This window comes from Tasmannia lanceolata, unplaced genomic scaffold (genome assembly GCF_043159265.1).
Source record: "Tasmannia lanceolata isolate RefF3 unplaced genomic scaffold, GAP_Taslan_0.1 ptg000006l, whole genome shotgun sequence".
Taxonomy (NCBI): Eukaryota; Viridiplantae; Streptophyta; class Magnoliopsida; order Canellales; family Winteraceae; genus Tasmannia; species Tasmannia lanceolata.
The window spans coordinates 9125511-9268079 of NW_027518683.1; the positions used below are offsets into that span (position 1 = coordinate 9125511).

General features: G+C 38.7%; 12 protein-coding genes and 1 long non-coding RNA gene across 17 annotated transcripts; 6 read left to right on the forward strand and 7 right to left on the reverse strand.

Annotated features, from left to right (window-relative positions):
• Window positions 1-5400: 5400 nt before the first annotated feature.
• LOC143878318 (uncharacterized) lies at window positions 5401-6545 on the reverse strand. The gene has a single exon (XM_077380619.1). The coding sequence runs from the start codon at window positions 6417-6419 to the stop codon at window positions 5634-5636; it is 786 nt and encodes a 261-aa protein (XP_077236734.1). The 5' UTR covers window positions 6420-6545; the 3' UTR covers window positions 5401-5633.
• Window positions 6546-7034: 489 nt separating this feature from the next.
• Window positions 7035-8163, forward strand: LOC143878709 (uncharacterized). Its single transcript, XM_077380959.1, has 2 exons — window positions 7035-8013; window positions 8120-8163. Exons 1-2 carry the CDS (start codon window positions 7035-7037, stop codon window positions 8161-8163), a joined length of 1023 nt encoding a protein of 340 aa, XP_077237074.1.
• A 686-nt stretch (window positions 8164-8849) lies between these two features.
• On the reverse strand, window positions 8850-21217 carry LOC143878319 (uncharacterized). Its single transcript, XR_013250933.1, has 3 exons — window positions 21058-21217; window positions 20684-20806; window positions 8850-9208 (listed from the first exon to the last, which is right to left on the reverse strand). It is a non-coding gene; the product is annotated as an uncharacterized LOC143878319 (long non-coding RNA).
• A 7095-nt stretch (window positions 21218-28312) lies between these two features.
• Window positions 28313-37456, forward strand: LOC143879577 (serine carboxypeptidase 24-like). Of its 3 annotated transcripts, XM_077382028.1 has the most exons (9): window positions 28315-28917; window positions 31744-31851; window positions 32047-32142; window positions 32233-32325; window positions 33536-33621; window positions 34690-35078; window positions 35550-35645; window positions 36479-36584; window positions 36996-37456. In XM_077382028.1, the coding sequence occupies exons 1-9, from the start codon at window positions 28677-28679 to the stop codon at window positions 37137-37139; spliced, it is 1359 nt and encodes a 452-aa protein (XP_077238143.1). In that variant the 5' UTR covers window positions 28315-28676; the 3' UTR covers window positions 37140-37456. The 3 variants fall into 3 exon arrangements, with proteins under 3 accessions (XP_077238145.1, XP_077238146.1, XP_077238143.1); XM_077382030.1 differs by lacking the exon at window positions 32233-32325 and having other exon boundaries at window positions 28313-28917; window positions 32047-32167; window positions 33534-33621; XM_077382031.1 differs by lacking the exon at window positions 31744-31851 and having other exon boundaries at window positions 28313-28917.
• A 1586-nt stretch (window positions 37457-39042) lies between these two features.
• On the reverse strand, window positions 39043-44033 carry LOC143879578 (phospholipase D alpha 1-like). Its single transcript, XM_077382032.1, has 3 exons — window positions 43863-44033; window positions 41495-43388; window positions 39043-39701 (listed from the first exon to the last, which is right to left on the reverse strand). Exons 1-3 carry the CDS (start codon window positions 43962-43964, stop codon window positions 39256-39258), a joined length of 2442 nt encoding a protein of 813 aa, XP_077238147.1. The 5' UTR covers window positions 43965-44033; the 3' UTR covers window positions 39043-39255.
• A 4605-nt stretch (window positions 44034-48638) lies between these two features.
• LOC143878320 (phospholipase D alpha 1-like) lies at window positions 48639-54282 on the reverse strand. The gene is made up of 4 exons (XM_077380620.1): window positions 54153-54282; window positions 53869-54052; window positions 51458-53351; window positions 48639-49902 (listed from the first exon to the last, which is right to left on the reverse strand). Exons 2-4 carry the CDS (start codon window positions 53968-53970, stop codon window positions 49457-49459), a joined length of 2442 nt encoding a protein of 813 aa, XP_077236735.1. The 5' UTR covers window positions 53971-54052; window positions 54153-54282; the 3' UTR covers window positions 48639-49456.
• A 3329-nt stretch (window positions 54283-57611) lies between these two features.
• Window positions 57612-63460, reverse strand: LOC143878710 (nucleoid-associated protein At2g24020, chloroplastic-like). Its single transcript, XM_077380960.1, has 6 exons — window positions 63425-63460; window positions 62982-63082; window positions 62857-62896; window positions 61522-61593; window positions 57849-57905; window positions 57612-57767 (listed from the first exon to the last, which is right to left on the reverse strand). The coding sequence occupies exons 1-6, from the start codon at window positions 63458-63460 to the stop codon at window positions 57693-57695; spliced, it is 381 nt and encodes a 126-aa protein (XP_077237075.1). The 3' UTR covers window positions 57612-57692.
• A 4405-nt stretch (window positions 63461-67865) lies between these two features.
• Window positions 67866-75145, forward strand: PGR3 (proton gradient regulation 3). Its single transcript, XM_077382033.1, has one exon. It carries the CDS (start codon window positions 68226-68228, stop codon window positions 71547-71549), a length of 3324 nt encoding a protein of 1107 aa, XP_077238148.1. The 5' UTR covers window positions 67866-68225; the 3' UTR covers window positions 71550-75145.
• A 6685-nt stretch (window positions 75146-81830) lies between these two features.
• LOC143879580 (uncharacterized) lies at window positions 81831-85762 on the forward strand. Its single transcript, XM_077382034.1, has 4 exons — window positions 81831-82506; window positions 84659-84729; window positions 84830-85298; window positions 85386-85762. Exons 1-4 carry the CDS (start codon window positions 82396-82398, stop codon window positions 85581-85583), a joined length of 849 nt encoding a protein of 282 aa, XP_077238149.1. The 5' UTR covers window positions 81831-82395; the 3' UTR covers window positions 85584-85762.
• Window positions 85763-87986: 2224 nt separating this feature from the next.
• On the reverse strand, window positions 87987-89037 carry LOC143878321 (chaperone protein dnaJ 8, chloroplastic-like). The gene is made up of 3 exons (XM_077380621.1): window positions 88617-89037; window positions 88432-88500; window positions 87987-88357 (listed from the first exon to the last, which is right to left on the reverse strand). The coding sequence occupies exons 1-3, from the start codon at window positions 88806-88808 to the stop codon at window positions 88160-88162; spliced, it is 459 nt and encodes a 152-aa protein (XP_077236736.1). The 5' UTR covers window positions 88809-89037; the 3' UTR covers window positions 87987-88159.
• Window positions 89038-105731: 16694 nt separating this feature from the next.
• On the reverse strand, window positions 105732-115731 carry LOC143879581 (putative protein phosphatase 2C 11). Of its 3 annotated transcripts, XM_077382036.1 has the most exons (14): window positions 115498-115730; window positions 114594-114689; window positions 113772-113847; window positions 113558-113680; window positions 111327-111390; window positions 110317-110425; window positions 109928-110081; window positions 108265-108390; window positions 108041-108164; window positions 107884-107960; window positions 107697-107749; window positions 106295-106349; window positions 105957-106163; window positions 105732-105865 (listed from the first exon to the last, which is right to left on the reverse strand). In XM_077382036.1, the coding sequence occupies exons 4-13, from the start codon at window positions 113672-113674 to the stop codon at window positions 105984-105986; spliced, it is 1059 nt and encodes a 352-aa protein (XP_077238151.1). In that variant the 5' UTR covers window positions 113675-113680; window positions 113772-113847; window positions 114594-114689; window positions 115498-115730; the 3' UTR covers window positions 105732-105865; window positions 105957-105983. The 3 variants fall into 3 exon arrangements, with proteins under 3 accessions (XP_077238151.1, XP_077238152.1, XP_077238150.1); XM_077382037.1 differs by having other exon boundaries at window positions 105732-106163; window positions 113558-113676; window positions 115498-115731; XM_077382035.1 differs by having other exon boundaries at window positions 105732-106163.
• A 4890-nt stretch (window positions 115732-120621) lies between these two features.
• Window positions 120622-121280, forward strand: LOC143879584 (low temperature-induced protein lt101.2-like). Its single transcript, XM_077382039.1, has 2 exons — window positions 120622-120866; window positions 120962-121280. The coding sequence occupies exons 1-2, from the start codon at window positions 120774-120776 to the stop codon at window positions 121091-121093; spliced, it is 225 nt and encodes a 74-aa protein (XP_077238154.1). The 5' UTR covers window positions 120622-120773; the 3' UTR covers window positions 121094-121280.
• Window positions 121281-125326: 4046 nt separating this feature from the next.
• On the forward strand, window positions 125327-135932 carry SKIP1 (SKP1 interacting partner 1). The gene is made up of 3 exons (XM_077382038.1): window positions 125327-127833; window positions 129101-129862; window positions 135148-135932. The coding sequence occupies exons 2-3, from the start codon at window positions 129510-129512 to the stop codon at window positions 135722-135724; spliced, it is 930 nt and encodes a 309-aa protein (XP_077238153.1). The 5' UTR covers window positions 125327-127833; window positions 129101-129509; the 3' UTR covers window positions 135725-135932.
• The last annotated feature ends 6637 nt before the right edge of the window (window positions 135933-142569 follow it).

Consider the following 142569-nt stretch of genomic DNA (forward strand, 5'->3'; position numbering starts at 1 on the left):
TGAGGATAATCCCAAAGCTAAAGATGATGCTAGGTGTCATTTCAAAATCTCAGCAAATTTCACGACCGGCATTACAAAAAAAAAATTGAACTGACGATCATAAGATAACCATCAGCTAAACCCAAGGTATCTTCTCCCTGATATTTTCACAATTCAACAAGATGGGTTGATCCTCAATTAGAATGATATCAAATTAGATTATGTTCATGTGTTGACTGCCATGAACCAATGTGCTGTGACCTCAAACAATAGAGCTTTCAACCACAACCACATCCAATGAAAATTCAATGAAACTAAACAAATTTACACTTTGAGGCATTTAATCAAACAGATCATATGCACAAGTAAACACATGTCTGTTACTTGCTCTCCCAAACCAAAATCAAATTGCATGAACTTGAGATCATAAAAAAAATAATGAGTGCAAGAGACAACATGAGAGATAGCGAACATTGAGAATGAATAAAAGGAGGAGTGACAGAATTACCTGAAATTGGAGACTTATATGTCCGTGCTCTTGTTCCTTCTTCCTCTCATTCTTTCGAATTACGCGCGGAGACGGCAGCTCGGGACGAAATTGCAGGGTGTGATGATGAATTGGAATTAGCCGGAGAAGGTGGTCGGTGGTGGAGATAGGAGGTGGAAATGGAATGGGATGGGCTTTAATAGAGAAAGAGAAAGAAACAGGGTATATAGATTTTCTTGATTTAATTTTAAAAGAGGGCTTGCAGAGAGGGTATTGGACGGATTTTGGGTAGGGTCGGTTCGGTCGGATTCCGGCAAGCTTGCCGGAATCAATGGAGATGGGTGTGGGTTTGTGATGAAATGAGTAGAGGGTTTGATCGAAATGGGTTTAATGGGGGTGGGTTTGGGTGACCAGAGAAAATGAGGGGGAAAGATGAGAGATGGAGGTGCGGTGGTGGTGATGGGGTTGGTTAGATCTCCGGTGGGATCGCCGGAGGAGAAGCCAAAAAATAAAAATAAAAAATCGCTCTCTCTCTCTGCAACTCGAAAATGGATTTTCTCTCTATTTTCCTCTTCCTTTCTCTCGGCTTGCTCTCTCTTTATCTTCCTCTCTATGTGTATTTTGGCTGGGATTTTTGGTGGTAGTGATGGGGTGGAGTTTCGGTTTGCAGAGATGGTAGAGGTGCAGTGGCCGGCCGGAGTTGTGGCTGTAGCTGGTGGTGGTGGTTTGGGAGATAGTGGCTGTGGGTTTGGGTGGTTGATAGTGGCTGAGGGTGGCGGTGGTAGTTGGTGGCTGGTTTGGGTGGAGAAGAAGATGCAAATGAAATGGGTTTGGGTTTTATAAGTCTGGGTGGCTGTGATGTAGATGGTGATGGTGGAGGATGGGGGTCGTGGTATGGGTGGAGGATGTCGGAGTGAGGCCGGAGAAGATGGCCGGTGGTGGTGGTTTTCGATGGAGGTGGTGGACTTGAGGATGGTGGTGGTGGTCAAGGAAGAGGTTTTTTCTCGCTCAGCTCCCTCTCTGCTTTTTTTCTTTAGAAAAATTTCGGCCTTCTTCCTTTACCCACGAGATTCCTATTTTTTTATAGCCAGGGTTAAAACCCTCCTCCTAATCTGAGCCGTCCATTTCATTCCCTTCTCATCTCAGCCGTCCATCTCTCTCTTTTAGCCTTAATGCCCCCCTAGAAACCCTAAAACCTAGAACATTCTAGATGATCTGAGCCCTACACTTCACCTCTTTGATCTGATGGCCTATGCTTGTGGCTTGTAGAGAAAGAAATGCAAGCTTCCAAAAATGCCCTCCTGAGAGGAGGATTTTACATTTTTATCAACATCCCTATTACCCCCCTTTTTTATTTGCTTTAATGGGCACCCGCGCTCGGCTATCCCACCCCTTTTTTATAAAGAGAAACATATGTTTGCCCTCTCTTTCTTCCATGGACAACCTTTTTTTTAACGTACTTTCTACGCTTGAAAGGGGGGAATGATATTGACAGAACCATATTTTGATTTTTGCACAAACTCTACTTGTCTTTTCTTCATGATATCCTCTTACAGGGCACCTTGGGAACGGTGATGACCATTGACAAATTTTTTTGAACATCGAGACGAGAATCACGATGGGCTAGCGAAAATGCTATTTGGAGCTTAGTGGTACCAAAAATGGGAGAACGTTAATACCAAAACTCACGGGTATTTTATAACTCTTTCAAAATTTTGCGAAAATGAGATAGAGGATCAGGGCAATTGAACGGAGGATACCAATGGGGTTCAGAGATCACCCAGGCTTTCAAACGATTTCCAAAATATGGAAATGGGCATTTTTAGGGTTTTCGGGTTTGATTTTTCGAAAATTTTGAGATTCGGTTCCAGGATCTCGACTTAACTTCAGGATTGGGATTTTATTCGATTTCGAGAATTTATTCGATTTTGGGGAAAATGGTCCGGTCAAAATGGGGTGTCTATACCGAGCTTTTGGGCAACCAAATATGCCCCATGCTTCAATTAGGATTCAAACAGATTATTGTGACCTATAAATGGGTGGATTCAATCCTAACTATATCCTATAATAATCCTACTAAAAACAATTCAGGTTGTAATTTGGTATAGATACATTAGAAAATGGAGCCAAATCCATATAAATATGTTGATAAATGTAATAGCTCTGCCCACAGCTCCCCTGAAAAAAAAGAAGGAAGAAGAAGATAATGTAGATCTAATTTATTTGAGGCAACACAAGATGAAAATTACAGGAAACAAGGAAATCAAAAGGAGAAGTCAAGAAACCCACGTTAGAAACGGTAAGAACATTTATTTTAAAAAAAAAACTGTCGGTGGGTGAGACTCGTCTCACCATATCACATCCGAGACGGAATCCATGAACTCGTGGTCTGACTCGAGCGAGTTCATAACCTCTGGTGAAAGACAAATCTCCAAATCAACGCTCCCTCCTCCTTCCCGCCCGCCAAACGCCATAATCACATTGTCAGACTTGCTATCCTGTCTGGTCCGAACTGCCACCGGTTTTCCCCACCCGAAATCCACTCCGTTGACCGGGAACCTTGGCGAGCTCCCCATCCTCACCACCCCGGAATCGAAATTCCCCAAATGCATCCTCGGAGCCTTTAGATACGCCTCTAACGCACCCCGCACGGCTGAGTCATCGTGAATCGCTACGCACTCGTTCAGCTTCTAAGCCGCCCACCCGAGTCCGTTCCCCAACAACTCGCCCACCTTTGCCGTCACTAATAGCGCTCCGACCGCATTGCCGAAATAGTCACTTGACAAAGGCGAGTTTAACCTGGACGGTGAATCGGGAGCAAATCTGAAGCCCGTTTGGTTATCCTTCTTCATGAAAATTTTCTAAAAGATTCATTAGCCAACCCCAACTAGTTTGGGACAAAGGCTTAGTTGAGTTGAATTACTTCTTGTATATGCCAGCTGGTATCAATTACGTTTTGACTATGTTGTTTGTTGCGGACATGGTTGAGTCAAATCCACTCCTTGATTGCATCAATCTTTTGCAGTGTATGCTGGATGCTTTTGTTTATATTGTTATTGTGCATGTAGTAGTGCTATTCAGATGCAAACATAGCTGTCCTAGGATAATGTTTGAGACAGATTAGATTCCAATGTGATTTAAGTATGGTCAACTCACTATCACTTTTTTAACATAACCTACTAATGATTCTCCATCTTTCATTCTAGTTGGGTTAAATTTCTCTATCATAAGTTGGATATACAATTCAAACATTCTTTCTTATGCCTTAAAAATTACATTAACTTAGCATGTGGAAGTTGTGGTTCGATTGAACTATTTCCTCATGCCTTGTAACCATGGTTCTAAATTTCGAACGAAATCCGAAATTTTGGTGGGGACCGAAACCGAAATTCGCTGAAATTCCAAATTTCGCCAATTACCAAATTTCGGTCGAAATTTCGGAATTCGAAAATTTCGGTCCGAAATTTCAAACCCAAATTTTGAAGCTTAATTCCGAAATTTCGGATTTCGGTGGGGTCCGAAATAGGTACCGAAACCGAAATTTTAAACCTTGCTTGTAACTACCAATTTTTAGGCTCCAAAGACGCTAGATCATATTTTCAAAAATATGAATACAAAGAGAACCACTTAAAATGGCAGAGCACAATCAAGACTTAGATTGTTTCAAGAACACAAATAAGAAATATAACTCTTGGAACCCCAAAAAGAAAAGTCCTCCCCTTTTTCATATCATTATTCCATCTTCTTGTGAAAACCATATACGCACAACATCTATCTATCTAATATATCTATCTATCTAATCTAATATAATAATCAGGGAGGGGGTTTACTGTTCGCTGCCCATTTGGCAGCCCTCCCCTTCCTCCATTAACATTTTTTTCACTTTTTTTAGACAAAGGCACTCATTCAACCCACTTATTCGCAATACTACGCCCTCCTTTATGCTTTTTCACAAAGGCACCCATGAGGTACACATAATTACAATCCTACCCCCTCCCACATATCTGTACATACTATACTATATGTGAGGGTAAAGTTATAATCTACATACAAATTATACACATTATTGTCCTTTTATTTCACCCCATATATAACACATCAGCATTACACTTTTACTATTAACCCCTTTGCTGATATCTAACATCTAACTCTATGAGAAATTATTTGAAGGTAAAATTGTAATCTGCATACGCAAATTTCCGACAAAGGGTACCTCTCTATGACAATTACGGGGAAAAAATACCAAGAAGAGGTAAAGACATATGACAATGACGGAATAAATACTTTATATTACGCATGATACATGCAAAATATTGACGGATTCCGAGCACCTGAAGAGGAACAACAAATATGGAAACCTCTATCGATTGGAGGGCTAGGATCAGCCTATATTGATTGGAGGGCTACGATCAACCTATGGAAATGATTTTCCGGGCACAACCGATTGATGTTGTGTTCCATAACATGGACGGTTTGGATCAACCTATAAAGCCACATAATTTCAATCTTAACCCCCTCCTTTACGCTTTTTTAATAAAAAATCTATAGGGTGATCTTAACCATCCGATTTAAGAAGAATAATATATTATGGAAACCCTTATAGATTGGAGGGCTAGGATCAGCCTATGGAAATGTTTTTTGGGGCACAACCTATTTATGTTGTGTTCTATCACATAGACGGTTTCGATCAACTTATGATGCGGTCCGTACAGTTATTTGTCGGCCCGCGCATCGCACGGGGTTTTTTACTAGTTATATTGAACTCTGTATCTCTTAACTTTTAATAAAGCATAAAAGAAGGAAACTTATTTACTAAGCTAGAAATTCTTCCTGTATTTATTTGCTAACACAATTTCCATTTAAACTGCAATCTAAACACCGTTTTGGGACAAAAACTACACTCGGAAAAATGAAAGTGGTTCGCAAACCCTGACTAATAAAAAAATTGTTTATTTCAAGAAAGATACAAGTTTGAAGGGCCCTAAACAAACAAACCAGATAAACTTTGAAGCAATAATAAACTATCCAACCGCTAAATAAATAAACAGTGAGTCATCTTTCACTTTGTTCCCTTTCTGTTCTTTATTGATAGATCTCTTAATTGATAGATCACATTTATATGTAATTTCCATAACAGCCATACCAGCTATGCAAGTCCATAAAAGAATCATAACCTTCGAGCCCCTTTAGCAATGATAGGCGTACGATTTCCAAAAATGGCAGGGACGAGAACACGAATTGCTCGAACCCCTTCAGCAAAGATAGGCGTAGGATGTCCAAGAATGACAGAGACGATAACACCGATTAATTTCACACCAATCTTACACCACTTGTACACTTTCCCTCCCCTCATTCTACCATGATTTTCCAACGTCCCTCTATGGGGAGGGACTGGAATCCTGGTCTGAATCTCCGTCACCTTGTTCTTGTCCACGTTTAGATACATAGCTAGCCAGTTCTCCACCTTCAATTCCTTCACACAAGCCACATGAAGGTTGTAGTTCTTGCACTCTGATCTGTAAGACCAACCCAAACCTTTAACCCCACAATGAATACAAGGGCTAGAGAGCTTTTTACAGAGATAGAGGTTTCGTCTTCCATCGCCTACGATTTGTGGGAGGTTTGCACAACAAGGGTGGAGGTCAAAACCAAAACGTGGGCAATGATATACAAACCCTCGAACATCTTCTCTACATGCATCACAAATCCTCATGGCCGAGCCTGGAGTTTTGTAATAGAAGCCAAAGTCACATTTATTGAAGAAGGGGTGTGTGATGGTGGAACGTGCTAAGGCGCATGCCTTGTGAAGGTCGAATTCGCATTTTTCACATTCGTATTCGAAGCCTATTCCAGCTTCCTTGCACCCATCACATCTGAATGGGATTTCAGTGTATTTCAGCTTGAGCTTGTGTTTTCGATGGCAGGGATGAAAAATATCATTGACTAGCTTCATTGGTTTTCTTTCTGCTGAAGGGTTTTTGTTTGTTGATTTGTTTTGAGGTTGGGTATTGGGTTTAAATGGAGGTTGGGGCGAGTCTGAGCGTGTGAGAAAAAGAAGGCTGTCTGAGGAAAAGGGTAATTTACTCACCTGATGTCGGCATTAATATTTACATTTTCTGCTATCTCCAAATTTTCTCCGCTAAACTTTTGACACGTAGCTCTCTCTCTCTAGCCACCCCTGAAACTATTTAATTTCAGTCCTACCCTTTTTCAACTATCTAGCCGTGTCCAACACGTCTTTATATTACAAATATTTGCTTCACCTACTAGTGGGACACCCTAGATCAAGCAAAAAATGTATATTTTAAAATTTGTTTTTAAAAAAAGAAACAAATATAGTCATAAGAAGATTCGAACGGCCCATTGGAAAGACCCTTGGCATCCTAACGGCCCATTGGAAAATCAATCTTCTTTGAGTTCCATTTCTATCCCTGAATCAGCCACAATCTCAGATACGATATCTAATGGTTGGTGGAGCTTGATCTATCAACATCCTTATTTATCGGATCTGAAAGCCATCATTGTCACTAGCCTCTTCTCTTCTTCCACTCCATCAGTCCCAGTCTGGATGCCTGAAGCTGATGGTACCTTCTTCACCAAAAGTGCATGGAACTCGATTCGATCCTCTCACCATCCTCCAGATTGGGTTTCATCTTTGTGGTTCCCTGGTCATATTCCGAAGTTCAGCTTCACTACTTGGCAAGCAATTCAAGATCGTTTTCCAACCAAAGATAGACTCACCTTCCTTCCTATCAATGCTGATAAGAGATGCCTGCTTTGTAATAGTGTAACAGAATCTGTTAATCACTTATTTTTTTCTTGTTCCTATTCAGCCTGGATCTGGAGATCAATTCTCAGGAAATTATCCTTCCGGAAAAATCAGAGAAAATCGTTTGGAGAAGAGGAGAGTTGGATCCAGAAAAAATTCAAATTCAAAGGCCAGAGTGGTTGTCTTGCAAGAATCCTCTTCACTGCTTCTGTTTACTACATCTGGTTAGAAAGAAATTGCAGACTTCATGATAAGATAAAAACTCACAAGAGCATTATCTTAGATAGAATCTGTCGTGTTGCAAGGAGCCGTGTTCTCTTCCTTAAACTGAATGAAGATTTGAATGAAGTAAACAATCGTATAGCCCAGATTTGGAATCTATCCCTCTTTCATTCTCAATCGGAATCTAGATTTTGCCAGTGGGTGCTACCTTCTCAAACTGAGTTAAAGATAAACACAGATGCTTCGATCAGTTCTGATATGGTTTCTTTGGGAGGTATCCTCAGAGACAACAAAGGCCAGATCATTTCTCTCTTCTCTGTTGCCTATGACTCAGTCCCCATTCAAGAGGCCGAATTAGAAGCAATCATCAGGAGTGTTCAGCTAGCCAGAAACAGAAATGTGGAAAATTTATGGATAGAATCAGATTCTCTCAATGTAGTTCAGATTATTAGAAAGCAATGGCCTTGCCCATGGAGAAAAATCCCTGCCCTTGAAAAGCTCCATCGAGATCTACTCTCCCTAAATTCTTGGAAAATCAGCCACATTTGGAGAGAAGGTAATAGGGCTGCTGATTTCCTATCTAAAAGCAATTGCATTTGTAAAGGGGATCCCATTCCCCTATCTTGTATTCCATTTGATCTCTTTGTAGTTGCCTTTTGTAGTTGCCTTAGAGGATTCCTCTGGGACCCTCTACCCTAGATTGTAATTCTTTTTCTGTTTAATATATTCTGCTCGGGGTCTGCCTAAAAAAGATTCGAACCAAGCATTATAAAATATAGCAGTTGTTTTACAGAGACGGGAACTGGCCAGTTAATGAACACACAGATAAATTTTATCAGTGTGATAGGGTGATCTTGACCGTTCAACGAAGAGCTTGAAAATTGACAGTAAAAAATCATATGGGCAGTTGTTCACATTCAGTTTTTGAAGATATACTCTTACTGGATAAACATTCAATATTTGAAGATATACTTATTGGATAAACATTGAAGAGCATAAAAGTTTTTGAAAGATGGAGAGGTGAAAGGGGTTGATAAGTAGAGCCTCATAAGCCTTTTGCCGGAAATGCACTAAAATTTGAAATTTCTCAATTTCTGTTTGTAGAAAATATGCAATTCGTGATTGGGCACTTAAATAATCGACATTTAAGTAATATTAGATAACATGGTCTAATTACAGTTACATAAGAAAGAAGATACATTTACAAGAAAGGGTGAGTAATGGATCTCTTAATGCATCGATGGGACATTAAATTACATGGTCAAATTGCAGTAACAGAACATATGAATTCGCAAACCATTGCTGTTCACCTCATTTCATTCAAAGCATTGAAGAATGGAATCGCACCCATAGAAGCTTCTATTTTTCCATGCTACAACACATCATTTTAGTTTGTAATTAGAAAGAATAATTATGGCCCATAAATCGCTAATTCATAAAAGTATTTTCGTAGTTAGCCATTGGTAATTGTGAAATGGGCAAAATGTTTAACCACATCACATATTTTTTATGGTTCAATACATCTAAATGCTATTAGAGTAACATTAGCGAAACATTCTCAATGCTTCATATTATATGTTTTGATTGTATAAGTTACCATCAGACAATAAAAAAATAATAACAATAAAGGGTTGCCTTTTCTGACGGAAAAGATGGTGATGATCAACAACATCTGGACATGCCTCAGGCAGATCTTGTTCTAAAGATGGCACTTGTGTCAACGTAATAATGCTATCTTGTCTTGATTGTAGCTGAAAGAAAAAAAAATCAACAATGAAGAGCAGATTCTAGCAGAATTTTCAAGAAATTATTGGTAATATCAAATACTGGAATGACTACAACCCTGGGAGAAACATAAAAGACAGATAAATAGTAGAAAGCAAAAGTGGGACAACCCGTGGGCAAGAATGAAAAAGAAATTGATGAAAGTTTTGAGTTAACATGAATGAGAAGCACATTCTAAATTGCAGTCCGATGAAGGCCTGTAAGGGTGTCAATTTTGGCTCGGGCTCGGAAGCTCGCTCGAGCTCGGCTCGAATCCTTAACGAGCCGAGCCGAGCCGGCCGGCCAGGCTCGTTAAGCTTAACGAGCCGAGCCCGAGTTAGGCCAGGCTCGGCTCAGCTTGGCTCGTTAAGGCTCGTTAAGAATTTAATATATTTAAATATATATATTATATGTTAATATATACACTAAAAGGGTTGTCAAGGGAGTGAAAGGGGGAGGCAAAATATGTCACTTTTTTTTGGAACCCCATTTGTTACTTGGACCACCCCCCGTAGTGTAAAAAGAGTAGTCAAATTACACTAGATAGGGCTGTCCAGGGAAGATGAGGGGTGTGAATTATAAGTAGATAAATTTATTTGAAACAAACTAAAAAATAGAGGGTAGAGCCATAAAACAACAGCTAGGCAGGAATGCTGTCACTCTTGCATCTAGGGCTGGACATGGTTCCGGTTTTAACCGAAGAACCGAACCGAACCGGCTGCTTCGGTTCGGTTCGGTTCGGTTCTGGAACTTCACGGTTCGGTTCTGGGTCCCGAATCTGGGAACCGATGGCTTTCGGTTCGGTTCTGGGTTTGGGGACCTGGAACCGAGAACCGAACCGAACCGACAATTATATTAACTATTAGTATTAAGTGGGGGGTGTTGATATCATTTTTAACTTTATAACAAATTCGTATGACAAAAGGGGCTGCTGATATCATTTTTAAGACAAAAGAAATTAAGAAAAAAGAAACAAGAAAAGATAAGAAACCAGATCTTTTTTTTTTTGAAAAGGTTTCAATGATTTGATGCTCCTTTACAGGGAGGGAATGGAGGCAGATCTGTTCTAGGCTTCGGATTTTTCCTTCTCTTACTAGACGGCCTAGTTTTGTTACGGGCACCCATTTTTCTTCCTCCTCACGACGGCCACCGCCACGTCGGCCACCACGGCGATCGCCTCGGCCTCGGTCGCCTCGGCCTCCGCCTCGGCCGAATCCGCGTCCGAATCCGCCTCGCTCGCCTCTTTCAGCCATGGATTTTTTTTTGGGGGGTGGAGGGAACAAAAGGAGGGGTTTTGAGAGAAGAAACCAGATCTTTTTTGCCTCCACTGTTCTAACTTAACGAAACCCTAGATCGTTTCTGCCTCCACTCCGGCATCGATTGCTGCCGTGAGAAGATGAAGAAGAAAAAAAAGAAGAAGAAGAAGAAGAAAAAGAAGAAGGTATGTATTAATCCCTCTTTATCCCTCTTTCAATTTCTGTTTTCTCTTTCTTCTTCAAGAACTTTTTCAAAGAATCAAGGTAAGTTTCATAGTCCTCTGCTTTTTTACTCGATTTTTCACAGCTAGTACTTGTTTCCTGGCTGATAAATGGATCTTGTACTCTGATTTTTATTTGTGGTTTTTTTTTTTTTTTTTTTTTTTGTAATTCCTTTTTTTTACTGTTCAACATTCATATTTCTGGTTTTGATTACATTTGGAGGACTCTGATTTGGTTTGTGTACTAGCAGAACTGTTCATTCATGGATTTGAGATATATTTTAGTCGAATTTGCTCCGAAAATGTCTTTTTGGTAGTGTCTCATGTTTGTTCTACCTAGGGTTTCTGGTTTTGATAAGCATTTGGAGGACACTGATTTGGTTCAGTGTTTAGTATGAGGATGTATTTCAGAATTTTCAGGTTCACTTGGTTTAAAAACCAACCATTTTTTTTTACTGTTGCAAACCCAGAACCGAACCGAACCAGAACCGAATAACGGTTCCAGGTTCACATGGTTCGGTTCTGGTTCCAGAACCTGGGAACCGACAATAGGTGGTTCGGTTCTGGGTTCACCCCAGAACCGAACCGAACCGAACCATGTCCACCCCAGTTGCATCTATGCTTGAGTGTTGACTAGGTTGAGTTTTTCATTATTATTATTATAATGAACGCCCGTTTGTGTTTGTTTTGAGCTTTCATCTTTACGTTTGTCAGTTCGTGTCATGCTTCTCATTTTTCGCACGCATAAAAAAATATGTCTAAACTCCCTCTTTTTGCTATATATATTTGAGTAAAGTACAAACATTCTGTCAACCTACTGTTTAATATACCCAAGCTCGATAAGGCTCACGAGCCGCTCGCGAGCCTGGCCGAGCTTGACCGAGCCGAGCCCCAGCCAAGCTTTTGAGCTTAACGAGCCGAGCCGAGCCTGGCCAAGCTCGGCTCGGCTCGTTTACACCCCTAAAGGCCTGCACTGCCAGTTTGTAGAAAGCAATGGATAAGTGATAAAACTTTAACCCCAGGATTTGGTAGAATTGCTTTCCCACTACGTTTCAAGATTTGGAAAGGTACCCCCAAAAAATTAGGAACATGCTTTTGGTCCTTACCAAAGAAGGGAAAAATTGTAATTGTTTCTGCGTATTGTGTTAGTGTCTGAATTTTAGTCCTTTTAGTTGAAGTTGCACTTGTAGCAAAGAACATCCTTACGAATAGATTTATAAATAAATTTGGAGGAGCCTAGTAGTAGATAATAAAAACTACAAAATAATAACAAATAATCTAGTTTCCTAAATTTGACAAACAGAATACCATGAAGATGGCCGGCCATGTTCAGATGCACTTCACAGAATATAGAGCCATCTATTTTCTCTTCTGCTCAGAAATAGAACTGAAAGCAATGGCAATATCGTTCCCTTGAAAACCCTCTGACAAATTCTTGCAATTCTCTTTCTTCATCTTCTCCACAATTTCTTCAAACACAATATCCTTCATTTCTAATAGAAATTTCGAAAGAAAAAAATGGAAGTGAAGCTGATTTTTTCTTCTTCTTTTTTTTTTTTTTGCTATAAAATAGGGATTGGAGAAGCCTACCTCTGTCAAGAGCTTTGAGGAATGGGATTCCTTGACGGCTAAATTTGCAGGAGCTGCGCATCTGCCCTTCCTGTTACTTCAGCTTCCTCAGATCATTCCGACCACCGCCGGCAGCGGTAGCGCTACCGCCCACCAACTCTCCCACCACCTGGATAACAAGGTATGTGGATTTTTCCCTCCTCTTCTTATTTTTCCTCTTTTGTTTCTTTTATTTTTTTAAAACGAAGACCAAGAATTACAGAAAACTGGGTTACCCGCGGGTTCACCCAACCCGCACGGGTTGGGTCTGGGTACATGAGAAACCTACCCGTAGAATCATGGGTATTTTTTACCCGTACCCGCGCGGGTCGTACCCGTACCCGTACCCGCACGGGTTACCCATTTGCTGGGTCTACTTAAGCCCAACCCATACCATGACTCACCATCACTTAAGCAAAGCCCATACTATGCCTTATTGACTTACAACACTTGAGCCTTTTTTTTTATTTCATTGGGCACTTATGGGGGCCCATCTCCCATTTTTTTAGTAAAGACAAGCTTACTATTTTTTTAGTAAGTACGAACTTACTATTTTTAGGAAAAAGATAGGATGGACTTGGCCATTCAAAAAAAAAAAAAGATGGACTTACTATTTGAAGCCACCCTCCCTGGCAGCCTTCACTTCGAGGTAAGCAGCCCCTCTTTCTCTTCCTCTCACCCGTCTTCTCCTCTTTGTTAGAGTAATTAGGGTTTAAGCAAGGATGCTTAAAGCATTACACCCAAGGTATCTAGTTTGGAATACCAAGTTTGTTGCCTCCAGCCCCTATATATAGAGATACACTAGGGTTATAAGAGGTTAATGGGCTCCAGCCCAAATGGGCCCACTACACCTGGTCCATTACCTATTGGGCTTATATTAGAACATACATGGGTCATATTATATACCCAACAATCTCCTCCTATGTTCTACATATAGCACAATCTAATAGATAGATAATGTGATGTCCAAACAAAATTATTGAATCATCCATATCACCATATGGTCTATATTATAAAAGATCTGTAATCCAAATGAAAACACGAATCCTTTTATGAGAAACCATGAGTTTTAGATATACAACAAGCTAAACTCAACCAAAAGGTAGTTTCACATATAAGTGAACCCCGCTGATCTTAGATGAATTCATTCATGAGGTATGATTCTCATCAAGATCCAAAATAAAGTTCCACAAAAAAGTGAACTCTATGCATACTGAAATGTAAGCATAGTCTTTATGACTTTAGAAGATTTACTCATCAAGTAAGTCATCTTCATCAAAGTCCAAATCAAGACAAGCTCCTCCTTTTCGCCAATCCCTGTGAATTACCAAATATGGATTTCATGAAAATGAATCCAATCATTTGTGTAAAACACTAAAGTATGTAGTTCTACTCGAAGAAGAACTTAGTACAATTCCATAATTCACTAAAGTATCTAGTTCTACCTGAAGAAGAACTTAGTACAATTCAAAATGGCTGAAAAAGTATCAGTATCACTCTCACCATAAGCATCATTGTCAAGTTTTAATAAAGAACAAGACCTAAACAGCTTCTTTTGCAAATAACCATTCCTAATTGTCAAGTTTCATTAAACAACAAGACCAAATAGTTTCTTTTGCAAAGAACCATTTCATGTTTCTTTTTGGAATGTTGCAGTCATCTTATCCATATTTGAGTTAAGCTGTATCATCAAGTTTGGAATGTACAACCTTTCCCAAAAAGGACATGTCATCAAATGTGGAATGACACACAACAACTGTAAACATCGTCGAAACATATCAAGTGCTTATCTTGGCCAAAAGGGAGATTCGAAGATTCAAAATAACATGGATGTAGGTTAAGTCCAGTCTATATAGACTTTAACCCCATCTCCCCCACAATTTTGAATATTCGATCTTTGGTCAACCCCTATATGAGAGCATCGGCTATATTATCCTTCGATTTCGTATCAATCGAAGTGATAATCGCGTGTTCTTGAGATAATTCAGCATGGCATGTTTCAGCCTAAGATGTCTCCTCTTACCATTAAAGAGTGAGTTCTTCACAATCGTAATTGTAGTTTGATTATCACAGAACACACTTAAGGAACTGATCCTTAACTGGGTCAGTGGAATGTCCATAACCATAATCAAAATCTTTATCTCCTCTGCTTTCATTTGCAACTGAAGCTAGAGCATAAAGTTCCAATTCGACTTCCACACGACAGCAGTAGATTTGCTGTCCCCTGATTCTGATCCCCATGATTCATCAGAATATTCTTCCATAAGAAGTGGATGGCCACCATAGTTTTGAGCATACTCTTGAGTACACGAAAGGTATCTCATCAGCCTCATAAGGGCATCTTTATGCTCATGGCCAGGATTGCTAGTAAAAACGACTCAGCATGCCAACTATAAAGGCTATGTCTGGCCTAGTGCAACACAAACATGAGGCTACCAATTAGTTTAGAATAATCTAACTGACTCATACTGTCTCTTCCTTAGAGATCAGCTTCTTGGTATAATTAAAATGGTGTCTCAATCGGTTTGCACTCACTGCATCCTCAAAAGGGAAAGTAGTTTTTCATATAATGGGCTAGGCCAAGGGTGATTCCCGGCTTTTCAAAAAACTTACTTTCATACCAAGAATGATGTTAACAACACCCAGGTCTTTTCATGTCGAAGTCTTTACCCAATGGTAGTTTCACATCTCTCATCACAGAGAGAGATTGGAAAGAAGAATCAACATCTACATACAAACAAATAATCATGACCTTATTCGACACAAAACAATAGTAAAGGCATGTATCCGAGTTATATGTCAGAAACCCAAAGCTCTTGACTACTTTGCCAAATTTCTAATGTCACAATTTAGGTGCTTGATTAAGACCATAACAAACTTTGTATAATCACATACAAATATCTACTTGCAGCCCGTAGTCTTGGCCCCTTTTGGCAAATCAACTAGCTGCCAAGTTAGATTTTCTAACAGAGAGCTCATTTCATCATGAATGGCTTCTGCCCACAACATAGAGTCCCTAGATCTCATCACGTCCTGATAGGATGATGGATCATTCTCCAATTGGTAGGTCACAAAGTCCTCACCAAATTCTTGGGTACTCTATCACATGGAGGAGCATATAGAGATTTAGGATGTGATTTGCAGTCAAAGCTGCCTCTCCCCAAATGCAACTAGGCATGCCAGCTGACATTAACATGGAGTTTAACACTAAAGTTAACGTCCGATTTTTACACTCAGCTATGCCAATTGATTGAGGCGAGAGAGGAGCAGTAGTGTTAAGGATTACGCCCTAAGAGGCACAGAATTCAATGAACTGTCACTTTGCCGAATCTTGGAGTCTAAATACCATTGCCGAACCCTTGGTGGACGAAAATCTTTTTTGGCCACATCCCATGGGGCTGAATATTCCACGGAATAATTTGGTGGAGGAATCGTTGGTCCCGAATTTCTCTTGGATTTGCAGGCGGTTCACACGGTTCAGTTCTTGGATTCGACTTGGATTGGGTTCTCGCGATTCGCCCATCAGGTGCACTCTTTCCAATTTTTATTTCCTTTTAAATATACAATGGAAAAGAACCATATGCTGTTTGAGATGGTCAAACTTCAATCCTTTGGTGGATCTGAGTTTAATTCCTGGAAGCGAAAGACTTAATTCGGTCTGACATACGTGAATTGTTTTTACACCGTTTTGAGTACCTTTGCTGAGATGGATGAAGAAGTTGATGAATCTCAATGGCTTAAAGATGCGAATTTCTGTAAAGAGTACTTGTTGAATTGTCTTTCAGACCATCTTGCAGAAACCTCTAGTAAATATAACACTGCTAAAGAAATTTGAGATAATTTAGATGCTCAATTCCGAAAGGAGGATGAATTATCCACGACTCACCTTGTGGACAAATTCATGGATTTCAAGTTCTAGGAGGACATGGAAATCACTCCTCAAGTAACTGATTTCGAGAATTTGAGATCTAAATTAACCAATGAGAAAATTGTCGTGTGGAAGATTTGGAAAACCCACGAGCAAAGAAATCAGACGTCCTCTCCTTCTTTGGAAAAATTCAGAATGTTTAAAAGAAGGGAACCCTAAAATTGTAGTTGATGCTTTAAGATTGTTAGAGTAATTAGGGTTTAAGCAAGGATGCTTAAAGCATTACACCCAAGGTATCTAGTTTGGAATACCAAGTTTGTTGCCTCCAGCCCCTATATATAGAGATACACTAGGGTTATAAGAGGTTAATGGGCTCCAGCCCAAATCGGCCCACTACACCTGGTCCATTACCTATTGGGCTTATATTAGAACATACATGGGTCATATTATATACCCAACACTCTTCTCCCTCCTCTCTCCGCATTCTTCTTCCCTATCCTTTTCCGCTCTCTTTCTTTCCCAGCTGCCCTGCGAATACCAGACCCTACATCCCCCGCCTTCCTACTTTGGTGTTCAACAATCATAAGGGACTGCTCACAGCAGACCCTACATCCCCCGCCTTCCTACTTTGGTCTTCACCATAGTTTCCCCCGGCTGTTGGCATTCTTCTTTGCACTTCTCGTGCAGCCAACAGTCCATCCAGCCTCTTTACACTCTCTTCTAACTACAGGTTGTCAATCTTGATGATTACATTCCATTCACTCCTCTTTTCTTCACTCCCCTTCTAGTTTTCAATCTCCTTTCCCACCTAAGATTCCCTGCTGATTATTGGGGTTGTCCCATCAATTTCGTACAGCCATCTCCATTTCAATTGCATTTTTCCACCACCTGCTCGCTACTTATCACTGCCATGGCTGCTCATGCACATTTTTTAATGGTCAGTTCACACGCATATTTCATCATGCTCTCCTACTTTGGTACACATTAGAGGTGATCGATGCAGCCAATGCGGATCAAACTGCTGCTACTTCTCCACCTCCTATTGGGCCTCCTTATAGTGAGTTTTGATGTTGATACACAGCCACTTGATTATCCCAATTTGATTTTCTTTGCAGCCCTACTTTGGATCAGCCTATACCTAGCTAGTCTTCACATTGAGACCTCCATCACGATTGGAGATTTTAGGCGCCAGTAGTATAGTGTTTTCTTTCATTTTCAGATTGTAGATAGTTTATTTGACTTGTTGTCCAATGGTATAAAACTGTTGAGTTTTTTTATCCGACTAATTATCGTCATGCCTTGCATGGGAATGAACTTATACTCATGGTGAATTATCTTTAAGACCAATGTTGCATGTGAAAACTATGGTAAATTGGTAAGCATGAGATCATTCTAAATGTTTAATCTGATTTGAAATTGAAAACACTCTTTACTTGAATATTAATCACCTTTTGCTCCTAAAAGTTATATAAGGACAGGTTTGCATCAATAACCAACATTCTTGGCATTCCAACTCACACTCTAACTTAGGCTCCAATTATCATTAAAAAAACTTGGGTTCCAAATTTCTCGCTGAATAAAGTTCATTGTGAGAAATTGAAAGCCACTGTTAGTTTTTAACTTCTTATCTGACTATATTCTCCTATTATTTATGTTTCCTCATAACAGAATTAGAGAAATTTAGTATCAAGTTTCTTTTCCCTTGCTAAATATTTGATATGTTTATCTTTCTTATATAGAAGAATGTCCTAACTTGCAAGATTTTGTAATTTTTATAAATACCTAAGAGGCAAAACATAGTAAACTAGTTATAGCTTAAGCTACGCAATCTTATAAACAAGAAAAAATATTCATCCCAATTAGATGGAGACTTGATTTCTCACCTTCCTTATTACATACATCTAGAAGATATTGGAATAATAATATGGAAATTGGGAGATTCTTCTTTTTATGTAACATGCCTTCCTCAAGTCCTTGTGTGTCTCAGGAAAACTAGGTGAACCCGCAAAGACAAATAACCAATAATTAAAGAGAGAGGAATGATAAACTGAAGGGCGCCCTTGCAAAAAACTAGTTTCAAGTGCCCTCCCATTGGTCAATCTCAATAAAATACATTTATTGCTGCTTTAACTTTATATTTATCTGCCAGTTCATAATTTGAAATGCCCACTTTGTGGAGATGGACCAATGGGGGCGCCCTTGTAGCTGGGTTTTGCAAAGGCGCCCTTCAGTCTATCATTCCTCTTAAAAAGATACATAAAAATGCATCTTTGCCGTCAAAATTTCTTCAACCTTGTGGGGAGGGAGCTTAGAGATAAAATGAGAAGTTTGGGTATTCAGAGTTTGGATTTATCCATGGCCTATCTACATAATGGCCAAAATAGTTTATCAGATTGTAGATAGTTTAGCAAAAAGTCTGAATTATGTGTAGGGCTGGCAATTTCACCCGAAAAAGAGGGGATCCGCCCCGCCCCGCCCCGTTTGGGGAGGGGATTCCCCGATTTGAAAGGGGAAGGGGAAGGGGAAGGGGAATATAAAAATTCCCCGGTGCGGGGAGGGGAAGGGGAAGGGGATGGAGTTGTCCCCGCCCCGCCCCGCCCCGCCCCGCTAATCAATGCCATTTTTTTGTAAATTTTTAAGTGTTTTTTTTTAAGAAAAACGACTAGAAACTCTGTGGATCGGCTACAAGATTCCCCCAAATATAAACTTAGCTTGTCTTTTCCTTTTAATTAGCTTCTGAGAGCATTTTGAGAACTATAATAACCTTTTCACAGATGTTGAAATAATAAAGACAATCTGAGAGCCTGAGACGCTGAGTGTATGCAATTATCAAAAAATCGTAGTGCCAACAGAATTTTAGGGTTGGATTGCAGGTTTTAATTTTCAACAAGAAAAATTTAGCTACTAGAAATTTGTTTCATGTCAGCACTAGACTGAATTGCAATTAAAGAAATAAGTCATTTGTTGATTTTGTTCTCTTCTCCATTCTCATTTCTCATGCTCATCTGGGGGTTAACATGCTATACATAATGAACTAATGAACATTATTTTGCGTGTGTGAGCGCCCACTTATGGACTTTTAAAGTTCATTGTGACTACTGAAATAGTTACTTTTTGCACATTGGCTGCCTGTTAATGAAGATAATCCTGGTGCTCATTTCCTATTTATCATTCCATAATTTATGCAGAAAATTGCTGAAAGATGAGGTCCTGTTGTTATTTATATTTGTTGTCTCATCCATGCATTTCTGATTTTGTCCATCAGTTTGTTGATCACATGAATAGAATCATAGCATTCATCACAATATTGTCTGTAATGGACGTAGAAGAAAGAAGCTCTGTTTGCTGGTTTGGTTGGGTTCCAAAGAGGGGGCGGGGCGGGGATTTTGTCCCCGAAGGATGCGGGGAGGGGAAGGGGAAGGGGAATAGATATTCCCCGCGGGGAGGGGAGGGGGATTCCCCACCATCCCCGCAGAGGGGAAGGGGAAGGGGAGAGGGAAAATTCCCCGCAAAGGGGAAGGGTAAGGGGACCCCAACATCCGGCCCCGACCCGCCCCGTTGCCACCCCTAATTATGTGTTTGTAATTGGATTCAAGCCAGTAGCTCCATTGAATGGTGCTCTGTATCATAAGATTAAGGATTTAAGGGTCACTTTCAATGCATAATAACATGGTTTTTAGAGGAAATAATTCATTTTCTTGTGCTGGCAATAAATACTTATTGTATACATTTTCCTCGCACGATAAATTTATTCCATCACGCATCGGACATGTTTTAATTTATGATTTGTAGGCACGGACACGGGTATTGCATGTCAACAATGACACAAAGAGTCGGACACAACAAACCCCTAAAAACATAGAAACGGAGACGCAGCTAAAATAGAAAGTATGTATAGTCGATATTTGTGGACACAACTAATAAATCTTAAGATTAATCAACTATAATCGAAACCAAACATGAGATAATCATAACAACACATTCATCCAATTCTCTTCCATTTCCCATATGCCGCGAGAAAGGGATACCAATAGGGGATTCAATGAATATAATATTGAAATAAGAGTTTTTTTAGGGTTTAGGTTAAGGGGGAAGGGGTGTATAACAGCAAATATTAGTTAAAAAAGAGCTAAAAGAAGAGTTTATGATAAAAGAGGTAAACACAATATTCAATAATAAAGCAGAATATTACACTTGACACGGTACAAAAACATATTGACACTCTCACATTAAGTCTTAACACTTGTAGCAGTACATTTAAAAGTGTTAAAAGGAGTATCAACATGTGTGGACACCATATCGGACTGTGTGTCAGCAATAAATTCATAGTGTCGACTAAATCATAGGTTTTCAATCAAGATAATACATTTTTGTATAAAGAAAAGAGTTCATTGTGCATCTGAGAATTATGAACTGTTAACAAGGTAGCTAGTACAGCCATTTTTGGCAACGAGGACAAAACAACTACAGAAACCTAGAAAGAAAAAAGTAAAAGAAAGAGTAGAGCACCTGGTAAGAGCGTCGAGGACCACAACAGCAATTCCTCTGTTATCGCTCCTCCCCGTCTTCGGCTGGTTATCACCCTTGGCTGTAATGTCATCATAGAACGCCCTTCCCACCAGCTTAACCAACCTATTCCAAATATAAATTCCATGTTTCTTCAGAAATAGAAAAAAAAGGGGGGGGGGGGGGGGGGGGGGGGGGGAATTAAACCACGAAATTATTATCTTCGCAAAATTCGGTCCATGTGTCCACGAAATCGAGGACAGCGCCACCGAATTGCAACGGACGCACTGGATTCTAGTGCACATGAAGAAGTAGAGAAGAGAGAGAGAGAGAGAGAGTAAAAGGAAAAAATTAAAACCCTAATTTGGAAGAATTACTTGTTAAAAGGCTCTACACTCATGATTGATGAAATCACTGTACAATTGGTAGGGTTGGCACGGAAACCCTAGAAAATCCTCATATTGTGAATGAGTTAGCGCTGCAATTCACCGTTTGGTTTCAGCTCTCGGAATGACGGAATCAGATCAGAAATCAAAAGAGAGTACGAAAGCTAAACTAAAGCCTCGGCCTTGGACGTTAAAATAGGACTATAGGAGAGAAACACACGAAAAGTCTGAAATGCCCTTGTCTAATAGTCAGAAAATTAAAAGTCGAAAGCATTTTGTACTCCCAGCCGTTCAAAAAAAAGGGGCCCTGGAGGATGACCCTAACCCTAGGATCCGCGGAGGTTTAAAATGGACGGCAGGATATGGAAACCTCCACAACTGGAATGGTTGCGACCCCTACCACCATCCCCGTAGTGTGCGGGGCGGGAACGGGTTTTAAATTTACCCAGCGGGATGGAGACGGTGTCGCCCTATTAAGTCTTACACATGGCTGGATCATGCTTCTCAGATATCAATTGTTACGAACCCAAATTTGTGCGCAATGTGATTGATCTCAGAACACCTTATAATTACAGAGGTTGTTGGAGAAGGCGTTATTTAATCTTTTATACTTTAACACTTCCCCTCACGTGTGGTCCCACTGCATGTGAATTTTGAACACAAGAAGGTTTGAACTGAGCATTTACTCTGATATTGTGTCAAACTACCAGTTACTCCAAAAGTTTAAGCTGTTGGAGAAGGCGTTATTTAATCTTTTATACTTTAACAAGTTGTGCCCCTCTAGCCTTTGCCACATAAACAATTTGCCTCTCTCTCTAGAACCAGACTGAACTGCTAGTTCAACCTATTACTTTTTCATTATCTCGGTTAAATTTCATCAAGCCAGCATACATCTTCTCAAAACAACAAGATGAATTGCACGATTTTTTTTAAAAGTTAAATATACCAACCTTCCGAATTGACTAAGTCATTTTTCTGTTTTTTTAATTTGACCAGTTTTTCATATTTTTTGTTTAAAAATTCTCAATTTTTTTTGTTTTTAATTTTAAAATTGATTAGTCAATGGCATCACATTCAAACCAAGTTGAGTGTGGTTGGACTGGTTTGGACCAAATCATGACATTTTATGGTTCCATTGCGAATCTGATTCTTAAATAATTGTTCTTATTACCATTTCAAGTTGTACAAGATATGTATCATGTTTTCTTGCATTTCGCGCTTTGTTTTGCAGCCGGCAACTTGTTGTAAAGAATCTCCCTCTTGCTTTTTTAAACTAATTGTCTTCGGATTTTTACAAAGAGTTTTTCGTCAAATCGATAAGCGAAATCTGACTTCTTTAATTTTCTCATTCTGATATTTACAACATTACAGAAAATTTGGATTCGGATAGCACCAAACTTTGGTTCGAGTTACCAAAATTTGGATTCGAGTAGCACCAAAGTTAGATTTGAGTAAGCCAAAGTTTAGTTCGCCTTATATTTGATTATTATTTTATCCAACAATCTTAAGAATCGTAGTATTCAACTATTATTTTACAACAACACCTCACTGAATCAAAATATTGTATATCAAGGCCGACCGGCCAACCCTAGTGTAAGGCTTGAAGGGCCTACACCCCAAACCCCTCTTGCTGCTTCATAAAAATACTCATGAACTACGAACCATCCTGTACATCTGTGCCACTACCTCGTGCCACTTCCTCGCTTCATCAACGACCACATTAAGCTCAAACATTGTACCCCTACTGCATCACCAACAACCACATTAAGCTCAAACATAGTGCCCCTACTGCATCACCATCCATTCGTCTCAAAGTCCAAAAATCCTTGTGCTTACCTATATCTAGATGCCAGACAAATCGATGTTACACACCTATCCTCAAAGTACGCAACTCAGCTATTCAAGGCATCGGTTGTGACATGAACCAATTCACAAGAGGTCTTGCACAGCAGCCAAAGAGAACTAATTGGGCATGGGAAATGGTCTTGTTGCGCTCCACTCCGCAAAGTCCTCTAACTTAAATGCTCAAAGTACAAGGTCATGCAATAAGCCGAATACACAAGGCTACAAGTCTTGCACAGATGGTTGAAATTCACTTGTGGATACAGGGCATGACCATGCCACACTCCAATCCACCAAGCCCTCGCCCTCTTAGGTCGGTCATTCATGGCATGAACCTTCATGAAATGCTCTTATTTTTTTTTGTATTCACCTGATATGTGAAGTGTTTCTTTAAGAAATACTAGATTTTGATTCCGAAGCAAATTCCTAAATACACAAGAAACCTCTGTGTTTTTTCCTTCTTCTCTCCTCTCCCTTCTCGGTTTTTCCTCCTTTTCGTTTTGTACTACTCACTCACACAACAGGTCACTTTTTTTCTTCTTTTGCTTCCTTTCGCAAATAGGAAACTTTCTTTCCTATTCTAAATAGGATTCTCTAAGGCTCTGTTCACTTGTTTTCCCGTTGCAGCAAAGGAAAAGAAAGGGAAGGAATCTGATGTGGCAAAATGGAAAGGAAAGGAAAAGAAATTGTGATTTTCCCTCACTTTCTCGCTGTTCACTTGCCCAAAAAGCGAGGGAAAATATGCAGGAAACTTGTTTTCTCGCTGAAATCGAACCTGAACCCATCTATTTGAACCCATAAAACGGTACTAAAATATATAGATATGAACCAAAAAATCGAAAAAACCCATTATATATTTGTTTAAGCAATGGAAAATAGTAAAGATGGAAACAAAACACATCTAATCTGAACCCATATATCTGAGGTAAACAAGTGAACCTGTGATTAATTGTTTTCCCAGGATAAATCTGAGGTAAAAATAACCCATCGATATAACAGCGAAAATCGAAACTTGAACCCATCTATATAACAGAGGCAAAAACCCATATATCTGAACCCATGTATCTGAGTTAAAAAAAACCCATTATATACTTGTTTAAACACCATATATCTAAACCCATATAATTGTTTTCCCAGGCTAATAACAGAGGCAAACAAGTGAACCTGTGATTTTTGGTAAAAAAGAAATAAAAAAATCCCAAATCCACAGAAGAAATAATAGATTCATTTAGAAATCCATGACATGAAATAACATTTTGTATATCAGTTGAAAATGGTTTGGATCTGAGAAAATGGGTTTTTTTGGGTTTAAAATCTTGTGGCTTTTTCATGGTCGGTTTTACTGAAAATGGATAAGAGACAGAGAGGTGTTTTGAAACACAGAAAATGGTTGATCCGAACAAAGACAGAGATAGGTGTTTTCAAACCCAAGATTTCGTTGAGAAAAGAAAATACACTCGAGGTCGAGAGAGGTCGAGAGAGAGAGAGAGAGAGAGAGAGAGAGAGAGAGAGAGAGAGAGAGAGAGAGAGAGAGAGAGAGAGAGAGAGAGAAGGTACCTTTGCCGGAGTGTGGTGTTGCGTCGCCGGGGAAAGGTTGAAGATGGAGTAGCTTCATTTTTGGCGAGAGAGGCGGGAGAAGAAAGACTTGCTTTTTGTCGTTGAGTCGTTTCTAGGAAAGCGCGACTTTTTTTCTCGAGAAAACACAATTTTCCTACCGATTTGGGAAGAAAGTAAAACGGGAATAGAAGGGAAACCACATTTTCCACGTACTTTTTTTGTCTTCCCACGTCAGATAATAAAAAGCGATGGGAAAGTAAGTGAACACCCATTTTTTATGTTTCTCGGGAAAAAAAAGCCTATTTTCTTTTCTTTTCTTTTCTCGAGACAACAAGTGAACAAAGCCTTACGTATTTTGTATGTGGGTGTGGGGCCCACATCATGGGGCTGGAGCCCACAACATCCACTAATTATTCTAGGTCAATGTAACTCAGGCCTTGCAGTTCTACAATCGTCAATGATTGGCGAACTAGCAAATTCATTTGTAACGTCTTTGGAAATATTACTTGAATGGTTCTTCTTTCCTAGTTTCAAATACTTTGTACAATACCCGGCAAGATATTGGGTGTTCTTTAAATGGTTTGCCATGGGGATTTATTGATGGTACCATTTTTGGAGAATGTTAGTAAATTTCAAAATCCATTTCGTATAAACAGGTAAGGAAATTTTCTGGATCACGAGGTTTTTAATGTCACTTGTAAGATCTGACCCTTGACTTTTGCCAGGGCCACCTATATCTAGGATTTAATACCAACAATCTCTCCTCAGCTTGAGGGTTAAATACATATGCAAAGTGATATATGAGATATGGAAGATACGGAAGGAGATATTGTCAATCAGGTGGAGGCTTTTTTTTTTGGTCTAGGAACCACGCGGCCAAACCACGATAGAACAGGACTAAAGGAGATTGCAGTGATTGTATTTTTGTAAGCTTTCTTTTCCTTTTCATTCAAGTTTCCTTCTCTAGATCTTGAGAAACTTACATTTTTTGTAAGCACTTGAATTGCAACATAGATGAAAAAAGGATGGTTTTACAGCTCCCTCACGATTGAGAAGAGCTCCCAAAATATTCTTGCACGAATTCTTTTAGCAAGGATTTATATTCTTATTCGATAGTATATTCTAAAAAATAAGTGGTTGAGAGGTGACTACCGGTTAATAAATGAAAATACTATCTTGGGAACTTAAACTTTGTACTTGTAGGATCTAACTTTCTGGTTATTAATTCTTAAATTAATTAAATCATGCATGGGAGTCTTTTCAGGTTATGAATATCTGGAAGTCATATTTCATGGCCAAGCAAAGGAATTGAAAAGGGGAACCCGGAAGTTTTTTATTCAATGAAAGATGATTTAAGGTCCCCTCAATCAAATCTAAATAAATCATTGTGTAATTAGTCATACTCACTCTTTTAAATCAGCAATCTCTTCGAAGTGTTGAATAGGCTCTTTTCTTAGATTCAACCTTGAGAACAAAGCCTACACTTTTAATATATATCTAGTAAGCCATCTCGCGCCTCGCGGCTCACCTTTGCGGGAGAGAACAGCCACACAGGCTCACTTTTTAGCAGATTCTCTCTTATTCATTTAATTCATCCAAGGTGGCTATTTCTCCTGCAAAAGTAAGCTGATAAATGGCTTTCCGCAAAATTGCCAAGCAAATCCCATATTTTATTGCCTATTCCTTTGACTGGAGATTAATTAATATTCCCTCATCGACACATGCATAATGTAACAAATTATATACTATTTACTGATTGCTTTCAAAGGAAAATCCTCTCCTCCTCAGTGCCATGTGATGCATTTTAATCCTTATCTTAAGAAAAAGATATAACTATGAAAAAATATAATTTCCTTAAAAGCAATAGGTATTGAAGACAAATCTCATGCATATCTGCTTCTGGCAAGGAGACAAAGAAAGAAACTAGGCAAAGAAAATTTTTGTAAGTAAAATATAGAAAGGGATGGGACCAAGGGGTAAAGAGCACTTGGGTCCAAATGGTTAGGAGGATAAGGGTCACAAGGTTGAGGTCATGGGTTGCACCCACCAAAATAAAGTAACATTAAATATCATGGATGGCTTCCATTAATGTCTGGGACTCAAGCTACCTAAAAGACTATAAGAGTGAAAGGACAGATTTGTAGGTATTGTAAGGTTGTTGTTCTTACAGAATAGTAAAAGCTGTTACATTTATTGATGTGGGAAGGAACCCCACAGACAAGCGTGTGCACCGTCTAATGGGCATGGAAAGCAAACAAGGTGCGCAAATCATGGGCAGATCAATCCATCAAGTCCAGCAGTTTGGTTGACTCCTCTTTCCCATAAAAAACATTTGTTTATATGTGCGTGAATGATATTTCCACCTTTTTGTTTGTCTTTTTCTTAAAAATTGACAGCATTTCCATTCCTTTTCCTAAAAAAGACAAACAAAAGGGGTGGATAAACATTTTTTTATTTGGGGTGAATATGGGAAATGATATTTCCGCTCCTTTCATCACAGGGACACTCATTTGCCAGTGTACTTTGCAATCAAAGCCACTGGATTTTTCTGACATAAAGTATATCAGATCTCTTTTTGCCATTGATACACTGACGTTGGGTGTCCCTGGTGATCAAAAGGAGCGTAAATATCACTTCCCGTGAATATATGTACGTATGTATGTATTATATATGTATTATATATATATATATATATATATATATATATATATATATATATATATATATATATTTTACATATTATTAATACATGCACGCAGGCATACGTACATGTGTCTAGACATACATCAAGTGAGGGAAGAATACATATGCATAATGCTTGATCCATGTCGTTCACTCACATACATATATACAATCAAGCATGGGTTGATACTTGGTCATGAGACCCAAGTCAAGGTGGCAAACGGGCCGTGCCGGCACGGCAGCCGAGGGCCGTGCCAGGGTTGGTTGGGCTGCACGGCCCACGAGCCTAGTTCCCCCTTTATAAAATGTATTTTTTTTTTGTTGAAAAAACCCAAAAATACCCTCAAAAGTTGTTTCAAACGGTTAGTTTGGAGGTATTTTCGTCCAAAACATATATTTTCAAAAAATAAAAAAAAAACACGGGCCGCGGGCCGTGCTGTGCCTAGGCTGGAGGATTTCAGCCCGGCACGGCACGGCCCATGAACCCTTCCGTGCAGTGCCCTGCCCGGCCCGCGGGCCTATCCGGGCCTCATTTAGTCGGGCCGGCACATCACGTTTGCCACCTTGAGACCCAAGTGTTGAAGTGGTCATGACTTAACCTAAATTACATCCTAATAATATGAAAAATAAAGAAGCAATTGGATATGAAAAATGTAAATGCGATCATTTTTAGGAAAAGACAAACGGAAAATGGGTGGAAATATCATTTTCTATGTATTAACATACATATAGATACAGTAACAACTTATGCTTGAAATAAAGTGAAATTTTATTGTGGAGCAACATAGGTGCCAAGCACCCTTGATATTTAATCCAACGACGACTGTGGTTGGAACCAATATCAAGGGCGGCACCCTGATTACACGTGGAAGGAAAATTTGCGCTTTGGTAATGATGTTTAGGTAGGGTGATGGTAGTCATGTCTGGGAGAGGGCCCAAATCTTACCTTGTTCAATTTAAGTTTGAAAATGAAGATAGTAATAAAAATCTAAAGTGTGACCCAACCTCCCCAAGACTCCTAATCATACGACCTTATATTAATCATATGGAGACACCCCAAATTCATATTGATAAGGATGTGGGTGGTGGTTTTAGAAAACCCCATCACATCCCTTTGTCTTTATAATTACCATATTCACGGAATCCAATTGCCAGCAGCTGGTCACCATCCATCTGCATAGGACCACAGAGGGAAAAAGAAGAAGAGAGATGGATAGAAAGAGAGAGGGAGTTGCATAAATTTAAGGGCCTACTTTTGAGCTCCTAACCCTGTTCTGATGCAGGTCTTATGTCTTAATGGCATTGTAGGGTCAAGTAGTCATCTCTCTCTCTTTCTCTCTCTCTCTCTCTCTCTCTCTCTCTCTCTCTCTCTCTCTCTCTCTTCCCTTAGCTGGCCATTCTGCAAGGTGTAGTAATGTGTCAACATTACACTTAAAGCCCCCTCCCTTGCCTATAATTGTCCAATCTATTTCACTCTCTCTATTTACTAAATCACCCAACATACATATTAGAGACTGAGAGAGGGTGCAATGGAAAACCTAAGGAAGAGAACCTACTATCTTTTCTTTCTCTTTGTTCTGCTCACCAGCACTGATGGTACACCGGACCGGGACCGAATCACTGCCCTACTGGGCCAGCCTCCGGTGACTTTCTCGCAGTTCTCTGGCTACGTTACTGTGAACGAGCAACATGGTCGAGCTCTCTTCTATTGGTTAACAGAGGCTACCATGGATTCTGCTACAAAACCTCTAGTACTTTGGCTCAATGGAGGTTAGTTAGTCTTCTTAGTTTTAGTTTCTCCTAATCACTTTTAGTTTATCTGCTTCAGATTCTGCCTTTTTTTTTCTCTTTCATCGAGTTGGGTCTGTAAAATAATATTAAAAATGAAACAGTAAGCTTGTAGGTTCATTCACCGTCATTTTCTTTTTAATCCTTTTCTATATTGGCTGTTACAATTCCCAAGAACTGTCACAGTAAACCAAAAAAGTCTAAAATAAAGAGAGACATGTATGTAGACGCACATCTTATATCTATCTATGAAGACAAAGGGCTGAAAATAATCCCTAACATAGTCGTCTTCTTGAGTTTCCTCTTCACATTCCATTAAAACCTGGTTTTTCAACCAATGAAAGAAAATAAAAGAAGAGGAGATAGACCTTAGGGTTTTTTTTTATATATTGATATTGATTGCAAAATGATGAGAATTCTATCAAAGGAGTTGCAATAAATGACATTAATTAGACATGCTTTTCCACCGTCCTTTGTATCCAATGCACGTGTCACAAGTTCACAACCCAAGAGTCCAAGACTACCGACTCCTTCAATGCCGACAAGATGCCATTTACACAAACACAGTGAGGAAGCAAAACAACCCACCTGAGCACATTAGTGTGTCTTCTACTCATCATGCTACCTTACGCGGGGGAGATGACCCATGTAACTAAATGACTGATTAAATGCTGGTTATTCCGGGTTCAAAAGTCAAAAAGCTTCAAAACCCTTCTTTTATTTTTCATCTATGAGGAAAGAACATCCAAAATAAAACAAAGGGAATGAGATTTGCACCCACTTTTCCCATAATTTCCGTTCTAAATGGCCGTGTTTTCTTCCTTTGTTTGTCTCTTACTAATAGTGAAGTCTATGGCTACTTTTTATTTTCAAAAGGATTTGATATTTCCACACCCCTTGCTATTACACTATTAGCAAGGGTCCTGGAGGAACTTCCTCCAAACTGGTCTGAGGCCAAGTTTTGTTCACTTTAGAGAGGGTCCTGGTTACTGAACTTTCCGGTTTGTCTGTGACAAAAGTTCCCAAACGGTGTAAAAAAACAAAGCTCTTTTTCCTTCTTAAGTTGACTTGAAAATAGCTTTCTTTGAAGCATGCCTCTGCAGAGACAATATGTGGGTCTATCTTTCCTCGAAACAAGAGGTTAAACGAGAAAAAAGGAGCGTGATATAGTGACAAACGTCTGACCCAGAAAAGATTCATACTTTGGGGCCCAGTCACATCCAAACAAAACAGCTGACAACGAGTGGGGCCCTTTCTAGCCAGTGAAAAAACGTCTGATTTGTCTTTTGGATTCTCGTCTTACCTTATCGTTTCCCATGCCAACTAGTGCTAAATCATATTTCCACCCATTTGGTCACATACTATGTTTGTCTTTTCTTGAAGAACTCCGCATCTCTATGCTTTTGGTTTGACTTTTACCGAAAATAAAGTTGTTTTCAGGAAAAGACAGCAAAGGTGAAAGGCTAGAAAAGGGAGTGAAGATATAATTTCTGTTCTTTCTGCTATGCTCCCTAGCAAATCCCCTACACTATATATATTCTTTTTACAACCATTACAATAGGAAAGCTTATTCGTAAGGCCCTATTCATTTCAGATTGTGACAACCGATTGTAAGCCCAAAATCTATTATTAGACTCAAAATTACATTCAAATTTGAGTCTAATAATAAGCTTAGGGCTGACAATCCGTTGTCATAACCTGAAACGAACAGGGCATTAAGGCTATTTAAAACCACACCGATGCAAAGTTTTCTTTAACCATTTAATGCTTATTAATGTAAATGTTTTTATCTAAACTATGAGAAATGCTAAACTGAAGGACGCGCCATGGACCATAAAATTGCATTTATTATTCATTTAATTTTATATTTTTCTGTGCCATTATCAATGCACTTTGGTGAGATGGTCCAGTTAGGGTGCCATTGTAGCTGAGTTTTGCAAGGGCACTCTTCAATCTAGCATTCCTCCTAAATAAATATAATGGGAAAATTTGGGTGACCAGTGAAGTTATTTAAAACCTTTTTAATAAAACAATTAAATACCAATTTTCAGGGCAATAGATGTAACTTTCATTGAACTATTGAATAACTAACATTTGTAAGCTTTGATTCCATTCGCATGGAAAACGTTGGAGCGTCATTTTCTTGGAATTGTTAGCAAGAGAACGTGAGTTGGGCACGCGATCGCTTTCCATGGTTTGTAATTAATTTCCACGGCCGTGAGATTTCAACTTTGTTCTGCAATCTGACCTCAAAAGCGATTGGACATTCTTCCTCCCCCTCTCCAGTCCTTTTCCTTCTTTTATCGTTCTGCGACATACCAAAAGTACTAAAATATCCTCATTGGATTCCTATGAAATGTAAAAGGTATACGGTTGAACTACTCCAGCTTCTTACATGGTAACCTCATCATGTATTCCCCAACAGTCTTATACACTGAGTCACTATGTATCTTTTCTTAATGCGCATGTATTTCCCATTAGTGAATTGTGATCTGACTAATTGGATAGTATCTGAAGCTATATGCTTAGATATGGTGTATAAATTTAATTTTCTCAGAGAATATGGCTGGTGGCCGAGTCTGACCGAACATAGGGTCTGTAACATATAGATCTAGCAGAAGAGAATATTTTCTGGAAGTTCAAACAAACAAAAAATTGCGTAAGGTTCCTTTCAAGAGTCCTTTTAACAAAACAAAACTTCAGAAAGGCGTTTTGTCTTTTCTCATTTCTTCCACCCAGATTATTAAGAATTAAAAAAAAAAAAAAAACCCTATTTAAAGATTCCGATATTCACTAATCGGGCTACAGGGCCGGGTTGCTCGTCTATCGCATATGGAGCTTCGGAGGAAATCGGACCTTTTCGGGTCAATAGGACCGGCACATCTTTATATCTCAATAAATACTCGTGGAATAAAGGTAAATTTATTAATTTTTGTTTGTGAATTTTTATTGTGTGCTCCTAGAATAGTTCAAAAACTCAAAAACTCAGACCCGAGTTAACTTGGTGAGTTCTGAGTTGACTCAATTAGTTTTCTTACAATGTTTCCTTCCCTAAGCTAGTGTTCTTATAAAACAAATTGTTTTTATTTAATTATTTTTTTGTTGTTGCAGTGGCAAATATTCTTTTTCTTGAGTCGCCGGCCGGAGTGGGTTTTTCCTACACGAATACAAGCTCCGATCTTAAAGATTCGGGCGACAAACGCACCGGTAAACGTGATCAGATGATTTTTTCAGTTATTTCTTTGTTATTATTCTCATTTTTCTAAATTCTTAAGAGTTGCTATTTTCACGAAGCAGCTCAGGACGCTCTGATTTTTCTGATAAGATGGATGTCGAGGTTTCCACAATACAAACATAGAGATTTCTACATATCTGGGGAGAGTTATGCAGGTACACTGAAATTATTGAAGTATTTGTTGAGTTATGACACCCATGATTCGGTTCTCAATAAGATAATGTGAAACCATGATTCTGTGTATTAACCTATACCGGATCTTCGGTGTAAACCCTTAGACAAACACCACCTGAAACACCCATCTATTACAAGTAGAGGGGACGCACTCTTGTGCTGGTGGTTCAACATAGAATAGATGCATGTCAGGTTCGCATACAATGAAAATTTGGTGTAAGTAATCGCTAACATATTATACTTACGTTATAACAACAGAAAAATGATATGGGCACCCCCTTGTTTTGATACATCATTCCATTCATAAACGACATTTTGATTGGCTGTAAACTGGTAAAGAACTGATTACCATTATTAAAACAAGGGAATATAACTTCTAGAGATTTCACTAAACTTGGATTCATTTACAAGAGGATCAATGTGTGCTTATATAGAGCACTTACATGATAAACATGGAATGGAATCAAGATAATTCTAGAAGGAAATAATCTCTAATCAAATCTACTTTCCTAACCTCTATTGCTTGCCTCTTCTAATCCACTTGCCTAATTTATCTAGTTGCCTCATTTACCTAACTTACCTAATCTACCTCCATAATGATCCAACGGTGAGATCTTAACCCAATCTAACCGTTGGATGCCACATATTCTAGCAAATATCAATTGGGAGGAGTCATCAGGGAGATTACTAGGTTGAAAATCACTCTGATAACCAGTTTGGGATGACTTGAAATTGGATAAAAAAGGGCGGCCCAATGCACGAGGCTCCCGCCATTGCTGAGTCCGGGGAGGGCTAGATGTACGCAGCCTTACCCTTGCTTTGCAGAGAGGCTGTTTCCATGACTCGAACCCGTGACCACCAGGTCATAATAGAGCAACATTACCATTGTACCAAGGCCTTACCCCTGCTTTGCAGAGAGGCTGTTTCCGTGACTTGAACCCGTGACCACCAGGTCACAATGGAGCAACCTTACTATTGCACCAAGGCTCGCCCTCTAGATGACTTGATATTGGATGGTTAAGAAAAAAGTGATCAACAATCGGGATTCAAGCCTTTTTTATGTGATTGTCAGGAAATTTCACTAGGAATCATTTTCTTGTTAATTGATCTGACGGTGTGGCTAGCTTAGGAAGATGCAGTTCTCAGTTATCTATTTATTCTAATTTATTTTATTTTTGTATAATTTTGTAGGACATTACGTTCCTCAATTGGCAAAGAAAATCCATGATCACAACAATGCTTCTTCAAAACCCTTCATCAACCTCAAGGGAATCATGGTAAGTTCAAACCTTCATACTTGGTTAAGTTCAATGCTTCATCCTTGGTCCGTTTGGTTTGAGAGAGAGAGAGAGAGATTACTCTTAGGATTAGAGTATTATAATCAGTCTTATAGTATCATAATCTAAAGTGCTCAATACCAACAGAAAGTCAGAGTGCATGCATTACAAAAAATTAATGTATAATCTTATGTGGGCAATCATTGGTCTAAAATCGACGGTCCATAATCTAGATTGAAAAATGAGATTAAGAATGAAATTAATTACTAGCTAGAGTTACCCATTAACAAGGTGCATGCACAGGCTTGGACCCAACGAAAATGATCGCTGCCAATAATTTTCCCAATTAAAAAACAATGTTTACGAAAGCTTGAAACTCGAAAATGAAAGCACTTAGAAACAAGCTACATAGACACAAGCTTAATAGTAAAGAGATTAAAGTCTCACTTATATCAAAAGGCATACCTCAACTTTCACAAGTCCTCATTGTACATCACATTTGATAAAAATCATTTGCATGAAAACATAAAAAACATTAAAACCAAATATTTGCCTATATATGGGATTTGCTAGCATGCCTTGCAGAAGGCATTTCGCGGATGGGCTATTGCGTGTGAGAGAGCAGCCACCTTCTGCAATGGAGGCTAGCAAATCCCCCTATTTATTTAATTAATTTTCTCAAAAGATGACTTCAGGGTGACATAGTGGGTCCACCTTTGATTGATCTGAGGCGTTTACTTGACACTAGCTAGATCACCAATGACCCAAAAATCATGCAAATTTATCCAATCTTAACATCCAATAATGTGTATTTTTGACATTGCACATGAATGGTAAAAATTACATGTATGCAGTGGTTCACATTCAATACCAAAAAATCTGCATTATTGGATCTTAAGATCAACGGTTTGTATTATTTTTAGGCCATAGGAGATCCATAGCAAGCCCAGATAGCGTTGGACCCACAATACCTTAGTGCCTGTACCTTATTACAATGTGCTCGCACCCTACTGAAGTTAACCTTACCAATAAGTATCTGATTTAAGAATTTTAATTGAATATACACAGGTAGGAAATGGGGTAACAGATAACCACTATGATAGCATCGGCACCGTCACATACTGGTGGAGCCATTCGATGATCTCGGATACATCTTATCAGTCAATTCTCTCCCATTGCAACTTCACACTCACGGAGAACCCCTCATCATGTGACCATGCCATAAATTACGCTGTGAACCACGAGTTCGGCAAAATTGACCAATACAGTATTTATACGCCCTCCTGTACAAACAGTGCTCGAGTGCTCCGGCTCAAGAAGACCCTCTTGCGTAGACGTGTGTATGGATACGATCCATGTACGGAGAACTACTCGGAGAAATACTACAACAGGCCTGATGTACAAAAGGCCATGCATGCAAATTCCACTGGCATCCCCTACAAATGGACTGCCTGCAGGTCTTTCCTTGTTTAATTAGCTAGTTACTTTCTCAAATTTTTATAGATAGGAAGATGATTTAGTTTTAATTAACGAAAATAATCATACTCTAGTTCATATGGCATATGTGCTTGGTGATCGGGACTTTTTGGTATAATGAGCCATCACAAGGTGACTCGATGGGTCATGACTCAGTGAGTCAGGCAAAGAATCGACCACTTTAGGGGTTGAGCCTCTAGCTTAATTGTTCAAGGCTCTGTTCTTCAACCTTGAGGTTGGAGGTTCAATCCCAGCTTTATGATGATCAACGATAGAGAATCATCCGATGAAGGTATAATCCAGACTTGTGAATTGTGATGGCCGGCAATATTCGTGGGCCTGATCATCATACATGTGACAATGGGTCTGCTCGCTATTCAGTATAACAATTTTTTTACTTAACAAGAACAATGAGAGAGTAACATATGATGTTCTTGTTGGATTTGTTGCAGTGATGTGCTTTTAAAGAACTGGAAGGACTCGGAGTTTTCGATGTTACCCACGTACAAGGAGCTGATTGCAGCTGGCCTAAGAATCTGGGTTTTCAGGTAAAGGACCAAATTCATCTTTAAATCCATTCTATCTTGTAGACACTGAAGAGATTGATGTGCTCTGATTTTTTTTATTTTTTTTTCTTTGATATTCTACCAGTCTGACCATCTCGCTCCAATTCGTCTTTTTAAAACTGGTCAAAATTATTGGAAAATTTTCCAAATCATCTTCGAAGTTGGTCCATATCATCTTTAAAATTCCCCCATAAATTGCCTCCCATTAAATGAAGTAGCAATATGGGAAATGATATTTCCACTCCTATCTCAGCATTTCCTCCACTTTCGTTCGTCTTTTCCTCTGAAAAATGATTTCATTTTTTACAATAAAAGACAAACAAAGTGGGTGTAAATGCAGTACTTTTCTGAAACGACAATCAAGAGGGGTGGATATATCATTTAAAAGTCGCCTTGGCCTTCATTTGGTTGGACGGTTAAGGGTGTGTTTGGCACCAAATTGCAATTCATGTGTATAACCAAACGGTCCCTAGGACAATAAACATTCATAATTCATTGGTTGCAATCAAACTGCAAAAATCCATCAATCGAAGGGAAATTATATATTCGCCTCTTTTTCTTTCTTGGGCCACCCCCTTGTAGTGCAAAAGGGTAGTCATAGATACACTAGAGGGAGCTGGCCCAGGGAAAAATAGGGGGCGAATATATCACTTCCCCAATCACACTGTTAAGATCGTTTCATCAGGTGCAATATTTGGCATTTGGACCCTCCACTATATATCAATCCATACACTGGGGTAAAAAAGGAAATAAAAAAGCAGAATAATCTAAATAATCTATTATGATCGTGATCGATTGCATTGTTCTGTTTGCAGCGGTGACACGGATTCAGTTGTTCCGGTAACTGCCACCAGGTTCTCCCTCAACCATCTCAATCTACCCGTAAAGACCCGGTGGTATCCATGGTATACAAATGGGCAGGTCCGTAAAATTTTCCGGCTTTATGGAAATTTAAACAGTTTAATTTTCAATTAATCTTTGGGATCGGCGAGTAAGACGATCTTTGCTAGATGAATGAAAAATATTCCTCACTCATTGCATATATAAGTGGCCCACCTGATCGATGGCCCTAATCATCACACATGAGTACCACCAGTGGGATGGGAACAAACGTGTGAAATCTACCTGTATGATATAAATATATTTAGACCCTGTTTGTTTTGGATTTTGATAACCGATTGTGAGTCAAAAACTGATTATTTGTATAATTTTGAGACATAATTAGTTTTGGACTCACAAATGGTTCTCAAAATCCAAAACAGACAGGGCCTTAGGGAATGATATTTCCACCCCTTGCTCTTTGATGTTCATCAGGCAATTTAACTTGTGTAGGTTGGAGGATGGACGGAGGTGTATCAAGGGCTAACATTTGCCACAGTAAGAGGAGCTGGGCATGAAGTTCCTCTCTTCCAACCCAATCGAGCATTTCATCTTTTTCGCTCCTTCTTGGCCGGCAAAGAACTACCCAAGTCTTAATAAGAGATTCATTCATGATACCCAAAGGGACGGCGGCAAATTTCAACACAGGAGTCTTATAATGATTAGTTAAATGGAGGAATTTAGTCGATTGGGAGCTTAGACGCTTAGAAAATGTCCAACCTACTAAGGAAAGAAAGCTCCGGTGAATTTATTAGTAGTTAATTCCCATACAAATCACGGGAGATTGAGAGATTAGAGAAGAGAAATAATTATTCATTCAAGTTATTTTCCTCTACATGTTTAAAGACTCCGTTTTTACTTTCAATCACTAGAAAACTAGGATTGAATAGATAAAACCATTTTCACTTCTCTAATATGTAATGCTGTAAGGAATATTCATATTCCCATTTTCACTTCTCTAATGCTCATGCTCAAATATGGGTTCAAGTTTTTGTAGTTTTTAAGGGCCTCTTGGGATACCTCAAGGATGATTTGCATGTAATCTTATATGCAAATTATTTTGAAGTTACATATGGCTATGTGAAAAAAAGTATTAGAAATGATTAAGTTAAATGCTTATAATACTTAGGTCCTGTTCGTGTGGATTTTGAGAATTGACTTTCAGTTCAAATTAAAACCAATTATTAGGGTCAAAATCAAATGTAATTGAGTCCAATAATCAGTTTTGGATTCAAACCCAATTCTCAAAATCCAACACGAACAGGGACAAATCACTTTGCAAAATCCATAATGAACATGGCCTTAATTTCCCATTAGTAAAATAAGATTAAACTAACAATCTTATTTGCAAAGAAGAATTAACTTTAATGACATCCAAAGAGGTCCTAAACCATCAGGGTACAGTTGCATCGTTCGCATGCCATGCAACTCATGTTTAAGAAAACCATTGTTTATCTCTAAGATCAAAACATTTGGAACCCAGTTTTATAATCAAAAGGGGTGTGATGGTTGTCGAAACCAAATCACTATGAAATCTCATGAACAGGTTTTGCTGTGAAAAAACAATAAAATTAGACAAGTAATACAATGTCTCAATTTTTTGCCAAAAACTTTAGAAAATACAAGAAATTTTATGACTACATTGGTGACGTTCTTACGAACAACAAGCCCGATATCTCATCACAATTGTGTAGTTCAATCTTCAAGATGGAGAAACAAAATCCTCACGAAATCTCTATGCATCAAAAGGATTCAATTGGTGGAGAAATTTTTCCATGTAGAACGCTCAAAAGGCCATACAATTTGGTCCCAAAAAAAAAGGGATTTGCTAGCGTCCATCGCAAAAGGCATTTCGCTGATGGTCTATTGCATCTTACAGCATCCACCTCGAGAATGAAGACAAGATCTACTGAAAAGTGAGCCCTCTGTGGCTGCTGTCAGATGCAATAGACCATCAGCGAAATGCCTTCTGCGATGGATGCTAGCAAGTCCCAACACCTCCTCCAGGGAGTGTGTTCCCTTCATTCTGGCTGTTTTGTAGCCCTCTCATTGTAATCCTTTTGTGTTTTATATGATATCTGGTTGGGGTCTTGCCTAACCCCATTTACCTACCAAACAAAACAAAAAAAACACTCACAGCCCTTCTTTTCTCTCCCTTCTGCACGTTCTCCCAACTTCTCTTTCTTTTTTAATTAAACTATTTTTCACTTTCTTAGTCAGTTTTGCACTTTCATTTATTTATTTATTTTTTTGACTGGTTGCACTTATAAAAACTTTAACAAGGGGTCATGTGTCCACTTAAGCCCATCCCATTTTATTAAGTGGGGAATTTCCGTGGGGTGTAGACCACTCACATCCACACAAATGTAATAGCATTTGACAATTAAGGTAAGTTCGCCTCATGTTTTGGTAATGTGTGAACTCACCTTGTTTTACCTGATTTTAATTTGCTGCTGAGACAGAGAGCTATTTGGGTATCGTAATAGCCTTTGACAACTAGTTAAAACATGTAAAACTAAGGTAAGTTTGCCCCATTATCAAAACATACACCCATATTAAAACCTCACACTAGTGTAACTAGAGCACCTTCACAACAAGGTGTTCAAATAGTTCGTAATGACAATAACACCGTCATATGGTGACTTATTTCCTAGATATACCACTATTTTACCATGACTGAACCAACCATCACTTAAAATGACAAATATGACTCTCACGTAGTGAGAATGGGGGGAAGTTTATCAGATTTCGTCCCCTTGACACTAGCCTCGGTGTCTGGAAAACAACCATTCTCCGGTAGCTCTGTTAGTGTTCCATCTTCCCAAACTCTTACGGGGAAAGGAAGTAGATGACCGGGAAGATCCAGCACTTCGTCTCCAGTGAACTTCTCCCACAGACTCTCTGCAATTCTCTTCACTGTCCTCACACATTCTAAACTCTCCGGTTCGCGAAATATGTGCATTATGGGAGAGTTATGGCTAATGAAATGCTCATACCACAAAGACATTCTGTACCCGTAAACATGGCCTCGGGCTTTCTCCATCAGCCGGTTGATGTGTCGGGGTTGGTATGAACCGTGTGCGATCTCCGTGTCCCTCCCTCCATCGAGCGATCTTTGGTTCAAATTTGCGGAGCCAATGATCACGTACTCATCATCCACTAGACAAAAGATCAATTTACAAATTAAAAGATTGCAAAAAACAATTATGGGCAAGCTGGGTTAGGTAGATCCCAATCAGATTTTATTAAGGCTATGTTTCTTTCGACGTAAAAATGGGTGTAAAACAATTTTAAAACAGAATACAACAGCATTACATTCTACTACTATGGCATAAACTGTATCATACAATGGGTATCAAGGAAAAAAGGCTTAGTTTGCAATTAAATACAAAATATGCGCGATATAATGTAAATGTCTCTGACATCTTAGTCCCTGTTTGTTTTGGATTTTGAGAATTGATTTTGAGCCCAAAACTGATTCTTGGACTCAAAATTAAGGCCTGTTGGTTTTGGATTTTGAGAATTGATTTTGAGTCCAAAACTGATTATTGGACTCTCAAAATCCAAAATTAATAGGGCCTAAATGCGATTGAGTTTGGTTTTGGAATTTGAGAATTGATTTTGAGTCCAAAACTGATTTTTGGACTCAAAATTAACTTTAGTTTTGAGTCAAATAATCAGTTTTGGACTCAAAATCCAAAATGAATAGGGCCTACATGCAATTGAGTCCAAGAATCAGTTTTGGGCTCAAAATCAATTCTCAAAATCCAAAATGAACACGGCCTTAGGGTGTCAAGAGTGAGCCCACTGATTGCACCAACTACGTTAGCATGTTGGAGTAGGTAAACATGTTTGGTTCATCTAGATAGCTTTTTCTCTAATGACAATTGTCAAAATAAAATGAGGTGTTAATGTTGTCTTTTTGTTAATCATGATACTTTATAATATTACAATTAGTTGCTGGTTTCTCGCACTATATTGATAAATAAGCTCTTGTTAGAACTGCTCCATTCAAACTTTTCTAAATAAGAAAAGAAGAAAAATTGAAAAAAAAAATGATAAGAATGTAAGGATGACAGAGAAAGAAAGCTCTTGCGTACTTAATGTATGTTTTTGTATTTATTAGCATGGCTTGATTACAGGGAATGTGCCTAAAGTAATCGACAAACTTAAATAAAGAGGATGTTATCTTCCTAAGGCCCTGTTTGTTTTGGATTTTGAGAATTAATTTTGAGTAAAAAAAACTGATTATTGGATTCAAATTGCGTTTAATTTTGATTCCATTAATCAGTTTTGGACTCAAAATCAGTTCTCAAAATCCAAAACAAACAAGGCTTAAGTAGGAAAGCAATAACAAAGTAAAAGGCAATCCAACAAGATGGAGATTGATTGAACCATGGCCTTTTCTCTGGAGGAAATTCATTGAAAGGGAGTAGGAAAAAAAGGTCAATGGGGCAAGCAACACAAGTCCTTAATCATTTTAATGTTCTTTCACGTCTTTCTGATAGAACTGGTTTTAGTTTTAAAACTCTATTGCTTAATCACTTAAATGTCAGATCTTAGTGTTTTGATCATGCCATGGAAATTAAGGGTTGTTTGATAACCATTCTCCTGATTACGATTCTGGAGCATGGAATTGCAGCATCTCGAAATCATTCCAGTTGAGCGCAGAATCACAGAATAACTCCTTTTTGCTCCAAAAATCTCTGCATAAACGTGCTTTTGGAACAAAACGCTGCCCACATTCTTTTTAACAAATGTGGATCTTCTTCTTCCATTCTCTGGAGCGAAAGAAAAAAAAATCGCTCCAGAGAATGGTTGCCAAACGTGGCCTGAGTAACTGTTGGTTAATTCTCTATAGTAGATACTTGCTATACAGTAAAAAGACTAACTCTATAATAGATGCTTGCTATACTGCAAAAAGACTTAGAGATTAGTTATTGGTTACGTACCAATCATGATTTTCGCATGGACATAGATAAGGAATCGCCTGTTGGTCTGCGCTTTCCAGTAATTTGTTCCTTGCTCTGGCCTCTCTGGAGGAACATACTCTCCTGGATCTCGCACTTCTCTATTTCCAAGACAAAAGAAATTCAAATAATCTGATGGACGTGCTTCCCCTCCCAAACCCATCTCATCAATTGCTTGTGCAATGATCCCATACATCATCTCCATGGTAAGTCTATTCCAGTGTAAAATAGCCTGTACAGTGTCACCCTCAGGCTCCCCTTCAGGCCACATTGGAGTCACAACATAAACAGCAAACCTTTCTCCTTCTCGGATCTTGCTTGCAATCTTAAGTGCAATCTCAATTGGAACCAAGTTCAAACACCCACAGTCTTGATCTTCACTCCACGAAGAACAGCTCCCAAAGAAGTACTGATTTTCTATGTAAATGAACCTCTTTGCTCTTCTGATCGCTTCAATATAACCCACATGAATGCTTTGATCGATTGTAACGTCCTTTCCACTCATTAATCCCAATTTATAAGCCTCAGGTGGCTCTGAAGGAAAACCCACGACAGAGGCATCGTCAATTGATCGAAAGACTTGTACACTCCACGATTCTTCAGTCTCAGAGCCCGAAGGAACTGGGAAGATTTGTGGGTCTTGCCGGATTTTTAACAAACTATGGGAAATTTCCTCAGGGGCTTGTTTCATCCATCTATGTTCGAAATTAGTGAGAATGTCCCATGCAGCGAGGCCTTCGAGCTTAGAATGTACGTCGTGCCATGGCTCTCTCGGTCCTCCATGGCGAAGATCAGCATGTGGGAAGTTGTTCTGCTGGAAATCATCCCGATAAATAGTGTCAAGAGTCCTGAAAAGTGGGTGTTTCTCATTGTCGTATCGCCCATCGGTGATATCAATCCCTCCGACAAAACTGATGATCTGTCGCTGGGAGTTGTTTCCGGCAATTGGGGCATCCAGTGTTGCTGTTTTCTGGTGGTGAGTGAACTCAAGTCCGATCTCAACTCGTTGAACTGTGGTGAGAGAGGAGTCTGGATGTCGTGGACAGAGAAAACACTTCACCTTGGTGTTTTCAAAAAATTTTCTTGTACTTTCATCATGGGTTTTCATCAGTCCTGCATTTCCAAGCAAGGAAATAGAGGTTCTATCTTCCCAAATCATGACCAAGACAGTTAAACCTTCATCTGCTTTTCTCTTCAGCAATTCTCCGATCGATACATTTTCTGCTCCTTGGATCATACGATCAGGATCGCGGATTAGAGTGATGGAAGAATTGACTGACCAGCCAACTACATAAATAAAGTGTTTTGCTTCCGTGATACTGGTGTAGAGATCTTCCCATAGCCTTGGAGGTTTATAGAGTTTATTGTTGGAAAGATGGATTCTTGGATGAAAATCATTAGAAAGATGGGAATTCTGGTAGAGGGTGACATTGCAGACAGTTCTTTGGGGAAAGAAAACATTGGGTACTCCCTTGAAATGTGGATCTTGGATGCCTGAATTCCAATTGGGACTGGATTTCGCGTCTGAGAATTGGAGGCGAATATGGACCTGGGCTTTGTGGAGCTTCTGACCATCATCATTGAAGAGATCGAACCAACCTTCGAGAGGTTCGGTAGTGAGAATTTGTGCAATTGGGATCTTGGCTCTGCCCAAGACCTTTGCACTTACAGGGAGTTGGCTTTTAATGGAAATTGTGATTGATGAGGAAGAATGGGCACAATAGACTCTGAAAGTTTCATTCCATATTGAGTTTTGAGGATGGAATTCTGCCAATCTTGTTCTTGCTTCTCTGGCGATGCCAATATCGATAGTTGCGTAGAGCTTACTGTGGGCAAGATGGTCAAAGTGTAAGGCCTTCTCTACGTTCTCTATGGCCTGTTTGTGGCAATTTGAATGGTGGATTAGTAAAGAAGAATAAGCTACAGAAAAACCATGAACAGATAAAAGGAGTTGAAGAAAGCAGAATAAGCAGTTTCTTAGGCTAAATAAAAAAAAAAGGGGATAAGAAATTGCATACAACTTCTTATGAAGAAAATAAGATGAAGAGGGAGAACCCATTATGAGAAAAATAATAAGAGGAACAAGTTTCCAACTATACATGAAAAAGAAGTAGAAGAACAGCAAAATAAGAGTTGCAGAGTGCAGACTACCATGAAGTGATACCAAAACCATAAAAAAAATGAAGTGATAGCAATTAAAAATTACAGAAAAATAATCAGAATTTTCTGACAACAAAAAATTTAGAATAAGCAGAAAGAAAATATCAGGATAACAAGAAGTTTGGCAAAAGTATTACTACAAGGGGGAAAAAACTGATGAGAAATAAACAAGAAAGGGGGCAATGCAGACCTGAAGGCCATGGCCATAAATGGAATGGTGAAGATGTTGGGCTTGGAAGATGGTTGCATAGAGGCAGCCATGGATGAATTGGGGAGCTTCTACTTGTGCCATCTCTTTTTTTTCTCATTCCCAACTGTTAACATTTCAGTGCTTTTATATCCTAATTCTGATGAATGATTATTCAAGTCAGTGGGTTGCACCTTTTTTTTTTTTGGGTCGGTGCATTGCACGTTTACCAATGTACAGAAGATAATAATAATTTTTTACTTCACGTGACGAAATTAATGAGGGTCAAACAAGAAGAAAGATAGAAGAAGCCACATGGTAGCCACCTACGCCAAATGCAAAATGTTGTTCCCCCCCTGGTTCAGCCATCCAATAATCTATATTCTATGTGGCCGTTAAAAGAGCACGCATGATTTTTTTAACATGTCAGAAGAACCCACATGCACTTCTTCATATATTCAAACTCTATGTCTCTATCCATAGAAAATTTAGTTAAAGCATTCATGACGACTAGGGCTGCAACTCGGGTCGGGCGGGTCGGGTTGCGGAGAACCCAACCCTACCCTACCCGAGAAATATCTCGGGTCGGGTCGGGTCGGTTTTTTTTCCGGAAAACCCACGATTTCCAAACCCGGCCCTACCCATGATAAATCTCAGGTTGGTTCGGATTTTTTCATGTTGACGCAAGTTTTTAAGGAAAATTCTTATTTGGCAAGGCAACTCAACTCATAGAAGCAAAAATTACACTCACATTACACTTGAATCAAACAATGATGTAATTACACTCACATTACACTTGAATCAAACAATGTTGTAATTACAATCAAACAATGCTGAATCAAACACTCGAATCAACTCAATTTATAGAAGCAGAAATTACACTCACATACAATAACAGTGGGTGCGTGGGTTTTCACTTTTAACTTTTAACTAACAATAGAAAAAAATGTACATACTATAACTTATGTAACTCGGGTCGGGTTGGGTCGGGCCCCTTCAAACCCGGCTCGACTTGAGATTCATGCAGGCTCTTGAATGCTCAACCCGGCTCGACCCGAGATTCATGCGGGCTTTTGAATGCTCAACCCGGCTCGACCCGAAACCCATGAAACCTGAACCCAACCCAGGCTATTTTCGGGTCGGGTCGATGCGAGTCGGGTAAAACCGGGCTCGAGTTGCACCCCTAATGATGACATAAAAGACAGGTGTCATTAATGAATAAGGGAACAATATCCCAACTCTTTTGTATTGATAATGACACTTTCCTTAAAATATTACAATTTGCAACGACCAAACAAACCAATGTTTCTCACGTAGAAGTTTATGGAAGTGTCAATGGATTGGGTCTACAATGCAACAGGATCCACAATTTATTTTGTAATAAGATCGGATCAGGATATGGGCCATTCCTTTTTTGGACACGCCTGATAACGTTTTCTAGTAGACGTTTTTTTTGGAATCGGCGAGTAAGGTGATCTTCACTAGATGAATGAAAAATATTCATGACTCAGTGCATATATAAATGGCTTGTGTGCTCACTGATCTAGACCGTTGATCTGATAGGCCATCAAAGATTCAAAGGGTGACCCAATTGGTCCAGCTCTTTGATCTCAATCACAAGATTGAGACATGCAAAAATTTTCGGTTTGAAGACATATTAAAGGGTCTCTTTTTCATCGTGCTCGATCAAGGGGCTACATTCATCCGATGAGAGTGGCACCAGGGACAATAGCCCGGGATTTATGATAGCCAATAATGTCCATTGGCCATATTGCTGTACACATGGCGACTATAGAAATTTTGGGTTATGACCCATCTACACTACCCACCCTATTGCTCCAAATTTCATTAAATTTCATGGTAGACATTATCAAAAGCCTTCTTTAAATCCATTTTTATGAGCAGGGTTAGAATTTCTCCTACGGAAATTGTGGATGAGGTCATTGGTGAGGAGAATATTGTCTTGGATGAGACGACCTTTGATAAAGGCAGATTGAAATGGGCTAATAAGAGATCCAATGACAGTTCTAAGCCTTTGGGCAAGAATCTTAGTGATGATCTTGTATAGGTAATTACACAGAGAGATCGGACGGAATTTTTTAGGGGTGTTTGCGTAGTTTGACTTAGGGACCAAGGCAATAAAAGTAGAGTTCAGTTCATTTAGCATTTTGCTTTTACGGAGAAAGCATTGGATGGCTTCCGCAACTTCATCACCAATTAAGTACCAGAAAGATTTAATGAAGTTACCATTGAATCCGTCCGGACCGGGGCTTTTATTACCATCCTTTTGCCTGATTGCATCTTCAATTTCCGATCTGGAAACTGGGCTGATCAGGTTGTTAGCTTCTTCCTCAGTTAGCCTTCTAATGGGAGTTGGAACATGGCTGATAGAGATGTCTCATTTATCAGCATTGAGGATGGTTTTGAAGTTATCAACCAGGAGATGTGCAATATCACTGGGGTTGGTTGTGATGGTTTCTTCTTCAGTAGCGAGGCCTGTGATAGAGTTTTGATTCCGCCTTGAGTTCACAACTGAGTGAGAATAAGAGGAATTTGTATCCCCCAAGTTCAACCAGCTAATTCTAGATTTCTGATGGGCCAAGGCTTCCTCCTGCCGAGCAGTTTTGAAATACTCTTCGTTTTTTTGGCAAATTCTTCACATCTGAGATGAGTACAAGTGGGATTCGAGCCAATTTTTGTTTCAATTTCATCAAGCTCTCTTCGAATAGTGGGAAGTTTGATATCAATTCCAAAAACATCCCTGTTCCAATCTTTTATACTCTGTTTCACCATTCTTAATTTTTGGACCTTTTAAAACTCTCTCATGCCTTATCACTTACATTTATCCCCCCCCCCCCCCCCCCCGCATGTCTCTACATGGCTGGTTATTTCTTACATGGCATTGGTAATTCAGTATTGAAAAATACATTGGAATTTTGACGTGGATAATTACTAAAAACGCCCATTTCCATTTAATTCACAGATTACTAGAAACAAAACCATAACGCCTAGGTCGGTTGCAAAAGGAAAGAAATTTTGGTAAAAATTTGCGTTGATTTTGAGTCTCTCTCCAAGACGCTATTTATTTCTATTAAACCTTCTCTCCTCGTCTTAATCGTTTCTAATTTCTTGCCCATATAAACTCCGGAATTTCGTCTAATTTTTTTCCCTCTCTCTATATCTCTCTTCTTTTGACTTCCAAAGAAATCTCTTTAAATCCATTTAATTCTATCAAAACAACAATAGAGGTTAGCCTGATTCATTGGTTTGAAACCCTTGGATAATAGCTTCTCGACTATGCTTTTGCTCGGGAGTTTCTTTTTCAATCTTCAGCAGGCCCAGAGTGTTTGCAAGAGCTGGTATCTTTCATTATGATATTTTATTTCTTTCTCTGGTTTTGTTTTAAATGTTACTTCTTTCACTGCTCATGTCATGGGTTGGTTTCTATACCTTGCTCACTTCTTATGCTGTTTTTTTTTCCTTCTAATTCACAGGACACCAAATACAAGTGTTCATCCATGGGTTCTACTACGCATACTGCCTGATACGGATGCAACAAAAGTAGAATGGGTTATAGAATTTTTAATTTCAAACTTCTCCTGCTTTTTTTTTTTTGTTTTTACTCTTGCACCAAATCTTTAAATTTTATGACAGTGTATTTATGTCAAAGACACACATGTACCTACATCTTATGCTTCAGATGTGTAAAATATTTATACAGAAGAAAACCTTTGCGAAATATTGAACATGGCAACATCCTTTTCTTGATAGGAGATGGAAGTTAGAAGTTGTATAGATCCAACAAAAGTTAGACTCCAACTTGATGGCATCGACTTTGTTTTCAGAAAATCTCTTCCAGAGGTTGTCAAGCTTATTACAAACTTTATTATAAGAGAGTTTGCAAAAATTTGTAGAATCTATGGGTATGACAACTCTTCTATTTCTCGCCCCCACCTTGATGACATCTACTTTGTTTTCAGAAAATCTCTTCCAGAGGTTGTCAAGCTTATCACAAATTATAGTACAAGAGAGTTTGCGAAATTTTGTATAATCTCTAGGTATGACAATTCTTCTCTTTCTCTTTTTATTTTTGTTTTTTTAATAGGTAAGCTGAGATCGAATCTACGACCTCAATGTTGAGGAACAATGCCAACACCGTTGAGCTAACGGCCCAACCCCCTCTTTTCATTTTTATTTTATGAATTATAGTAGAAGATAGTGCAAATATTTGTAGAATCTATGAGCATGACAATTCTTTTCTGTCTCTTTTCATTTTTTTAGACGGATTTTAAAAAGTGACATGTTGCAACACGAGGACTTCCCAGGAGGTCACCCATCCTAGTACTGCTCTCGCCCAAAATCTCTCTTTTCATTTTTGCTCTCCATTTCTGTATGATCCATCTTTTTTCTTTGCATGCTGAAGCTCTGTCTTTATGGCTCTGCCATCCCCCATTGGTTCACATTTTTGTAATAACCCTTATTTGTAAAACAAGTGCTATTTTTTATTAATAAAATTTCTTTTTCTTTCCTCTTTTTTTGGTAATTGATCGCTTTGTTGCTATCATTTATTTATTAATTTAGGAAATATTGTATCGCAAACCCCGTCTCTAAATATTTTTCATGTATTATTGCCTTTGTTTTTCCTTTTGAAAAAGATACTTATTTGGAATTTTACTACTCATTGGTTCACATTTTTTCGATAAACCCTACTTCGTTAAAAAAAAAGGAGCTATTTTTTTAATAAATTTAATTTTCTTTCCTCTAATTTTTTTGGTAAATGTTGTCTTTGTTGCCTGATCATTTATTTATTAATTTAAAATATATTATATCACCACCACCCTTTTCTATTACCGTACCTTTTTTCCGTTTTTCAATAAGCTACTTATCTAGAATTTTATTACTCATTCTCAATTGTGTAGAGCTGATTCCTATTTTTTTTACTGTTGTGTCTCAGTGTCTTCCTTATGAATGTCTCTTCAAAAAAAACTTTAAGCATTCTTTTGGTTTTTATCACCCCGTGCATCGTACGGATTATATGACCTCCAGTTTTCACAAATAATAATATAAAGTAAATCTTATTCTGCATATATTAATACAAATAGTGGGTGCATCCCTTTTCATTGGTAAAAAAGGGAGTTCTAGCTCATTGCCACTGACCTTGGGCTTGATTGAATGATCCTAGCCCCTTCACATGGTCTGTTTGAAACACATAAAAACTGATTTTTCTCTACAAGTAGCTTCAGGGGATCAAGTTTAATCATTGGAAAATAGTGAATTATAGCTATTTATTTATGTCATATAATGGGATATACCAAATCTCTTCTACCAAAATTTAATGTGTTCTCTACTTCCTAGCCTGTGTTCTCTACTTCATTTTTCCATTTTTTCACTCCTGCATCGCACGATTTCTCCCACTAGTAATATATGAGTAAAACTGAATCCTACCACATGGCACATTCACCGCGTCCAGGATTCTGTTTTACTTATAGATTATTAGATGTGATCAGATAGTTCGTAATGACGATAATACCGTCATGCAGTGACTTATTTCCTAAATATACCATTATTTTACAACGACAATAATACCCTTATGACACTCACGTAGTAAGAATAGGAGGAAGTTTATCAGATTTCCTCCCCTTGACACTAGCCTTGGTGTCAGGAAAACAACCATTCTCCGGTAGCTCTGTCAGTGTCCCATCTTCCCAAACTCTCACTGGGAAAGGAAGTAGATGACCGGGAAGATCCAGCACTTCTTCCCCGACGAATTTCTTCCACAGACTCTCTGCAATTCTCTTCACTGCCCACACACATTGTAAACTCTCTGGTTCGCGAAATATGTGCATTATGCTAGAGTTATGGCTAATGAAGTGCTCATACCACAAAGACATTCTGTATCCATAAACATGGCCACGGGCTTTCTCCGTTGGCCGGTTGATGTGGCGTGGCTGGTATGCGCCATGTGCGATCTCTGTGTCCCTCCCTCCATCGAGCGATCTTTGGTTCAAATTTGCGGAGCCCACGATCACGTACTCATCATCCACTGGACAAAATATCAATTTGCAAATTAAAAGATTGAAGCAAAAAATTGCAGGCAAGCTGGGGTGAGGCAGATCCCAACCAGATTTTATTAAGGCTGTGTTTCTTTCAACGTGCAATGGGTGTAAAACAAATTTTAAAACAGAATATAACAACATTACATTCTACTAGTCTAGCATACACTGTGCCCATACAATCCTCATGAATGTAGATATGAGGAGGAGGAGATCTTCAATCAGAACAGGAAGTTCTTCCTAGGAGATCAGTCTATCTAGTAAGGTCGCTGCTTTTTTTTTGGCCTACTCTTGCGGGTGAGTGAAACCCATTATTATACTATCAGAAGTGATATGTCTTGTCTTAATAAGTGGGTCTTTCTTACTCCTGTTTTCTTGAGGGAAAAAGCTTAGTTTAGAAGGAAATTAAATACAAAATACGTGATATGATGTACATGTCTTTGACATCTTAGGCCCTGTTTGTTTTGAATTTTGAGCCCAAAACTGATTACTGGACTCAAAATTGCATATAGGCCCTATTCATTTTGGATTTTGAGAATTGATTTCGAGTCAAAAACTGATTATTGGACTCAAAACCAACAAGGCTTTAGTCCAAGAATCAGTTTTGGACTCAAAATCTAAAATGAGCACGGCCTTAGGGTGTCAAGAGAGCCCACTGATTGTACCAACTATGTTGGCATGTTGGAGTAGGTAAACATGTTTGGTTCATCTAGATAGCTTTTTTCTCTGATGACAATTATCAGAATAAAATGAGGTGTTAATGTTGTCTTTTAGTTAATCGTGATAGTTAATAATATCACAATTAGTGGATGGTTTCTACTACTATATTGATAAATAAGCTCTTGGTAGCACTGCTCCATTCAAACTTTTCCAAATAAGAAAAGATGAAAAATTGAAAAAAAATGATAAGAATGAAAGGATGCAGAGAAGTAAAGCTCTTGCATACTTCATGTATGTTTTTGTATTTATTAGCATGGCTTGATTACATGCAATGCGTTTAAAGTAATCAAGAAACTTAAATAAAGAGGATGTTATCTTTCTAAGGCCCTGCTTGTTTTGGATTTTGAGAATTGATTTTGAGTAAAAAAAACTGATTATTGGATTCGAAATTGCGTTTAATTTTGATTCCAATATTCAGTTTTGGACTCTACATCTATTCTAAAAATCCAAAACAAACAAGGCCTAAGTAGGAAAGCAATATCAAAGTAAAAGGCAATCCAACAAGATGGAGATTGATTGAACCATGACCATTTCTCAGGAGGAAATTCATTGAAAGGAAGTTGGAAAAAAGGCCAATGAGGCAAGCACCACAACTCCTTAATCATTTGAATGTTCTTTCACTTCTTTCTGATAGAACTGGTTTTAGTGTAAAAGTCTATTGATTATTCACTTTAAAAGACTGATTTTCTATAATAGATACTTGCTATACTGTAAAAAGACTGATTTTCTATAATAGATACTTGCTATACTGTAAAAAGACTAATTTTCTATAATAGATGCTTGCTATCCTGTAAAAAGACTTAGGGGTAGTTATTGGTTATGTACCGATCATGATCTTCGCATGGACATAGATTAGGAACCGCCTGTTGGTCTGCGCTTTCCAGTAATTTGTTCCTTGCTCTGGCCTCTCTGGAGGAACATACTCTCCTGGATCTCGTACTTCTCTATTTCCAAGGCAAAAGAAATTCAAATAATCTGATGGACGTGCTTCCCCTTTCAAACCCATCTCATCAATCGCCTGTGCAATAATCCCATACATCATCTCCATGGTCAGTCTATTCCAGTGTAAAATAGCCTGCACAGTGTCACCCTCGGGCTCCCCTTCAGGCCACATTGGAGTCACAACATAAACAGCAAACCTTTCTCCTTCTCTGATCTTGCTTGCAATCTTAAGTGCAATCTCCATTGGAACCAAGTTCAAACACCCACAGTCCTGATCTTCACTCCACGAAGAACAGCTCCCAAAGAAGTACTGATTTTCTATGTAAATGAACCTCTTTGCTCTTCTGATCGCTTCAATATAACCTACATGAATGCTTTGATCGATTGTAACGTCCTTCCCACTCATCAATCCCAATTTATAAGCCTCAGACGGCACTGAAGGAAAGCCCACGACAGAGGCATCGTCAATCGATCGAAAGACTTGTACACTCCATGATTCTTCAGTCTCAGAGCTTGGAGGAACTGGGAAGATTTGTGGGTCTCGCCGAATTTTTAACAAACTATGGGAAATTTCCTCAGGGGCTTGTTTCATCCATCTATGTTCAAAATTGGTGAGAATGTCCCATGAAGCGAGGCCTTTGAGCTTAGAATGTACATCGTGCCATGGCTCTCTCGGTCCTCCGTGGCGAAGATCAGCATGTGGGAAGTTGTTCTGCAGGAAATCATCCCGATAAATAGTGTCAAGAGTCCTGAAAAGTGTGTGTTTCTCATTGTCGTATCGCCCATCGGTGATATCAATCCCTCCGACGAAACTGATGATCTGTCGCTGGGAGTTGTCTCCGGAAATTGGGGCATCCAGTGTCACTGTTTTCTGGTGGTGAGTGAACTCAACTCCGATCTCTACTCGTTGAACTGTGGTGAGAGAGGAGTCTGGATGTCGTGGACAGAGAAAACACTTCACCTTGGTGTTTTCAAAAAAATTTCTTGTACTTTCATCATGGGTTTTCATCAGTCCAGCATTTCCAAGCAAGGAAATAGAGGTTCTATCTTCCCAAATCATGACCAAGACAGTTAAACCTTCATCTGCTTTTCTCTTCAGCAATTCTCCGATCGATACATTTTTTGCTCCTTGGATCATACGATCGGGATCGCGGATTAGAGTGATGGAAGAATTGACTGACCAGCCAACTACATAAATAAAGTGTTTTGCTTCTGTGATGGAGTTGTAGAGATCTTCCCATAACCTTGGAGGGTTATAGAGTTTATTGTTGGAAAGATGGATTTTTGGACGAAAATCATTGGAAAGATGGGAATTCTGGTAGAGGGTGACATTGCAGCCAGTTCTTTGAGGGAAGAAAACATTGGGTACTCCTTGGAAATGTGGATCTCGGATGCCTGAATTCCAATTGGGACTGGTTTTTGCGTCTGAGAATTGGAGGCGGATATGGACCTGGGCTTTGTGGAGCTTGTGACCACCATCATTGAAGAGATCGAACCAACCTTCGAGAGGTTTGGTAGTGAGAATTTGTGCAATTGGGATCTTGGCTCTGCCCAAGACCTTTGCACTTACAGGGAGTTGGCTTTTAATGGAAATTGTGATTGATGAGGAAGAATGGGCACAATAGACTCTGAAAGTTTCATTCCATATAGGGTTTTGAGGATGGAATTCGGCCAATCTTGTTCTTGCTACTCTGGCGATGCCAATATCAACCGTTGCGTAGAGTTTACTGTGGGCAAGTTGGTCAAGGTGTAAGGCCTTCTCTACCTTCTCTATGGCCTGTTTGTGTCAATTTGAATGGTGGATTAGTAAAGAAGAATAAGCTACAGAAAAACCATGGACAGATAAAGGAGATGAAGAAAACAGAATAAGAAATTTCATAGACTAAATAAAATAAGGGATAAGAAATTGCATACAACTTCATATGAAGAAAAGAAGATGAAGAGGGACAACCCATTATGAAGAGAATAATAAGAAGAACAAGTTACAAAGTATACATGAAAAAGAAGTAGAAGAACAGCAAAATAAGAGTTGCAGACAACCGTGAAGTGATACCAAACCCATAAAAAAATGAAGTGATACCAACAAAAAGTCACTAATAAAAAGACTAAATAGTAGAAGGAACTATAGATACAGAAAAATAAACAGATTTTTCTGATAACAAACAATTTAGAATAAGCAGAAAATCAAAAATAAAAAAATAAAGAAAATATCAGGCTAGCAAGAAGTGTGGCCAAAAGTCATATTAGAAGGAAAAAACCAGAAGAGAAATAGACAAGAAAGGGGCATTTCAGACCTGAAGGCCATGGCCATAAATGGAATTGTGAAGATGTTGTGCTTGGAAAATGGTTGCATTCAAGTAGCCATGGATGAACTGGGGACCTTCTAATCCTGCCATCTCTTTGCTTCTCTTTACCAACTCTTCCTATTTCATTGCTTTTTATTTCCTTCTGATGATTCATGTGACTGGATTGCATTTTCTATAATGTACAAAAGATAACATTAATTTTTTGCTTCACATGAAGAAATTAATGAAGGTCAAACAACAAAGATAGAGGAAGCCATATGTTAGCTACCTACCCCAAATGCAAAGGTGGTGTCCTGGTTCAGCCATCCAATAATCTATATTCTATGTGGCCATTGAAAGACCAGCATGGTTTTTATAACATTTCAGAAACAACCCATTTGCACTTCTTTATAAACTGTTTCCTTAGAAAATTTAGTAAAAGCATTCATGATGACATGGAAAGTTTCTTAATATTAATGATACTTCTTCTGGAAGAAAAATAAAACGAAAGAGGAAATAAAAAAAAAGCAGAAAAAGGATAGATTAGGTAGCGTTAAGCCGTTAATAATCCACCCAGAAAAAGGGTGTGTTGAATCGTTAATTAACAGCTAATTAGAAAAGTGCAAATTAAAGACAGGTGTCATTAACAAATAGTGGAACAATATCCTCACTCTTTCTTATTGATAATGACACTCATTAAATATTACAATTTGCAATGACCAAATCAAAACAAGGTCAATGTATCTCATATAGAAGTTTATGGAAAGTGTCACTGGATTGGGTCCACAAGGCAACTGGACCCACAATTTATATTGTAATAAGATGGGATCTGGATCTGGATCTGGGCCATTCGTTTTTTTGGAGAAGCCTAATAACGTTTTCTAAATCGAATTTTATTAGGGGAAAGAGAAGGAAACTTATGGCAACTAGGAGGCTTCATGGATAAGCCCCCCTTGAAAGGATAAGGAAACCCGTGTGAAGTGACAGCAATATTTTGATAATGGCACTACTCACTTTGTTTTACACTTTTCCAAATGAGTTTATATAATAAACACAAGACTCTAGAAGTCTGTATCTACCTCATCGATGTGCCCATTCTATGGAATGTGGTCGGCACGACGGCACCGCTTTCACATCTTCATCTTCATTTTCGTGGGTCCCTTAACAAATAAAATTTTCTTCCTATGTTCACTTCTTCTCACACACAATTAGGGGTGGCAAAATTGGCCGAACCGAACCGGAACCGAACCGAAACCGAACCGAAAATTCGGTTTCGGTTTGGTTAAACCAAACCGATTCAAATTTCGGTTTGGTTCGGTTTGGGTATCAAACCGAACCGAAACCGAATATTTGCAATTATTATGTGTAAATGGTGGCAAAATTGGCGGAACCGAACCGAAACCGAACCGAAAATTCAGTTTCGGTTCGGTTCGGTTTGGTAAAACCAAACCGATTCAAATTTCGGTTTGGTTCAGTTTGGGGGTCAAACCGAACCGAAACCGAACCATTGCCACCCCTACACACAATGAGCACCAAAAGGTTCTCAAGAGAGTTTGTCATCCACTATAACCCTACGTCACCCACAAGTCAGGCATTAACCTTTTTATTAAGGGCTGAGGTTGAACTTACCAAAAATCATATTTCTTAATCTGAGCCCTCCAAAAAAAAGTGAAAGATTGGTTTTCAGGTGACACTAGGCGGATTTTAAAATCAAGGTTTCTAGTTTGAAAACAGTGTTAAAGAGGGTTCATAATCAAGCTGATGTATGTTGTCCTAACATCGTTTCAGGGATTTTAAGTGAGTAATTTAGGTTTTAAAAATCTCTCCTGCATCATGAGATTTCTAAAACCTTGAAATATGGGAGGATCTCCTACTCCCAAGGAAATAAGGGCGAGAAGTAAGAAACGAGTTAAAAACAACGGCTGGCTCGCTTCTTCTCGTCTCTTAGCTACAATTTTGAAGAAATCCCGGATTCTAAAATACGTATATCCAAACGACCCCTTCATGTTGGGCTACCGTATTTTGAAGAAATCCCGGATTCTAAAATACGTATATCGCCATTGGGTAAGTTAATATTCAAGGGACAAAATCATGGTAGCCAAGCATGCCCATATTTATCAATAATGAATCGTATAACTATGAACGAATTGTTAAGGAAAACGATCATAGGTCCACCAATGCTGTTGGCCTTATCCCGTGTATAGATAAGAACAAAAGAAATAAAAGGAAAAACTTTTTTGTAGCACTAGCACCGCATTGTCTCACTTCTAATGATGAATGGGCAAATACAAACTACTCCAAAATCACCTTATTGTTCTTCCTGATAGGACCATAGACCCTGTTTGGATTGCAAGAAAAACATTTCGGAAGGGTAATTTTTTCTTAGAATTTTTTTCTTTTCATTATTTAGAGGGAATTGATATGATTATAGTTAATTCAAAGGGGTATCTAATAAAAATTGAATAGGGTTGGTTCAACTTATCTTTTTTGTGTGATGGTAGGAAAATTTGGAAATATTTTCCTTTTCCAGAAAATTCCTGTAATCCAAACAGGACTCAACGACCCGGCTTAATCTCCAACTCTTTTTGAAAGTATTAAATTATCCATATTTATTTTAAATCTGCACCAAGGGTGTACCCAGTTACTGTGCACCTTTGGTCGTTGGATGTATGGCGCAGAGCACATTGTCATGGTGTGAGCTCCAAAAAAAAAATAATCAAGTGGACCCACATTATTAGGGGAATCCAAAACATTTTGAAGGTGGGCCCAATGTAGATGGCCGTTCCCTAAAATTCGTCATTATGGGATTATCCCAACCCTCTGATCTGTGGAGGTTTATAATGGTACAAACTCCACAGATCAGAGGGTTAGGATGATCCCATGTAAAAGAATTTTGGGGCACAGCTTATCTGGGCCCTACTTCTAACTGGTTTGTTTAAAATAGATCACCCAGTAATATGTGCCCCACTAATTTTTTTTGCTACACACGCCATGCAAGTTCATCAAATAAAGGGCGATGATATTTTCAACCCCCCGCCCATTACGCATGCGCTCCTTTTATAAGGTGATTTGACATCAAAAAGCGCATGCGTAATGCCGGGGAGATGATATTTTATTTGTGAAAATATCATCTCCCCAAATAAGAAGTCATTTCCTAACGTATAATTTTTGGGCTCATAAAAACCTGCCCCTGTTTGAATGGCGGATTAACAAAGCACAATAAGGTGGAGAAAAATGTTAAAAGATAAAACTGCAAATTACCCGTGGAGAAGCAGCACAATGCAGACAACCTATTATGAAGAAATTGCAAATAGACCATGATGAAGAAAGAAGATGAAGCTATGATGGAAGAAAGAGGAAGAAAAGGTACTAACCTTGAAGAAGTGTAGGAATGGTGGTAGCAATAAAACTGCAAATCAAGTAGAAGAACAAAGAAAATAAGAATGACCAGAAGGTGACAATTAGTAACAAAATTAACTATTCCAACATGGCTACTAACCTTGTTAGCACCACCATGCCCACATATGAAACATTGAGGCTGCAAGACCAATCTTACTTGTATGCATGTTAAGAAATGAAGATACAATACTTTTGCCATGAATCAACGAATAGAATATGTACTGCATGCATTGATCGATGATAAATTATTTAGGAAACAGACGAGAAAAATAATGATGAAGGTCATATGCTCTGAACCATTTTTTTGTTAAATAACCATGCTTAGATCGAAGAATTTTACTTCAACAGTTCGGTCACGATGCGCTTGACCACTTCACCGTGCAAGCATACAAAATCGAAGCCTGCTTGTGCCACCAGCATATAAAATATCGGCATCACTTGAGTCCCTCACTGAGGCTCGGTGGCATTCCCATGCTCTGGGCAAGATTACTCATCCTCTCTTTCATGGCCTGAGTAAACTCAAATCCAAATTTTCAGTTAATAAAGAGGTAGACAGAGTTGAGTCTTCTTTTGAAGGCAGTAATTCTCACCTGAACGCTCTTCTGGTGTGCATCCTTGTACGCTTCAGTGACCAAGAGTGAGAGCTTCTGCAGAAGCATCACAGGATGTCAATAACACCCAATCAAAATTGTTTTTTCTTTTCTTTGAATGGCACTCAATAGAAATTGTTGAACCTCAAGAAGATGAGATTGGCTTGCCACAAAGAAATCTCACGTGCATGAATAAACACTAGAGAAATGCAATTAGCAGCATTTAAAGTAGCTGAACTAGCTAAGATAAATTAAAATGTGGATAGCACCATTCACAGAAGAACATTAATTGGGGAAGATTCGAACATCATACATAACCATGCTATTCAATTTGAACAATTTACTATGGAGGAAGAATCAACCAAGACATCAGGCAGAAGGAGATTAAGTGATGACCTGAAAGAGAAGATGTAATCAGTTCAATGTTCTTAATATGATAATATTTTACTAGGCATCAAAAAGAAAAATATTTCATGGAGCATATAAATTAAGCAACCTTTGTTAATTGTTAAGCATCAGTAACCTTACGGAAAGCAGGGTTCGCCAAAATATCTTGTGTGTGATTTCCGTAGGGAAGTAGACCTTAGTGAAGCATTTTCAATTACCTTAAAGAAAGCAATGTTCACAAAAATATATCGTATGGGATTTCCATTGAAAAGTAGAGGAAAATAAGAACATCTCATAAATTGGGAGACAGTTTGTAACTTTGTATACATCGGAAGTTTGGGGGCTTGGGAGTCGGCAATTTAAAATGGAGAAAATGGACTCTTTTGGGCAAATGATTGTAGAGGTTTGGGGAGGAGAGAATTTTTCTCTACCAAAATGTTATAGGACCCAAATATGGGTCGGGGTGGGGTGAGTGTGAGGTGAAGAATCTCAGGTTATGATGGGCCGAGGGCATGGAGATCGGTGTACATGTTGAAGGACAAGATTAATTTGGGGACATGGATTTTTTAGGGAGAGATAGGGGATCAGATTCGGAGAGGATATTTCATGTAATTGTATCCAATATGGAAGTCCAGATAGCAGATTGCTGTAAACAGATGTGCAAAAGGGTGGATTGGATTGGACTTTTTGGAGAAACTTCAAGGACTTAGACAGTTATACAGCATTGTTGCTCTGTTGAGGATTGAGCTTATATGTATTTCTATTTTTTTAGAATGGTGAGGTGTTAGCTTTGAACTTCCAATTCTAGATTTCCTTCTATTCGCTTGAGATAAGAGATGAGAAACGAAGTCTTTGGGGTCCTTCAGTCTATTCAAACCCACAAAGATGAGATAAAAAGTCGCTGAGGGCTCAATCTTTTCAAACTCTCGGAGATGAGTTGCTAAGTCTCTAAAAGCTTTCAAACCTCTTCAATCTCAAAACTTCAATTGGTCGCTAGCATTGTAAGATAGCCAAATCTCCCCAAGACCCATCATTATTAGATATTTCACATCTTTAAAAGTTTTCACTGTCAGGGCGAAATTTCCCATCAAAGACATCACTGGGTTTTGAGGATAAGCCAATTTCTAGGATCTGGGAATCATAGGATTTTTTTCGGTCAGTCAATGAAAACTTGTCATCTATTGGCTTTTACATTCGACTGCTTCGCAGCCTCTGGCGAAGAGGTGCCTACGTATACAACTCTTTTTGTCCTGTCTAACCTGACATTAGTGAGAGATCGCGTGTGGCAATGATGATCGAGTGTTTTTCCTTGAATGGGTCAAAGCATCTCCTGAATAGAGTGAAAAGACAAATGATAATCATTTCGAAAGCAAGCCAACAAACTTGAGCCTAAAGATGTGTAGTTATCTAATGTTGGAAACTAGGGCTGCAACTCGAGCCGGGTAAAACCCGACCCGCATCGACCCGACCCGAAAATAGCCTGGGTCAGGTTCAGGTTTCATGGGTTTCGGGTCGAGCCGGGTTCAGCATTCAAAAGCCCGCATGAATCTCGGGTCGAGCCGGGTTTGAAGGGGCCCGACCCGACCCGACCCGAGTTACATAAGTTATAGTATATACATTTTTTTCTATTGTTAGTTAAAAGTTAAAGGGATAATTACATTTACACCCCCTCTAGTTTCTGACACATCCACTTCCACCCCTATAGTTTAAAACGTGACAAATACACCCTTGTAGTTTCAATTTGTTTAAGGTAGGCCCCCTCAGCTGAAGGTTCGTCCATAGATTGAAGGGTTAGGATGATCCGATGGAGCTGATTTTTTTGGCACACCCTAACTATGTCAGGACCCATCAAATGAACGCTTTGGATCATCCAAACAATGTGGGCCCACATTATTTCGATGATTTTTTGGTAGTGTTTAGATTCGGGTAGGGGCCCACATTATTTGGATGATCCAAAGCGTTCATTTGATGGGTCCTGACATAGATATGGTGTGCCCAAAAAATCAGCTTCATCGGATCATCCTAACCCTTCAATCTATGGACGAACCTTCAGCTGAGGGGGCAAACCTTAAACAAATTGAAACTACAGGGGTGTATTTGTCACGTTTTAAACTATAGGGGTGGAAGTGGATGTGTCAGAAACTAGAGGGGGTGTAAATGTAATTATCCCAAAGTTAAAAGTGAAAACCCACGCACCCACTGTTACTGTATGTGAGTGTAATTTCTGCTTCTATGAGTTGAGTTGATTCAAGTGTTTGATTCAGCATTGTTTGATCGTAATTACAACATTGTTTGATTACAGCATTGTTTGATTCAAGTGTGATGTGAGTGTAATTACATCATTGTTTGATTCAAGTGTAATGTGAGTGTAATTTCTGCTTCTATGAGTTGAGTTGCCTTGCCAAACAAGAATTTTCCTTAAAAATTTGCGTCAACGTGAAAAAACCCGACCCGACCCGAACCGACCCGAGATTTATCATGGGTAGGGCCGGGTTTGGGAATCGTGGGTTTTCCGAAAAAAAACCCGACCCGACCCGACCCGAGATATTTCTCGTGTAGGGTTGGGTTCTCCAAAACCCGACCCGCCCGACCCGAGTTGCAGCCCTATTGGAAACATAACTTTTAACACCATTCCAAAATGCTTATTCAAGAGTCAAAAACGTTCAAAATGTTGCAATATACCCATTGGAAAGTAGCTTGGAATATCTCCCAAAAGCCCTTGAAGAACCCTAGATTTGATGGATTTTTATTGCCAAAACTGTCAATTGACATCATGGGCCATCGATGGATGAGCTTGTTCATCGATCGACGGGCTTGCTCCTCGATTGATGAAATGGTACGTCAATTGACACCAGAGCCTATAAGTTGCAAAATTCAAAGTTAGAAATAAACCCCCCAGTAAGGTCTAAAACTCGTGTAAAATCCTAACTTTAATCCTAACTATTCACACAAGCTAAAAATCAAATCTTTTCCAATATAAACTCACCTCAACCTTTCTAAACCCACTTCCCACCTTTCTCATACTAGCCTATGCACGAATTTTAGTCCGACATTGCTTAGAAACACAAATTACTTAAGCCCTAGACGCTAAAAGGGATGCCATGGCCATATTCAAACACAATAGGAACTTCTCCAGAGAGATACATGAACTTTTTATCGAGACTGGCTCAAAGGGCTTTGAAGAGACTTCTTCAAGTTCAAAGGCTTCTCCAAACTAGAAGATTGAGGCAAGCTAATAAAAATGAAAAGGATGCATCATCAAATCAATAGAACGAGGTTTACTTACTTCAGTTCCTAACTCCATTGCAGCTTCAGTAATTTCAGTGCGAACAGGTTGTTGGTTTCCAGAAAGTGTTACCTGGCAACGACTTCAATTAGAAACAAAGGAAAACTCTTTTCAGAACAATATACAAAGAATTGCAGTATTAGATCATAAGATGACAAAGAACATTAAACTCCAACTAAGAGCAAAAAGCTTTGCCCTACAACGACTAGTCTATGTATTATTTATTTATTTTTTGATAGGTAATGGGATTGAAGCTCCCGACCTCAAGGTTGAAAATTAAAGCGTGAACTGATTGAGCTAGAGGCGCAAACCCAACAACCAGTTTATGTTATCATGCGTATTGGCCTTTTATATTGGGTGAATTGCTGTGAAATATGTTCATGAGAACAAAATCTGTCTCAGTGGTTAATAGTAAATTTGGAATCTACAGCATATCTCATGCTGACTTCTGGCATAATCACTGGAAATACCACAGCCAGAAATTATGATAACTTCCTTATAAAATAAAGGGACTGCTATCAGGACTTCCATATTTTGATAAAGGTACTACTCACTTTGTTTTACACTTTTTTAATCAGCTCTTTGCGGCTGTTACAATGCTCAAGATGATAACAGCATCGAATAAAAAAAAGTGTAAAACAAAGTAAATGTTGCCATTATCAAAAGATGGCAGTGTGGATATCAGTCTCCAGGTATGACACTAATGCTCTGTTTGGTTACTTATTTTTGAGAAAAATATGGGGGAATGATCTTCTCCTAATTTGCCGAAGGTTGTTTGGTCGCCATTTAGCAATTTTGGGGTCTTTGACCACCGGGGTTGTCTTGAGCCGGTCGGGTGATGTGGCGCACTCTAAATTCGCTCCCAAATTTTACCAAAACGTAGAAATTTTGAGGAGAAAATCTCGGCGAGATAGAGTTGAGAAGACTTCTGGGAGATCTCCCACAAAGCTTAAGCAACCAAACAACCTTCCCTACATCCTCTCCTAATCTCCCCGTCGACTGATCTTCTTTTGATCTCCTTTTGATCTCCCGTGACTTCTTCTTCTCCTAATCTTGCACCCATCCACAAGCAACCAAACAGAGCATAAGGGACGACACTAAGGCATCGAGAGACCTTTTCAAGATAAAAAATAAAAAACCAAAGGGAAAAGCAATAACACTTATTTCACAAAAGAATTGCAGAACAATTATTGAAGATAGACATGTCATGGTATGTTGACAAAAGCTCTTTGCCTTGCGGAATTGCCAAGTTTGGGCAACCTAGACACGGTCCCATATCTGATAAGTTTAACTCACATCTCAAGCCGTGATCAAAACATAATGACATAGGCATACCTTGATTAGCTCACCATCACAATAACCATCAAACTCTGCTCTGTGAAACAAAAGTAAGCCCAAGCACATGTTTCAAGGTTCTGATAGAATAGAAAGAAGTCATAAATGAAGGATCTGATACATACTCGGCAAGTTCTTTTTGTACCCGCACAGCTTCAACTTGGACGACCATTTGTGCCTTCTTAACAGTCTCATATAGATTTTGCATATTTCCCAAAATCCCTGCCTATAATATGAGTACATGATATATATACAAGAGTAAGGCCAGCTTGCCCAAAAGAACTTAGAAAATTATTATTCTCCATTCCATCAAGTAAGATAATTGTAAATGCAAATGGTTCTGCAGTGAACCAAACATATGTTAACGAAAATTTCACATTTTATTTTATTTTTTAATGAAAAAGATGGAATTTTATTAGAGGAGGCCGGGACTGAGGTGAATAAGATTGCCACAGCAACACTGACACACCACCTTAGAACAGAAGAAGCACCAACTGAAACAATAAAAAACAAATAACATTTCAGTCCTCTATATTAATGGAAATGCATGTCATATGCACAGCCCCACCTGATCAGCTCCTCCGCCAGCCAAAGAATCTGCCATGTCATTCGCAGTCCTTGGAATATGTCAAAAGATGATTTCAACGCTCTACTGGGGTTAATAATTAGGAGCATTCTACTTAGGTTGATAATTAGTCACCATCTGCCACGGTCCAGAATTTGATTTCTTTGCTCAGGAAATTGCATTAGTGGAATCAGCTACTAGCAACTAATTGCCGATAAGATTCACATCGAATATTTGAAGAGAGGCGAGGACAGGGCGATAACAAAATGTGTGTGTGTGTAGATATATACATAAATACACATACAACTGATCTCAGTAAAATTCCCATATTTATGTATTTATGTATTTATGTATATGTATACACGCGTATATATACTGCTCATCACAAGACAAAGCCTGTAGTTGTATCAGCAATTTGGTCTTTCATTATGCCAAGCCGCCTCTATGTAAGAATAGCTTCTCTTAGAAGAAGTGATAACCAATTTTTATGTGAAAGTCCCAGCAAGATTTGCTGGATTTTCTGATGCACAAAGCACGTTAATTACACTAAAATAGTGACACAGTTCTGCCACCAACATGTGCATCCTTCACAACCAGTTTCAACCAAAGAATTGTAGCTTTTATATCAGCAATATCATACATCTGCTTATGCACAAGATCTAACAGAAGTGTTGTCTTCTTAATGCTCCAAGAAACCAAGTTACATCCTTAGTAGAACGATAACTTGAATCTAAATAGTCTACCAACAAACAGCCCATAATTATTATTTCTTTAGGGGCTGTTTGGATACGCAGATTTTAGAATCGCGGATTTCCTCAAAATAGTATATGGGAGACAAGAGAAGGAGACCAGCCATCGTTTTCTGATTTCTCGCCCTTCTTTCCGTCAGCAAGAGAGTAGGAGATCATCCCATGTTTCAGGTTTAGAAATTTCGGGATTGGGGATGGATTTCTTACTTAAAATCCAAGATTCTAAAGAGAAGCGAAAAGGACAGTCTCCTTCTTCTCTTGTCTCCCATCCAAGTCAAATCAGATTTGGTTTGAAAATGTTAAAACAGTGTTGGCAGGCGAAATTTACTCGCGCTGTAAGTCGATCGACTTGTCTAGCCATACCGTGTGTACGGTCATTCAGCAGGGCGGTGACTTCTTCGTGCAGAGAAGCGACGACATAACCCTTGCGAGCTCGGTTATGCACATATGTGAGATGATTGTCGATCGCAAATCTTCTGAATATTCCATGAGCGATTTGGAAGATATGTTATTCTGAAGTAGAACGAAACGTCGGTATTTGCAAGTGGCATTGAGGCAGACCTCTCGCAATGCAGGGCAAGTCCCACAGTTTGCAGCTACTACTGGATCAACTATTTCTGCTTGTCTCGGCCTTCTGAGATAGAAAAATAAATAGGTTTTACTTTGAAGAAAGTGTAAAAGTGGAGGAGAAATAAAAAAATCTTAACCTCTTTTAATCTTCTCTTAAACTCTTAACCTCTCTTCTTCTCTTAGACTCTTTTAATCTTATCCTTCCCTTTCAACTTCACTCCATCCAGAACTAGGGGTAAACTCGAACTCTGTTCTTCTCTCTCTCTCTCTCTCTCTCTCTCTCTCTCTCTCTCTCTCTCTCTCTCTCTCTCTCTCTCTCTCTCTCTCTCTCTCTCTCTCTCTACGGCCGCAGGCGAACGAACAAGGGGAAGACCAGGTACCTCTCTCTCTCTCTGCATCTAAACCCTAAACCCTAATCCGCAAATCTCAAGCTGATTCTCTAATGTGTTGTGGGTGTTGGATTATAGTCTGTTTGTGATTCTCTCTTATTCTCTCTTCCATACACACCAGATTCTCTCTTGTTCTCTCTTCCATACACACCAGAAACCCCAATCCCTTGTTATTCGAACACTTTTTTTAGCTATACACTTCCTTCAAATTAAAACCTATTTATTTTTCTATCTCAGAATGCCGAAACAAGCAGAGATAGTTGATGCAGCAGTAGCTGCAAACTGCGGGGCTTGCCCTGCATTGCGAGAGGTCTGTCCCAACGTCACCCGTAAATACCGACGTTTCGCTCCACTTCAGAATCAGCATATCTTCCAAATCGTTCATAGAGTATTCAGAAGACTTGCGATCAACAGTCATCTCACATATGTGCATAGCCGAGCTCGCAAGGGTTATGTCGTCACTTCTCTGTACGAAGAAGCCACCGTCCGGGTGAATGACCGTACACACGGTATGGCTAGACAAGTCGATTGACTCACGGCGCGCTTGCCAACACTTTTTTAACATTTTCAATCCAAATCCGATTGGACTTGGCGGGGTCGCTCCAGTTGTCATCCAGAATGCAAACGGCCACTTAAGGTGTCATAAATTCCACTTTGCTGACTCAGATATGAATCCTGCTTGTTCCCCCTTCATACTCCTCACCATGGAAAGTATTTGTGAAATAACTCCGATGAGAAAAAAAAAAAAGGAGTTAAGAGACCCTCCTGGCCCAACCCTAGATACTCTAAGATCCTTTTTCAAACCTGCTCCCATTTTGAGTCAAAAGATAGATAAATAGACACATTCCATTGCACTGATCGGGGGCGTTCGTAGTGACTGAGAGGGTCGAAGACCAAGAAGTGAGTTATTTATACCAAGCATTCTTCTTATGGCCAGATCCAATCTCTTGATCACATGTTCAAGGACATGAGCAGTTGTGTAAGTAATATCAGGCCAAGTGAAAGTGAGATAACTCAAGACAGCAAACCACCAACTATAGTTCAATATCTTGTGACCTCAAATGTGCCACCCTCTTTTACTTTGCCACTTTTCTGTTCATTTCTGCTATAGTGCTAATGCATAGACTGGCTTGCAGTTTTCCATCCCAATTTTGACTTGGAGACCAAATACAAAATTATTATATGCATTTGAAGTCATAGTTTCAATTATTCAACAGTTCTTAGAACTATTAACTTCCATGCGAAATTTGTGAATATCTTTATCAATAACATACAGGATAATTATAATAATCTTATGATTTGGTCGATTTTGTCAAGGACACTAGCAGGGAAGTTAAAAGAAGCTGACCAGAACAGATGGAATGAATTGAGGAGTCTAAAATATGAGGAATGCCTTTACCATCTCCCAAGAACAATTATTAAAACATGTCAATGCAAATATGAGGAGTCTAAAATGTAAAAATGAGAAAAACATAGAATGATATGAAATGGAAGAAAATCATAAAATATGTCATGAAAATGACCAAAATACACTTACCACATGGGAAATGATAAAATGAAAAAAAAAATTACTGAAAAGAAAACCATCCTAATATACTCTTATGTCTTGAGAAATGAAAAAATTTAAATCCAAAATTAATTAGAGAAGTTCTGATAAAAAATTATCCGGACCAAAGCAAAATTAGAATACCACCTCTTGGGTTGAGAAATGTATTCCAAAAAAATTTTCCCACTTCAATTCTTCCCAATGTGGTGAAAATAGATGTAGAACTTATATAGCAAGTGTTGGGGGTAAAAGTCACCACCAATCGAGAGTGTACACGTGGCACCAATCGGCAGTAGACACAGACAACTGGCAGCATCTAACCAATGGTGAGTGAGGACTCTAGTCTCTCCTATTAGTATAGGCACAATCTCCAAAGTATGGGATTGTTATCATTTCTACATTCGGTCATTTCTAGGGTAAGCATAGGAGAGCTCATATTACGGTTGCCAGTTTTGAATTAAGCATCGGATAGCCTCCCCAAAGTCCGAAACTCCGGGTGATTTTTTGACCTTTTTTTTTTTTTTTTTTTTGTGAACGCGGGTCATCTCCTCAAGTACGCTACCAACTAAGACACATTCAAACTTAGGTCAGATTTGAACGGCAATGACCAGTGGGATTGAGTTGCTCGCTACACTAGAGAAAATTTCCATTTGATTTTAACATTAAAACGGGTTATAGTGACATGGGATGAATAAAGTAGGGATGCGTGTGATATTTTGGTATGAAGACAACGCATTTGAATCAGGAATCAATAATCATGGTTCCAACATCTTATTCAGATTCACTTATAAATAGAATAAAAAATAAAAAATAAAAATTTACTTAAAAAAATCTAATAAAATTTCATTCCGACCAGGGTTGCAACTTGGTCCGATTTTTGGGATTTTTTGGGTTGAGCTTTTACCATAAAATCGGGCTGGGTTCGGATTGATTCCGATTCATTTTTTAGCAAAATCTCAATCCCAACCAACCTAATTTGCACTTTTAATTTCGACAAGGGCGGAATTAGAATATCACTTTCTGGATTAAAAACAAATTTCCCAAAATTTTCCTCCTCCTCCTCCTCCTCCTCCATTTTTTTGAACGGAACATCGGAATTAGACAGAATCGGAATAGGATCCCGATTCCATCGGAATCAGCAATACGCTACCGTTTCGAGTGAAACGTTACAGAGACATATCCCGGTCTCTACCATATCCCCTAACAAAACCATTCACATTTCACTCTCTCAGATATTTATTCCGTTGGCAACACCCTACAGCCAAGGAATCCCATCCAAAACAGATAAAACGCCCAAATTCAAATACTCAAAAGAGTCTTGATGTCGAATCTAATTCCTTATCAGATAACCTGCCGAAATCGCTTGCTTTTCTGTCAATCCTCTTTCTTTACGTGTAGGAGGACAGGTATCGTCGTATCCAAATACCTAATCTGCATTTTTTCCATAATTCCTTTCTTGGTATGATAGAAAATCAAGTTAAAAGGCCAATTCATGTCTTACTTTCTTTTCCCATAACCTTGTTATTACTTTAATTTTCTCTGTGGATGTTATGGAGCTCTCTTCCTCAAGAATTTGCAATAGTAACGTAAGTTGTCCTGCTTATAATTGTCTAACAACTGCTTCAAGGGGTCATGGGTTCATAAGAAGAAGAAAACTTAGGAGTTTGAAGCTTTTCCCAAGTGGGTTTGTTGGGAGTTGGGAAAAACATGTGGGAAAAACTAAACATGTGTGTTCTTGTTCTTATGGGATGAATGATTCATATGAGATGGAGGTGAAGGGGAAACACAAGAAGGGATTAAATTCAGACAATATCATTGAAGTTATAAAGTCCATATCTGATCCACTTGAGGCTCTGTCTTTCTTCAAATCTGTCGCCCGAAAACCTAAGATTGTTCATACTACAGAGTCCTGCAATTATATGTTGGAGCTTTTGAGAGTCCATGGAAGAGTGGAAGAGATGACTGTTGTGTTTGATTTGATGCAAAAGCAAATTATAAAGAAGAACTTGGACACATACATGACTATTTTCAAGGCTCTTTCTGTGCGGGGAGGGATTAGGCAAGCACCTTTTGCGCTTTTACAGATGAGTAAAGCTGGTTTTATTTTAAATGCTTTCTCATACAATGGGTTGATACATCTGCTTCTTCAGTCTGGGTTTTGGAGGGAGGCTATGGATGTTTATAGAAGAATGGTCTCAGAAGGGCTTAAGCCTAGTATCAAGACATACTCTGCACTTATGGTCGCTTCAGGGAAGAGAAGGGATGCTAACACTGTAATGGATCTTTTAAAAGAGATGGAAAGTTTGGGTTTGAGACCAAACATATACACCTTTACCATATGCATTAGGATGCTTGGGCAGTCTGGGAGAATCGATGAAGCTTATGGGATTTTAGAGAGAATGGAAGAGGAGGGATGTAAGCCCGATGTTGTTACTTATACAGTTCTACTGGACGTTCTTTGCAATGCGGGAAGGCTCGACGATGCAAAAGAGTTGTTTAGAAAAATGAAATTTAGTAATCAGAAACCGGATAGAGTAACGTATATCACATTGTTGGACAAGTTTGGTGATTCTGGTGATTTGGTTGCCGTGAGGGAATATTGGCGGGAAATGGAGGCCGATGGTTATGCTGGTGATGTTGTTACTTTTACGATACTCATGGGTGCTTTATGCAAAGGAGGGAGGGTTGATGAGGCGTTTAGTACGTTGGATATCATGAGGAAGAATGGTGTCTTGCCAAATGTGCAGTCTTATAATACTTTGATTGCCGGGCTTTTGAGAGTAAACAGGTTGGGTGAAGCTCTAGAACTCTTTAATAGTATGGATGCTCAAGGTCCTGAGCCTACTTCGTACACATACATTCTTTTCATAGACTACTATGGGAAGTCGGGAGAGTCTGACAAAGCTCTTGAAACCTTTGAGATGATGAAGAGGAAAGGCATTGTTCCAAATGTTGTTGCGTGTAATGTATGTTTGTATAGTCTTGCAGAATTAGGCAGGCTCGGTCAGGCGAAAGATGTTTTCCACGAACTGAAAAACAGTGGATTTTCTCCAGATGCTATCTCATATAATATGATGATTAAATGCTATAGTAAGGCCGGAAATGTGGATCAAGCTGTCAAATTGTTCTTTGAAATGTTGGAAATTGGGTGTGATCCAGATGAAATTACAATTAATTCTTTGATTGACACCCTCTACAAGGCGGACAGGGTAGATGAAGCATGGAAAATGTTCCGAAGAATGCAACAGCTGAGATTGATGCCTACTATTGTGACCTACAACACTTTGTTGGCGGGATTAGGGAAAGAGGGTAAAATTCAAAGAGCAATGCAGTTATTTGAGGGAATGGCCGCACATGGTTGTCCTCCTAGTACTGTAACATATAACACAGTAATAGATTTCCTTTGCAAGAATGGTGAGGTTGATTTGGCCTTGGAAATGCTCCATGAAATGACGGGAAAGGATTGCACACCGGATGTTTTAACTTTCAACACTCTCATTTATGGTTTGGTCAAAGAAGATCGAATTAGGGATGCATTTTTGCTCTTTAATCAGATGAGAAAAGTCTTTTTCCCTGACTTCATAACATTGTGCACTCTTCTGCCTGGTATTGTAAAAGATGGGCAGATTGAGATTGCCTCACAGATTGTTGAGCAGTTTATTGTAAAGGCTGGTAATCAAACAGATAGGTCTTCCTGGGAGTTTCTAATGGAGGCGATTTTAAATGAAGCTAGAATAGACGATGCAATTGTGTTTGCTGAAAGAATAGTATCCAGTGGCATTTGTCAAAACGACTCTGTATTGTGTTCTCTAATTAAGTCTTTGTGCAAGCATAAGAAAGTCCTTGATGCTCACAATCTGTTTGAGAAGTTCAAGAGCTATGGCATAGTCCCAACAATTAAAGCATATAATACTCTCATTGCCGGGCTCTTTGAAGCCAATTCCATTCCAATGGCCTGGAGTCTGTTTGAGGAGATGAAGTTTGGCTGCGCTCCCAATGTTCTTACCTACAATTCATTATTTATTGCTCTGGGAAAGTCCGGGAGGATTGATGAATTGTTAGAGCTCTATGAAGAAATGCGCACAAGGGGATGCAAGGCAAACACCATAACCTACAACATAATCATTTCTGGCCTTGCCAATTCCAACAGATTAGATCAGGCTATAGACTTCTACTATGATTTGATGAGCAGAGAGATTCCCCCCTCGCCTTGGACATATGGACCTCTTATAGATGGGCTTTCAAAATTAGGAAAGCTTGATGAAGCAAAACAATTTTTCGAGGAGATGATGGAATATGGATGCAAGCCTAATTGTGTTATTTATAATATTCTTATAAATGGATTTGGAAAGGCCGGTGATGTGGAGACTGCATGTGGATTGTTTGAAAGAATGGTTACAGAGGGAATTAAACCCGATATAAAATCTTACACTATTCTTGTGGAAATCCTCTGTATGGTGGGAAGGGTGACAGATGCTCTCCACTATTTCGAGAAACTGAAACAAAGAGGCCTTGAGCCAGACCTGGTTGCTTACAATCTTATGATTAATGGTCTAGGAAAATCCACAAGGCTAGAGGAAGCGCTTACTCTTTTCCACGAAATGCAGAGTAAAGGCATTTCCCCAGACCTGTATACATTCAATTCCTTGATACTCAATCTTGGGAAGGTAGGGATGGTGGAGGAAGCAGGTAAGATGTATGAAGAACTTCAACTTAGGGGCCTTGAGCCTAATGTCTTTACGTATAATTCCCTCATTCGAGGGTATAGCATGTCAGGTAATATTGAAAATGCATACACTGTCTACAAAAAGATGATGGCTGGGGGCTGCAGCCCAAACACAGGAACATTTGCCCAACTTCCTAACCAATCATGACATATTTGTTAGGTTGTAAATGGAAATATAAACATGCTCCATACATATCACATCTCAATTATTTTTGGTATCTGTGAGTTGCTACGTGTGCTGCATGTGTGAATTCTTGAATTTATTGACTATTTTTTCTTCTTCATTTTTGTTGTTCACTTCAATTGAGGCTTCAAGAATAAACTCCGGAATAAACAATTTATGTTGTATAGTTTCTAATGACAGAAGTATTGCTCATATTTGAGCAAAGCTGCAATTTCCTTGGTTTTATTTTTGACTCCTACATGTAGGCTGCTTCCTTAACCAAGTAACAGTCTGAAGAAGAGTAATAACATCCAACAGTGTCTATAGACAAGATACAATCCTTACCCAATTGCTTAAACAAATGCATACCCTTATGGTTGTATGTTGTATGTTGTTATAAATGTGGCCTTTAAGTTGCCAACATTTTCAAATATTATCACTTTTTTGAGTAAGAAATGATTAACTGAAAGTCAAAGGACTACATATGTGATACCTAAGATGTCCATAAATGGACTGAGCAGTGAATACTGCATGACTAGTTAACCCTTCAACCATTGTCAATCAATCGCTTGCTCAAGATCATAAATATCTTCATGTGAATCTTTGTCCTTGATGGAAAACCTGCAAGTTCTCTTAGAGGATGAACACTTTCTTTGTCTGAATTTCTCCTTGACAAGACGAAGGTTTCATTGTCTAAAAGAGTATTAATGGCTATCTTTTCATTGGGTGACTATGGACTTTCATCATTTCCTTGATCCAATAGAAAAAGGGTGGCACATAATAGAGACAGGCACTCTTGGAATTGTTATTTCTTTTTCTTTTATGTTGCTTACCGCTTTTATTTTGAGCTTCAGATTTTGTGATCACAGATTTTCATTTCATCACTAAGGCCTTGTCTTGAGAATTTTCTTTCATGTCGTTTATCTCATCCCATGAATGTAGATAATGTAATAGAGTTCGGTTCATTAATAAAATCTGTTACTTTTCAAAAAAATGAGATTTAACAAAAGAGTGGCCTTTCTTTTAAAGTTTAAATTAATAAGAATGACCAAATCACTCATTATGCTCCTTGTTCTCAGCTTAATTCGAAAAACATAACGATTCCGGTACTCCGAGAAACATAAGAGCTTATGAAATAGCTTTTTGAAATCTCACTAAGAAATCCAAGGTTCTGATGTGTTATTCCTTTTCACTTTCCAGTTTGCATTTAATGTGATAGTAAACAAATCCTTGGATTGACAGCAGAAAAAGAAACTGCAAGATGACTTGAGAATTTTCTTATTTGCAGGTACTTTTAGTCATTTTCTTACTCAAAATGCTCAGAAATCATCGGTAGACCACTTTCGGTTCATATTAGCAATCATCTCTTGTGTTTTTTTTTTCAAAGAGAACTTTTCCATTATCTTTATCTCTCTTATAGGTAAAAGGTAGAATAGCTTCTACTCTCAAAGCACTTTTTGAAGAAAGAAGAAATGTAGGAACTCCCTAACAAGGGGTGATTTTCTTGAGATACCCCAGTGATTTAAAAGCTTATCCAAAAATAGAAAAAAAGTGAGTTTTTTACTGGACCTTTTACTGGGTGTTTGTGAAACTACCTCTCTCGATTGCCACAAGACTATGGATGTGCAGTTTCTTAATTCACTTCACTCATTACTCGGGAGCTTAATGTTCTTGGAAATGAATTATCTTTTCTTTGAGCAAAAACTTATTTTGTCTCAGCTCCGTTGACCTTGTTTCCATGCTTTTTGCTATGCAGATTTGCCATCGTTATAGTTAGAATTAGCAGGATGTTCTTGGAAATGAATTATCCTGTGTGTTCTTTGAGCAAAAACTTTTTTGTCTCAGCTCGACCTTGTTTCCATGCTTTTGCCATGCAGATTTGCCTTCATTATAGTTAGGATTAGCAGCGGCAATAGACTTGATTCCTACTGTTTTGATATTTAGGTTGCTGGAGAAATTCCGAAGGCTAGGAAGGCTACATCTACTTATTTTGTGCAGCCACTTTTCTAGATTGCCCTAAACGTTAGCCATTATCAAAATTTCACAGTTAGATTGTTTCCATAAACCTTCTTGTGGCTGAACTGTGTTGTAGAATAACTAGATCAATGGGGGTCACAACATACATGTGCCTTGCATACAATGGGGGTGATGAGAAAAGAATCTCAATTGAAATTGGGTTCAGTAATTCTTATTATTGCTGTACTATTTTCAAGATAATTAGACAAATAAACCACTCCTTATTTGAGAAGGCAACAGAAAAAAGGTGTAAAAGATGGAGCCAACCCACCATGAAATTAAATCAAGGGCTGGATACCAACAAAATTTACAGAAGATAACCAAACCCTAGCACTCTTTCCCTTTTCCTCAAACTTAAGCTCCCAAGCTGGGGCTAGGCCGACCACCGGAGATCCAAGGAACAGCGAATCGGGCGATTAAAAAGGCTTCAGGTCATACATCATCGTCATTTCTGTACAGGTGGAGATTTCCCCCTTGTTTATCATAAATAAGTTACCTTTAATTTAGGGTACTGATATCGGCAGGACCGTGTTTTGATTGTGGAGCTAACTCACCCTGTTCTACATTTTTTAACCAGCTGTCAAAGGCCATTGCAATTTCCAAAAAACTCTCAGCCGCCAATTAAAAAGTTTAAAACAAGGTGAGTTTACCCCATTATTGAAACATGGCCGTGCTGAGATCAGTAGCCTTAATTAAACTCTCTCCCTTTGTAACTGAAATAACAGACATGACGACTATCATGGAAGGAGAAGAGTATGACGGCTGGTTAAAAAATTGGAGGAGAGTAATAGAGTACAACCCTTCCCCATTGTGAAAGGGGAAGGGTTGCAAAAGTTGGAGGAGAATAATAGAGAAGAACTTTGATCAGCCGACGTATTTTTTTTTATTTTTTGTAATGTAACTTTTTAAATTTGTATACTTACTTTTCATCTAGCATGATGCAAATCTATCTATATCTATAATTTTTTTTCTAGGACTAATCCTGCTAGAACTGTGAAAAATCTGTATCTTTTAAACTTTTACTGTGTGTGTGTTTTATGGGTTTCTTGTGGATTCTTTCCTTTTTTTCCATCTCTTCTCCCTATATATTTGCTTGCTTTTATCTTTGTTTGAATCCCCCTTGCGTTCAGTTTGTTGAATTGAGAATTGATGTCTCTTATCCTAAGGACTCTGTACTGAGTGTATTTCCACTTGGAGAGCACCACCATATACAATTTCCAGGTTTGTCTCAGAAACCCTAAATATTTTTTATTTCATTTATGAAACCACAGAATTTCCTCTGTTTTCTAGGGTTGTGAAGAACTCGTGGTTTAGTTCCTATTACTCCATGGAGGGTTTATGTTTCGAGATGGCACTGTTGTTGGTGGGTGGTAGTCTTGAGAACATTGTAGACCTGATCTTTTAACTTTATTTTTCTTGACTATTTGTTTCTGTTATTGATATCATGCACGCTGCACCTAAGGTTTTAATATTTCTCCTTCTAAGCCTAGCATCTCTTGTTTCTACATGTACTTCTTTTTGTTGACATCATACTCTTACTCAAGGAATTGTAGTTTGTACTGTATTGCACAACTTGTATTATTGTTGCGTTCTTTTTGTTTAACGTTCATATGTATTTCTCTTTTGCATAGCTTTTTCTTAGACTCATGCATTGATTGGATATTTGGCCTTCATCCATTGACATTTTCTTATAATTAAGTGAGAATATTAGATCTGCCTTTGCAATTATTGCCATGGGGTAGCAGTCATTGCAAGAAAAGCAATGGCTTTTAATTCGCCACATGTTGCCTTCATTAGCAATAAATACAAGCTTAATTCTATAGAATCTATGGAGGGTTTTCTTTGAAGTATTTTTCTACTTCTATAAGAGTTTTGATGATGCAGCGGACATTTTCTTTATGTTGAATCTTGTCTTGGTTTATTTGTTCTTCACCGTTTGTGTGATCCCAGATTGATAATTACAACTTACAAGTTTGCATTAGAGTTCTCTATTTTTTTTTATGAGGATCTAAGCTGTGCATCTCAGTGAAACTGGTTTTTTATTATATTTGGTTTTCTACGATCTTATTGGCTTGGCATTGTTCTATTTTGAAAGTATATGTTGAATTTTCGTGGGTCTCTGCAAGTATCTTGCTTTTCAGGTTGTTGGATTTGTATTTTTATCTTTGTGAATGCTGAAATGTTTCTCTGTTGACATTTAGTTTATGTTGAATCTTGTCTTGGTTTAGCTATTCAAAAAAGAAAAGAAAAAATCTTGTCTTGGTTTCTTTGTTCTTCAATGTCTTATTGGCTTGCCATTGTACTATTTTGCAAATTTTCATGGAACTCTGCAACCATATGCTTTTTAGGTGGTTGGATTTGAAATTTTACCTGTGTAAATTGCTGAAATGTTTTTCTTTGATATTATTCTTTGTTCTTCAATGTTTGTGTGATCCCTTATGGTTAGTTAAAAGTTTGCATCAGAATTCAGAATTTTGTTTTTAATATTTATGAGGATATAAGCTGTGTATCTCACTGAAAATGGGTTTGCTATAATATTTGGTTTTCTTCGATCTTATTGGCTTGCCATTGTACTATTTTGCAAATTTTCATGGAACTCTGCAACCATATGCTTTTTAGGTGGTTGGATTTGAAATTTTACCTGTGTAAATTGCTGAAATGTTTTTTTTTTTTTTTTGAAGCACTGCTGAAATGTTTCTCTTTGATATTATTCTTTGTTCTTCAATGTTTGTGTGATCCCTTATGGTTAGTTACAAGTTTGCATCAGAATTCAGAATTTTGTTTTTAATATTTATGAGGATATAAGCTGTGTATCTGACTGAAAATGGGTTTGCTATAATATTTGGTTTTCTTCGATCTTATTGGCTTGCCATTGTACTATTTTGCAAATTTTCATGGAACTCTGCAACCATATGCTTTTAAGGTGGTTGGATTTGAGTTTTTACCTGTGTAAATTGCTGAAATGTTTCTCTTTGATATTATTCTTTGTTCTTCAATGTTTGTGTGATCCCTTATGGTTAGTTACAAGTTTGCATCAGAATTCAGAATTTTGTTTTTAATATTTATGAGGATATAAGCTGTGTATCTCACTGAAAATGGGTTTGCTATAATATTTGGTTTTCTTCGATCTTATTGGCTTGCCATTGTACTATTTTGCAAATTTTCATGGAACTCTGCAACCATATGCTTTTAAGGTGGTTGGATTTGAGTTTTTACCTGTGTAAATTGCTGAAATGTTTCTCTTTGATATTATTCTTTGTTCTTCAATGTTTGTGTGATCCCTTATGGTTAGTTAAAAGTTTGCATCAGAATTCAGAATTTTGTTTTTAATATTTATGAGGATATAAGCTGTGTATCTCACTGAAAATGGGTTTGCTATAATATTTGGTTTTCTTCGATCTTATTGGCTTGCCATTGTACTATTTTGCAAATTTTCATGGAACTCTGCAACCATATGCTTTTTAGGTGGTTGGATTTGAAATTTTACCTGTGTAAATTGCTGAAATGTTTTTTTTTTTTTTTTGAAGCACTGCTGAAATGTTTCTCTTTGATATTATTCTTTGTTCTTCAATGTTTGTGTGATCCCTTATGGTTAGTTACAAGTTTGCATCAGAATTCAGAATTTTGTTTTTAATATTTATGAGGATATAAGCTGTGTATCTGACTGAAAATGGGTTTGCTATAATATTTGGTTTTCTTCGATCTTATTGGCTTGCCATTGTACTATTTTGCAAATTTTCATGGAACTCTGCAACCATATGCTTTTAAGGTGGTTGGATTTGAGTTTTTACCTGTGTAAATTGCTGAAATGTTTCTCTTTGATATTATTCTTTGTTCTTCAATGTTTGTGTGATCCCTTATGGTTAGTTACAAGTTTGCATCAGAATTCAGAATTTTGTTTTTAATATTTATGAGGATATAAGCTGTGTATCTCACTGAAAATGGGTTTGCTATAATATTTGGTTTTCTTCGATCTTATTGGCTTGCCATTGTACTATTTTGCAAATTTTCATGGAACTCTGCAACCATATGCTTTTAAGGTGGTTGGATTTGAGTTTTTACCTGTGTAAATTGCTGAAATGTTTCTCTTTGATATTATTCTTTGTTCTTCAATGTTTGTGTGATCCCTTATGGTTAGTTACAAGTTTGCATCAGAATTCAGAATTTTGTTTTTAATATTTATGAGGATATAAGCTGTGTATCTCACTGAAAATGGGTTTGCTATAATATTTGGTTTTCTTCGATCTTATTGGCTTGCCATTGTACTATTTTGCAAATTTTCATGGAACTCTGCAACCATATGCTTTTAAGGTGGTTGGATTTGAGTTTTTACCTGTGTAAATTGCTGAAATGTTTCTCTTTGATATTATTCTTTGTTCTTCAATGTTTGTGTGATCCCTTATGGTTAGTTAAAAGTTTGCATCAGAATTCAGAATTTTGTTTTTAATATTTATGAGGATATAAGCTGTGTATCTCACTGAAAATGGGTTTGCTATAATATTTGGTTTTCTTCGATCTTATTGGCTTGCCATTGTACTATTTTGCAAATTTTCATGGAACTCTGCAACCATATGCTTTTTAGGTGGTTGGATTTGAAATTTTACCTGTGTAAATTGCTGAAATGTTTTTTTTTTTTTTTTGAAGCACTGCTGAAATGTTTCTCTTTGATATTATTCTTTGTTCTTCAATGTTTGTGTGATCCCTTATGGTTAGTTACAAGTTTGCATCAGAATTCAGAATTTTGTTTTTAATATTTATGAGGATATAAGCTGTGTATCTGACTGAAAATGGGTTTGCTATAATATTTGGTTTTCTTCGATCTTATTGGCTTGCCATTGTACTATTTTGCAAATTTTCATGGAACTCTGCAACCATATGCTTTTAAGGTGGTTGGATTTGAGTTTTTACCTGTGTAAATTGCTGAAATGTTTCTCTTTGATATTATTCTTTGTTCTTCAATGTTTGTGTGATCCCTTATGGTTAGTTACAAGTTTGCATCAGAATTCAGAATTTTGTTTTTAATATTTATGAGGATATAAGCTGTGTATCTCACTGAAAATGGGTTTGCTATAATATTTGGTTTTCTTCGATCTTATTGGCTTGCCATTGTACTATTTTGTAAATTTTCATGGAACTCTGCAACCATATGCTTTTAAGGTGGTTGGATTTGAATTTTTACCTGTGTAAATTGCTGAAATGTTTCTCTTTGATATTATTCTGCAAATGGGGATCAGAAAGAAGATGCAAGATAACTAGGGTATAATCTCTCGCTATTTTGGCCAATACTGTTACATTAACGATTATTGAGAATTTTGAGTATTTTTTTAAATTCTTTGAATAATTCATCATTTTTTTTATAAAATTGACTTTATTTTATTTTATTAAAATTTTGAAAATGGTTGTGTATTCTCAACTTTATTTGCTCTGTCTTACTCTTATTTTTATTTTTTTGAAGAGAAATACTCAGTGCCTAATTTTGATAATGACACTTCGCTTCATTAAACACTTTTTAGCTGTTGATGGTTTTGTGAGAAGGAATTTGCTAGGGTCCATTGCAAAAAGGCATTTCGCGGCTGGCTGTTGCATGTGAGAGTGGCCACACAGGCACACTTTTTAGCAGATTTTGTCTTATTCAGTTAATTCATATGAGGTGGCTGCTCTTACATACAACAGCCACCCGCAAAATGCCTTTCCGCCGTGGTCCCTGGCAAATCTAGCAAATCCCTTATAAATAATTAGAAAAGTGTAAATAAGGGAAGGGATATTTTGATCCCCTTTTCTTCCTCAGGTCACCCTCTCTAGTGTATTTATGAGTTATGACCATGGTTTTAAATTTCGACCGGGACCGAAACCGAAACTTCCCGAAATATCAAATATCGTGAAATACCAAATTTTGGCATTTAAAAAATAAAAATAAAAAATGTTACAAAATTTTTGAATTTCGGAAATTTCAGTTCCAAATTTCGGATTTCGGTGGGGTCCGAAATAGCTACCGAAACCGAAATCTAAAACCTTGGTTATGACTATTCTTTTTACACTACAGGGGTGGGCGTGGGAGTGGGGGTGGGGGTGGGTTTTGGGGTCGCGAGGGGTGGGGGAGGGGAATGTATCATTAACCTGCAAATAAATAAAAGAGTGCCACTATTAAAACAAGGAAGTATAAATATGGTTCCCCTTTTTTTTTAATATTCTAATACTTTCAGAATTTCTGAACTAGGAAGGTATAACCGTGTCAGGGATATCCCTAACAGCTCGCATGATATCCCCACGCGTACCTTATACGTGTGCATATTTGTAATTTTCAGAAGCAATAAAGGGCGTGTTTGTACCAAAAGTGGCCATTACTTGCGTTTTGGGTGAATGGCTTAACAGAAACGGCTGTTTAGAAGCTCTCTAAAACAGACAAGTCATCCTAGCATCAAGGTGGCAAATGGGCCAGCACTGCACGATAATTCTCGGCCCAACATGGACCAGGGGCTAGGCATGGCACGGTACGATTTGGCCATAGGCAGTGCCGACACGGCGTGAATAAGCTTGAGGTTAGGCCTGGCCCGGCCCATGGCCCGTGTCGTGCCGGGGCCGGCATAGCCCGGGACAACACCCACATAAGTTCACTTTTTAACAGATTTTGCCGTGCGGTGCCGCATGTCTAAACCCACAGCTCGGCACGGCCATGTCACTGTAGCAATTCGTGCTGTGCCGCACCTACCATGTCGTGCCGTGTCAGGCGGGCTGCAGGCCTGCATGTCCCAATTGCCACCTTGATCCTAGCAGCTACCCTAGTCCAAAATTTTCCATGAAGGCATGTTTGGAAGTCATAACATTTTTTCCTTACAAAAATTTCTTTGAAAATTTTTTTTTCATGATTTTTCAATACATTTTTAGGTAAATATTATTTAATTCTCTGGAATAGAAAGAACTACTAGAAATAACATTCCGTGGTCCTTAAGTAAAATAGAAGTCCACCTGCATAGCATATGGTCCCCACATGTCCCATTTTGAACAGAAATCTCATCCGTCCGATCAAGGCCTGAAAATAATACCAATTTAAAATCCGCCATCCTGTTGATGGCCCCCATGACATCAACGGCTCAGATCACCAACTGAAAGCATGCGAGGGTAATGCGGACAAAAAAGGGAAGCGGAGAGCCATTCTCGCTTCGCTTTTGATGTGAACCAAAGAAAGCGGCTTCTTTGTCGCGAATTATGTGAATCGTTGTGTGATTGATTACACCTTGTTTTTACTGAATAAGTTTTCTTCTACTTTTAGCAAACTCAAATACCCACTCACGCACATCAAAACCAACCCAAAATTACCCATTTCTTTTATAAAAATCACCTTATTACAACCCAAACGCGTCTCTCTCATGTCTAAATCAGAGTCCACGTCAATGGTAGAAATAAACAAGGGAAGACAACAGAAAAAAGGTGTTGGAGATGGAGCCAACTCACCATGAAATATTGAGATTTGATAAAGACCTTCATACCGACAAAATTTATAGAAGATAACCAAACCCTAGCAACCCCCTTTTCCTTTCCCCTCAAACTTCCAACTTCCTTCCCAACTCTGAGATGCTTTTACTAAAATGCCCCTAATTCTCTTAGGAGGAGGAGATATATGTCTCTCTCCCACTTATATTCATCACCTTCATTACTCTTTAGTAAATACATGTCCAGGTTTTATGCAGTGGGTACACGGTAATTCTTTTCTAATGGGAATTCCTTTTCAGTCAATTCTGCAATGTATATGAAAGGATAGAAATTATATGGTGGCCGGCCGCGAGTCACGTGCAGCCCCAAAATAATGTGCCGTGCCGTCCATTTTTAACCTCCAAAAATCAGATGATTAGTATGCTCCTAGAGAGAAGATTTTTCTGGCACACCCTATCTATGTCAAGGCCCATCAAATGAATGGTTAGATCACCCAAACAATGTGGCCCCACTGTATTTTGGATTTGCAAGTGCATGCAGGGCCGGCCACTGTATAACTTCTCATAAAAGGAAATAAGGGGCATATTGGTAAAATCAATCTATATTTTATCCCTGCTTTTTCTGCGCCTCTCCTCTCGTAGAGGCCTCTCCCAGTCCTCACTGTACATTGTTTTCTATTGTGGGAATTGGAATTCTCTCTTATTATTCAGTCAATTCTGCAAAAGCATATATATAAAAGGAAATAAGGGTCATATTAGTAAAATCAATCAATCAATTTTCTTTAATAAAGATGACCCAATCACAGTCTAGAAGGTACAAAGCAGTGTGAGATAACAGCCATTTTATCCCTGCTTTTTCTGCGCCTCTCCTCTCACAAACCTAATCCAAGCCTCTCCCAGGTCCTCTCACGACCAGACCAAACCAAACCAAACCCAAGAGAAGAAACAAGGAAACAAACCCACAATAACGAGGAGTCTCACAATAACAAGGAGTCTCTCTCTCTCTCTCTCTCTATCTCTAATGGCCCATCTAGACCAACAAATTTATGTAACAAGAAAAAGGAAAAAAAAGAAGGAAAGAGAGAGAAGGAAAGAAGGGAAGATGTCTTCAAATGTCTTCCAACCCAAAACCCAAAACCAAACTTCCCAGAAATACCCTTCTGCAACCCAAAAAAATCTCACATCCATCAATAAGCCTAGCCCAATTTTTATTTGGTCTTGGTCAGAGTTTCAGAGAGAAAACAGGAAAGAATCCTTCTCTCTCTCTCTCTCCCCCACACACCTTTATCTATATCTCTCTATCTATACCTCTCCCTTCCATCTCTCTTCTTTCTTACTTTCATTGATCTTTCTTCTCTGAGATTTCTTCTTCTCAAATCTCTAAGATGTTGAAGAAGTTGAAAAGGGTTTCCATGCCTTCTTACCCTGTTGATGAGGAGGCGAAGAACAGGTTCAAGCATCAGATCCTCATGCAAGATTTCATTGATTTGCAGAAGGTAAGGTCTTTGTTTCTTTTTCTTTGTCTGATTTGCTGAAGATATTTGGGTTTTTTGTTTTGTAGGCTTTCATGTTTGAATAGATCTAGGGCTTATTTGTTCTGTAGGTGTTCATGATTTGATAGATCTAGGGTTTCTTTGTTTATTTTCTGATTCCTTGAAGATATTAGGGTTTCTTTGCTGTGTAGGTTTTCTTTCTTTAATAGATCTAGGGTTTATTTGTTTTGGGCCTTTTTGTTTTGTATGTTTTCATGATTTAATAGATTGTTTTGGGGTTTTCTCTGTTTATTGCTTCCTGAAGATCAAGGATTTCTCTTTTTATTGGATTTTCTTCTTTTCTTGCTCATGAAAATCGTTTTTCCTTTTTATGAGATTTTTTTTCTTTTGTTCGTTGATCTAAGAGATGGATAATCTCATTTTTGGTTGATTTTTTTTCCCTTTGGGGAGTGAGGGGGTCCTCTTTGAGATGATCTTCGATTTCAGCCTCTTTTTTTTTGAGAAGATCTTTGATTTCATGTTGTGTTTCTCTGAAAACCCTTTCGAGCTTTCTCCTGATTGAAAATTTCCTCTTTTCTTATTTTTCTTCTACCAATATTTCATGGGTTCCATCTAGGGTTCTGAGATTTGTTTTCCCATGGACTGAAAAGATTCCTGTATTCAGGGATGGAGCTAAGAATTTGGTCTAGATGGGGCAAACAATTGTTGTTATACAATAATCAATAAAGTTTTATAAAGTAAAAAAAATAAAAATTCTGAATCCATGCAAAGCTAGGTACTATTCTGAAATCTTTAGATCTGTTATCTGTTTAGACTATTCCTGAGTGCTTCCATGCTTCTAGAATTGATTTTATTAGGTTCCATCAATCCAGATCACACCATACCCTACCTAAAGCCCTATCAAACCTAACATAGTTTTTGCCATAATCATTGCTTACAAGCAGTTTATCCCCATAGGTTCAGATCCCGCAATTTTCTATCAAAATTCCCTCGTATTGGATGTTGGACCTGTAACTCAATGGCTGTTGAGGCTTTGTATCTCAGCCTTCAGGTCGCAGGTTCGATCCCAGCTTACCTACCAAAAAAAATCCCCCATAATAGTCATTAGTTCTCAAAACCGCCCTAATATATAAAAGAGCATAAATTGAAAAAGGTAGATTCAAGGGGTCTGTCATTTTCCTGTATACACTGGTTCCTATTAAAGTTCAACATATATAATTGGTTCTGGTGATTTTCTTATCATTCTGGAGTTAAGGTCTAAGTTGTGGATGTACATACTATAGATGACAAGATTTTTTTTTTTTTTTTGAAATGGACTATAGACAACAAGAGAGTTAGGGGACTTTGATTAAGCTTCATTCCAAAACCACATACACTAAATGCTGGTTGGCGATTATGGGCATTAGAATATGAAAACTGTCATGCCCGGTAGGTACTCATGTGTAAAAAACATCAAGAATGTATAAGAGACATCATGAGTAAAAGCCAGGAATGATCTATTTAGTAAGGGAATTGGAATAACATCTCTTCCCATTCCTCATTATCAATTTCATAGTCCTAACTAGGCTCCTCCTTAAAAAGGGTAGCAAGGTTCAATAACTTCCCTACAAATTGGTTAAGCACGAACATTAATAGAAATTCTTATCATGAAAATCACATCAAAAGTTAGAAAAACTATCGCATATGAAAGGCAAATCCAGAATATGAACTGCTTGCCTTTTCCTAGACTGGGTGCCATAATATGCTGGCTTGTGGCTCTTATCAAACTACAACCGTTTCTTAACTTCTATTGCATACATGAATTTCAATTGGAGCAGTGTCAACTTTGTGGCATGTCAAATCCACTTGACAACAACTTCTTCCCACCCATCCACATGCTTCTGTAGCACTGCCATTTACCTCACTGCAATCATTTCCCTTACCGCAATTTTTTCAAAAAAAAAAAAAAAGGTTTTGAACCTTAGCACTCTCTCTCCAACTCCTGGATTTTTCAGGGATTCCCCCCTCCCCCCCCTCTCCCCCCAACGTAGACCGCCACCGCTGCCCGCACATGTCCTTGCATTGTTTTATACCTGGGTTTTTATTAAATCCATTTCATGAATTTTCTTATGTTCTCATTAATTTTTTTATGTATTTGTCTTTAAATCCTTCACAGAAAACAGAGGCCACGAAGACAAACTTGAAGAGAGCAAAACAGAAGAAAGTGAACCTCTTAGCTGAAGTCCGGTACTACTTTTCTCCTTTTTGTATCTCTGTCTTATTTTTTTCAATTGATTATCAGATTCTCATGAATAAACCTTTTCTATCTCAATTTTATCTATTTCAGATTCTTGCGACGAAGATACACATATTTATTAAACAACCCACCACAAAATTTCGCACCAGAACATCCACTTCCACCTAGAATTCCAGTCAAGCCGTCTCAAAAAATCGCACCAGAACATCCACTTCCATCTAGAATTGGAATCAAGCCGTCTCAAAAAATTGCACCAGGACATCCACTTCCACCTAGAATTCCACTCAAGCCGTCCCAAAAAATCGCACCAGGACAACCACTTCTACCTAGAATTGCAATCAATCCTTCTCAAAAAATCGCATCAGGGCATCCACTTCGGCCTAGAATTCCAGTCAAGCCGTCGCAAAAAATCGTACCAGAACATCCACTTCCACATAGAAATCCAGCAAATCGAAGTAAAAGCTCCGTGAAAGAACAATATTACGGAGAGAAGGAAACATCCATACGAAGCCCGTCTACAGTTTTGGACTTGAACCAAATTTCAGTTCCAGACCTTCAGGTAATTGATTTGATTATGTTAATATATGGGCATCTCGAGTTTCTGTGAAAATTTTCTTCTCTTATAATGTTTTCACTTAAATTACAGAATGGAGAAGAAACTGAGGAATTTCAAGTTGTTTGGGAACCTATTAAGATGGAGGAAAATTTGAAGAGATGTTCGATGGAAGGAGACACATTGGAGAGCGACCTGAAATCATCCATCTTTAGAGACCTTGGAAATGGATCAAAGCGAACAGGAAAGAGGAAGATTTCCTGGCAAGACCCAGTGGCTTTGAGGGTTTGAGCTCCTCCATTAAAACCCTTGGCTTCATGTCTTTCATATTTTTTCTGCAATTTTTTTCTTTTTTATATACTTGTTTTCTCTTTATGTAAAGAAAATGATGTTTATATTCATATGACCCGGAAATCTGAGGAAGAACAACACCCATTAACGAGATGATCGCTGTTGATTTTTCCCAGTCACAGGTGGTATTCAAATTACTGGTTTGATATTTACTAGTATTCCTTCTGCCTTATTCAATACATATTCCAAATCTGTTTGTTACTAAATTTACTCTACCAGTGAATAGAAATTCATTTAAAGGTGTGTGTTTTGATTAGGAAGAGGTGTGTGTTTTGATAATTGCACTATTTCACCTTAATTAGCACTACCATGGGCTTTTAATTGCGTTTTCATTGGTTTCATTCCTTGTTTTCATTCCTTTCCATCTGTCGATTCATTGCATGACAGATCTCCAATGTTAAAAATGGATTTTTGGTAGAATGCTACTCTTGAAGTAGATTTCTAGCTAAGTGAAGTTGATTTCCAGCTAAGCAGATTTACGGCTGTTAATAATCTTAAAGAATGCAAGAACAATAACCATAAGCCGAATTATTATAGAATATCACCTATAATGACAGATCTTAGTTGGAGTTGGTTATGTTATTTCAAGTTTATAAGCAAGCCATTTTCGTTTCTTTTTTTTTATTGAAATGGTGAGATTTTATTAAGAAGGAAAAGCCATGACCAAGGCTGCCATGGGCTAAAATAGTACATGAAAAAGTGAAACACTAGCAGGATAACAGTGCTTGAGGGGGGGTGGTTTGTGGTGTTCCTCGGTTTTCAAGATTTTATTTTCTCACAAGAACTGATTTTAGAGGATCCAAAGAGGGTGTTAATTCTCAAATGTTGGTGCAAATGCCCTACCCTTTACTTTTATTAGAGAGAAAACATCCCTTTGTCAAAGGTTTTTTAATGCCTTTTCAAATAATAAGAATGTTCCTCGCATTTGGGTAATGTGTGAACCGTGACGGATCTATGCTACCTTGTTCACAAGGACTGGTAATTCATTTAGGGCACATTTGGTGGGGTGGGAGTTTAAAAAAATCTCCAAGTGGTGAGAAGTAACTAAGAATTGCGAAACAAACAAAAAGCTATACTCTAGAATAGACTTTTTCTTGATTTTTAGCCACTTCTCACCCTTAGCTCAATCGTGTTGTCTCAAATCTCTCTCTTCCCAACCGCTCCAATCCTCTCTCTCGACACTAATTTAACATGAAAAACAATTCTCTTAATTTAACATGAAAAACAATTCTCTCACATGTCTCTCCTCCCAACTGCTCCAATCCTCTCTCGACACACTAATTTAACATGAAAAACAATTCCTGGCTGCCAGACATAGCGCTGCTCAGTGATCGAGAAAAGAAATTCACCAAAGAACAAATCAGAGAATACCTTCTTCGAAACAATATCCATTGATGTCTTCACAAAACACAATTGAATTATCAAAAGAAAATATGAAGGAAAGAAGGGATATACGTTACAAGAAGAAAAGAAAAGACACAAGTTGTATGTTGATTTGGCAAGAGGCCAAGAGCATTCCATTCTTCTTCTTCTCATATTTTAGACTTTGGCCCATGGTAGTTGTTGATTAACCATCTCAAAACTGATCCTCTTCTTGCAATCAACTTGTGATCTGTCTTCCAAATTTGAAAGAGTAATCCTTTTGTAATCATCATGTGCTCTTGTTTCAAATTGTAAAGAATAACTACTCTTGCAAATTGCAATCTGCATGTGCTCTTGTTTCAAATTTTGAATTTTATGGTGTAAACAAATCAAGAACAATATCAAGTGTATTGAGGCGATCAATGTTGCATCAAGATTAAGGGTGTCAATTTTGGCTCGGGCTCGGAGGGTCGCTCGAGCTCGGCTCGAAAAAAGCTCGGCTCGGCTCGTTAAAGCTCGTTAAGAATTTAATATATTTAAATATATATATATATATATATATATATATATATATATATATATATTATATATTAATATATACATTAAAAGGGTTGTCCATGAAGTGAAACGGGGGGCAAAATATGTCACTTCATTTTTGGAACCCCATTTGTTACTAGGACCACCCCCTATAGTGTAAAAAAAGTAGTCAAATTACACCAGTAGGGCTGTCCAGGGAAGATGTGGGGTGTGAACATAATATAACCCAAGCTCGGTAAGGCTCGTGAGCCTGGCCGAGCCTGACCGAGCCGAGCCTGGTTCGAGCCCGAGCCGAGCCTCACTTGTGAGCTTAACGAGCCGAGCCTGGCCAGGCTCGGCTCGTTTACACCCCTAATCAAGATGGATTTTCAATGACCATTTCAATCAAGTAATCAAATACCCAAATCAACTTATTAAGGATCATCGACACAAAACAAAAGGCCATTTCTGCAACCATGAAAAACATTGGCATTTTCTTATTTTGCTTGGGACATGGTGTAAGCCCGTTAGATGTATCTATGTGCATCTTACATCTCGATATAACATAAAAATCCAAAAGATTTATTTACATAACAGTATAAGAAGAAATCATCATCTTTTTCCTCCTGATTAAAAGTTCAGATATAAGGATTGATGTGAGAAGAATAATCTCGAATACCAGCTCCTTCCCATCCCATCCATTCTTCCCATAAATCCCAGCTTGAATCGTTCATCCCCCTCATGGTCTCATCATAATAATCTTCATCGCCATTTTCTTGGTAAGATGAATAAAACTCCCCATCTGTGTTCGATTCTCTCAGGCTTCCCATCACAATCTGCATAAATCACATAAAAAATGTCAAAATCACAAAATTAACATCAATCCAACTACTTTATATCAATTACTTACATCATAGGCTTCATTAATCCGATGAAATTGAACCCCACAATTCTTTCCTTTGCATACATCTGGATGATACTGGAAAAAAAGAATAGAAAAAGAAAAAGAACCCATCAAAACCAATCTCTGACGGATTAAAATCTCCAAAAAAAATCAAATAATGTAGAAGGTTTAGGGACAAAAAAGAAACCTACCTGCAAAGCAAGCTGTCTAAATGCCTTTTTTACTTCCTTCACTGAAGCCCCAGGTTGGATTCTTAGCGTTCTGTATTGATCTGTTAGACTAGCCGAAGAACAACAAACCCTCATGTTTCTTGTCTTCCCCTTAAAAGAATTGCCTTGAATCCAAGACCCAGATACCATTCCAATAGAACTTGCCATTTTCATCCAAAACCCAACACCCAAAAATCAAACCCAAATGTAATACGTAGACAAAAAAGATCTCAAGAACCCAACCAGATTTCTATCCAAATAAATACAACACAGATAGAGAGACAAATTTGAACAGATCAAATGACACGGTGAAATGAAGAAGACTCCTAATCCTAATTTATAAGTGAGGATAGGAAGGGTCTGAGAGGGACTCTCTCTTATCCGTTCCTAGGATTTCTGACCTGGCCTGGTTTTTTCTGTGGACGCTTTCCGTTTTCATTTCCGCAAAATGAAAACGTGGCATTTGCTGAGTCTATCGTTGGTAGGACAGCTGGTTTGGTTTATGACCTATACTTCGGCGTTTTCTTTGTTTAAAATTTGAAGAATGCTAAATTGAAGGGCGCCCTTGCACAAATCCAGCAGCAAGGTTGGATCGGCTGATTCCATTTATAGACACTGAAAAAATGCTAAATTAATGGAGATATAAGGATGATGATAAATTCGAACCATGTGGCAGACTTTAATTTTTATTTTTATTTTCACGTTAAAGGGGTGCGCATTATCCCCACAGGGGGTGCGAAATTATCATCGCCCAGATATAAATGTAGATCGACCTTGCTGCTAGGTATTTGCATGGGCACCCTTCAATTTAGCATTGCTCTTGAATTTTTTACTCTAAATCTTCCATTGCGAGGAAACTGCATGCGAAAAGGATATATTCCTTCATATTAAATACCTTATAATATAAATTTCTTTATAGTTATTTACATAACAAACAACTGTAATGATTGAATCTACCTATTTTTTTTATAGGGATTTGCTAGGGAGGAGGGACGGACCATCGTAGAAGGCATTTCGTGGGCCTAGGGCTGGCAATTTCACCCGAAAAAGCGGGGATCCGCCCCGCCCCGCCTCGTTTGGGGCAGGGATTCCCCGATTTGAGAGGGGAAGGGTAAGGGGAAGGGGATTTTAAAAATTCCCCGGTGCGGGGAGGGGAAGGGGAAGGGGATGGAGTTGTCCCCTCCCCGACCCGCCCCGCCCCGCCTCGCCCCGTTAATCAATGCCATTTTTTTGTATATTTTTAAGTGTTTTTTTTTTAGGAAAACTACTAGAAACTCTGTGGATCGGCTACAAGATTCCCCCAAACATAGACTTAGCTTGTCTTTTCCTTTTAATTAGCTTCTGAGAGCATTTTGGGAATTATAATAACCTTTTGACAGATGTTGAAATAATAAAGACAAGCTGAGTGAGTGAGTGTATGCAATTATCAAAAAATCGTAGTGCCAACATCGGTAGCCAAAATAAATTGCATTTTATTATTAAAAGTATGGTATGGCCCGCACCATACAATGATCCAAACCATCCATTAGATGGGGCACACCCTAAATAGGTTGTGCCCCAAAAATCATTTCCATAGGTTGATCCTAACCCTCCGATCTATAGAGGAATAGGATCATTCAGTACCTCTACAGATCGGAGGGTTAGGATCAACCTAAGGAAATGATTTTTTGGGCGCAACCTATTTAGGGTGTGCACCATCTAATGGACGGTTTGGATCATCCTATGGTGCGGGCCATACCTTACTTTTAATAAAGTCAGGAGTGCGATCATCAGAATACAGTAGTGCTCATAACATTTCCCAAAATTAATGATCCAAAATGGGGTTTGAATGTTGGGTACTCTAAGTGGCACGCTATGATACCACTTGATCTAAAATTGAAGTTGGATCGAATCCAATTAGCAATGTGCGGAAATCCCATCATCCAACAACAGCTACTGTCGGTCCAATGGGTCCATCCATCCATCGTCCACACACAAATACCGAATATGGATCTGCCCTCTCTTATTAAATTTTCAAGTAAAAAAACACTGCAAACAAGTGAAATCTGGACGTTCGTTGCTGCCCAACATTTCAATCAATATATAAAGAAGAGAAGACAAACTCCTTATACCAATCTCTTGCTAATTTAATTAATAGCTAGCCTATCGATTGTTAGTTTATAACATTTTTATATATTGAAATTGCATCAAGTTGATTAGGGACACCCAGCATTAGTGTATCAATGACTAAAGAGGGGGTGATGTTGGGGCGGGGCGGGGCTGGGATTTTGTCCCCGAAGGATGCGGGGAGGGGGATTCCCCACCATCCCCGCAGAGGGGAGGGGAAGGGGAGGGGGGAAATTCCCCGCAGAGGGGAAGGGGTAGGGGACCCCAACATCCGGCCCCGCCCCGCCCCGTTGCCAGCCCTATGTGGGCGGTTGTTGCATGAGAGAACAGTCACCTCCGATGGATTAAATAAGACAAAATCCTACCCTACCCGAAAATTAGGGGTGCAACTCGGGCCGGGCAAGTCCGGTTTTCCAAAACCCTAACCCACCCGAGAATTATCTGGTCGGGTTGGGTCTATTCAGGTTGAGTCTAATTCTTTACATGAAAACTCGAGATTCGTAAACTCGACCCTACCCAAGATTATTTCTCGGGTCTGGTTTTCATTTTTTAGCGTAAGATGTTTGACTAATTTTAAAGATTGTAGAAAAACAGTATAAATTTAAGGACTCTATTTTCATAACATGATCGCTTCAAAACAATTGTATCAATATATTAGAAAATAATTTGCCGAGTTATTCAAGAGATATTTAAGGAAGTCACAGTACACCCATATGCTTTGGGTTGGGTTTTGGGATTATTTTTTTTTGGCTTTAAACCCCCCAAAATTGAGTCAGGTTTTCCAATTTAAACCCGACCCTACCCAAGACCCACGATTTCTAAACACGGCCCATGTTATTTTCGGGTCGGGGTCCGGAAAAACCCGACCCAAGTTGCAGCCCTACCTTAAGTATGCCATAACCAAATCATTTCCCTCTAAATTGCCAAAAATGATATTTCTTGGAGTCCCAAACAGGGCCTAAAAGAGGATCAGAACTGCTCCTAGGAAGGCTGTTTCCCAGAGTGACTTAACATCCTAGTTTAAGGGTAAATTTTTAGTTGCATGCACAGTTTGGATTGCCTTTAATGGCTGCCAGATGGACCCTGGGGGGGGGGGGGGGGGGGGGGGGGGGGGGGGCTGGGGCCAGCCCATCTGTGCCCGGAAGAGTCTCCCCGGTAAAAGTTGGTCCACTAGCATCTCTCAAACCAATCTAAAACATACATGAAAAACCCTGCCTAACTTGGTTTAATCCATTAGCTTCTCTCAAACCAATCTCAAACCATTACATTTTTTTAACACAAACAGCTACAACCCAACTTGGTTTTCAGATCGCTTTCCTATTTAAAATACCAAAACAAAGCCGACCCTACCCAAGACCCACGATTTCTAAACACGGCCCATGTTATTTTCGGGTCGGGGTCCGGAAAAACCCGACCCAAGTTGCAGCCCTACCTTAAGTATGCCATAACCAAATCATTTCCCTCTAAATTGCCAAAAATGATATTTCTTGGAGTCCCAAACAGGGCCTAAAAGAGGATCAGAACTGCTCCTAGGAAGGCTGTTTCCCAGAGTGACTTAACATCCTAGTTTAAGGGTAAATTTTTAGTTGCATGCACAGTTTGGATTGCCTTTAATGGCTGCCAGATGGACCCTGGGGGGGGGGGGGGGGGGGCTGGGGCCAGCCCATCTGTGCCCGGAAGAGTCTCCCCGGTAAAAGTTGGTCCACTAGCATCTCTCAAACCAATCTAAAACATACATGAAAAACCCTGCCTAACTTGGTTTAATCCATTAGCTTCTCTCAAACCAATCTCAAACCATTACATTTTTTTAACACAAACAGCTACAACCCAACTTGGTTTTCAGATCGCTTTCCTATTTAAAATACCAAAACAAAGCCCTCTCTGCACAGTAGAGTCTTCTCCTGTTGTTTAGTTACAAAAAGTCTACTGTTTAGAGACTGCAAAATAGACATGCCTACTGATTATTAACAGCTAATTGTAGATATAGAATGAATAAGCACCAGAAAGCCCACCTATGTAGAGTCTCAACCTCATAATCATTACAAAAAACCCTTCCCCCTGCATGTCCTAACTAGCAGAAAGCCTACCTCGGTGCTCAGTCTCAGTTTATCTCTTGCATGGAGACTAGCTCCTCCTCTACACTTCCTTCTTGCATGACACTGCAGCTTTCTTCTATCGGAGCCTTCTCAATTTCCGCTGCTTCATCAATCACTGCCTCTGTATTATCCTCTGCTTCATCAAAAGGTGCCTCCGTGCCTTTTGATTCCTCGCTTTTGGCTGCCTCCACTTCATTCACTCCATCTACTTCCCCATCAACATTTCCCTCAATTTCCTCCTCTTTTTTTACCTCGTCTTCCTTTTTGACACCTTCCTTCAGTTTATGCAACATGGCAATGTGTTTCATCCCAGCACAGTGAGCAGCCATCACTGACTCACTGTTGCACCTTACTTGACATAGCTTGCATAAGAAAGTATATCTTTTCTTAAGATTTTCCTCCTCCATTTCTCTAGTCACCACTTCTGATGCTTCTTCTTTCTTCACTTCCTGCAGCCTCGCAATGTGCTTCATGCCACGGCAATGAACATTCATCACAGTCTCGCTGTTGCACTGTACGTCACAAAGGTTACACCGGATAATTAACCTTTTCCTTTTAACACTTTCCACTATTTGCTCCGCCTCTCTGGTCACCACTTCAGCTACTACTGATTTTACATCATCTACTTTTCCACCACCTTCCTTGCCTTCCTGCAATCGAGCAATGTGCTTCTTCCCACCACAATGAGCAGCCTTCACAGACTCGCTGTTGCAACCTACTTTACATAGGTCGCACCACCAGAAATTTGACATTTTCTTCTTATCGTCAAGTTGGTGCTCCTTTTCTTCTTGTTTCTCTGGGTGTTTTGAGGTTGTCATAGGCTTATCAGTTTTCTTGTTGCTCATTCCAAGTTCTGCCTCCCTGGACTTGTGTTTCTTACCCTGAAGGTGGGCATTCAGAGCTTCCTCACAAGTTGCACTCACTTGACAGAGGGCACAACTCCACTCTTTACGAATCTTCTTCGAACTAGCTAAACATGTTGTTTCATTGTCTGCTGTTTCTGCTGCTTCTTTTCGCTTAATCCCAGTGAGACTAGGATCTGATGCAGTCTTACTCTGCACATCAAAGTGGTAGCAATCGATCATCAACCACTCAAGTGAAATATTATCTTATGAAAGGTGATAATCATAGACAATGGATTTGCTAGTGACCATCGCAGAAGGAATTTTGTGGATGGGCTGTTGCATGTGAGAGCAGCCACCACAGATGAATTAAATGAATAAGAGAAAATCTAAGCCTGTGTGGCTGCTCTCACATGCAAAAGCACATCCGCGAAATGCCTTATGCGATCGTCCGTAGCAAATCCCCATAAACAAAAGATTAAGGATTAAAATAACCAAGACCATAAATGTGTGTGTGGTCACCCTTGGTCATGTATAAGAAAACACCAACAATTTTTTTATAAACATAATAGATTTCATTAAAATAAAGAAAACAGAGATACAAGAGTAGGAATGAGATGTCCCACAAAAGGGTACCAGAAACCAAGGTTGCCAGAGCGGGAATCGAAGGCTCCCAGGGAAGAATCCTGCTTAAGGTTGCCAGAGCGGGAATCGAAGGCCCCCAGGGAAGAATCCTGCTTCCTTGCCAGAAACAAAAGATTAAGGACCAAAATAACCAGGACCATAAATGTGTGAGTGGTTCACCCTTGGTCATGTATAAGAAAACTGTTATGTGCATTTTCTTATGATATATGTGTGGTGGGCTAGAATGTAATTTTTATTTAGTTATGGGTATAGTTTTCAAAGGAGGTGATTATTACCACCACCCCCAATGGAAGTGAATGCAGAAGAGTGCAACGAAAAATGGAAGCAAGCTATAGATTCCCCTTTCAGAGAAATGGAGATGTGGATTCCCAGATTTCCCAGATTGATTGGAGCTGCTAGGTGGGCAATAAAGGAGCTTCCTCCTCATGCATGGTATGAAGAAAATTTCTGAAGAATCGGAGGCCAACTGGGCAAGGTCCTTGAAACTGATAAATCATGTGAACTACGACAAGGTTATACTCTAGGAAGAATTTTGATAGTCTTGTCAAGTGAATGCAGAAGAGTGCAAAGAAAAATGGAAGCAAGCTATAGATTCCCCTTTCAGAGAAATGGAGATGTGGATTCCCAGATTTCACGGATTGATTGGAGCTGCTAGGTGGGCAATAAAGGGGCTTCCTCCTCATGCATGGTATGAAGAAAATTTCCGAAGAATCGGAGGTCGACTGGGCAAGGTCCTTGCAACTGATAAATCATGTGAACTACGACAAGGTTATACTCTAGGAAGAATTTTGATAGTCTTGTCAAGAAGCTCCAGATTTGATTAAAATTCCAGTTAAAGCTGGAGAGGATGTCCTTTGGGTCATGGCGAACAGATTGTATAAGAGGCCTTCTCACGCAGATCTAAGAATGAATGATGACGAAATAGTTAGTAGATTCTCCGATATTAACGGAAATACTAATCAGTCAGCGGCGGAAGGATGTTCTTCTGCTGGAGGTTGCTGAAGATCAGCGCAAGATAGAGCAGGGGCTCAAGTTAGTCAATCTGAATGACTATCTTGTGCTTCTGGCAGCTCCAGGATCTATAACCACGTGGGAGCGATCAATAGGGTGGAGGAGCGGTTATCCGCGGAAAGAGAGAGGCCTTCGGCGGGAAGTCAATTTGGTCTAAACAGTGGAATACAGCTAGCGTCCAATATCTCTAATATCTTGCTAGATTTCATCCCAGCCGTTGATTCGGATTTGCGATCTGATGGTATCTTAAGGTCTTGGTCTTCAAATAAAGACATGGACTCGTGTGCGAAGGTGGGCTTTAATGAGTTATGGTCCCGCTTTATGTCGGACCTATGGGCTTTGGGAAAGCGGCCTTCTGTCCGGAACAGAATCCAGTCAACTTAATGGACTATCCACCGCTGATATCACTTTCTCCAGCACAGAGAATAGATAATCCAATTTTATTAGAAAGTGTCCTAGATCTTCCGCGTGGTTTAATTAATTTTCGTTCATTTTATGAGGCAGCGGTGGGATCCCCTTTGGATAATTTACTCCCGGATTCAGCTCTTTCCACCATGGAGAAAAGTAAGCGTAGAAGTCTATATCTCAAGTTGCGGTCTCCCTGAATTTTGAAGACCCAGAAGCTGTCGGTGAAGAGGAACCAATATTTACAGATACAATAGCCTCTAGAGAAGGGGGGAGAAATCAACAATTATTGGCGCATCAGGGGGTGAAAGTCCGACTAGGTGAGAGGGATCAATCTCTCGTCGTTCCTGGTGGCCTCATCGATCATGGATCTTCTTCTTTGTCTCAGTTTGAATCATATGGATCATCCTCGGGCGTTCATTTGAGCGGGAGTTCCCAAGGTATGGTGAATACATTCTCTAACGTTTATCTTTTATGTTTCCACATGATGGTGCTTTGCAGGTTTCGGGGCAAGATCCATTCGAGCATTCGCAATTGCAGAATTCTCCCATCAATGAGTTTCCAGACCCTATTCTTAGTATACATTTTGAGCAGAAAAGCCAGAATCGGAGAACAGATATTGGGGGATCTCAGTCGGATGTAGGGGAAACGAGGAAGGGGGACCATTTGGCTATGGTAATCAGAGAGGATCAAGAGGTACTTGTTAGAGATGAAGAAGATGTCATTCTGATTGATTGGCAAGGTGCAGAGAGAGAGGTTATTGAGTCTTTCGTTAATCATGTAATGGAAACTAGCAAGGTTTTGGGATTATCTTATTCCGGCCTGACGGCTAGACTCAGAAAGATGTACAGGGAGGCTGAGGTAAGAGAAATGAAATAGCATAAAGGGGTGGGTTCTTACTCAGAGGAGATGTCTAAAAAGCAGGCGAGAGAATTGGCTAGACTGAAGTCGGGAGTTAATTATGAAGGGGCTAATCAGAGTATTGAAAATTCTAGGCAAAAGGGTGTGTGTATTCGAAGCACACCAAAGGGGAAGTCTAAAGTTACAGCCCGGGGATTATGAAGATTCTATCGTGGAAAATCAATGGGGTTGGGTGCCCTAAATAAGAAAGCCCAGGTGAAGGAAATAGTCCGTAAGCATAAGCCTGATATTTTATGCATCCAGGAATCGAAGTGGTCCTCAGTAAGTAGGGCAGCAGTCACAGGTTTGGACACGGTGGGGGTCTCCGGGGGTATCTTGATAGTATGGGATTCGGATAGATGGGAGCTTTTCCTTGGTGCATTGGGGGATATTTTAATGAAATTAGATTTGTGGAGGAAAGCGCGGGTTGTAATCAGTATAGTCAGAATATGGATGCGTTCTCAGATTTTATTGCTGCAAAGGAGCTTATAGATATCCCCCTGCTTGGCGCCAAGTTTACTTGGTCTAGAAATGAAAGTCGCAGTAGGCTTGATAGATTCCTCATTTGTCCTCCGGATGTATGTCAAAATGGATGAGAAGTTGGGAGCGTGGTGGGTTGAACATAAGGCATATGGTCCGGCTGATATGGTGATAGGATCAAAATTGCATCATGTCAAGAAAAAACTTATAAAATGGAAGGCGGAATTGGAAAAGGAATCATCTAGGAGGAAAGGATGGCTATTAAATCGTATCAGAAATATAGTTGAGAAGGAGGAGGCTGGATCAGCTAATGATGAAGAAATAAAGGAAATGGGTCCATTTGAAGGAAGAGCATAATCGGTTCGTCTTACAAGAGGAAATTTCTTCGAGACAGAAATCGAGGGTTAAGTGGTGGAAAGAAAGTGATAAGAACACGGCCTCCTTCCATGCTATGGCTTGTGCTCAAAGGAGGGGTAACTGTATAGAAGCTTTGAATGTGAATGGTGTAAATTATCGAAGAGAAGGAGAGAATTAAAAAAGAAGTCATTGACTATTATCAGGGATTATATTCGAGTTCGACGGAAAGGCTTCGGCGTCTGGTTCCTGAAGGGGTATGTTTCAACCATGGTTTAAAATTTCAGTCCGAAATTTGGTTCCAAATTCAGGGCCGAAATTTTGTAACACTTTTTTTTTAAATAAATAATGTCTTTAAACCGAAATTTCGGACCGAAATTTGGTAAATGGCAAAAACTTGAATTTCGGAAATTTTCGGTTTCGGTCCCCACCGGTATCCTAACTTTCGGATTTCGGTCGAAATTTTAAACCATGGTTTCAACCGCCTATCTGATTTGGATAGTAAATCACTTGAACGTCCATTCACCGAAGAAGAAATAGAAAAGGGGGTATTTTCGCTGGGAAGAGACAAAGCTCTAGGCCCATATGGGTTTTGTATTGCTTTTTTCCAAGAATGCTGGGGATATGTAAAAGAGGACATCTTAAGAAGAATTGGGGATGGAGTTCGATAAAGGGACTGGAGCTACGTTCATCTCCTTGATTCGAAAGGTCAAGGGGGGGTCGGAAAATGATTGATTTCAAGCCGATTAGCTTAGTTGGGGGTTTATATAAGATTCTGGTCAAGGTATTAGCAGAGAGAATTAAGATGGTGCTTCCAAAGATAGTCTCCTCGAACCAGTGTGCCTTCATTAGTGTGCGGCAAATAGTGGATTGTTCTCTCATTGCTAATGAGTCAATCGATTTCTATGCCAAGATGGGTAAAAAAAGGTATTGTTTATAAACTTGAAATGGAAAAAGCTTAGGATAGCGTGGAGAGGGAGTGCTTGGACTATCTGCTTACTCGTATGGGATTTGGCTTGAAATGGAGGTCGTGGATTAGAATTTACATTTCATCAGCATGGTTTTCTGTTATAATCAATGGTTCACCAAAAGGTTTCTTCAAGTCATGCAGAGGTCTGAGACAAGGAGATCTGTTGTCCCCTTTTCTCTTCGTTTTGGTGGCAAAGACATTAAGTAGATTGCTAGACAAGGGAAAGGAAGAAGGCCTCATAAAGGGATTCGAGATTGGTGAAGGTCAGTTAGAGGTTTCACACTTACAATTTACGGATCATACGTTGCTTTTCAGCTCTCCGAACTTCGTTAGCGTGGTGAATCTAAACGCCATTATGAGATGCTATGAGTCGATAACTGGCCAAAGAACAAACTTTCATAAATCAAAATCTTTTGGCATTAACATTACGCTTGAAGAGTTGAGTGGCTTGGCATTTGTGAAGGGTTGTAAAGTGGATTCATTTCCATCGACCTACTTGGGTCTTCCTTTGGGTGTCGGGACTCCAAAAAAAGAGAGTTGGGAACCCATAGTAGACAGAGTGGAGGAAAGCTGGATACTTGGAAAAGGAATTTAGTTTCCACAGGAGTTAGACTTACCTTGATTAAGGCAGTATTGGCGAATATACCCATCTATCAGCTCTCTGTGTTTAAATGTCCTATGAACATTATTCTAAGATTGGAGAAAATACAAAGGCGATTTTTATGGGGTGGGGCAAATTGTAAGAAAGGTATTCCATTGGTAAGTTGGGAAAATGTTTGTAAGCCCATCAAGGCTGGTGGTCTTGGCATCAGAAGAATAAGGGAGACAAATCAAGCATTGCTTAGTAAGTGGCTTTGGAGATTTGGAGATTCGCAATCGCAGCTGTGGGCTAAAGTCATTCACTCGAAGTATGGTGCATACAAGGGTCATTGGCAGTCGGAGGATAAGTTCAAGAAAAAGGTAAAACGATATGGAGGGATGTTATGTGTCTTGATGCTAAATTCTTGGAAGGGATTAGATTTAGAGTATATTCTGGGGACAGAGTGCGGTTTTGGTGGGACAAATGGTGTACAAATACCCTTTTAAAGAGATATTTCCTCAGTTGATTGCTTTGGCAGCAAGTTCGGAAGTAATGGTAAAAGAGTGTTTTAGTCGAACAAACAACAAGGTGATGTGGTCTCCTCCTTTTAGAAGGAATATCTTTGACAGGAAACTTGAAATGGTGGGAAGGCTTCTACGGTTGTTGGAACAATGCTACATCAGATTAGAAGGTGAAGACAAAAGAATATGGGTCTGGAACTCAAATGAGGAATTCTAGGTCAAATCCTTTTATCACAAGCTTCTTCCTTGCCTCTATTCCTCCAAAGTAGCCAAAGTGTGGGACATGAAAGCGCCGCCGAGGGTATGCTTATTTGGTTGGGCCGCTTATCTTCAGAAAATCCAAACCGTTGACTTCCATCGAGAAAGGAATATGTTGATTATCGACAATTGCGCATTGTGCATGGAGTCGGGTAAGTCAATGGACCATCTCCTAGTTCACTGTAAGATGGCTAGAGAGGTATGGGGAATACTACTATCCAGGTTTGGGATAGATTGGGTGTTTCCAGCGAAGTTTGCAGAAGTAGTGGAAAGTTGGGCAATAGCACCATGGAAAAGAAAAGGCTAAATTCTATGGAATGTTTCCTTTTTTGCTATGATATGGGTTCTTTGGAAAGAACGAAATGCAAGAACTTTCAAAGGCTTTGCTAAAGGAGCTCAATCTCTCTTTAACAAGGCTATTGCTTTCACAATATCATGGGTTAAATCCTTAGAAAGCTTCAGATTTGTATCAGCTTATGATTTATGGCATGGGTGGAAGGAGGTTTGTGGCGCTTCAAGAATGGAACCCAAAATTATTCAAGCTTGGTTACCGCCGGCCCAGGGATTTTTGAAACTAAATTTTGATGGTTCTAGTATTGGAAATCCAGGACCCTCCGGCATCGGAGGTTTATTGCGGAATGAAGGAGTTCTATGGGCTTTCAGCGGGCTGATTAGGGTAGTAGATGCTAACGAGGCGAAAGTTCGTGCTGTTCATCAAGGAATTAAATTGCTCCTCAATGTGGATCTAAACAAGATTGCTATTGAGGGGGATTCTCTCAACACGCACATAAGCAACAACCAACACCCAATACCCTAAAACCTATAAGCCATAACTAAATTAAAACTACTTTTTTTGAATGGTGAAAGGATATCATTAAAAAATACAAGGCCGAGAGAGTCCCTAAAATACAACAAACAAAAAGAAAAGAACTAGAAACTGAGGAAAAAAGAACGATGACAATCAAAATCTAGGGAGGAAGAAAATAAAAAAGCTCTAAGCTCTCCCTTGAAACTCCTTGTCTTGCCAATTTGTCTGCCTCCCCATTAGCAAATCATCGTACATGGACAAAAGAGACTGAAGCTGACCCCAATCTAACCTTTGTGTCTGTATTTAAGTAGTCGTAGCTGCGCCGTCAGAGTTCTGGAAATCAATACGTGAAGATCTACACGAAATTAAAGCATTGGTTTTGAAAATGATGGAAGGGCAACAACGATTTGCGGAGGGCTTGGAAAATATTAGCAAAGAGATTAGGAAGATGCGAAAAGAAGATCAAAAGTTGAAACTTGAGAAAGCTATTGTTCGTGTAGAGAAAAGTTAGAGATTTGATGGCAACAAAGATAGTTTTGTTGAACATTCTACCAAGAATCTTAATGATTTTTTCCAGCCATTCGAACATTCCATTATTTCGATGCTGTGTCATGAAAGATCGTATTTCTGTTTGGGTTTGATTCCAGCGAATTTTGAAGGCGAGGTTAAATTGATCGGGACCATTAAGATTTGGGATCCCGGTGGAATAAAGATTTTCTCCAACAAATTCAACCTTGAGGACAAGGTTGATGTAAGGGGGAAGGAATGTTATGTGTATTTTCTTATGATATATTGGCGTGGGTTAGAATGTAATTTTTATTTAGTTATGGGTATAGTTTTAATTTAGTTATGGCTTATAGGTTTTAGGGTAGTGGGTGTTGGTTGTTGCTTATGTGTCTTTTACGTAGGAAAATGGGTACCTAATGTGTAACCTTTGTCTTTGTATTTAAGTCGTTGTATTTCAATGAAATGGAGGAAGAAGAGAAATTTTACAGCAAAGGTGACTTTGTTTAGGAGAGTCATGGCTCTTCTCGAATTGAGCCGTTAGGAGGTTAGGTTGCCTCAAATCAACCCCCCACCCCTCTTTTCTATTTTTTCTTGTGTTTATTTGTGTTACAGCCGATTAGGCACATAACAAAAACACCAACATATTTTTTTAACCAATACAGAGTTCCTTCTTTTTTTTTCTTGAATGGTCGCAAAATTCATTCCAAATAGAGATGATTACGGAGATCATCCCCAAATATACAAGAAAATCCGGGAACATACATTGAGGGACAGAAAAGAAGAAAAATGAAAAACCAACACAGAGTTCTTTTTTTTTTTAATGGTAGCAACTTTCATTTTAAAAAAGATGACCAAGTAAGTCATGCCAGAAAAGTACAAGGGGTTCATTATATGATAAAGAAAACAAAGATACAAGAGTAGGAACGAGATGCCCCAACAAAGGGCATTACAAACAAAAGATCAAGGACCAAAATAAGTTAACCAGGACCATAAATCTTAGTGTGCTCCACCCTTGGTCATGTATAAGAAAACAGCAACACATTGTTTTGAAATAAAGAAATCAGAGATATCAAGAGTAGGCCATTTGGTCCACAACAAAGCAACCTAAGTAAAATTACGAGAAATTGATATTTACAGAGCAAAAGGAAAATCAATCAAGCAACAAAAGATGAGGAACTCACCAAGAACACAACTTCCCTCTTGTTCACCTCCGGAATGGGATTAACCTCCTTCTCCAAAGGTTCTGGAGAGTGATTGACAGGAAATCTCTCGAAATCCCCAACTTCACGGTGGCGAGCCAAAACCCAGAATTCCGCCGGAGTACGATCTCTCGCTCTAATGCCATTTCTCTCCTCACTTCTTCTTCGAGTTCCCTCTTTCGAACTATCTCTCTCGCTATTATCTCATCTCTCATCCGTTCTTTTTCTAGCTCCCATCTCATGGCCTCTCTCGGAGGAACTCGATTCGAAAATAAGTCTCTCCGTTGTGAATCGCCTCCCATATACCCTGCTGAAATGAAATGAAAATCACAAAATCGAAAATCAAAAACACTTTTTTTTTTTTGACACAAGTGGAAAAAATATGAGGGGAGAGGGTTTTTCTGATCAAACCTCGTAATGCTTGTGTGGTGAAAAACCGATCGGAGGATGGAGGAGTTGAATCGGAAGAAGCTCGATTGTCGTTTGCTCTGAATCGGAACTCCATGGAAGGAGAGAAAGAGATTAGGGTTAGGGTTTGGACAGGTGCGCTCCTCGCGTTAGGGTTAGGGTTTGGACAGCTCCGCTCCTTTTTTCAGCATTAAACTTCGAGATTTCTAACATAACTTTGAGATTTCTAATATAGTATTTTTCCAACATTAAAAATTTCCCTCGCTTCTAAGGAAACTTTGAGATTTCTTTCCATATAATTCTTTTTTCATGAAAATACTATTTTCCATACTTTTCTTTTCCCCAGATCCTGATCCTTGGATTGCAGGAATTTTGTAGACAAAGTTGGGAAAAGTTTCTTTCAGCCGATTACAAATATAACTTAAGTCTTAAGTCTTAAAAAACTTAAGTCTTAAGTCGCGCGGGATTTTAATTTCCGGTGGGTCCCATGCCTAAACTCTAAACCCTACCCTAAAGCTGCAGAAGGAGCTATCTCTAAACCCTAACCCTAAGGCTCTTTTCACTTGTGTTTTCCGGGAAAGGAAAAGAAAATGTTTCCCAGGAATCTGACGTGGCATTAGGAAAAGAAATCCAGGGAATCTGTGCAGGAAAAAGTTTCCCTAGACTGTTCACTTGCGTTGGAAAAGATTTTCAGGGAAACTGCTTGCACTAGTTTTCCAGGAAAACGAAATCCGTGTGTTTTTATTAAGAAATGAAATCCCTAAGGGTGGGAAAATTGGCTTTTCCATGTCATTTTTTGCTTTTTTTGCAAATATTCTACATGTGTAATTCTATTTTCCCTGGAAAGCAAGTGAACACCAGAATTCTGTCTTATCAAGGTCTTGTCAGGAAAAAATAAGCTGTTTTTCAGGAATTTGCTTTCCTAGGAACACAAGTGAACACAGCCTAAGCTGAAAAAAAGGAGCAGAGCTGTCCAAACCCTAACCCAAAAAAAATCTTAAAAAAAATACGTCAAAAATCCGGGTGACCTGTGGGTCGAAGCTCAATGACCCGTAAAATTTTCCGGGTCATTTTGACCAGACCCGTTTGACCCCGAGCCTGGTCAAACCCGGCCCGGCCCGCCCGTTTGCAAGGTCCACTAAGGGACACCTCGCTACATTGTATCTAAGACTAGAAAGGTGCTGATGTACACATATGAAGGAATGAAGTGACCTGATTGCCACGTACAATACAGCTGGGTGTCCCAAGTGATGAAAAAGGGGCGGCTCGCATTTATCATTTCCCTTTTTTTTTTCTTTTTTTTTTGTATAGGGATTCGCTAGCCACCTTTTTTGTATAGGGATTGCTACCCATCCTTTGCTGCAAAGATCGGGCAGAAGTACGATTTACGCATAGGTGGCTCGCAATAAATAATAGCAATTTAAAATAATCATGCGGTCCTAAGTTTTAAATGAAAAATTACGGAAAATGGAAGCAAAGTAGAAAAATTACCAAAAAAAATGTATTAAAATATGATAATTACCAAAAAAAACTACAAAGAAAATAAAAAAATTATGAAAATTATGACAATTACAGAAAAAAAAGGCCAAAATAAAACTTTTGTACTTCTCTACGGCACATGCGGGTCCACCCGGTCAGGCCCAGTTTTGACGGGTGGGTGGACCCGCGGGTCAATTTCAAACGGGTCACAGAATGGTGACCCGGACCCGGAATTTACGGGCGGGCCGGTGGACCCGCGGGTCCGGGTCACTTTTTGCCAGGTCTAGTCGCTAGTAACGAAAAAGGGTGTAAATACCACTTCCCAGCTATTCGCAACCTTTATTAATAGGGATTTGCTATGGTCCGTGGCAGAAGGTATTTTTCCGAATGTCTGTTGCATGATAGAGCAGCCACCTAGGCTCACTTTTCAACAGGTTTTGTCATTATTCGTGAGGTGGTTGCTCTCTCACGCAACAAGTTCAGCAGAATGCCTTTTGCGCGATGGGCCCTAGCTTGTTAAATTACTTCCACGGCTATTTTAGGTTTGAAGGATGAGAAAAGCAACAAATCCCAAAAATCTTGTTCCCCAACCACAACCCAAAAAATAATCCAAGATGAAGGAACAAGATTTTTTGCCAAGGTTTGGCATTGTCCTTTTCAGGTAAAAAATTGCCAAAAAAAACTGCATGCAAAACATAATTATCATCAATTTTGCCAGGGATTTGCTAGCGTCCATCGCAGAAGGCATTTCGCGGAGGGTCTGTTTCATCTGACAGCAGCCACCTCGTGAATGAAGACAAAATCTGCTGAAAAGTGAGCCCATGTGGCTGCTGTCAGATGAAACAGACCATACGCGAAATGCCTTCTGCGATGGACACTAGCAAATCCCATTTAGCCAAGGTTTGGCATTGCCGAAAATTCTTTCTTAGGAAAATTATTTAGAGGACAATGACATGTTTTTGATTAATTTAGAGAGGTATTATCATGAATTGAAGGCACCTCTAGGTGAAAATTGAATAGGGTTGGTTCAACTTATCTTGTTAGAAATATTTTTCCTGTCCAAACTTTTCGAGAAAACTTCTGCAATCCAAAACTTGGAAAAATCCTTTGGAGGTGCTAGACGTATATATGGCAGTATTTGGAGTGAGACAGCCCAACCCAAGCACTTATAACAGTCTCTCATTACTCCTTGTTCTTCCTCAAATATACAGCCCCCGTTTTGATATTGACAGCCCCCCCCCCCCCCCCCCTCTCTCTCTCTCTCTCTCTCTCTCTCTCTCTCAAATTGTTGCTTTCCTTCATGAAACCAATTAGGTCATGTTCGTTTTGAAATTTGAGAATGAACAGGGCTTTAGGCTCACTTTCAACTTACAAGAAAAAAGTAACCTCAACCAGCACAGTTGAAGTTTAAATTAGTGGGATTGAAACTATATGATGATATCACTCTAATGAGTCATATCCATATCAATTCCTGGTAAATTGTGGTAAAGGAAAATTATTTCTGGTCCTGCAATCCAAACAGGCAGCGTACAAAGATTCAAACCATTCATTTGCTGGGCCAAATGTAAATAGGTTATGCCCCTAATATCATATCTATAAGATGATTTTAACTCTCCGATTTATAGATGGGCGATAACATGTATACTCATTCATGATGATCACCTACATTTACAGATACGTGATAAGAATTCAGGTCTGAGACAAGGAAACCAGCAACAATATCAATAAGAGCTCAAGTGCATGAAAAAGACCTCATTTCCTCTTTTCTGTGTAGTATAGACTACTTTAAATTTGTCTCTTTGGTGGACTGCGATGACTCATCCCCATCTGCATTGGAGTTTATGGGTTTCTTAAACTGCACTAAAATCATAGTCATGTTGTCGCATCCCTCTCCAATAGCTGTAGACGGTGCCAAACATCTGTCGAGTACTCTTTCACATACGGCGGAGAGATTGCTTTCCTGTAGTAATATGGTCATTATCAGATGATAAAAAAATTAAGAACTTCCTGCTTTCCCTTTATGATATTCCCTAGAAGCTGTTTCTGATAAAACATGGTTAATCAAGTTGAAGAAAGGTATTGCCCACTTACAACTTTTATATGATCGTTAACGAAATCCACTAGTTGCTGGCTCGACATGCAGTCCCTGGTCACAGAAATGTAGCCATTATCATTTACCAGAAAACTAAGAAATATAACATCCAAGTCACAGCTCAACAACAGAAGTAAGAAAAAACTAAAGCACTAAATCATTAGTACTATTGCTAAGATGGCAATGTGACAACTAGACGAGTTAAATATTCATCATAGTTCCAAAGTTGTACTCATTCATGGCAATTAGAGCTTTGGTTGAGTGTTAGACTGATGTCTTCCAGAGAAAAGAAATTTAAAGAGAGGAGTTATAGGGTGTCTGCGCATATTTGTTTAAGAGGACAAAAGTATAGGTGGGGCCCAGTGGTTTTGTGATCCAAACTGTCCATCTACTAGGCCTTACAATAGATGAGTCACATACAAAATAGATCCTACATTAAACAATCCTAACTCTCCAACAGAGGATGATTTTTGGGGCATGGACTATCAATGGTGGGGACCAACAGAAAACTAATAACAAACACTAATATGTTGGCGAATAGTGCCACATGAAAAGTTACGTGGACAATAAACCCTTACTCTAGAACAAACTACTAATCCATCCCAATTACATTAAAAATAAAAAACTCAATACGGTCAATATGCCCTTACAAAAACAAAATGGCATTATATCCCTACGAAATAAAAAAAAATATTAATGCACTTCTAATGGGCCCCAATCTTGTATTTGGCCCTTTTCTACTCTTCCGTGAATGCTGGTCCCCCATCAAAGACCCTCCATGCTTTTGCTGATGTACTTACAGAGGGATAACAACAAGAAGTTAATAAGCAAAATCTACATATTAACTTGACAGAGACCATTATAGAGATAAATGTCGAATTCCATTTCCTGTTACTTTCATCAAAGAGTTGTACAGATGTAGCAAGTGAATTTTTTTTTCTTGTATCATGTCACCAGTACCCTCTCCAGGGGCATGCGGAAACCCCCTACTACCCTCTCCAAGGACATGTGTTGGCTATGCTAAAAGTTTTTTCCTCAAAAATTATTCCATTAAAATTGAATTAGCCAAAGCTTGGTAACTCATTTTATTAAAGTAACAATGTGTTGGCTATGCTGAAAGTTTTTCCTAAAAAATTATTCCATTAAAATTGAATTTGCCGATGTTTTTTCAGGTACAAATGTTTTTTCAAAGTCAGTGTAGCCAACCCAATATATGTATCATGAGACGGTCTTTAACAGTGAAGCATGAACTACAGGAGTCTGAGCCTGAGACAGACTCAGTAGAGGAGAGAGATTAACTGCTATGTTACAAAGCTTGAAACTTTTAATTCCCTATATGAGTAACACAAACAACCTTCGTAGAATAATCTTAAAAAGTGAAAAATGGACATGGAGGCTTACCAAATGCCATCACATGCAAGAACAATAAACTCATCATCGTCGCATAGATTGACCTAATGAACAACCAAATCCATATGAGATAAAGCATAAAGAACTTCAGTTGGATCAATTGGCGAGTCTTAAAATTATAACCCTCAGTAAAATAAAAGATAAATTACTGATGATGAGGATGGGTTCACGTATATACAATATTTATGTCTGGATTTGCAGTAATGATTTGCTTTTCTGCAGGCAAAAACTTATTCTGCTTGAATTCCATGTCTCCTACAATAACACAAAAATGCATTTGAAAAATGCAGAAAGTAGGAAGTTGTTAAAAAATAACAAGCAGTGCATTGAAGTACCAATTGCTCTTGCTAAGTTTAAACTTCCATTCACTCGCCCTGCATGGATGAAACCACCAGCTTTTAGAATCCTTTCTTTCTCAACCTCCAGTTCAGGTTTGTGATCCCTTGACAAATTGTATGCCTGTAAGAAGAAAGCCCACATTCATTTTCTTTTAAAAAGAGGTAGAAATTTTAAATAACATGCCAAAGAACTATGTAGAAGGGATGCTACATAAGTATACCTGACCCTTCCTTGAGATTACACAACGAGAGTCACCGGCATTTGCAACAATAAGTCGGTTGTTACGAATGATTGCAACACACGCGGTACTTCCAGATGTTGGTCCAGAAAAATCAGAGTGTGGGCCCTGAAGCAACGTAAGCAAGACTTAATTGCAAATATGAGAAAAAAATTTGCCTCCTAAAACACACAATAAGATGAAACTACTTCTTACAACCTATCTGGATAGCATGCCCTATTAAGATGATAAGCTCATGTTGACACAAAAATATACACACCCGCATTCTTTTTTCCTCTTCATAACTATAGGAATTTCGGAAGTAACAATTGTGTGTTTTCCACAAACAAGCTGATTTTTTTTTTGTCTGGGCAATGGAATATATTATTAAGCATTCCATTAAAGATAAACTCCTCAAAGCTATAGTTAACAAGTAACATACCATGTTGCAGCTACCTCATCAATTTATCTTTCATAATCCAATATTGAGGAAGGGACAAGAAGAGCCGAGAGAACGCAGTCAAAGATTAAAAAAAAAAGTAGAGTCTAAACCATAGTTATCAAGATGGGAAGGAGATTCAGAAACAGGAAACAGGTACGGGAAATAAGTTGGGAAAAAATAAAAAATTAAAAGAGGGGAAAAAGAAACAGGGAAGTGATGATAAATTGTTTGAGGGATGCACCAAGAGGTTGAAAGAAAATGTAGCAACAAGGAAGCACATGAGAAACAAAATTGTAGCGACAAGGAAGCACATGAGAAACATGCATAAAATGCTTGGAAAACATAATAAATGCATTGGGCATCATTTGAAGGAAGTTGGTTGAATTAACTAAAGAGAAGAAAAACGTGAATTAATGTTAACAACTAATAATGTATTTAGCTATTTTATGTAAGTAATTCATCGGACCAACAGAGAATATTAATAGACATAAGGGCATTTCGAGGATGTTGATTAAGAACAAGTGAAACACGTCATAATATTGATAGCCACCAATGCATACAAGTACGTCAGCACTACATCGTAATGAGATCAATAAATTCAACAACAAGATAATTAAAGCATTTCTAAATGAGCCATTGCCTCCATGGTTTTAAATTCCCAACAAAACCGATAAGAAATGACTGAAATGTTTCTGTTTCACCCTCATTGAAGCGATACCAAAATAGGTATATCGAAACCACAATCATAAGTGCATTACGGGTGTACTAGATCAGAATGTGTTACATCATTATATTTATTGAATTGCATATGAAATGTGGTGTATGTATCATACATAAATATTTATATAAATAACATGTTGTACTGTTGTAGCTCAATGGTTGAGGCTTTGTATCTCAACCTTGAGGTCACAGGTTCAATCCCAACTTACCTACCCAAAAAAATGTGGTATGTACTGAATTATCAGACATGTGCAACTACGCATGTCACTAGGTGTTCGATGTTATTAAACTATTATAGATAGTTGTCTTGCTTGTGCGATGGTTTCTAAGTGTATATTTGTGATTATTCTAGCATTTGCCGAAGTTTCATCTAACAATTTTATCATTTGCATATGTTTCCATGTGTTTCTGCAATTTTACACAATTTCTATCGAAATTTCCAACATAAACCAAAACGTTGTCGTTTCCGTGACGACTGAAACGTAAATTTAAAACCTTGATTACCTCCTCAAAAGCCCAGTCATCAACTTGATCACGAACTTCGCCACCCTTCGGAGACCATATTAACCCTTCAATCATGCCAGTAAACTTGTTCATTTTATCTCCCAATACAGCTAGCTCTCTCCAGCCCCTTTGCCCACGCATCATCTCATCCATCCTGCAGAAAAAAAGAAAAGAAAACAATTGTCTGAATTCACACATTTTCTTGACTAGTTACAGACCACTATTTTGGCATTAAAAGATTTCACTAGGATTCGTTTTGAGTAGAAGAAAAAGAACTCCTTTCACGTCAATGTCTATTCATTTGGTTAAGAATAGACCAAGATTTTTTGTTCAAAAACAATATGAACACAAAAATAAAATACAAAAACAAGCAAAATGAATGACATAACCTGAAGAAAGCTTTCTGTACAGAAGCACCTAAATCTCCAGTCGAATATGCTTCATTTTTTAGGACTTGTGTATGAAGATATTTTGCACAGAACTTAGCAACTACTTTACCTGCAAAAGAAATTAACATCACTGCCGATTAGCCCTGGCTAAATACGAACACTCCACAATTCAAATGACTGTTCTCAAGAAAGAGCCATAAAGGGAAAGAATAAGATAAACAAAAGGTATATGTGGCAGACAAGACTGAAAATAGAAGCTGTAATTGGTCACCATATCAGTAGTTGTTTCAGAACATAAAATTAATATGTGACGGTGTGAATTATGGGGATAAATTCACACAAGAAACTTCTAGCAGTGCTTTAAAAGGTGAGGCATAAGCCTAAAAGGCATGAGGCATAATGGGTGAAGTAAGGTGTAAGCTTCCATCAGTAACATCAGAATTTTCTGTTTTTTTTTTTTAAAAAAAAAAAAAATCAGAACAGAAAATAGGAAACTAGTGAAAATAGCGAAAAATAGTAAAATTCTAGAAAAAATTGTGCTTTGTTTCAACGAAATAAGAAAGAAGAATATGATTCTTACCTTTTAAATGAAAATGAGGGAATCATATTGTGCGACCATGCTCTGACACCATGTAAAATATATATGGAAACAGGGAAAGATGAAAACCCAGGACATTTAGTATATTCTTATTAATGAAAATACATGAATTCTATAACATAAAGCACATTTTGGAACATGGGTGCAGAACTGCAAACATAGTATCATGAAATACAAAAGAGAGGAAGAAAAATGTTGAGAGCCAATCAAGAAGGAAAAACAGATCAATGATTTTTTGTTCACAAGCAAAGTAATGCAAGGGTTTAAAATAACATAAAACACATGAGAGGACATAGTAGCAAATAAAAAAAAAGCGTGTCACCTTGGAGGAAAAAAAGAACAAATTTTAACTAAAATTTAATATCATACACACACACATAACTTCATAAAAGTAAAATGTGCCAATATATACCTCCATGGCCATCATAAACGCCAAAGAATGATGTGCAATGGTCAAGATTCGGCAAAGCTGCATGCTATAAAACACACAACATAAGTGGATAAGCTTGAGGAATGGTATAAAAATCTTCAATATAGATAAAAAGATATAGATCAGTGAAAATGGTGATTAAAATGAGAACGACTTTTATCAACATGTTGTGTGGCCCTAAAAAGAAATTATTATCAAAAGAAGTTGGAAAATTGATTCAAGTAACAAATAGATTAATGAATTCACATGTAGTATCTATTGTACTATTGCAGTTAGATGTATTTGAAGTAACATAAACAACTATATTGGGAATCATATAGCTTGAGTTAAGCAAGACTGCAATGATATCGTTTCAGTAGATTAATAATGTATTCTATTTTTCCGTTTCACTTTGTATTTAACCATCTCTGTCTTTTTTAATGAATTATATTGCCGTTCAAAAAAAAGTAAAGTGTTATACACGCTTCAAAAATGCAAGCATCAGTTACTTGCATTACCTGCATCCTGTGATGGCTAAAAGATAATGCTTTATGTAATACTCCAGCATAGTCACATCGAAAATATCACAATTTTTTTGTGATTTTTTCATAAAACAACAAATACAAAATTTTCCCAAAAATTCTAAAAAATTATTGAAATATCTACATTTTTTTATTTTTTATAGCGAAACAATCGCAAAAAATCACAATATCATTTGTTGTCCTGATTTTGTTCTTAAATTTTATACTTTTTATATATTTTAATTAAAATATCATAAATCCTAGTGTATATAGAGGATATATCACCAATTTCTGTCAAGGTAGACAATAAGTAACTGCAGAATCAGCCTAGGATTTATTTTGTAGCTTTCTTGTTCAAAGAAAATAAAAAAAGAATCACACTATATTCTCTTTATTGATTCATTTTGGAAGATAGCTTTATTAAAAGAATGAGAACCATCATTCTCTTTAGAGACAGGAAAAGTGTGGTACATTATAGCAATTTTTTATATGCCCCATATTGTTACTACATCATCAAGTGAATTTACAAAACTATAGTTCCCAAGTTACTCTTTTGGATCAGCATTCATGCCACCTGGAAAAAGGTACTTGATCCTGTTTCTCAAAACTATGATGTATTTTATGATTCCAGTAATGTTCCTTATAAAAAACTGGTTTACAGTTTAAATGGATCAGAAACTCGTTTTGGGACTATGGACAAAAAACATTGCATCGTTTAAGGCAGATGCTTTTGGATTATCACAAACCGTACATGCAACTGAAGAAAATATTGATTTACTGCTTACTTAAAGAAACAGATTATATAGATCAAAAGTTCCAACAAATATATTTAACAAAACAAAAGATCAATATATCACCAAAATCAAACACATCACATGTAATTTGTCATGCATGTTACATGGCTCAACTTAAACATCCCACAAGCAAAATGATGTGAAGTATGACAACAGAATTCAGATTATATGACCTAATAAGGTAGGGATCACAATAGAAACCATGTTGTGTTTACTAGAATTCATATCATACATTGCATAACGACAAGTGCACCCTATGACATTTAATGCGACTAACTTTATTTAACGGTGGCATTTATCTGGTTAGATGGCCATGCAAATCTGCAGTAAGAAAGAAGATGCATGTGAAACTGTGAAGTAGGTACAAGAACTAGGCATTTCCATCGGGTGAATTATGAGCATTTCTGAGAATCTAGCAGGATAAAAGGACAGAAACTAAATACTGTTGCCAAAATGCGTCTTTATATGTAAGTGAACTGAAATGATGAGTAGCTAACATCCTTTTTTATTCTACGGGATATTCAAATACTTCGAAAAACAATAATAAAGAAAGCATGCTGAATTATGATATTCTCTTCAGTAAAATCAAATCCACCTCTGAACAAAAATAATTAAGCTTGCTCAGTTAGAACATCTCCACATTGATCAAATGACACCCAGAAAGTAAATTTTTTTATTCCTGGTTAGGTTCCCATATTAGTCAGATACAAGTACATTTAATCTTTTTATAGTTTATACTGAGCTAACGTCGTAATCAGGCTCTAACCATCAATTTTTATTTCATCGAAATAGAGAAAGAAGTAAGCAAAATTAATCTGCTGAGAACATGTGAGTTTTACATGAAGAAAAAATATGATGAGGACCAAGGAGGCAAAAATAAGTCATGGAAAACATTCGAGTTTTGATCATGAGTACTCACAGCATCTTCCATTGTTGCACGCCACCCTTGCATAGAGGACAAACCATATCTAAGTTTTTCATTCTCACCATCTTCGGAGGACTTTTCAGTTTTTGGAGTGCTGAGATATATTCCCATTTCTAGCTGAGATCAGCAAAAAAATATTAAAAATTAGAATTCCTAATATTAAATTTTTCATTAAAAAAAAGTATTAAAAAAAAAACGTGTAACAAACCTGTATAACTTTATGTGAGGGAAAGGCAACCGCTCCAGTAAATTTTAATCAAACCTACTGAAGAAATCAAAACCCCCTGTTGACATGAAGACAACCTTAAGGCGAATGAACGTCAACTTCACTAAAAACCATAAATCGGTTATAAATTTAAATAACTGCTAATAGAAACATGAGTGGCCAAAGCTAATAGTAAACTGTGTGACTTAATATTTCGGCAGTAATACAGGTGGTGACATGGGCAGAAGATGAGAAAATAGGTGGTTTCTAGCCTCCTAAAGCACATATTAGCTGCCTCTAAGAAAATTCTTGAAAAATACGGGCAGAGGTAACTGTCAACATAGCTATGCTTGAAGCTCATACTTTTCAATTCTGTTATGGATGCAAAAGAGGGGTAGTATCTCCTCCCACCACCCAAAGTATTTTACACACACCAAATGGTATGCTATTCTACACATTACCAGAAGTAGAACTACTGAGATTGTGAAGCAAAACAGATAATCCTGATTCATGACTATATCACTTTGGTCATTACCAATGTAATCTAGTTACAATTTATATGGAAATATTTGCGAAAGAATACAAGATACTGTCAGGAGTAATATTCTCAAGGAGCGTACAGATGAAAGATTCTTTTGGTGCATTACATAAAAAACTACAGAAGGTTACATACAATATGCGAAAGCAATCATACAATAAAGGCTAAATACAATAGTCTGAAGATTAAAGCCAGCTATCTTTTCCCTATTGCTTGATAAGCAGAGCCAGTAATGAGAAGGAAAGATAAAAAATGGAGTCCAATTCAACAAAATGGCATTGGCAAACCTCCAAAGCTCAGAATGCTAATCTCCAGGTATGTAGATGAAAAGCTCTCATTCATCAATATCTCTTCAAACTTTTACCACCCACATAGAGAGCAATCTATACGGAAAAAAAAGAAAGATTAGTCATATGGATTCCAACCAACTACTAACTACCTTAAACACAATAATAAATGGCAACGGAAAACACCATCCTTCAAAGAATGAATGATGCATACATGATTATAACTTATAAGCCTACACACACATCCAAGCAATCATCATATTAACCCGTGGAAGGAAAATATCCACAAACCAAAATTTCAAAATCGAGGAGCACCAATAACACCTAAATTTACTGTACACAGTGTCAGCAAGCAGAATATTATGTTGAGTGGGCTCATGATTTTATCTCTAATATGACAGTCATAAGAACATGTGTATTTAAAAGCACATTAATCTTTCTAACAAAAAGAGAAAAGCTGGAGAGAATATCATTGGTTAATCCAATTGAAAGAAAAACAAAAGTATCAAAACAAAACTAGACAAGAATCTTCCTTAATTATACAGTTAATTCAGAAATCCGTGGACATTATATCACAGAAAAATCCTACAACCCAATTTTCGTCGTCGAATTTTCGTTACAGGCTTAGTTCAGAAACTCGAGAACAATTCAGACCTCGAATATCACACTAATTTCTAACATAATATTTCTCAGAGATAGAAAAAAACACTAAATTTCCAAGTCGAGTACATTTTATCTAGATACCCAGATGAAAAAAATTACAGAAACCCAGATCCAGTATACGCAAGAGAAAACGCAAATAAGCAACCCAATTCATAAGAAAAATAGCTTAAAATCCCGATAATTTCAGGGACAAACGAAAAAGAAAAAAAAAAGAGGATTTAGGGTTTTAGGATAAACTCACACAGGAGACGATGGACTTTCCGATTACTTTGTTTGTTCAAAATTCAAATCATTTTCGGAGATTTCTCTTCACGTTTGAGCGTGTTGGGTGTCGTTAGAAAAATCAGTAGGCGGAATTTTCTCGATCTTTGACGCTGTTAAGATCTAATATTTTATTCTTAATAAACAGAAAAGAGTGAGAAGGGAGAAGATTGTTTGGAGTATTATATTATTATGTGCTGTATTCATCTCGACACCTCTACTTCTAAATTCTAAATTCCTTCCCAAATGATGTAGACAATTTGCCTACGATTTTAGAACGGAAATTGAAAGGAATGACGTGGCGGCATTGAAAGGGAAAGGAATGGAAATATATTCCACATTTCTTTTCCAATACCAAATGTTGTTTGGCTTTCACATGAAAAATTCGTCACTAATCTTTTGGGTCTCTTTCCTTTCCCACCAAAGTTGCACCCATTTGGATGTCCGGGAAAAGAAGGAAGATTGAAAGGAATTATGTTGCGGCACGGAAAGGGAAAGGGAAAGGGAAAGGGAAAGGAATGGAAAGATGATAACATATTTCTTTTCCTATCCCAAATGGTGTTTGGTTTTCACATGGGAAATTTTCTTATTGTAGGGTGCTTGGAGGGTCCAACGAACCCTAACCAAACTAGAGACCCGCGCAATCTTCCAAGCCCAACCCTTTTGTTCCTTCTTCTAAGAAGCTGCACACCCCTTAGTCCTCGTCCAACAAGGAAGCAGAGGTTTAGCTTCAATCCATTGCCACCTCCAGTGATTTGTGAGAGAACGAAATATTAGTCATTTTTCTTTCGAATCTGCTCGATTGAGGCAGAAAATTTGAGTGCTGGTTTTGGGTGCCATGTGGGCCGACAAGAGATCGACAATGGGTATTGTGGAAATCAAAAGTCTGTTTCCCGTATTAACCGAAGGCCCATTCAACATTAGTTTGATGGGGAGAGCCCTTTTTCATTCTACTTTCACCGAAAGTCTGTTTCCCATATTAACCGAAGGCCCATTCAACATGAGTTTGACTGAGAGAACCCTTTTTCATTCTACTTTCTCCCTTTTCATGTCATCTAAGGCTCTGTTCACTTATTTTCATGGGAAAGGAAAAGAAAAGGTTTCACGGGAATCTGACGTGGCATTAGGAAAAGAACTCCAGGGAAACTGTTCAGGAAAAGACTTCCCGAGAAATTGCTTGCCCACCTTTTTTCACTAGTTTTCGTGGGAAAGCAAATCCCACAAAAATAAAAGGGAAAAGGAATCTCACACTTGTGAGAAAAGACTCATTTCCACATCATTTTCCCCAATTTCCATGTCAGATGTGACATTTTCCACCTAGGCTCCTTCAAAATCCTGTGAAGACAATTGAGCATGCGAATTTTAACTTTTTTGGGAAAAAAGGGGGTGTTTTCCCGGGATTCGGTCTCCCGTGAACGCGAGTGAACAGAGCCTAAATGGACCCTCGGCAACGAGCGCACATGAGAATTTTGCTAGAATGGAAAAGAGTGGATCAAAAATTGCTCTCGCCTCTATATTGCATATGTCACAGGAGGGATATCTAGTGGGCCATAGCCAAGTGTTTGCAATGATCAAAATATATTAGGTTAATGAATTAGTCTTCAAACTGGGTATTAAAAGAAGTTGGCATAAAAATGAGCAACAGTCCCTATTCATTGAGCAAACATGGAGTTGATGTTTGGGGTACTGGTATCTTGTTGGAACATTACTGGGGTCACTTGCACATGTGAGAAAACTGCCTCCATTGATGCAAGTTCTGGACCCCTGCCACATCATGGCCGGCCCAAATACTAATAATCGCACGTGGGACTTACAAATTGATCAATAGCATTTGGAAAGTAATATATTGGCCCCTTTTTCTTCCCCGAGCCACTCGCATATAGTGTACAAGGGTAGTCATGAATACACTAGAGGGGGTTGGCCCAGAGATGAAAAGGGCATGTCACTTTCCTAGTGCTAATGATCAGTTTGTAAGTCTCATGTGGGATTATATTAATGAATCGGAATTGTTGATCCTGTGGAACATCACAAGGCAACTTACACCGTTTTGGTTTCATGCCAAACACATAACGTTTAGCTTTTCTCTTCTTTTTTGTGGTTAGACAAGCTGGAGTTAGGCAGAAGAACCCTACCAAAATATTAAAGAGAACGAAATTACGTGTTGAACTCCTTTCTATTACAATCCCCTTGAACAAAAACCAAGGATGTCGGGCGTAGATGGCATGAGATGCGTGTACTCCTTTGTATGGGCAATTGTGCTTGGAAAGAAAACCAGCAACCCATTTGTCTCTCGCCAAATTTGAGTAGCTCTCATAAGAAGGAACTGGTTCTGTGGTCCTTTTGACTTAGGTGATGCTACGATCTTACCTAGGTAGGCCCAAGCCTGGTACGGGACAAGTTTAAAGGGACTCACTTAATGAGTTCCATCAGCTACAGGGCTTTTGGGGTGTCCGTTAAGTACTGACATCTGGCATCATAGTAGTCAGCATGTCCTGTGTTAAAAACATAGAAAGGGGCGACATGTGGAGATGACTACGTTGAAAGGGCTACATGATTTAAAAAAAAAAGGCAGAGTAAAAGTCAATGGAGTGCAAATTAGCCATAACGAAAGTAACGAAAGTTGCGAAAGAGGTGACATGTGGAAAGGACTACTTGAAAAAAAAAGAGGCTAGAATGAAAGCCACCATAATGATCTGTTGAGAACGACAGGGACCTGTCTAGTTATGGAACTAGTGAGGACACAACCTAGCATGTGACAGGTTTAAAGGGCTTAGCCTAATGCGTTTCACTAGGTCTGGGGCGTTTAGTATATTGGTTAGGGGACCCGCCTAGTTATGGGACTAGTGAGGACCCAACCTGGTATGGGACAGGTTTTAAGGGCCTAGACTAACACATTTCACCAGCTCTGGGGCTTTTAGCGTATTGGTTAGATACCTAACAGGTTCAGAGCCAGATTTTGACCCCATTGATGATATTTATGCCAATGAGCAAGTTGAACTCAATCCATATATTAGAGACCCATAAGCAAGAGCTCGATGCCACATTGAATGGCTTTCAATTCCGGTAGATAAATATCATCAGGCTTCATGTGTTTCTCGAAAATGCCATCACAATGTCTCTTAGACCATTTCTTAGAATGGCACCAATAGCTCCACCCAAGGGAAGCATGAGAGTTAAGTATGATTTTCCTGCTCCATTGGAACCATGGCTATTAAGAGATCCACGCCCGGTAAGAATAGGGTGTCAATAGAAACATTATCGTTATTGAATTCCACAAGTGTATTGGGGACCATGGCTATTAAGAGATCCTAGTCAGGTAAGAACGGTGTGTCATCGTAAACATTATGGTTATTGAACTCTACATGTGTATTGGGGAAATTTTGGTGGTGGTGATCTGAAACTTGAAATCTCTCTGGAAACCTTACTTCCTCTACGTTTCTCCTTTCTCCATTCACAAAGAGAAATCAAAGCAGATTTACGTGTGTAAGCATGTGACTCGAAGCTATACTATAGGGGTATTGGGAGACTAGAGAAGTGCTCCTCTTCACGCAACTTCTCCACACGATCTCCCATAAAATATCGTTGACGTTTCATATCCCATAACTCTCATGTATTTTGTTTTATCAAAACAATTAGATTGTTATTACCACATTTGATCCTAGCCGTTGATCATTGCAAAGGGCCAAAGGCCATCTAAATGCCAGGAGTTTTTTAGGTGCTACATGATAACCAATATTTGCTCTGTTTGGCTACTTATTTTTGAGAAGAATGAGGGGGAATGATCTTCTCTTAATCTGCCGAAGGTTGTTTGGTTGTCATTTTAGCAATTTTGGGATCTTTGACTACTGGGGTTGTCGAGAGTCGGTCGGGTGACGTGACCCCTCTAAATTTTCTTGCCAAATTTTACAAAAATGAAGAAATTTCAGGAGAAAATCTCGGGGAGATCTCCTATTTTAGAGTTGAGAAGACGTTTGGGAGATCTCCCACAAATCTTCAAGCAACCAAACAACCTTCCCTACATCCACCACTAATCTCTCTATTGAATGATCTTCTTTTGATCTCCCCATTGCCTTCTTCTTCTCCTAATCTCCCACCCATCTACAAGCAACCAAAAGCATATAGCATTGAAATCTCTGGAGACTATCAAGAATGTATCCTGGTTTATCATTCCAATCCCCGCCACGCCCCCCATATTGGCAATGACACACCCTGCTCCCACTGTACTGCTCCATTGTACAAGGTTGACAACCAAATATTACCTGTCACTATTCTACAAAGTAAGTTCCAAGTAAATTAAATGCTTGTCTCGTCCATGTTGACTACTTACACCACTACTTTGCTAAGTAAATACCTGCAACGAATACAGAGCCACTTGTCCTCTTTTCTCAATGGGTGTAGCTTGGTTGGTGCCTCTTGTCATGGTCAAAGCAAACGTCGTCTCCACCGTGCAAGATGTGCCTTACATCTTTGGCCCAACTAGGCAGAAAAGTCATGTCGGCATCAATCTTTGCCATCATATTTTGGTCCCGGAGATATATTATTTCAAGGGAAATGTTATCAGCACTACTGTATTTTGATGAGGGCACTCCTCACTTTATTCAAAGTAAGGTATGGCCCACACCATAGGATGATCCAAACCGTCCATTAGATGGGCCACAGCCTAAATAGGTTGTGCCCCAAAAATCATTTCCATAGGTTGATTCTAACCCTCCGATCTGAGTGTTTGAGGGTTGAACCTAAACCTCTATAGATCGGAGGGTTAGGATCAACCTATGGAAATAATTTCTTGGGCACAACTTATTCAGTGGCCCATCTAATGGACGGTTTAGATCATCCTATGGTGAGGGCCATACTGTACTTTTAATAAAGTGAGGAGGGCACTCATCAAAATACAGCAGTGCTGATAACATATCCCTATTTCAATAAAGGTAGTTGATCCTATACACCATCAAGCCATGGCCCACATGGTATCAATCCCATGAAGGGAACCAAAAATCAGCAGCGGGAGTGGGAACAAAAGGTTTTGACGATCCTTGATTGACGAAAACATGTTAAAATTGTGGTTAGCTGTTAGATCAACGGATGAGATCGCATCCACATATCACACAAATGAACCCATAATCTGACTGTTAGCAAAGAGCCTAACAACCACCGCCTCTTTTAGTATTTTACCAAAAAAATAAAGGAAAAAAACTCTTTGCTCTTATAAGGAAGTGAAGAGAAGATAAGAGAAGAGAAGAGGAGAGAAGAATCAAAATGGCTTCTGACAGAGTTCCCATCTTTCTCGAAGTCCTCATAGCAATCATTCTCCCTCCTTTGGGAGTTTGTCTTAGGCATGGTTGTTGCACCGTAAGAACTCGCTCTATCTCTCTATCTTTCTCTCCTTCTTTCCTTCTTGTTCTTCTTTTATTGAATCTCTTATTTCCTTTTTTATTTTTTTGCAGGCGGAGTTCTTAATCTGCTTGATCTTGACTTTTCTGGGTTACGTTCCTGGGATCATCTACGCTGTTTATGTGATCGTAGCCGTTGATCGCGAAAGGTTGCCCGCCGATTATTATCAGCCTGTCTATGCCTAGTTAAGACTTAAGACCCATATTATTCGTGTATGCAATCTATGCTTTATGCTTTTGATATTTGAATAGAATTCTCTTTTTTTTGTTTTTCTATAATGAAATGATATGAATGATTTAGGGTTTCTTCTTTAATGTTGGATTTTGTTTATTTGTTCTGATAATAAATAAGCGATTCGTTGCTTTGAATTCATTCTGGATTGGAATTGTTTCTGTAACCTTCTTCCCATGTGGGTATGGCGATTTGGCCGATATCGCATGTTTTTGAATTTATGGGCTTTGATATTTTATATTTTGTAGACAGTCTACAAGTTAGAATATTGGTCTGAGGTTGCTAATTGGCAGTTAGTTCAGGCTGTGTTTTATTTGAGGAACCCAGGATGGACTTTTGGCAAGGATGTATTGTCTTTATTTCATTGACTGGTGTGGTGGTTTTACATGCATCTTTATTGTTTTTCATTTGAATTGCCTAGGCATCTTTTAGAAGATGGCCAATGGTGCGGTGCTCTTGATTGATAAACAAACACAACTATTTGCTTAGAGTTTTTGTGTTCCTGATATGAAAGTTATGTAGAGATTGCCAATGGCAAACACATCAACCTTCTGAAAGTTATGGCTTGTGCAGTCAATCTGCATGAACTGAGATATACACAAGATTTCATATATGGCCTTGGAAGTTGGCTCATTATGTATCAAATATATTGCCCTCTTATTGGCCCTTGCATGTTGAAAGGAGCATTCCACCAGTTAGACGTGTCTCAGATTCATCTACATAGTGCTCTCTTGGGAAGTTTGATCAACTCAGGTCAGTGTTCTGCTTCTAGGTCTTTTTGGTTCCCACTAGGAGGATATTCTTGGTTCCAACTCGGGCATGTATTTCAATGATCACAGGATGTATGTCAAATTCACCAATATTTGTGTTTCCTTATAGCATATGGATCAGAGGAAAAACACAAATTACTGAATAGTTAGTTGAGCTTCCTCTCGAAGGTTTAAAATATCACTATCAAAGGGTGACTTATCAACTTCAATGCCATTCCAACTTGGCTGGTCATATTATTATTATTATTATTATTATGAGAAAAGTGTTCTTGCGCTGTAGTGCAGGGAGCTCCTTGCGCTTAAGTGGTTTATAAAGCCTCCCATTCGTCACTTCTTGTGGACCCGCAAAGGGGGACCCGCTAAACTAACGAATGGGAGGCTTCATAAACCACTTAAGCGCAGGGAAGCTCCCTGTGCTACAGCGGAGGAACACTTTTCTCTATTATTATTATTGTACTTATTCTTGTTTATTTATTTCCCTTTGCAGTTATTATGAACATTTGGTTGGTATTGGTTGGACTTATTCTGACTTGGGTTTGTATCGTTTTGACTTGTTTTGATTTGGGTAAAACACGGTAAATTCAACGAATTCCTGAATCATATGAATGTATTCTATCATTTCCTTTTGAAACCGTGATGACTTTATACATGGATTAGCTCTCTTACTTCTAGTCCTAATCATAAGATGTAACCGAAATCCTCAATCCATATCTTAACGTGGGTATAAATTGCTCGACTTTATGGTTTATTGAGAGGTAACAAGATGGGGGCCCTATAGGCTGTAGAACTGTAGATTCACATCTTTTGGATTTTTAGATGTCTAAGGAGTAAAGAGGCATCCCTTTAGACAAACTGTGTCTATTTCTATTAATATGATTTGTGGGATTAGGTAAGAAGGGTAAATAAAATTAGTAGAATAGTGAAACCACATGGATGCTAAAGTGCTTGTAAAACATGTTTCCTTACAGCTACCTTGCTATCTTGATAAAGTGCTTGTGACATAATTTGTGGCCATTGTAATTTTGGAAGGGCATAAGACCGTAAGATGTCTATGAATATCTTATTGACCCAAGCTAAGACACTGACACATGTGGTACTCATATCCTTCAAAACTAAATGTTTTGAGTGATGATTTTTCAGAGTAAAGGATCCATGTACCCAATCCTTGGTGTATCAGATACGCACATCCATTTCTAGGTAACATAGGTTGATAGAGATGCCCACATCCATTTATGGGTAACATAGGTTGATATAGATACACACGTCCATTTCTGGGTAACATAGGTTGGTATACTTCAGGCAGTTTTAGTTTACATTTTCACAAAGTTCTATGGCTTTAAGTATGTTTTTTTTTGTCAGTTTTAGTTTTTCTGTCATTGTGGGGTTAGTTTCATAAATAGTTTGTTGATTAATTGTGGTCTCTTAGTTGTTGGTAGTTTCTCAAGTGGGATTAGTTTCTGTTGACAAGCCAACTCTTGCTTCAACAACAATTAGTGGGAGCGATATCTCGAGAAGAAACTTTTTGCATTGTTGGTAGTTTCTTAAGTGGGAGTAGTTTCTGTTGACAAGCAATCTCTTTCTTCAACAACAATTTGTGGTAGAGATATCTCGAGAAGAAACTTTTTGTCACTGAAGATCTGCAATTGTGCTCGGAATGGTGATGGAAACACGATGTTCTTATTTAGCATGATTGCATTATAGGGCCAATGGAAGTTGATAGTTAAGGTGGATGTTGAAGACAGTTTCTATATCATTAGTGAAAGAGATTTTGGTACTGTATTTTGAGAAGCTTTTATGTAGCAGTGTATCATGGACTAAGATTTGCTCTCACTTAATCCACTTTTATAAGCCAAAACTTGTGCATAAAGAGAGAGATTCTAGACAATCTTGGTGGAAGAATTTCTTAGAACATTTTAGGGAAGTCTAGACACGTCTTATGTATTCTTGTATATACTGTTGTAGAGATTCTAAGAATGTTCCAATGACTCCTTTTTAACACAATTATAGAATGGTATAAAAGACTACATAAGCAATGTTCTAAGGACTTATTTTAACACAGCTATAGAATGGTATAGAAGAGTTCATAAGAAGTGTAGGAAGTTCTTGGGAGTTCAAGCTGTTAGATTGGGTCCTCGTAGTACAATGTACATCACATATGTATCGATTGAAGGCCTATAAATAGGTGAGAGCTCCTCACTTGGAGATCATACAGCACCTTCTTTCTTATATTATGGTGAAATTTGGTGAAATTTCTTTTATAACCACTCTCTCTGCTTATGGTTCCTCTTTTGTTGCCATGATACCAAATATAAGGTATGTACTAAACACTAACAACAATTTTTTAATTTGTTATAGCACAGTGTTCTGCATATGTCTTGTACTGCTTGGTAGTGTTTCATCACCCTTGGCGGAATAGAAAACGAGTTTGCAAACTTAATCGAAATATTGGAACTCTCTTCTCTTGTGGACGTAGGCACATTGCCAAACCACGTAAATCTTGTGTTTCTTGCATGTGTATTTGTGTTTCTTGCATCTCATCTTGTCATTGGCCGCGCATCGAGTTTGATCCTGTTTTGGAAGATTAAAAACCCCTCGGTTTCATTTCAAATATAATAATAATAATAAAAAATCCTCAGTTTTTGACACACAGCTGACCTCTGAGATCTTAATGGGAACTTATGGTGAGGTTTATCTCTGAATCATCATGACGATGCATCTGAAACCTGTGATAGAAGACTACACCTTTGTCTTCTACCTTTTTGAGGAGTACCAGGTCTTCTACCTCTCAATCTCATAGAGGCAAGAGTAGGCATGGCAACACTGATTTCTAATTCCCATTGTAGTCAATGCCATTTCCCCATGCGCCTAAGTGCCTGGACATTCCCCTTTGCTGTCAGAACAGAGTCCATTATGACAAAATTGGCCTAGGCATTCACTCTAGATCAAAACCCAAATTTCTCCTCTTGAAGGCGAAAATGAGCTAATCCTTTCAGTTCTCACCTTCTAAAACTCCAAAATCCAGATTTGTCTGCCTTTTGTAAATCAATCTGATCCGAAACTTTTCAATTTTGTTTCAAATGCTTTTCTGAGGGAAGATCGAAGATGCCGCTACTATACAGCCAGATTACTTTCCCCTTGGGTAATGGAAAACGACTATAGCTGTGGCCTTGTCAACGCCTAGAAAACTTCCTTCTCCCCCTGTTTAGAAATCCAACTATGTTTTAACTTTATGTTATATGCAAATGACATTGAAGCTTATATACATTAATAGTTTAAATATACAAATACAACTGTACTATACGCGAAGGACATTTAAGCTTGTGTACTTTAATAGTTTAAATATACAAATACAACTGTATTATATTCATCTATTAAACCACTAAAGGGGCACATACTTTTGATAGTAAGTGCTTATTATCTGAGTAAATTATCTCTCTTTCCAAAATATTGTAAGATACATAAAATTATTAGATATAAAAGTATACTTAGCCTGACATTTTTCTGTTTTCCACATTTTCAAGACACTGTCTTTCTTATATTGTACTTCATTCCGGAGTCTAGAACCGATACAAGGTTTGTTTTATTCATCAAAATCGCCTATCTTTGATTCAATATTTGAACCTTAGAAACTGGATGCTGCCACTAACACGCGTTTCATAGTCCCGCTTCCAACCCTTAACCCATTGAAAAATAACTTGTGCTCTCCTCATCAGCTTCTGTGAAACCAGTGTAGTCTCAAGTTGCTACAGGGGAAATCTATAATTTAATTGTGGTTGCTGAAAAATAAAAAGCTCCACATTTTGTATCTAATAAAAAGGCCAGGTAATGTTTCAGTCTTTTGGCTTTGACTAAGTGAAAATGTGTTAGTCATGATTTCACAGAATGCTTTATTATATATTGTCTTGAAGAAGTACCACATTCACTAGCAGATTTGGATCTCTTTTTGGGAGTTGACACTTTTTACCAACCGAAAGATCTAATATCTGCAATTAAAAAAAATTCTAATATCTGCTCCCAGGACATGTGAATCAAAGAAACTATGAGCCGAACTCAGGTGATCCCTGGCAGTTCTTATCTTCTTGGAAACTCCGTAAAGAAAAAAAAAAAAAAAAAAACCCTCCATTGGCTGATTACAGACCTTGAGAGTTTAGAGAGAACCTTTTATGGCAGGCTACAATAAACCCGATAAACCCAATTAGTTTTGTACTTTTGTTCCTTCTAGATGTACCACAAACAAGTCGTGTGCCTGAAGTTTGTTTTCTACATAATTGAACACTAACTGGATTGTAATGGAGACCTTGGTTTTGATGGTGTGCCAATGAGTCAATCAGAGAGGAATGATAACTGCTTGTTGTTGACCATAGCCGTGCCATTTGGGGTGTGGCACACCATGCCTTTGACGATTTAACTAGTTTATCACTGGAAACCAATGCGCAAAGGGGAGCTTTATTTAGTATGCTCTATGTCCAGCTAGTTTACCCAAGTTTACTTAAGCTACAGTCCTTCCATTAGACATTCATGTGTACACTATACACAGATTAACAGTGGAGCACTATAACTTAATGGATGATCTAATGGATAGAGTCAATAGACCATTAGGGAGGGAAAACCCTTGGCTTTGCTTATGCGTTCCACCTGAAACTGCTGTAGTGCTGTCTCCAAAGAATGGTAGCTGAGTGACGAGGGCACCATTTGCTAGCTGAGGGAAGTGACAGGTTCGAGTAAGATTTGTTATTGGGTTCTGGTCTTGCTGAACAGGTTTTGGTAGCATAAAATAGGCATGATTGAGCCACAATAATCGCTTTTCTCATCATGGATCCAGGCTGGCTTATTCCCAATTCATCTCTGTAAATATGGAAACTTTGTGAACACAAATCAGCTCTCAAAACTCAGAGATACCCTTAACCCTGTTTGAGTAGTAGAGGGCTCCAGATAAGCGTCATCCTCGCCTTCTTGTTAGATATTTGCTCCTCATAAAGAAGGGGCATTCCATTTTCAAGTAGTAAAATATGGTAACTTTAGGGTCTCTTACTCTAAGGGGCCGTTTGGATACGCGGATTTTAGAATCCGGGATTTCTTCAAAATTGTAGCTAAGAGACGAGAAGAAGCGGACCAGTGAAGTGAATTCATCGGCGTAATTGCCTTTTCTCTTTCAGTTCCTTTCTTCTGTATAGAATTCATGGCAAGAACTAGGTCGTTCCATTGACGTCATCACCTCTGGATAGAATGTTTTCTTGTTTTTTCGCTCATTAAACATTTCAGGAAGTTGATCTCTCCGCATTTCATCAACTCCTCGGACAATAGGGTTTTTTTTCGTATTTTGTTTCTTGACGAAAATGAAGACTTCCCGCGACAAATTTAACAGCCAGATTGAGTTAAACAAGCTTCACCGAGTCTTTCAGTCAAGCTGCATCAAACACGTTGAGCCAATCTGAACCAAAATGGAGATGTGATATGATTAGTTTCTTCCTCGTATTGATCATTGGCCATTACTTTGTTGAGTCTAGGATCACAAGATATTGCCGAGTTGCACATAAGCATTAAGATTCCTGCTTAAGATTATTGCACTTCAAGTTACCTCTAGATCAGTTTGTGTAAAAATCCCAATTAGCACCATTTAAAAAATATCCTATCTCCTAGACTGGGTTATTCAATCTCTGTACTTCCTATAATGTTTTCTGTCCTTGCAACTAAATGAAATATCTTGATTGTGCCGAATATTTCCTCCATGTGCTTCCTATTTTGAATGACATCCAAGTTTTTATACTCCATTTTCAATGTGACTTTCACCATTTTATGATGCTATAGATTCTCCATTAGAGTTGAAATGGTGGGCGCTCATTAACCTTTCTGCATTTTGGGGAATGTTCGTTCACGTTTTGCTGTTGCATATGGAAGGATTTTGCAGGCAACAATTTACTGAGGTGACTCTCATGTAGACTGATTGAAGTATACTTTAAGCAGGCCTCTGCGATTGACTATGTAGAGAAAAAAATGCCCATTCTATAGCTGTGATTTTAAATTTCAGCTGGGAAAAGTTTTCAGTTTCAATGAAAATTTTAAGGAAAAATATGAAAAATAGAGCTTTTATTTAGGGGAGTGATAAATCGACTCCCCAAATTGATAAATCGACTCCCCATTTGTCTTTCTCTCTCCTCTAGGTTAGAGAGAGAAAGAGGAGAGTGATAGACACATGGGGAGTCGATTTATCCATTTGGGGGAGTCGATTTATCACTGCTCTTTATTTATCTCTGCAGTATTAGGGAGTTTTTTTTTTTTTTTGAGAAAAATTAGACAGAAATTTCACTATCCGGATCAATGGTAATAAACAATTTTTGGGTCCCACATGGAGATGCATATGTGAAATCAAGGTCGTTGATCTTGTAGAAAAACATTAGGCGACTGACATGATCTTGCAGACAAATCGAACGTGAACATTTATGGCAGTTTTTTTTCCCCCTTTCCATAAGATCTGATATGGCGAGAATTTGTATGGTGGATAATTGTGCGTGCCAGCCCAAAAATACAGTGGGGCCCCATTATTTGTTGGATCCAAATCATTCATTTGTTGTGCCCTGCCATAGATGGGGTGTGCCCGGAAAATCTTCTCCATCGGGTGATCCTAACCTAACCCTCCGATTTGTGGAGGTGTAAAATGGACGACACAGTATAGAAACGCTATGGATTGGAGGGTTAGGATAATCTGACGGAGAAGATTTTCCGGGCACACCCAGGGCACAACAAATGAATGATTTGGATCACCCATATAATGTGGGCCCCACTATTTTTGGGCTGCATGTGCATGCACGGCCCTCCACCATATAACTTTCTCATGTGGCTATGGTTTATTTTGAGGGATATCATCATAAATATAAGGTTGTAATGAAACTTAACTTGAGCTGAACTAGTTTGAGATTTTTTTTTTTTTTTTTTTAATAATGGGACGAACTCACGATTCTACTCCCATGGGACAATTCTAGCCCTCCAATTTATACGACTCTGAATGCAAAACGTTGCTTCTTTGTATTCTGACCGTCCATTTAACGGTCACAAAATAGAGGGTTAGAATGGTCCCATGTGAGTTGATTTTGACGTATGGCCTCAACCGACAATGGTTTGCATCATTGCAGAAGTGACCCCACTTGTACTTTTAATCTCCTCATATTTTTCATCCGATTGCTGTGATTTTAGGCTCAGTGGTATCTACGGCGCGAACTAAATTTGGACGGTGTAGATTGACCTACACGTGTCTCACGCAGATCCCACTCTTATGGCCTAACTCGTATCATTGTACAATTGGGCCCAAATTTACTCCTAAGTCCTAATATTAAGTTGGATCAATGTACAACTGGGCCCACTTGTACTTGTAATCCCTCATATGTTTTTCCACTCAGAAGAACCCTTTAATAGGATGCCCAATGGGTCAGGATTGTCCGATTGCTGTGATATTTGGGTTAGCGAACAAAATTTGGACGGTGTAGATTAACCTACACGTGTCTCACGAAGATCCCACTCTTTCTATCTCTCCATCCTATTACAAAAGGAGAGGAAGGAAGGACATTCGATTCCGATATAGGGATTCCGATCCCGATACGATTTGATGGACGTGGTAGAAGGAGGAAGCGATAATGAAGAGAAAAGGGAGTGGGCAGAGCTGACTCAGGTGTGTTTGGTGAACGTGTTCTCGAGGCTGACCTACTCTGAGAGATGGAAAGGAACGATGTTCGTCTGTAAATCATGGTTCGAAGCCTCCAAATGCCCTTCTCTCTTCTCCCGATTCGACCTCGAACCCCAATTTTTGGCCGTACCTGACTCATATCTCTGGTGGAACTCCGAGTTCGAGAACAAGATCGATTCCATTCTACGATCCGTCGCTTGCTGGAGCGATGGACGGCTTAAAGAGATCCACGTCAGGCACTGCTCCGATCGATCTCTTGCATTCGTCGCAGAAAGGTAATTCCTCTATCTCTCTCTCTCTCTCTCTCTCTCTCTCTCTCTATGGTCTTATAAAATTTGATGAGATTGGGGTTTGGATTTGTTCCTACACATTATCGATTCTACTTTAGGGTTTGGAATTTAGGACTCTGGATTCAATCTTGATTGTGTTTTTTTTCTGGCAAATTTTTCTTGGAATTTTTTTTCCCCTTTTCTGATGATGATTGCGAGGGTTTGTTAATGTTTGGGCTCTCTGATCATCATATGTGTCGTTTGCATGGTTATCATGGCTTGTATTTTGGAATTGAATTTCATCTAAAAGGTTTGAGATCGGGTTAGAATTTCTCTTGAAAAGTAAAATGATTGATCTGATGAGGAATATGCTAGACTAAGGTCCTTTTTTGTTTAAGATTATGACCCACAATAGTTTAAGATTATGACCACCGATTGTGGGTCCAAAACCAATTACTGGCCTCCAAATTAAATGCGATTTTGAGTCCAGTAATTAGTTTTTGGACTCACAATCTGTTGTCATAATCATAAATGAACAGGGCCTAAGCGTTAGGAAGCTAGAAGAATGGTTATGGATCAAGTTGTATTTTCTCGCCTCCAATTATTGGGTTGATGATTTTCTTACTGTATCTTTGTGTAATTTGAAGAGTACTTGGAGACTATTCATGCAATTGAAATAATAAAACTGAAGCTAATTCAATTAAATAGTAAACTAAGGAACCCTAAGAAAATTCCATTACAAATATTTGTTAAACTAACAATAGTGACTTTGACTGAAATGTTGTTTTATTTAAGTTTTTGTGCTTGGGTTAAACTATTGTATTAAGATTACATATAAGGTCTTGGTAGTAGACCATATCTTGTACTTCTGTAAACGGCGTTTTTCACAACAAACTGGTATTAATGCTTTGATCAAGATTTGTGATGGTCGTAAAAGTTCTTTATGCGAGGTTCAAGGTGGAAATTTCGATGGGAAGTACAATTTTGATTTATGGCAAGTAAAGGTTCGAGATCACTGATCCAATAGTGTTTACACATGATGCTGAGAGGTAGGTCAAAGAAGCCCGCTGATATGTCGGTGGATGAGTGGAGAGATTATGATTTGAGGGCTATGGGTGTGTTTTTTTAATTGAATTACAGGCTCTAGAGTGTTATTCACTTATGTCTTGTGGATGATGTGATGTATAACATCATAAACGGGGAGTTTATAGAGTAGCTCTTGATGAAGCTATAATTCCTCTATATGATTGAATCAATACAATTTAGTTATATCTTAAGCAGCAATTGTATGCTTTAATGATCAAAGAAGGTATGCCAATCTTAGATAATCTGAACCAGATTAATGTCTTGTGGATGATGTGTTCAATGACATCATGAACAAGGAATTTATAGATTAGCTCTTGATGAAGCTCAAAGACCTCTATATGATGAAATCACTCACAATTTAGTTATATCTCATGCAACGATTGAATGCTGTACTGATGAAAGAAGGTATGCCAATTTTTTATCATCTGAACAAGATTAATACAATTGTTTGTCAATTACCCAGTATTGACGTTAGCGGATGAGGGTGAAACCCTATTACTGTTGTCCTTTTTCCCTTCGCCATATGAGCATCCTGTTACTTCTCTGTCCTTTTTCCTACGTAGGGGTGTCAACGGATCCACTTCGGATCGGATCCCACCTATGTTTGAGTCATGATCCATTCAAATCCCTTATCGGTCGGATCGGATTCGGAGTGTTCTTCGGATCCTACTTCTTGTGTCCCGGTCACGATCCATTTCAAATCGGACCGTCCATCATAGTGTCCTAGTAGGTCATACTTACAAAACAACAAAAAATCTCAGCGTTCTTCATTTGAAATGAACTCCAAAACTTCCTCAATTCAGAAAAGAATTAGTCACTATATCTAATAATAACCCATGATTTTGATGAAGAATAGGATTTATTGTTGAAAAGAACTCCAATGTCTGAGGGTGCGCGATGATAAAACTTTTGAGTAACTAGTTGAAGGTGAGTGGCAAGTTTACAGGAAGGAAAATCGATTGAGGGTAGGAAGTGAAAAAATGCCTGAAAAAGGGGGGAAGTGGAAAGTTGTAAGCTAAGTAATATTTAGTTCATTTTTATGGAAATACCCCTCCTTTAAGTATTAATATAAGAAATATTTTGAGGGTATTTTAGTGAAAGGATTTTGGATCATGACTATCCATCGGATTTTTTTGCCATGTCTTGATCACGATCCAAAATTTTTCAGACCTTACAAAGAGGATCCATAATATGTCCATGGATCCTTCTCATGTGCCCAGATCCCTTTTATTAAGGTTCGGATTTGGACTGCCCATCGGACCGTCTGGGTCCATTGACCTGCGCCATATGAGCATCTTGTTACTACTCTGCTCCTATGGCAATGATTAGATTGGTATGAAGGACATTAAACAATGCCTACGAGGAAGTCTCTTTGCCCAAATTAGGGAGAAGGAAAAGGGATCTTTAATCAAGGATAGATCATAATCAAACTCTAGATTAATATGAAGAACATGGAGTGCTTGTACTGTCATAAGAAGGGGCACATACAGAAGAATTGTCGTAAACAAAAAGAGCAGTAAATTCTCTGATGCATCCCTTACAAGAGAAGACAGTTTAAATGATGCTGAAGTGGTCTTTTATGTGATCACGAATTGTGATAACTCTTAGAATGAGTGGATTCTTGATTTAGGTTGCTGCAATAACCTGTGTCCCAATAAGGACTGAGTAGTCACCTACAAGACAATTACTTGTGGTATAGTCTTGATAGTGAATAACATGCCTTGTAGGATTGTTGGTTTGGGGATGATAAAAAACAAGATGCATGACGGGGTGTTGAGGATGTTAATAGATGTTTAGCATGTTCCTAATTAATTCGAGACCACCACGTCAACATCATCATGGCTTATTCGGGTTCCGCAGGCATCTGTGACGCGAATGAGGCAGAGGTAACAGCACTACTTAATGGGCTCAGATGGTATGAAGCTCATAACATGGGACCTCTGATTGTGGAGGGAGACTCGAGCAATACAATCGCATGAGCTGAGAATCAATGCGGTGGGCCATGGCGACTGGCCAACCAAATTGACGAAATCAGAGATTTGGTGAGTTGCATCCGGCCGAGGCTTACTCATCGGAGGAGATCGACAAATGTGATGGCGGATAAATTGGCAAAAAATGGTGTGGAACGCAGTGATACGGTATTTGGGCGTGCAGAATTGGTGAATGTTGTAATGCCAGATTGATTGTATTTCTTTTGCTGGGGACCTTTATAGGATCCATGTATGGGGACATCTTGTCCCCTGATCTATCCTTTCTTTTATTTTAATATAATCGTTATCTTTTCAAAAAAAGAAAAAGAAAAAGGGCATGTTCCTAATTTGATGATGAATGCCATCTCTTTGGGTACCGTAGACTCCAACGGGTACAGGTACACAACTAATGGTAGAGTCATGAAGGTTGTGAAGGGTTCCCTGATTCTTATGAGGGGGAAGAAAGTCAAGAATCTCTACGTGTTGTCACAGAACCCAATTATAGGTGGAGCAGCTGTGTCATCGTTTGATGATCCTGATTCCGACTTGACATGATTGTGGCATGTGTGCGTTCCACGTGAGAGTAAGGTTTGACTGAGTTGAGCTAACATGGTTTATTCTGTTCTATACAAGACTTATAAGCTCGATTTCTGTGAGCATTGTATGTTTGGGATGCAGTGCAGGGTGAAGTTTAGTACGGGTGAGCATAGCATGATGGATACACGGATGACATCTATTCAGGTCTATGAGGTCCTTCCAGAGCTGCCTCAAAATGGGATCTTAGTATTTTGTGTCGTCTGTAGACGGCTTCTTGAGTAAGTTCTGGATATATATCCTGATGACCAAGAGCGAGGTCTTCGTCAGTCGTCACATTCAAGCAGTTGAAAGCTACACTCAACAGGCGGACTTCCAAAAAGCTGAAGCGATTCAGGATATACATTGGTCTTGAATTTCATGATAAGCAATTTTTGTGAAGATGAGGGTATTGTTAGACAATCTACCAATACCCACAATCTACAACATAACAATATTGCATGAATAAATCGAATTGCACCTTGCTAAGGTGTGTTGTATACTCTCAAAATGATAGCTTGTCAAATGATTTTTGGGTGCAAGTTTTGGCCACAACATGTATCCTGGTTAAAAGATCCCCTTTTACAAGGATCAGATGCATAGATCTTGAAGAAGTATGGTCTGGTAACACTGCTGATTATTCTAACATTCTTGTTTTTTTATTGCCTTCTAATGTTCATGTTATGGGTGGTAAATTAGGTCCTAGAGCACTGCCATATATCTTGTTTTGATATGTACACGAGGTGAAAGGGTACAAGTTTTGGTGTCCACGCAAGTTTATAATCAACAGGGATGTATTGGTGAAGAGTAATGCTAGAGAAACCGAGAGTAACACCGAAAAGGGGACTGAACAAATGGCCTCTCGCCACAATATCACAAGTGATGTGTGCCAGCCCTTATATTTAGGGAAATCAACAAAAACAGATCTTTTTGTGCACACATGGCACATTCTCATTGCAGGTCCCTTGCTCGGTGGTACTCTCGGTCTCCGTATCATTTTCCATTGGTGAAAGGCTAACTTTTCATGAGAGAGAGAGAGAGAGAGAGAGAGAGAGAGAGAGAGAGAGAGAGAGAGAGAGAGAGAGAGAGAGAGAGAGAGAGAGAGAGAGAGAGAGAGAGAGAGCATTTTTATCATGTGAAAATCACATAGTTTCTTTGTTTGGGTGAACAATGAATGTGGTCTTGGAGGAGCATATTTATCATGTGAAAATCAAATGTTGAACTTCAATGCAAAATTGGCTCATAGCCTTACCCAAATTTAATCCCAGCCTTACCCAAATTTAATCCCAATAACCCTATCTTAATGCATAAGGACCTCTAACAACTAACTCATTTAAAAAAAAAATGCGTTACTGTTACTATTCCCATCACTGAAGTTTTTGATTCATATTTTGATGCCCGAAACTATAAAATCTTCCATAGTTCATAAAAATACTTGCAGATATTTAAAAGATCTTTGAAACAAACTACAGATTGCTTAAAATGGATAGTTTGATTAGAAGTTGTGCCTTGAGAAACCATTCTAAAGTAAAGTTATGCCTTGAGAAAATCTTGCATCAGTTTGAAGGGTCTCTTATATTCTGATCCTCACATCGTTCATACATTTCCCCATGCTGAGTTTGTATATTATGACCCTAGAATTAATATGATTTAGGTTTGCAGGTGCCCAAACCTCCAAGTTTTTTCAATAAAGAGCTGCCCAAATGTGACCGACATGTCCATCACTAAGGTTGCATTTGCGTGCTCCATGCTCGGGGAACTGGATATCAGCTACTGCCATGAGATTTCTTACAAATCACTGGAGGTGATTGGGCTTAGGTGCCCTAACCTGAAAGTTCTAAAGAGAAACCTATTGAATTGGCTAGACCCTTCTCAACACATTGGAATTGTTCCAAATGTCTATCTAAATGCTTGCCCTCAAGATGGAGACAGGGAAGCCTCTGTTATTGCGACTTCTATGCCTAAACTGGAGCACCTTGAACTTCGATTTTCCAAGATGTCGGCCAATGGCCTTGCCTCGGTTGCTGATGGATGTGGAAGTTTGGAGTATTTGGATCTCTTTGGCTGTGCAAACTTGACAAGCAGGTCCATGGAAAATGCGGCCGCTAAGATGAAGAATTTGAAGACGCTCGTGAGACCCAATTTCTACATTCCCAGGTCTCTCTTTCATATGGAGAGGTACGGCCACTGGAGGTTGTATGATGAACGCTTCCAGACAAATGCTTTTTTCCATATTTGATCGGCTGAGAGAAACAATTGGGATGCGTCTCAACCAAACGATCTCCATGGCTGCGGAAACAGGTATGAAAATTTAGTGTTTTATACTGTATGAAGTAATTTGTGTACTGCTATTTGAGATTCTAATGTGTAAGATGCTCTTATCTGTCTTGCATTGTACTGTTCTATTGGTTTATTGTGGTAAGTTATCAAACCAAATTGTTTCTTAACCTTGTGACCCTTCGATTTTGCAATCCATGGTTGAATCTTCATACATTATCAGCCTCTTTCAAACTCTCCCTCGGCATTTCTATTTGAAGGGGGGGAGGTTGGGGGATAGCGATAGCGGAAGCTGGGAAGAGAAGGAAAGGGGAGGGAAAGGGTTGTGGAAGAAAAGGGACTAAAGGATTAGAAACTAATAGAAATCTTTCTTGAATGAGATGTGGTTGTGTAGAGAATCTTTGGGGCAATCTAAAGGGATAATTTGTTTTAAGGTGTAAAGGGGAAGTTCGGTTATTGTTTGGGGTTAAAGGTCTAAAGGTAATTAAAGAATGGTTGTTCAAAGAAATCTAAGGTGGTTAAAGAAAACATGACTTGAATCGGTTACTTGGTGGTTATTTGAGGAGGTTAAAGGAAGGTGGTTAAATCAAGCAGGTGGAAGTGGTGTCTGTTTGGTGCTTGTGTGAAATAAGGTGGTCGATTGATGTGAAGAAATAAGGTGGTCGATTGAGGTGAAGAATAAGGTACTGTTGGGCATCAAAAGGCTATTGGAAGATGTTCTTGGCTGGGTTCCAAGGACTGTAACAAGGGATAGAGGAAGGGCTGAAATACATGGATGAGCTTTGGAAGTAATCGGATGGAAGAAAGGGCACTGGGCAGTTTTGGCAGGGGGCTATACGGCTGAGTTTTAGGAGGACTTTGGGCTGAAATATAGGGGAAAAGGCTACAAAATGGCTGACTGGTTTGAGAAGATTTTAGAACGAAAGTTTGTGAAGGTCGAGTGGGGCTGGGTGTTTGGCCCAAAGGTAGGCTGAGACCCACACCATAGGATGATCCAAACTGTCCATTTGATGGGACATAATATACATAAGTTGTGGCCAAAAATCATTTTCGTAGAACATCTACATCGGAGGGTTGGGATCATCCTATGTAAATGATTTTTGGGGCACATCCTGTTTATGTTTTGCCCCATTAAATGGGCGGTTTGGATCATCCTATGGTATGGGTTGCACAATACTTTTTGAAAAATACTGGACTAGTCGGGCTTACACCACACAAAAACTAGAAAATCTTCCTCTATAGATCAGCGGGTTGGGACCTATGGAAATGATTTTTGGGGCACAACCTATTTCAGTTTAGTCCCATCTTTCCCTTTAAATTAGGGGTTTTTTTTTTAAAAATAAACCGACCCGAGAATTCTTATTGGGTAGGGCAGGGCTCTGGAAAAGCCTACCCGCCCGACCCCAGTTGCAATTCTAGTTTTTGTGCCTTTCACTTCCATCAAGACAATCATCAAAATTAACCATTATCAGTCAGTGTAACAACAATAATTTCCTGGGTCCTAGCGATTCTTAATGCAAGTAGATTTAATACTGAAAATTAAACATTTTATTGTGGGCATCATGCATGTAATTACATGCCTCTGATTATCAATTTTTTTTGGGAGCTGATATTTCCGCTCCCATTTTAGACCAATCCACTCCAAGTTACTTTTTCACCCTAGCAAATGTCAAAAACACTCTTGTGGCATGTTCTGTTATCTTCACATGCCAAATGTGCCCCTGATTGCTTCGAGCAATAGTCAACGTCATAAGCCACAAAAACATATTGAGGGCAGCGCGTATCAAACGGTTAGGATCATCCTATCGAGAAGGTTTTCCGGTATGGACTATCAACGATGGGACCAATAAATGAACGGCTTAGATTATCCAAATAAGTATTGAGGGCAGCGCGTATCATGTAAAATCTCGGGTATAAAAAACCCTAATTTCATTGTTTTGGGGACTGAGGAGTTGCAGCAAAAATGGTATTCGTCTAAAATTGATTACTCTTTTTTCATGGAAATTCCTATTTTTGTTTCACTGATTTCTTTAATCCGTCTCTTCATCATTTTTTCTCCTTCTCGATGTGTGTTTATTTATATGTATTTCTTTTTAATATTTATTTATATGTGTGTTTCTGACCATGAAAGCTTGTAGAGATAACTTATACTGAGAATGATTATATGTTGTGATTTTATTTTGATGGGCCATGGCTTTCATGAGCAGAGCACATAAACTACCATGTTCGTCCTTCGCCCTCTCTATCTCGCCATGTTCGTCCTTTTGATTTTTCTAATTTGGTCTAACAAAAATGGAGCAAAGTTTTTCAAAGGAAGGAATTTCGGAGCTCACCGAGATCATCGAGCTCGTTAGCACTAATAGCTTAGAACAAATTGCAGAACTCTATCAACCATCTATTCCTTCATATGTCAATTTCAATGGTAATTTGTCTTCACTTTTTTGTACTCGTAAACCCTAGTTTTTTTTTTCGTAAATAAGCTGTACATATTTCAGTTTAAGGTTTTAGGGCTTTTCATATTTCATTTTTTAAAAGGATAACTTTCCTCATAATATCTTAGGAAAAAGGGTCCAATTTGAGTTGCTATATATAATCAGTTGGAGTTTTGATTTTCGTAAATAAGTTGTACATTTCAGTTTTAGGTTTTAGGTTTCATTCTTCTCTTGCTTATAAATATCACGTATGAAAATGAAATGAAGAGAGATGTTTTAGGATTGGCCCAAACAGCGAGTGAAAATAGGTGGCTCTCTTATGAACTTTAGCATACAAAGACATGACTATTGAGTGAGGTTAAGCTGCTTGTTGATTTTTATACATGCGTGTACTTTCCCGTTGATGTATGAAAATCTGTGGCTGCTAACACTGGTTGTACAAGAATTTTGTTTACTTTTGCACAAAACTTTCCTATTTACCCTTTTGATGCATGAAATAATGATACCCCACCAACAACCAACCAACCAATAATTTCATCTACTTTTTTGTCTTTTACTGGAAATAAATAAACATATTATTTTTGTTGATGCATGAAAATATATTTGGCATGTACTAAAAGAAATAACGATCTCTTCTAGATTTTCTAATAGGATACCCCACCAAAAACGGGTTGATGCAGTCATCGTTAAGATAACAGGGGCAAATTTGGCATCAATGTGTTTTTGTGGCTTATGACGTTGACCATCTGCTTAAAGCAATCCGGAGCAAATTTGGCATGTGAAGATAATAGAACATACTACAAGGGTGTTCTTGTCATTTGCTAAGGTGAAAAAGTAACTTGGAGTGGATTGGTCTAAAAGGGGAGCGGAAATATCAGCTCCCTTTTGTTTAATCATATATGTGAGGCCTTTTGAGGAAAAATCGTTTACCAAGAAATGCTCCAAATATATAAGTTCAACCATTGGATTGGAGTAGGTCATGCACCATAAATTCAACCATTGGAACATAAAATATACCACATGTATCAAGAGTGTAGAAAAACCCAACCCGGCTGGACCCGAGAAACTATCTTAGGAAGGGTCGGTTTAGATATTTAGGGCTCTTTTTTAAAAGAACCAACCTAACCCGACCCAATATAGTTTCTCGGGTAGGGTAGGGTAGGGTTCTGAAAAACTCGACCGAGTTGCAACCCTACTTATTTCCCATCACTTGTAGTGGATGGAAAATAGAAACAAGGTCTTTAGGTTTTGGGAAAGGGCCTGTGGATGTAGCCATCTTGCCGAACCACGTAAATCTCAGCATTCCTCTTGTGGTTTGTGTTTACTTTTCCCAACAATCTCGTTTTTTTGGAGAGAGAGGGAGGGTCTTTGGGTTTTCGCCTCGGGTTCTATCTTGGGATTCTTCTCAGGGATTCTTCTCTGCGATTTTTATGTACGGTCTTGGGTCAAGGCGAGAGAAGCAAGGAAAGGGTTGCATGTCTGTGGGTTTTGTGTTTAATCGATTCTATTCCTTGTATATTGTTTTTCTCATAGTGGAAGATTGTGTTCTCGCCAATGGATGTAAGTGTCTTGCCAAACCACGTAAATCTTGGTGCTCATCTTGTGGTTTGTGTTTACTTTTCCCATCTGCAAGAAGACAAGGGAGTGAGCTTGAATCCTCACGAAATGCATAAAAAAAACTTAAGGTGCATTGGACGTGAGCTTAATTTCCCGTTTAAGGTGCATTGGAAACTTAATTTTGCAATCATTTTGCACATGCTACAAGTCTCAAAACTTGTGCAAAGTTAAGTTTCCAATGCACCTTGAGGGCACTACTTAGCAAAACCCATTTTCAAAAAGAAACGCACTTTTGGAAGTGCTCTCCCCCCCCTCTCTCTCTCTCTCTCTCTCTCTCTCTCTCTCAAGATTCTACTAATTTTCAACACCCATGCAAGTCTTCAGAAAGGAATTTCCTTTTTTGAAAACTCACCCCTCCCATTCCACAAAATACAAAATCCCTCTCTCTCTCTAACCTAACAAAAAAAAATCCAAGGATATCTCACCAATTGGGACCACTCCAAGCACTCCCCCACGTCCCCTTCTCTTCCTCCCTACAAAAGAGTCAAAATTGGCTCTCTCACATATACTATTCTCCTCCCCCACCACATATTCTCTATTCGCTCTTTGTTTGTTTTTCTCGACGATTCTTCCACTTCCCAATTATTTCCTCTGCGATTCTTCCACTTTCCAATTATTTTTAATTATTTTTACACTGGGTCAATATGTTGATTTATCGACTTCCGTCCACACGATCTTTACACAAGGCCTCTATGGTCCACTCACTTCTCCATCCATCCCTACAAATCTGCCGTCAACAACATGCTGATTGGAATACACCAAGGAGTATGTTAGATGGAATAATTTCTTAGATGTATCCAGTATCTCCCAAGGGTTGTTTCTCCCTTACTCTGTCCGTTTCAACAATTAAAAAGATCTAACCCTTTTTTTTAAAGTATTCTTCTTTTCAAAACTCTTCTAAAATATGGTTCTATTCTTAACAAGGATTTGCTTGGGACCATTGCCAAGGCATTTCGCAGACCGGCTGTTGCATGAGAGAGCAGCCACATAGGCTCAGATTCTGTCTTATTCATTTAATCATATGAGGTGGTTGCTCTCTCATATATGCAACACCCGGCCATCCCTAGCAAATACCTAAAAATTGAAAAAAAAAAATACAATGGTAAATGCCAAAAATACCCTTCATTAAGAGTTACATTTTCAAATAAATGCTGCATCAACTAGACCAGGTCTCCGGCAAAGGGTGGTCCACCGGCTATTCGAAAACCAATCTAATATCTACATTAGATTTTATTTTCAACCGCGGGCATACCTTTTCTCCGTAGTGGCTCTCCTCCAACACCATACTGGCTAGGCTCAGTGATTCGGACCGGGCATTGGTTGCATTAGGTCACCTGAGATTGGTGGGTTTTACTTTGAAAATTTAACCTTTGAATAGAAGTGTTTTCAAATAGCGGGTGTTTTGGTAGAACCCAAAATCCCCCCATTGCTAACAGCTCTCTCTCCTTTTTAACGTGATTTTGACGTCAAAAGTAGAGGTGTAAACGAGCCGAGCCGAGCCTGGCCAAGCTCGGCTCGTTAAGCTCAAAGGCTAGGCTCGAGCTCGGGCTCGGGCTCGGTCAGGCTTGGCCTGGCTCACGAGCTTTATCGAGCTTGGATTTATCGAGTTTCGCACATGGCACAGGTTGGTAGCAAAAGCAAAGGTCGGTAGCAAAAGTAGAGAAAAAAAAAGTAATCAAGAGAGAAAAAGTAAAATAGCGGATTTATAAAGTTTAAAATGAAAAATTACCAAAAAATGGTAGTATGTTATGACAATTAAGAAAAAAACACCAAAAATGTTAAAGGTTATGACAATTAGGGGACAAAATTAATTTCGAACCGTTTAATTTGCGGATGATGTTGACATGACATACCTACCATCGTTGTTTTTATTTTTGCCGATGATGTTGACTTGACGAGCTTTAACGAGCCGAGCCGAGCCGAGCTGAGCTGAGCTTTTTTCGAGCCGAGCTCGAGCGAGCCTCCGAACCCGAGCTAAAATTGACACCCTTAGTCAAAAGTGAAGTCTGCCCACAATTCACGTCAACAAGGGGGCGCATTATCCTAAGAGGAGGGGGCGAAAAAATCATCTCCCTATTTTTATTTTTATGGACGAAGTCGTTGTTGTTAGTAGGGCTGCAACTCGAGCCGGGTTTTACCCGACCCGCATCGACCCGACCAAAAAATAGCCTGGGTTGGGTTCAGGTTTCATGGGTTTCGGGTCGAGCCGGGTTGAGCATTCAAAAGCCCGCATGAATCTCGGGTCGAGCCGGGTTTGAAGGGGCCCAACCTGACCCGAGTTACATAAGTTGTAGTATGTACATTTTTTTCTATTGTTAGTTAAAAGTTAAAAGTGAAAACCCACGCACCCACTGTTATTGTATGTGAGTGTAATTTCTGCATCTATGAATTGAGTTGATTCAAGTGTAATGTGAGTGTAATTACATCATTGTTTGATTCAAGTGTAATGTGAGTGTAATTTCTGCTTCTATGAGTTGAGTTGCCTTGCCAAATAAGAATTTTCCTTAAAAGATTGTGTCAACGTGAAAAAACCCGACCCGACCCGAACGGACCCGAGATTTATCATGGGTAGGGCCGGGTTTGGGAATCGTGGGTTTTCTGGAAAAAAAACCCGACCCGAGTTGCAGCCACTTGTTAGGGACATCCCAAGAGATTTAGATTCTTTTCATTACTCAAGACAAAGAATGCTGTTCATTAGTCAATAGGCACGTGGGAAACACGACAAACCATTTATTATTCTAGTGTTATGGTCTTCCTC

Bases quoted from the DNA above. Each gene is read 5' to 3' on its own strand.
- LOC143879581 (XM_077382037.1), bottom strand. From the start codon at position 113,674: ATGGGAATATATCTCAGCACTCCAAAAACTGAAAAGTCCTCCGAAGAT. The intron at 107,961-108,040 runs GTACTTCAATGC...GTGTTATTGTAG, and splicing joins AAACTTAGCAAGAGCAATTG to GAGACATGGAATTCAAGCAG. The intron at 106,164-106,294 runs GTAAGTGGGCAA...ATATTACTACAG, and splicing joins TTAACGATCATATAAAAGTT to GAAAGCAATCTCTCCGCCGT.
- LOC143879584 (XM_077382039.1), top strand. From the start codon at position 120,774: ATGGCTTCTGACAGAGTTCCCATCTTTCTCGAAGTCCTCATAGCAATC. The intron at 120,867-120,961 runs GTAAGAACTCGC...ATTTTTTTGCAG, and splicing joins TTAGGCATGGTTGTTGCACC to GCGGAGTTCTTAATCTGCTT.
- LOC143879578 (XM_077382032.1), bottom strand. From the start codon at position 43,964: ATGGCACAAGTAGAAGCTCCCCAATTCATCCATGGCTGCCTCTATGCA. The intron at 43,389-43,862 runs GTCTGCATTGCC...TGCCACAAACAG, and splicing joins TTTATGGCCATGGCCTTCAG to GCCATAGAGAACGTAGAGAA. The intron at 39,702-41,494 runs GTACGTAACCAA...TCTTTTGTCTAG, and splicing joins CCATGCGAAAATCATGATTG to TGGATGATGAGTACGTGATC.
- LOC143878710 (XM_077380960.1), bottom strand. From the start codon at position 63,460: ATGGCAGATTCTTTGGCTGGCGGAGGAGCTGATCAG. The intron at 62,897-62,981 runs GTATGTATCAGA...TTTGTTTCACAG, and splicing joins GTACAAAAAGAACTTGCCGA to AGCAGAGTTTGATGGTTATT. The intron at 57,768-57,848 runs GTGAGAATTACT...GAGTTTACTCAG, and splicing joins CACACCAGAAGAGCGTTCAG to GCCATGAAAGAGAGGATGAG.
- LOC143878320 (XM_077380620.1), bottom strand. From the start codon at position 53,970: ATGGCAGGATTAGAAGGTCCCCAGTTCATCCATGGCTACTTGAATGCA. The intron at 53,352-53,868 runs GTCTGAAATGCC...TGACACAAACAG, and splicing joins TTTATGGCCATGGCCTTCAG to GCCATAGAGAAGGTAGAGAA. The intron at 49,903-51,457 runs GTACATAACCAA...TATTTTGTCCAG, and splicing joins CCATGCGAAGATCATGATCG to TGGATGATGAGTACGTGATC.
- SKIP1 (XM_077382038.1), top strand. From the start codon at position 129,510: ATGGACGTGGTAGAAGGAGGAAGCGATAATGAAGAGAAAAGGGAGTGG. The intron at 129,863-135,147 runs GTAATTCCTCTA...TTAGGTTTGCAG, and splicing joins CTTGCATTCGTCGCAGAAAG to GTGCCCAAACCTCCAAGTTT.
- LOC143878321 (XM_077380621.1), bottom strand. From the start codon at position 88,808: ATGAAAATGGCAAGTTCTATTGGAATGGTATCTGGGTCTTGGATTCAA. The intron at 88,501-88,616 runs GTAGGTTTCTTT...CTTTTTTTCCAG, and splicing joins TTAGACAGCTTGCTTTGCAG to TATCATCCAGATGTATGCAA. The intron at 88,358-88,431 runs GTAAGTAATTGA...TGATTTATGCAG, and splicing joins GGATTAATGAAGCCTATGAT to ATTGTGATGGGAAGCCTGAG.
- LOC143878318 (XM_077380619.1), bottom strand. From the start codon at position 6,419: ATGAAGCTAGTCAATGATATTTTTCATCCCTGCCATCGAAAACACAAG.
- LOC143879577 (XM_077382028.1), top strand. From the start codon at position 28,677: ATGGAAAACCTAAGGAAGAGAACCTACTATCTTTTCTTTCTCTTTGTT. The intron at 31,852-32,046 runs GTAAATTTATTA...TTGTTGTTGCAG, and splicing joins TAAATACTCGTGGAATAAAG to TGGCAAATATTCTTTTTCTT. The intron at 32,326-33,535 runs GTACACTGAAAT...ATAATTTTGTAG, and splicing joins ATCTGGGGAGAGTTATGCAG to GACATTACGTTCCTCAATTG.
- LOC143879580 (XM_077382034.1), top strand. From the start codon at position 82,396: ATGTTGAAGAAGTTGAAAAGGGTTTCCATGCCTTCTTACCCTGTTGAT. The intron at 84,730-84,829 runs GTACTACTTTTC...TATCTATTTCAG, and splicing joins AACCTCTTAGCTGAAGTCCG to ATTCTTGCGACGAAGATACA. The intron at 85,299-85,385 runs GTAATTGATTTG...CTTAAATTACAG, and splicing joins TTTCAGTTCCAGACCTTCAG to AATGGAGAAGAAACTGAGGA.
- LOC143878709 (XM_077380959.1), top strand. From the start codon at position 7,035: ATGCCTGAAGCTGATGGTACCTTCTTCACCAAAAGTGCATGGAACTCG. The intron at 8,014-8,119 runs GTAATAGGGCTG...TGCCTTTTGTAG, and splicing joins CAGCCACATTTGGAGAGAAG to TTGCCTTAGAGGATTCCTCT.
- PGR3 (XM_077382033.1), top strand. From the start codon at position 68,226: ATGGAGCTCTCTTCCTCAAGAATTTGCAATAGTAACGTAAGTTGTCCT.